General features: G+C 40.4%; 1 protein-coding gene across 1 annotated transcript; it reads right to left on the reverse strand.

Annotated features, from left to right (window-relative positions):
* Positions 1-39,724: 39,724 nt before the first annotated feature.
* Positions 39,725-97,548, reverse strand: LOC122808568 (ATPase family AAA domain-containing protein 2-like). The gene is made up of 4 exons (XM_044079524.1): positions 97,438-97,548; positions 94,023-94,217; positions 39,981-40,208; positions 39,725-39,871 (listed from the first exon to the last, which is right to left on the reverse strand). The coding sequence occupies exons 1-4, from the start codon at positions 97,546-97,548 to the stop codon at positions 39,725-39,727; spliced, it is 681 nt and encodes a 226-aa protein (XP_043935459.1).
* Positions 97,549-127,263: the final 29,715 nt, after the last annotated feature.

Here is a 127,263-nt window from a genome sequence, read left to right on the forward strand (position 1 = left end):
TAAAATCAAGCTGGTTGTTCTTTATATACATAGTCAAAACTTGACCAATAATTCAATTAGTAAAAGAGAAGGTCTAATTAACCATTCAAATTACTTGCTGGTACAAAACCTGCTTGCAGGCAAACCATTACTAAGCACAACTCGCTGCAATATCCAACAAAGTATATGCATAAACTTAATAATCAATTGTTGGTGTACACACAGATTGCCATAAAAATATACAGTGTTAAAAATATGCAATATTAAAACTATGCAATGTTAAAACCATATTCAAAAGCCAATACTATACACATACTAATATGTTAAAAATGTTTAAATGTGCTGTTTATTCAGAAAAATTTTTATTTCTGTATGTAAACCCTGAAGACACTGGAAAACCAAAAATTCATAATTTAGCCTTCCTTAACCTCAGGACGCTGCTGATGCTGCAAGCGTCATTGAGCCCTGGTCGCCTTCCTGCATCTAGTCTTAGCTGCCATAGTAACTCTTTGTATTCTAAAAGAGACCCCCAGTCCCCCCCCCCTTTCATCCAACCTTAGCTGTTCTAAAATAATGAATTTGATTTCCATGTTGGGACAAAAAAGGGAATGTCTATAAAAAGCATTAGTTTCCTTTTTCTTAATTATATCATACTGATGCTCATAAATACGTCTTCTGAGGGTTCTTTCAGTCTTTCCTATGTAGAAACCTTTACATCTAGTACATAAACCTAAATAAACAATAAATTTGGCATTGCAATTATAATGGCCCCTTGGTTGATATAAGAATTTTCTTGATGGTAAATATAACCTATATCCATTGAATATAGCCGGGCATTGCTTGCACATTCCACATTTGTATGTGCCTTCTTTTTTATTATCACTACTTGCCATTGGTTTGTTCTGATTCATCTCTAGCATTTCTTTTAAATTGGTACCCCTACATCTAATGAATCTAGGAAACTCTGGAATCATATTACCCAACCTATCGTCCAGTCTTAGGATTGGCCAGTATCTCTTTACACTGTTTTCCACAACCTCATAATCAATACTAAAAGTATGGATGTATCCTTTTTGTTTCTTATTCTGCAGGCTACTGCCCACTTGGCATATTGATGTACCCGTAGTGTCTAGGAGAGGTGGATATTTTGTTTCCCTGCACCTAATAATCTCGGTCGCTAGCTCTTCAACAAGAAGGCTAGGATACCCTCTTTCAAAGAATCTTTCTTTAAGGAACCTAATTTCCTCCATAAACACCTGCATTGTGTTGCACATTCTGAGTTACTACAGTACTGCTTTTCATAGTACGCTCAGCTCCTTACTCGCACTCCACCCCTCCAGCATTTCTCCTAGTCCTGCTAAGACCTTAACAAGCTGACATATAGTTTTTCTCTCTGTCTCTCTTTCAGTCTGGAAGCCCTGTGCTAAGACACGGGCTGTCTCATCCATCTCCTATCTACCTACCTCAAAGAGTACCCTACGGAACAGAAAGAACTCCTGAATGAATACCAAACTTTGCATTGCTTAAAAGTGCCTCTCACCAGCCTCGCAGTCAAGGCAATAGCATATAATTCTGTACTGAACTCTTCAAGAGTGAGTGCCATTTTTTTTAAACCTAATTGTAAGGGCCAGCACACCCACGGACCTACCCCGAGGCCATTCCTGCCCTTACTATATTGTCCTAAGTATGTGAGCTGGTGCTGTTCCCCACTTTTACCACTAGATGGCAGCAGAACACAGGTTATGAGAACATTGTTTCTGACTTTCTAAAGCTCCCCCAGGACCGCTGCATAATACTAAGTCCAAGAACCCTAATTCTAGCATAAATATCAAGCAATCTCCCCAAGGAAATAAATAAGAAGGTATTACCTTTCAGACGCTGACCCTCTACAATTAAACCTCTCACCTTAGCTTTGAATACAAATGATGCCTTCTGCCTTACTCTCCTTTTCCTCTGGAAACTAGACGAAGGACATCCCTTGCATATTACCTAGACAAAATTTTACTTAGACAGTGTTACCTACCTACCTACTTATGGCCTTGGTAGTGCACAGTCTCTCTGTATTACTGATTACTTCTCAGTAGACAACCCACTCTGTGGCTCTATCAGCTCCGTTCCCCTACCCTACCCCCAATTCCCACCCACCCCAGTGGTCCAAGATTTATACTACCTAGATCACTCCCGCACTCCCATCCCACCAATCCCACACACTAACCACTATACATACACAGCCATACCCCTCCTTTACCTACACACTTACTCAAAGCCTTCTTATAGTATTTCTCACCTATCCAATACCTTATACCAATTGGGATTATTTCCCATTTGAGTAACCTTAACCTACTCAATATACCTTATTATAGTCTTTATCCATCCTCAGCCCCACTCACCTGCATCATTAAGCTCTTCAGTATGCCTAAGGTAACCAAAGCCATCACAACCAAACTAGCATTTCTAACAACATGTATATCTGTCCTCACCTCAGCATATATCCTCACCTCCTTTGAAAAATCAACCTATTACCAATTTAATTACTTTCCAAAACAAACAGCTATATTATCCCTGACCCACACCCATACTCAAATAAATATCACTTCCAATTCAAGCTACCTGCTAGCCAAATACCATAGACTCTCACATATTAAATACAACAAACTCATAGTCAAGAAAGTAAAATATCTAAAAAGCCATACATGCAACCCTACTCTAAGACTAAAAAATCCCTCCTTGAAAGATGGTGACATCCACCCTAATCCAGGCCCAACCAATGTCTGCAGAGTCAAAACTACCAGCCCCTATCCCACACCCCTTGTTATCCACCCCAAACCCCCAATTCTTTCCTAATAGGACATCTTAATATCCTCAGTATTAATAACAAAATAGCCCATCTCCATGCCCTTCTAGACATTTACTCCTTTGACATCTTCTGCCTCCCAGAAACTTGGTTAAAACCTGAAACTAAAGACAACAAAATCGTCCCCCTAGGATATAATATATTGAGACAAGACCATATTAAACGTAAGGGTGGGGGAGTAGCAATCTTATATAAAGATGGACTTCAGATCTCCTCTTTACCTTATAACCCACCTCAGGAAAACAATGCAGAAATCCTTATCTCCAAATTTCAAATCAACCCCAGCAAATCATTATATTTCATCTGTATCTATCTTCCTCCTGGTAACAATAGCAATACTATCGGGGATATCCTTAGCTGGGTGTCCTCTACTTACCCACAAGAAACAATAATACTAGGTGACTTTAACACTGACTGGAAAACTGTCAATGCTGAAAATCCCACATCCCATATTAATCTTCATGTGGCTTTAGTCAAACAATTACCTCTACAACCAGAATCAACAAACCAAATAAAAAAGAAACCACCTTAGACTGGATTCTTACTAATAATCATAAACAAGCTTATAAGGCAGGAACTCTGCCTGATGATGTAAGTGATCACACTTTGACTTACATTATAAGGCAAAATAATGATATTTCTAACCCCCCCACTTATAGGATTTCACGGTCCAGCAAACACTTTAACCCAGTACTATTTCAAAATGAAATAAGTGCCTGTGACTGGAATCCTTTAAAATCCCTCCCACTTGATGAGGCTGCTAAACATTTCAACTCCAAATTCTTAGATATCCTCGATAGGCATGCTCCTAAACGTTCCATCAGAATGAAGACCAAACCAGCCCCCTGGATTTCTAAGGAAACCAGACAAAAAATGTTGCTTAGACACAAATCATGGGCTAAATGGAGAGCTACCAAAATTCTCTCTGACCAACAAAACTTTAGGCAGCTTAGAAATACTACAAAAAAGGCCATACATACTGACAAAAAGAACTACTATTGTAAATTACAGCAAATCCACCAAAACAACCCACAGAAGTTCTGGTCAGGTATCAATAGACTCTTACTCTCAGGTCACTCTCCTACACCAACCCCACTAGGGTGTGATCATAATACCTCCCTCCAAATTGCTAATGCTTTCAATACTTTCTTCACAGAGACCATACAGTCACTTGACAGTCAACTATCCTCAGATAACGATAAACTTCATACCACCAGTTCTGGCTCTCTTCCAACATTTAAATTGCAACCCATCTCTACAGCTCTCATCTTCAAATTCATCCAAAAACTGAAGCCTTGCACTCCTTCTGCTGACCAGCTACCATCTGAATACCTGCAAAAAGCAGCCAAAGTTATTGCATACTTAATATCCATCCTTATAAATAGAACCATTAAAGAGGGGGCCATCCCAGAAATCTGGAAATTTCCCATATTATACCCCTACACAAAGGTGGTAACTCCAAAGATTATTCTAACTATCAGTCTATAGCCCTTTTATCACCCCTAGGAAAAATTATGGAGAAATGTATTCACCATCAGCTATTAGACCACTTAACTCAACATAACATTCTAGCTAACTGCCAACATGGCTTTAGGCCATTTCATAGTACCAATACCGCCCTCTTATCCTTCACAGATTGCATCAATAAAAATCACAACAATAATATTCTCTCATCTGCACTCTGTATCGATCTCTCAAAAGCTTTCGACATGGTTAACCACACTCTTCTTATTAACATTCTAGAATCCCTTTCCCTTGATACTCTGGCTATCCAATGGTTCAAGACCTACCTCAGCAATAGGCAACAGGCAGTTCTCTAGGATCAGAATCTATCATCCCTCCTGACAGTCACCCTTGGAGTCCCTCCGGGCTCTATTCTAGGACCTCTCCTTTTCTCACTATTCATTAATGACCTGCATGTAGCAATTCCTCAAGCCACCTGTATACAATATGCAGATGATTCGACAATCATATGTTCAGCTATCTCCCCCTCAGAACTACATTCTTCAACTCAGAAGGTATTCAACATAATTGAGACTTGGTTCTTGAAGCGTTGCCTCCTTCTAAATGCCAAAAAAACTAAGCTCCTACTCTTTGTACCTACAAGTAAGTCCTCCCCAGCAGACTTCTCAATCAGCTCCAACAACAGTACCCTCATATCCCTACACACCTCCACTAAACTGTTAGGAATTACAATTGATAATAACCTTAACTTTGACAGCCATATAAACAACACTATAAAATCTATAAACAAAAAAAAAATGGCTCCTTATACAGAATTAAACCCTTCTTAACACCATCAGCCAGAACCAAAATTGCTCACTCTCACTTAATTTCAACTCTTCTATATGCCTCACCCATTTACACTAACCTAAAAAAAAAATAACCTTATCAAACTAACTAATTCCTACAATAGTATTGCCCGATTTGCTACTGGCAATCCCTTTAGAACCCACCACTGTCTGAATCTACTGCAACTAGGCTGGCTAGAACTACAAAATCATCTGTTATTTACTCAACTCACCATTGCCCACAAGCTATTTTACCAACCTAACATCACTCCTATACTCTCTAACCTCATCATCCCCTACAAAATCCTAAATTCACTACGCTCTTCTAGCAAACTTCTAGCCAACTTATCAAAGTCCAACAACACAGCAGGGGATTCCTTGTTCTATAGCACTGTAGGTAAAAACTGGAACCTTTTGCCTATAGAATTAACCTTACTTCCCACTCTGCCTCTCTAAACAAAACCTGAAAAACCACCTGAAGTTCCATTGGTTATGCCCCTGCAGTAACCCTGATTAATCCTTTGATTCATTACTTCTTGCTCTCTTCCTCACTTTTCTTCCTAAACTCTGCTGCATATCACTGTAAGGACTGTGCTGTAAATAGTATTCCTAAAACAACCTGTTGCACTGTTATTTACCTATGTATTATACTGTATATCAACTTGTCTTATACTATCTGACACTGTTTAGTGTAATACTTCTCTTTATTATTACATTCATATGTTTTATCTTTTTACACTGTGTATATATTGTTTGTATATTCTGTGTGCTAATATCGGAGCTTTTCTCCCCGGGCCTCTACTGAAAATAGAAATACATCCAGCTAGACTAGCCCGGTTAACAAATGTAAAATAAAATAAAAAAAAATGGTTCCAAATTTTGAGGCCAGTGATGTAAATGCCTTCCTGCCAACAGTGAGGGCTGATAAAAAAAATCCCTTTACTGAAGAAAAGCTTACTTCCAGGGGGGTACTGCATGCATCTTTCAGTATGCAGACAGAGCAGTTATTTTTTTTCAGAGTTCCTGGGTATAATCATTAGAGAAAGACTAATCAAACTAAATATGTTGCAGAATTCAAGGGATCTTGAGTAAAAGGCCATCTGCTCCCAAAAATGTGTTGGAATTTTTTGAGCAGCAGGTTCACATTTTCAAAAAGATCCAGAAGAACAGTCACACCAGCACATACCATTGTTTAGTAAGAATGGAGATTTGAGTCTGATGCTCTTGCTAATGATATGGTCAAAGAAGGCAGAAGTTAAAGTGGTCAGAAAATCTGGAACCTACTAGAAAATGAATGATTATACTTTCTGTGTTGAACATTATAGGAAAAGAAAATAGAAACATATTGAGGTTCAAAGTAAAAAAAAAAATTGACTCTTCCTAAAGACGTCAGATTTGGCTGATATGATTTTATTTGCATTCATTAATGAGAATTATGAAGGCTTTTCATTCCTCAGGATTGTTAGCTTACTTGTAACTGGATACTATGCTGTACCAGTCTCATGGGGATTTCAGATGAAAGATAAGAAAGGGAAGAGTTCTTGCGCAGCCAGCTCATGCACATGGCCTGCACTGTATCCTGAATGAGCTGCAGAACGTTAACATTCGCCTGTACTTGAGTATGGAATGGGCAAAGGTCCAGGTAGTGAGTGACAGTTTCTTGTGTAAGGGGATTCGTAAATATTAACACCAGCTTGGAATTGATGGTAGCAGCGTTCTTAGGTTATCTCATATTGAATGTTCATACCACAATAGAGTGGTTATTGAGAAAGGGAGAACAGTACTGGAGTGGACATAATTGTGGGTGTTTATTTAAGACCCAGTTTAAAACTGTACGAAGGGGCACAGTTCAAAAAATGAGGGATTGCACAGTATGATTAATACATGACAAAGTATTAAAGGAGTGCAAATGCATGGAACAACCTTATGAAGAAAACGATGAGTCAAAACCATAGTGGTATTTAAGAATGTAGGGGAAAGACACAACATCTATTTTGCTGGGGTATAGAAAGGGGCAGGAGAGTGGCCAACAAATAGTTGCAGCTCATTCACTGGCTAGGATAATGAGTAGAAGGATGGGTTAGATGGTCCTTATTTGCAAAAAAAAAAAAAACTGCTTCTAGTGGTCCCTGAAGATGAGGTCTGTCTAGAGTTGCAGATCTGATGAGGACACTGATACCTAATTTTCCATTACTATCACTGGACTATGTGGTTATGTTAATATAACTTTTGAAACCTTTCTGATATGCTTTCCCTACACTGATCCACATGAGAGATGTCTTCAGGGGCTGTCAGAAGCAGTTTTTTGGTAGGTAAGGACCACCTGGCCCACCTGTCTGCCCATTACCCTAGCTAACGATTACGTGGGTGTTGATGACATGGCAACACTGAGCTGCAAACAGGCTTTATCATGAAGCCCTGGATTTGATTCATCCTCACTGTTCATGTGCATAATATGGAACTCTGAGCAAGTCCCTTAACCAGAGTTCCTGGTTACTCTGAATAAAGACACTTATGCCTACTGGGATTTACCTGTGAACAAACAATCACAAATTGCATACTGACCTGGATCATGGATATTTTCTGTTTGCATATCATCTTTAGCAGTGTCATAGGACATCTTTTGCCTCTTGACATTGGTGTCAGCATCCTTCACCTTATCATCATCATCACGTGATCTCTTTTTTAATGTGGCTGTAATTACAATAGTTACACATCACTAGGCAATAATATTAGGGAATAAAGTTATTACAAAATCAGAGAGCAACATATGATGGCTTCTATTTAACTGTACACGGTAAACTAACATCAAGTGCTGCTTGACAACATCACCATGGAAAGACTTCCATTCAGCTGGAGAATTCCTTCTCTTACATCTGCAACAGATGCAATTTAAACAATATCCCTCATGGGAATTTGTGCAGGGGATGCATATCAGAAAGGTTTCAGAAGTCACATTAACATAACCACAGAGACCAGTGATAGTAATGGAAAAATGGTTTCAGTTTCACTTGCAAGTCATTAGATTCAAAACTGCACTGAACATCACTGCATTTTTCTGTTGTGTTATCTAAACAGCTTCCTAGCTGTTCTAGATCTGTCTTTGTAGGCCAGACAGTCTCCTAAAAACAGTTAACTTTGAACTACTTAAAGAACAGTTCTTGTCACCATTGGCTAATAAATTAAGAATGTTTGATCCTTTCTAACTCATCTATCGCCAAATGCAGTTCCCTCATCTGGTGTCCCTCATCTCTTAAGTTGAGGGCCGGAAAAAAATAGGTCCTCAAGGTCTTCTGTCCAAGTTGAGGACCAAGCAGCTTGCTGCAGTTAGAACACCACCCACAGAGCAATTCAGCCTTGACTTCACCTACTACTACATTATGAATGCACATGTTTTAGTGATGCCTGTTAATTTATTTCTCGTTCAAGTGAGGCCTTAATTATTAGTGTCCTGAAGACATGACCTTAAACTTTATAAGTTACTTTTCCCATGCTTTGTAAATATGGTGCATATGTTTTGCATCTTATCTTATTGTACTGTACTTTTCTAGTGTGTATTCCATATACTTATGCTTTTATGGTTTTCCTATTCTGTATACATATTTTTCATACTTTTTGTATGCATGTTATATCACTGTTTTGTCCCATTTGAAAGTAATACCATTTCTAATGACTGCAATGTTTTAATCTGCTTTGTCTCTTTAAGTGTTTGCACTATAACCACTGAAGGTGACAGACTGAGTCTTTTTTATCTGGCTGTCCAGTTTTTATGTCATTGTGCCCAAGATTGTTACTGTATTCTATTTCTATTTGTCTTTTAATGTCGATTGTAGTGTTGCTGTCACATGTTCTGAGTAGTGTCAGAAAAGGGTGTTGTGCCAGTTCACCAACCCATTTATCAAACAAATAAGTAAATAAATAAATACATTTCTGAAACACCTTGATGATGTCTACATAATATATAATAATTATGCACAAGACCATTCTATAATCATAAAAGTGACTTGCTTGCGGTTAAAAAACATAATAGCTTACTTCATTCTGCTGTGCTGACATGACAGTGGTATGTTTTGATACATACAGAAGTCCAATGTCCTGGTGTAACTGCATCCTGCAAAGTCTAGTCATGTGGCTTCAACAACAGCAACAAATCTGAATGACAGACTGATGGTTGGATATGAAAGACTGACTATTCTGACGTACCCAGGACACCTTACCTAGGGAACTGTTATCAATTTATGTATACATTAAAGTGCCTTACTGAATGTCCACATAAATCAAACACCCCAGTTATCAATCACACAAGAAACATTGTTTCAACTTACATACACATAAATTGATACCGCCCACTGTAAGCAAAAAAGGAAGCATTTTTGCAGGGAACAAGCCCTCCTGCTTGTAGGCCTGAGATGGCAAAAACATGAAGAAAAGGAAAAAGTACTATGTAAGATCAAGTGTTCCCTGTATTCCTTGCTTTCATGATTATAGCACATCATTTATTTGCACAGTTGCTATAATGTACTGCTTGCAGATTGTTATGTTTGATCATCACTGCTCATTAGCTCTTTTAATGACTAGGACTGGTAGAAATTCTTAGCTATACGAAACTGCAGCTTATTTTATTATTTATCAGCATTTTGGTGTGGGAGAATTAACAATGCAACAGCTGCATTCAGGTTCTGTGTCCTTCTCTCCATTAGTGCTGTCGAAAGCTTTATTTCATGGTTTTCCAATCTCATTCCAAATGTGATTAGAACGATACGGCAATAAGATTTCCATTTTGACTGTATATGGCTAAGGAATAATACTGTAGACTGGAAAATGGACTTGGAGAATCAGTGATCCCCACTGGTCACTCAGTATTCCAAAGGGGGAATTCATGTACAGAAAGACAGGTAAAGAGAAGAATGTCTACTCCAGCATGAAATATGTGCACTGCGACTGAGCTCCTTTACGGGAGCAGCCATGTCGCTTTCTCTTGCTGATCATAACTCTTAAAGCTGTGGTTAGCAAGTAGCAAAAAAGTAAAACAATAAGTAAGTAAAAATAACACAACTAATGTATGTAACTGCAGCAGCAGTTGTTGCAAGGATGTGATGCGTCCTTCCCCTTATAGCCACTGCTGTAAAAGCCATGGTTACCTAAAGCAAGTAACCGTAGCAGCAGTTAAAAGTACATATGTGTGTTTGTCCATGTCCTGTATTGGTCTAGACAAAGTCTAATAGCAATGAGTTAAAATAAACCATAATAGCTATTATTTTTAAATACTTTATTGAATTATCACTTAAGACATAGGCAAACAAACATAGAAAAGAAGACAAACCATGTTAACATGTTCACAGTTACAAACATTATGCATCATGTATATTTTTTATACAATTATCAGCAATCCAGCAATACATAAACTGATTAATTTCTGCCATCCCTTAAACTTCATTCCCCTTCCAAATCATTATTCTGTAGGTGTTATTCCCACAAGTTCCATTTTTCTGATGTAATTTGCTCTTACCCTTTTCTAAAGATACTACTTACACTTCTTTTATCCCTGTTACAATATTTTCAACTAATTGCTTTTTTGGCAGCCACTACAGTAGCTATTATTTATGTATTAAATCATTCACTTGATTACAGTCAGTCATCCGAGATATGTATACGTATGTGTGACAGAGTGAGGGACAAAGCGTGTCTCTGTGTGCATGCGTGCTTCCATGCATGGGGTGGGATTGTAATGCTTTGCACTATGTGTCTAACAGCAATAACCTAAAATATATTATTGCTGTTATTATTTATTTATTCATTCTTTTAGACAGAATAAAAACTCTGACAGTCAACAAAGTAGCTGTAATTTCTGGGTAATTTGTATTTTTCTCTGTATGACTGCTCCTCTGCATCTAACAGAAGTGCAACTCTTGCAGTAAGGATTTTGTAGAGTAAGATCCAGTCAAGGACCACACATTACTCTAGCCTTAATGCTGATGGTTTGTAAAAGTATGCACACACTCACTGGTCAGTATAGTGGAAGTTGGACCAATGCTGGCTGACATAGGCAAGAAAAGAGCAAGTCTGTCAACGTGTCCAGTTAACACAGTGCAGGTCTACAGTGTTCTACACAATACATAAACATAGTACAGCAAATATGGTTAGGAAAAAGTGCATCAGTGTCCCCAGAAACAAGAGTTCTCAAGAACTGCTGTACGGACTAGAAGCCTTGAATGAAACCTGCTACATGATTCTGTGTCATTCACTTAAATTGACAGTTCTCCTAAAAAAAAAAAAGTCACCTGTGCTTCATAGGTTTCCTTATTTAATAAGTAAAATCAATAAACATTTCCAGAATAAATTCGTACTAACTCGGATCATGGTTATTGTGTATATTTATGTGATTTTTATCATTGCTATAGGACATATTTTGCCTCTTCACATGAATATTCATGCCTTCATCATCAAAATTTTGAAATATCTTCCTTACTGTGACACAGTAATTATACACTTCCAGCCAGACTGGTGGCATGCAGGAATAAAGCCCCAACTATGGCCCAGGTGACCTGAGTTTGCTTAGCAACTTGACCATCTGACAGAGCTAACAGACAAGACTATCCAGGATAAGGAGGGACTATGTTGGATATCTGTCTCCTAGAGCTCTGCCAATGACCAAAGCTCAGAGAGATGATGCTGGGCTGTAGGTGGTGGGAGGACAAAGGATGTGTGGCTGCCCTATGGGTCTTGGGGGTGGGGAATGCTACTCCCCAGTGCCTGTCCAGTTTGAAAGTGTTGTTAGCAGGTAGTGGGTGGGACATAGGGCAAAGTAAAACAAGCTGAATTATGGTGGTCTATGCCTGTCTCATCTTGCTTCACTTGCCTGGCAGTCTTCTAACCTTTTCAGCCTGTTTGGAGAAATAGGACTCCATGCTCAGGTGCTCTTCAGGTAATGAGGAATTCCTGGTGTAGGTCACACCTGGGAGTTGCCAGGATGGGAGTTTTGAAGACTGGAACTATTGAGGCAGGCAGGGCCTGAAGTCAGTGGCAGTGTCCAAAAGTAACCTCCACAAATAATCACTGCTGTCACACACCACTTGCCAGTAATAGCACAGAATAAAACAGCATCACAGAATCAGTAAGGAAAATGTGATAATGTGTATATATTACTTTACCTGATAATCTATCATCTACCCTTACTGAAGATGCCATCATGGAAATTATCCTATTTCACTGGAGAATTCCTTCTCCAGCTGAAGGTGGAGCAGCTGAAATCTGGAAAGTATTTCTGGTATACTGCTGTCCAGGAAATGAATAGGAGAAAGATTATAGCAATCACATCATAACGTGACTGGTCATAATAGTGGAAAAAGAATATTATTTTAGCCTCACTAGAAAGCCATCAGATTCGAAGGGTGTAAGTTACCTCTGTAATTTCCACATAATAATAACAGGTTTACCTTCATAAGGTCATGAGTCCATTGTACGCACATTAAAGTGCGAAAGTACAACAGCAAGATTTGTAAATGTTGAATCACATAGTTCTGAATTCAAATGAGCGAATGCCAGTGTGCATTCGCTCATGTGAATTTGGCATTCCGAGTGCAGATCGCACTACAGTGGGGATCGGGACATGTACCCTTTCCTTCACTGTAGTGCAATCTCAGATTAAGCGTGTTAAATTAGCTGGGAGTGTGGGGGCTGCAGAGGTGCTTCCCCCCCCTGCATAACCGTGTTTGGAGACATCCAGAAATGTTGAGTATTTCGAACACATTCAACATTTCTGGATAGCTGAATTCATTGTGTTGCAGTTTTGCTATTTTCAGCAGTTGAAAATGCATTTCTGACGTTGTGAGTTGGTTATTTGACCGGTCTATTATTTTATTTGCAATCTAATGGAGGTAAACCTAATAACAATGTAACACATGGAGTGCTCTGCCTATTCATTGAAAGCAAGAGGAAAATAACCTAGTTATAGTGAGGTTCATACATAAGAACCTAAACAATCATCTCACTGTTAATACTAAGACAATTCTATGCTGCTACATACAAGGCACTCATAGTAAAACTGCTCTGGAGATCAGCTGACTGCTTTAAAAGCTGTAACAAAACTCACCTTGCCACAAAAATATGATTCTTAAGCGAAGTGCACCCCAAGTTGAAAAACAGCTTCAAAAGCTGTTAAAACAATTCAAGCTGCTAAAACTCTTTTTGTATTGCAGAGATTTATGACTGGGTTTCCAGTCAGAGACATCTGTTGTGTGCTCTCAAAATAGGCTAAAAATATTCACCTTCTGAGCTTCCTGGTCAGATATAACTTCTTGAATCCATTTCTGAAACATATAATCTGCTTTTGAGCAGAGACTTACATATGTATGTATATTTATGTAGTTTATGAGTCGTGTATATTGTTACAGATCGGTATACTGTTGCAGTTCTTAACATGAGACAGTGAGTTCACCTTAGCTGTCGAGTGATGATTTCCTTTATTACTGTTTGATATTTGTCACCTTTTGGTTATATATAATATTTCCTTATTACTTCTACTGACCTTATTTCAAGTAGTAGCTTCAGAAACTCCTTTAGTATCTTGACTGCCCTACTTTCAGTCACCAACAGGATTTACTGCCACATAAATGAAGGACTTATTTCTACAGGTATTTCTGCTAATCTAGCTAGAGGTTTGAGACTGTAATTCACACTCTCCGTTTACACTAACTATGAAGATTAAATTTCAGTAACAGTACAACAACATGGTTCTCTAATCACCCTAAATTAGAACATTTCAATCTTTTTCAAGTAATACCTTTTCAGATGCTGCAGCCCTAAGTACTGGTGCTCTTGTGGCTCAGCTGTAGGCCCCTACTATTCTCGCTTGACATTTCTCTACAGCTAAGAGAGCATAATATTACTTTGTTTGCTGATGATAAACTTCTGCTAGATGACAGAAAAGCACCAGTCCCTCCAGTCAAAACTGCAAACCAATGAAATACTGTTTACAAATGCAAGGAAACTTCAATCACTACCAGACTTACTAATGAAAGACTTGGCAGGCAACACTATTTTTAATGTGAAAGAACAGAAATAGCTTGGGCAATCGCTTGATTTATCCTTAATTTCTTTACTCATAATGCTAAAATCACTATTAAAGTTCTTTTTTGGTTAAAACTATGTTATTGGATGTCTTACCTCCTATATATTACATCAAGTAAAGCGACAGCTAAAAATGTATCAATCTCTGAACCCGAATATGCCTTACTTAGCATGCATTCAATCTACAATTGTCAAAAGCTACAGTCCAGTGAAATAAAATATACATATTCACTCTACTTGTTAAATAAAGAGGCACATCATTGTCAGGTGATCCAGGCAGTCCACTGTCTCCCAGTAGCAAACTGGGCTACTCTGTTACTAGGGACCCTAGTTTTCAAAATTATTATAAGGGTACTGGCCAACTTGGAAAAGAAAACACACTCAGAGAGACCCAGACTATTCACTTAGTAGCAGCTGGGACAGCATTCTTACACTCTAGGCCTAGATTTAAGCTGGCCATAGGTGAAAAACCTTTCTCCAGAACAGGGCTGCCTGGAATTACCAATTATACATACATATACACATACATATATTTCAAGCACAGGCAATAATGCCCTTCTAGCCTGCCAATACGCCAAAACAGTTGTTTCTATAATACATGTCCAGGCTGTTCTTAAAAATATAAAAACTAGTGCTTGTTTTAACATAATTTGTTAATCTATTCCATGCATTAGCTGCTTAATCAGAGAACCAGTTAGTCCACTTCTCACCCCTATAGAATCTTCTGCATAGATTGTCTTATGATTTTCTACTACTTTTTGATAACCCCATACATTCTCAGAAATAGTTGTCTCTTAATACCCTATATAACAGAATAAGATCTCCTGTTAAATATCTATATGAGACACAGTGCAAGTTCAGGTATTTTAGTCTTTCACAATAACCAAAACTTTCACATCCATGGATGCCCCTGGTTTATATCTGTCTTACTCTTTCTTATTTACTCATGCTTGTTTTCTTATAAGGTTTCCATATTGTTATTCTAAATTCAAGTTTGGGTCTAACGTAACTAACAATGACTTCATAATTTCTGATTTCCTAGACTTTATAAATGTTTTATATCACCTATAGTTCTGTAACTATCATTACTCAATTGGTTGATATGATTAGAAAAAACTCAAAGCTGGATATAGCCAGCTCTTTAAATGAATCTGTGGTTTCAATCACTGTGTACTGTATTAAGTATTCACCTTTCAATTTATGTCTCCCAAATCTCATATGCTTAGTTTTTGATGTATTTATCAGCATATTATTATCCTGTGCCCAAATGGTCAATTTAGTCGTTTTTTGTTTTTGTAGACATGCCCTATCCATAAAACATGGAATCAGTTTACCCGTTTTCAAGTCATCTGCATACTCAAACCTCAGATGAAAAAAATAGATCTGAAAGATACAATTTAAACAAGTACTGGCCTAGGACAGAGCCCTGTGGGACACCATGACTGTAATCTTGAATTTCACCAGCTGCTGTATGATACTTGCCATGTCCTATTTGTAATTCATGCAGCTATCCATCTTATCAAGAGTACATTACTACCTTGTTCTAATTTATTGATCAGTGTTTTGTGTATGACCGTATCAAATTCTGAATTAAATCTATATAAAGTTATATATAAATTACATTGCAGCACAATTTTTCATTCATAATTATTATTATATTGTTATAGAACATCGTATTACAGGTGGTAGTAGATATATTTCCAACATATGCATGCTGATATATGGTTTCCAGGCCCAACCTTTTCAATTCTGACAATAATTTATCCAATATAATTTTCTCCATTATTTTTCCACAACATGAAAGCAAACTTATTTGTATGACTTCCCTTTTCCTTAAAGGCAAGTTTAACAAGTATATACTTCCAATCTTGAGGAATCAGCATTATTTGTATAATCTAGTAAATAATAGATATAATGGTACTGCAAATTCTTGCAGAAATGTTCACAGGTCATTATTATTAATTCCATCTCCTGCCTGTGCTTTGTTTGGATCCAGTTTGCATAGTTCTTTTTCAATATAATCTAATTTGATTTTGGTATATGAGATTATCTGGATGTTACTAGGACATTTTATGACATCAAACTGCTTTGCATAGATTTTGTAAATATATCTATATAATCAGTTGCGTCTGAGAATACATTTTCAAATCTACAGACAGGTTATCAAGTTGTATATCTTTATTCCTACCACAGCTTATGTATTTGTAAAATGGTTTCCTATTATGCTCAATATCTTTATATACATTTTCTTCAAATGTTTCTTGATCTTGTCTCACACTGTTTAATTTGTCAGACAGCTTGTTTTATTTCAGTTTTCAAAGTCATAGTTTGACCCTTTTTCCATTTCTTATATTTTTTGTCTCTCACTTTAGTAGGATATCTTGTTTTTATTGAACTATATCCTCCTAACATTGTGTGCCTAGATCCTGATGTTAAACATTTTTTTTTTGCATTCAAATGATTTCGCTTTGAAAACTTTCCACATTACTTCTAATCCTAAGTCCAGTATTTTATCAATTCCAGATGCCCTCCTCACTTCAAGTCTAAAATCTGTTGTAAGAATCTGGAATGAAGGGAATAAGAGTTGGCCTTTCATCGTTTTTTTAATTCCCTTTTCAGGAGAAATATGATAAACATGAGCCCCATTTTCCAAAGAAGGAGCTGCATGACGGCAGATACTTATTAGAACAATGCTGGAACTTCCTCTTGTGAAGCCTTCTGTGTTGCAGTGTCATAATACTTGCAGATATATGAAGAAAAAACTGGGCCATCCAGACTGCCATATTTGCCACCAGCCGTACACGTGACAGCATCTTGTGAATTTTGTCTGCAAAAAGAAAATCCCCATTGGCAGCATGACCACTATACCAAGAGAAAAAATGCTGAGAAGACAAACAATCGGACTTATTCTGATTGTTGTCCTTGAAGGCTTTAGCTGAGGTGCTAGAGATTATGTACTGATAATAGATGAATAAGCTTTTATATTTTATTTTTGGATAAAGTGTTGTGGAGTACAAAATCTGACTTTGTTTTACTGATGGTGAGACTTAAGGAATTTAGAAGGGGACATATTGACATTTAAGACTGCTAGAAACTTTTCATTTTATTGAACCTGTATCGAAATGTCATTCAGGTAATATACGCGGATACCCTTTAACAAGAAAGCTGCTGGGGGTGGGGTGAAATACTTGGAGCTCTGGAAGCTGTGGTAATTTAAAAAGAACTGCAAACTGAAAATGATCCTCACCCACTAGGAATTTAAGGAAAGGTGCAAGGACAAAGGATTAGAGAATGCCAAAAGGCTTGCTTGTGATACAAAACTACCATTCACTGCCCCTAAAGAAGTGGTATTATAGTAAAGGACAACCTTTGGAATCTTTTCAACTCAATACTGCTTCTTGAATTTTTTTTATAAAGCATCTTTATTAAATCGTCACATTTTAAGAAAAGTAACATGACTACATGCATTAATGGAAAAGAAAACAAACTGTAGTAACAGTTTCCATTGTTATTCACATGTATATACACAAATGTTTTCTTTTTATCAGTTTTCATTCACTCCTGCATTACATTAAATACTCAGTTCCTACCTTCCCTTAAACTTCACTCCTCCTTCTGAACATTATTCTGCATGTATTGCTCCCACAAATCCCACTTATTTCTGTGAAACTCGCTCCTTCCCTTTTAAAGATCCCATCTCAAATTATTTTATCTCCTTTATAGTCATTCATTTTTTTAATATAGCTGGTTTGGATTTTCATGTCTATTTTATATTAATAGCTTTTTTGGTAGCTAATGGCATTCATCTTGGCCGTACTGTGTCTGGGCAATTCAGATCCTGTATTCCATTCAAAAAATTATTTCTTTAAATGCAAATATTTATTCTCCCAACATTTCCATCAAGGTACTCTGAAGGGAATTTTTCAAATCTACCATCTCATTGTATTTATAGAAAACGTTACCAGTAATCTCTGTTTCCCTATCACACCTCCAGCATTTGCCATCTGCCTGAGGGAAAATCGTCTGAGGTTTACTAAAGCTATAAAACTTCCTATACAAAAATCTTAAACCTTCTGCATTTTGTTGCATACTTGGGAGCCTTCATTTCTTCCTATTTTTCCTTTGTAAATTGCATAAAGGTATTGTTCATTGCTAGGAGGATAACAAAAAACTTTTCTCCCCATAAGCATTCCTTGCCCTGGAAAACATTGTGACAGACACATCAATCAAGACCACTGAAAGCACTCCATCAGTGCAGGGTTTCAATGCCTATCACACATTCAGGCCCACCACATCAGAGGAAGGCATTAAAGGTGGCAGTGTTTCCATATTCTTAAAAGAAAATTCACATCCAGACTCATTAGACAAGATAATGACCTGGAACTCCTTCATTTCCAACTTACTATAAACAAAACTCCTTTATTATATCATAGCTAACAAAAAATGACCCGTCTATGTACCCCTCAGCCCATACCTCCTAAGTAACCAGTATGAAGTCCCTGTGTATTAAGCCAAACACCATTCTCCTAGGAGACTTCACCTACTCATCCATTAACTGGGAAACTTGTACATTCTCAAACATGTATGTCGAGAAGTTTCTGGATTTATCACTATAAACTCTCTGGACCTATTATTCTGTCCCCAACCAGGGGGCGATAAAATCTTAGACTTGCTCCCTACCAGTATGGGGCACATTTGCCTCCCACCAGTTGTAACTTCCTGCCTGGTCAAATTGGACATTAGATCTGTGACATTTACATTAACACTGAAGCTGGAAGCATCTGCCAATACCTCGGTACTCAGAGATTCTGCCAAGGCTAATCTACTAAAAATTGAGTAATGACTTGGCTAAATCCAAATGTCTCTTCCTTTTTGACAACCTCTCTGCTTATGCAGAATCCTTTACTGCCAAATTCTATGTAGATGTAAATAGCTTCATTTGTGCTCCTCAGAACTAAATACAATGCCAAACTTAAAAATAATCCCCTATGGTGGAACCCTAATACAAACAAACTCTATAATTCAGTACTAATAAAAAAAAAAAAAAAAAGAAAAATTTCATTGCATGCAAACATAAATTTTACTCTCAAGATATCATTAACACTCTTGCTGAACTTAACAAGGAAATTCCAACCTTAATCAAATCAGCCAAAACCAGCCATGAGGTAAAATTAGCTGTCCAGGTGAAGGATAACCACAATGCCTTCTTTAACTGTATAAGAAATCTCAGACATAATGGCCAGCAATGTTTAGCACTAATAGTATAGCAAAAACCCATGACTGGGTGTGGGTAATGCTGGATTTACCCACGGTTGGTGTGATTTGGTCACAAGGGCAGAGAGAGGAGAGAAGGCAGAGAAGATATAAGGATAATTAGGTATGTTTCTCTAGTTTTGCATAACATATCTGATTGTCCTTGTATTTTTCTCTGTCCCATTGGTCTCGTTCTTTTGAAGTCTCCAGTTTTTGTTAGTGTATTTTTTTTTAAATTAAAGAAAAGTAGAATTTCCATAGCATATATTTATAGAAGAAACACTGGGAAACTGGAATTTTTTTTCCATTGGTATATGCTTGATTTACGATGGCACGCTGGGTGGGCTGACCAATTGGTGTGCTCATTTTTGAATGTTAATGGCCAGTCATTGTATAACAAAGGATATCACATACTCTCACCCAGGGGACATAGCCAATATACAAGCAGACAAATTTAGTTCAAACCTTCCCACTCCTCCTCTTCTACATTTGCAGAACATATAGCTGCTTTTCCCAAAATCTCCCAAGAACATGTCTTGAAGACATTAGGCCAAGGACACTACTTCTGTGTGTCTGGATAACATACTGGGCTGCCTAGAAGCATGATTTCTTATGCCCCCTAAAGAGGTTATACAATATCAGCCCCCAAACAGCCTTCATGCCAGCTATATTTATTTAATGTATTTATTCTTTGATGGGTTAGTCCCACTAATCTAGTAGCCCCTTTTCAGGGGAGATCCAAAGTGGCATTTATACTACTAGTGGAAATTTGGCCAGGGTATTAGGGAACTTTCCTTACTCATTTCATTGGGTATCGTGGGATGTTTACATCCACCTGAGCTACCACCAAATCAAGCAGATGGGGGTGTTGGTTTAATGTCTCATCTGAAGGATGTCAAATTCAGGAGCACAGCACCCCTCTTATGCTGCACTGCATTATAGTAAAGGACAACCTTTGGAATCTTTTCAACTCAATACTGCTTCTTGAATTTTTTTTATAAAGCATCTTTATTAAATCGTCACATTTTAAGAAAAGTAACATGACTACATGCATTAATGGAAAAGAAAACAAACTGTAGTAACAGTTTCCATTGTTATTCACATGTATATACACAAATGTTTTCTTTTTATCAGTTTTCATTCACTCCTGCATTACATTAAATACTCAGTTCCTACCTTCCCTTAAACTTCACTCCTCCTTCTGAACATTATTCTGCATGTATTGCTCCCACAAATCCCACTTATTTCTGTGAAACTCGCTCCTTCCCCTTTTTAAAGATCCCATCTCAAATTATTTTATCTCCTTTATAGTCATTCATTTTTTTTAATATAGCTGGTTTGGATTTTCATGTCTATTTTATATTAATAGCTTTTTTGGTAGCTAATGGCATTCATCTTGGCCGTACTGTGTCTGGGCAATTCAGATCCTGTATTCCATTCAAAAAATTATTTCTTTAAATGCAAATATTTATTCTCCCAACATTTCCATCAAGGTACTCTGAAGGGAATTTTTCAAATCTACCATCTCATTGTATTTATAGAAAACGTTACCAGTAATCTCTGTTTCCCTATCACACCTCCAGCATTTGCCATCTGCCTGAGGGAAAATCGTCTGAGGTTTACTAAAGCTATAAAACTTCCTATACAAAAATCTTAAACCTTCTGCATTTTGTTGCATACTTGGGAGCCTTCATTTCTTCCTATTTTTCCTTTGTAAATTGCATAAAGGTATTGTTCATTGCTAGGAGGATAACAAAAAACTTTTCTCCCCATAAGCATTCCTTGCCCTGGAAAACATTGTGACAGACACATCAATCAAGACCACTGAAAGCACTCCATCAGTGCAGGGTTTCAATGCCTATCACACATTCAGGCCCACCACATCAGAGGAAGGCATTAAAGGTGGCAGTGTTTCCATATTCTTAAAAGAAAATTCACATCCAGACTCATTAGACAAGATAATGACCTGGAACTCCTTCATTTCCAACTTACTATAAACAAAACTCCTTTATTATATCATAGCTAACAAAAAATGACCCCGTCTATGTACCCCTCAGCCCATACCTCCTAAGTAACCAGTATGAAGTCCCTGTGTATTAAGCCAAACACCATTCTCCTAGGAGACTTCACCTACTCATCCATTAACTGGGAAACTTGTACATTCTCAAACATGTATGTCGAGAAGTTTCTGGATTTATCACTATAAACTCTCTGGACCTATTATTCTGTCCCCAACCAGGGGGCGATAAAATCTTAGACTTGCTCCCTACCAGTATGGGGCACATTTGCCTCCCACCAGTTGTAACTTCCTGCCTGGTCAAATTGGACATTAGATCTGTGACATTTACATTAACACTGAAGCTGGAAGCATCTGCCAATACCTCGGTACTCAGAGATTCTGCCAAGGCTAATCTACTAAAAATTGAGTAATGACTTGGCTAAATCCAAATGTCTCTTCCTTTTGACAACCTCTCTGCTTATGCAGAATCCTTTACTGCCAAATTCTATGTAGATGTAAATAGCTTCATTTGTGCTCCTCAGAACTAAATACAATGCCAAACTTAAAAATAATCCCCTATGGTGGAACCCTAATACAAACAAACTCTATAATTCAGTACTAATAAAAAAAAAAAAAAAAAGAAAAATTTCATTGCATGCAAACATAAATTTTACTCTCAAGATATCATTAACACTCTTGCTGAACTTAACAAGGAAATTCCAACCTTAATCAAATCAGCCAAAACCAGCCATGAGGTAAAATTAGCTGTCCAGGTGAAGGATAACCACAATGCCTTCTTTAACTGTATAAGAAATCTCAGACATAATGGCCAGCAATGTTTAGCACTAATAGTATAGCAAAAACCCATGACTGGGTGTGGGTAATGCTGGATTTACCCACGGTTGGTGTGATTTGGTCACAAGGGCAGAGAGAGGAGAGAAGGCAGAGAAGATATAAGGATAATTAGGTATGTTTCTCTAGTTTTGCATAACATATCTGATTGTCCTTGTATTTTTCTCTGTCCCATTGGTCTCGTTCTTTTGAAGTCTCCAGTTTTTGTTAGTGTATTTTTTTTTAAATTAAAGAAAAGTAGAATTTCCATAGCATATATTTATAGAAGAAACACTGGGAAACTGGAATTTTTTTTCCATTGGTATATGCTTGATTTACGATGGCACGCTGGGTGGGCTGACCAATTGGTGTGCTCATTTTTGAATGTTAATGGCCAGTCATTGTATAACAAAGGATATCACATACTCTCACCCAGGGGACATAGCCAATATACAAGCAGACAAATTTAGTTCAAACCTTCCCACTCCTCCTCTTCTACATTTGCAGAACATATAGCTGCTTTTCCCAAAATCTCCCAAGAACATGTCTTGAAGACATTAGGCCAAGGACACTACTTCTGTGTGTCTGGATAACATACTGGGCTGCCTAGAAGCATGATTTCTTATGCCCCCTAAAGAGGTTATACAATATCAGCCCCCAAACAGCCTTCATGCCAGCTATATTTATTTAATGTATTTATTCTTTGATGGGTTAGTCCCACTAATCTAGTAGCCCCTTTTCAGGGGAGATCCAAAGTGGCATTTATACTACTAGTGGAAATTTGGCCAGGGTATTAGGGAACTTTCCTTACTCATTTCATTGGGTATCGTGGGATGTTTACATCCACCTGAGCTACCACCAAATCAAGCAGATGGGGGTGTTGGTTTAATGTCTCATCTGAAGGATGTCAAATTCAGGAGCACAGCACCCCTCTTATGCTGCACTGCAGTGTCATTAGTCAGTCTATCTGGTTGGGGGTGAGAACCCATAGTCTTCTGCACTAAAGGCAAGTGTGCTACATGTTGCACCACTGACATTAGCAAAATGGTTTTGTGTCAAGAGACCCAGGTAATTATAGAACCAAAAGCCTGTCTAACCTCATCTGGAAGACTATGGAAGGGATCATTATGAAATTAATCAGTAAGCACACAGGTAACTTACAAACTCTCAACTAATCCAGTAAAACAAAGAACTCAGCGTACACCACAGCTAGAAGTATTCACTTTAATGAACAAAAATAAAAACAGAATATAAAGAAATGGTAAGCACTTTTACTGCTCTTTAAGGCAGGAATAATCAACAATTAATGAAAATATAAATATAAATATGTAACAATATACATAAAACTTCTAACACAAAAAAATGCAAACAGGCATTTCAAGGAACACATTTTAGAACATATGAATGATGTGAAGAACAAGAAGTGAAGAAGTGCTGTCGCACAACATGCTATCGATAAAGGAGAGAGACATAGTTTTAGGTTTTTTTGTGTTTAAGCCCTGACACCTAATATTAGAGGGGGGTGAATTTAAGAATTTTATTGAAAAATGTGAACAAGAATCCGATTAGATGCAGACAGGACTCCTGGGATTAATGAATGTGTTTCCCTTAAACTCCGGTTGAAATCTCGCCCTCTGACACATTGAGGGTTTTATGTATATTGTGGCATATTTATATTTATATTTTTCATTAATTGTTGATTATTCATGACCTACATGTTCTATGTGCTATAACTTTTAGGTACTGCTACTAAGTCTTTGTGGTGTTTTAACAAGTTATTGTGTAATTAGATTTGATTGGTGTGGATTGCAACTCTTAGATGGAATGCTTTATCTGACTGGTTTATCTGGATTTTAAATAGGCTTCAGTTAATGGTTTTAGTTAGGTCTGAAGAAGCTGCCTGAAATAGCAGTGAAAGTGCTTACCTTTTCTTTATATTCTGTTTTTATTTTTGTTCATTAAAGTGAATACTCCTAGCTGTGGTGTACACCGAGTTCTTTGTTTTATTGGATTTATACATGTGCTACAGTGCGTACCCTGCCAATCTGTGAATTTTTTGTGGAAACTCTCAACTAAACCAGTTTGGATTCATCATTGGCATAGCTTGCCTAATTAACCTGGCTGACTTCTTTGAGAAGGTTACTGAAGGAATGGATTAAAAGCAAATTAATACACACCACATGCATAGACCTTGCAAAAGGATTCAACATCTTCCCACACTCGAGTATCATTGATAAGCTTTCCCAGCTAAATTTAAATCCTTATGTGACCCATTAGATAGCAAATTGTCTCACAGATAGCACCATGGAAAGTAAATTGCATAGATTGCTTAGGTCTACCTCCTCCAGAATACCTGTCAGTAGCAGCGTACCCCAGGATTCAGTCCTTGGGTCACTCATCTTTGGCATTTACTTCTCTGACATCAAAGTAAATGTTAAAGGTTTGTGGCTGACCAAATTTACAGAGAGCTGTACATGTGATGCCATCGTAACCCCCCCCCAAGGGTCTTTACCAAACCAATGTCTGGTGGCAAAACCATGGACAAAAATTTAATGCCAAGAAATGTATAATCTTATCCTTCAGCAAGCAAACATGACTTCCCTTGTAACTATCACATTGACAACACACCCCTGACAGTTGATTCCGCAGTCAAGGATCTGGAAACATATGTTGGCAATGAACTGTCCTTTGATCACCATGTATCCACAGTTGTAAGGAGTTCTTTTTCATTGCACAGTTTATATGTGTATGTTGTCTAGGTCCAAGGATGTAATCATTCCACTATGCTTGGCTCTCATTAGTCTGATCATTGAATATAATGCCCCATTTGGTATGTACCTGTCCAGACACTCAACACAACTGAGCGACCACCATCCTTTCACACTAAAAAATTAAGGTCTTAAATCACAACAACTGTCTAGACCATCTCAAAGCATTTCCCCTCTACTCAGTATCATGCAGACTACTAAGAGGGGACATCTGCTTCTCATATAAAGTCTCAACAGACTCTATCCTGTCATATCTTTTTCACATTGCAGATACTGTGGTAGTGTGAACACCTGCTGATTTGATCTCAGTCTGCTTTGCAGTACAAATAGAATATGTTGGAGGGATAGCTATATGAACTGCCTAACACTCCACACAAAGCAAAGTACTTCTTCTGTTTTATTCAGATGTAATTTGGATGAATGGCTAGGAAACTGTAACATTTCCTTGTTCTTTCTGCCTCTAGGTTATTTGCACACAAGACAAAACTACTATGGGAATATAATACTAGGCTTCCTAAGATCCTCACAGAACAATTTCCTAGTGAGTACTTATAAACCCATGACCTTAAGAGCATATGTATTTTGTATTTGTTTTCTATAAGCATTCAAGAATGTCTGTGTAGTCAAGCCATGGTGGTACAGCAGTAGCGTTGTTGCCTCACAGCAAGAGGTTCTCCTGTTCGATTCTTGGCTGGAGTGCCTTCTGTGTGGAGTCTGCATGTCCTCCCCGTGGTTGAGTGGCCTCTGAAAGACATGCATGAATGGGCATGCCTTCGCTGAAGGTTGGTCATCAGGCTGGCAACTCGGTACCATAAAAATGGACTGTCAATAATTAGCGGACCGGAGTTCCGCTGTGGTGACCCATAACCGGGAAAAGCAGAAAAGACAAACAACATTCAAGAATGTCTGTGTACATTTGATTTTTGTTACCTATTTTGTGTAACTGGCTGTCTGCTAAAATGGATTGTTTTAGCTCACTCGGATTATTCCTGGTCAGTTAATGGGAATAAATGAATGAATGAATGAATGAATGAATGAATGAATGAATGAATGAACAAATTAATACATAAATAAAGACAAGTTCCTTAATGGATCCTTAGTTGATTACATCCTTTTCATCATTTATTGTTCCATAAATTGCTGGATATTCCACATTCAGAAATGTAGATGTGTCCATTCTAACATGTGTTGCTATGTAAACTTTGGCTGTATCAGCATATTCTTATCCACAGTTCACCAGTTCTTGTTCCAGCCACTAGCTGACACCATTTTGCAAATCAATAAATAGCATTAACATCTGAAACTTATACGAGCAATGCAAACATATACCTGACTAACTTACAGGGAACTCCAAAAAATCCAAGGCTAGATATAAAAGACCACCCACCCACAGAAGTATGGATGTAACATTCTCCTTATTCACCAGAAGGGGGCTGGGTATAATAAAATGAATCTTGTACCGCTAATATTTATCACATGTCTTAAATGAGGAGAGGGACCTGCAGGAATCTTAAATGTAACGAAGCAATGTCGTCAGTAAGAAAAGATGGTAGAACATTTAGACTGAAAGAGAAATGCTATTGCCTACAGAAAATAAGGAAATGTTACCTTGTTAGAAATGCAGTTTCAAAAACCATATAAAACAGCTGATACCACTATAGAAACCTAACTTTTGTGATGCAGACACAACTATGTGACGGGCAGTGCATATGGTATGAAGACTATATCAGGAGCCATAAGAACACATACTAAGAAATTTTAATCTTGCTCTTGTAGAAGGAAGTCAGAGGGAATGTGACAGAAACTTTTAGACACTTCAGGAGACTCTATGGAGTCCAAGTGGGTATAATATTTTAAATAAGAGGTCAAAGATTGATGTTCCAAAATGGAGGGCTCAGGTGAGGTATGAAGAAGTATCAATTCACAAAAAGAGTTACAATGATTTGAAGCACTTCCTGAATTATTCTACAAGTGTCTGATAAACATCTGGTTGGGTTTTAACTGTCCAGTCACAACTGGTAAAATTTACCTCTGACTGTAAAGCATATTGTTGATTTGAATGGACAGTGAGATTGCTGTTTCTGCAAGACTGCTAAATGCTTTTTTGGGAGTTTCAGTTTTTCCATATTGTTCTGAGATAGTGAATTTGTTATTTATAAGTGATGTGTGCCCCCATGCCGCAAAAACATGTTTTAATTTGTGTAGGCAGATTTGAGGGCTACTGTTTCCTCTGTTATGGTTGAGGCTTTTTTTAAGCATTTATGTCTCTGGTCATTCATAGGGGAAGCCTGAAAGTATATTAAGGTGAATACTAGTACAAGAGTTGCAGAAAGCATGGAACACACACATAAAAAGGCAATTCTTGTGAGCAACTAGTGGACAGAGACAAGCAGTCCTAATCTGCAGCAACATTCTGTGTTTCACTGTGACCGTTTAGGCAATATTGTTCTAAACTCCCAAGATCCCCAGGTATAGCTGAAAGTATTCTAACCTCTTCTCTCCAAAGAGGAGGAGAAGGATATCGGACAGATGCATGTCTTCACCAAGTACCATGACTTGCACAACAGTCTTCATTGAATATGCACATTACTTATTCTTGTGACAGCAAACTGTAACCAGGAGCATAAGCAACTTCTTTCTTGGATACAAAGTATAATATTCAAAGTCTGCAATGCAGCTCAGGGGATGGATCCGCAATATTCAGAGCACACTCCATCAGAACATGAATGCATCCTGGAAGTATCAGACATGATCTCCAGTCAGAAGAATGCTACTGTGGCCAACATGGTCTCAACACATGTCTTTATATTACCTTGGTTGGTGGAGGTTTTTAATTCTTCCAGATCTATTTTGGAAAGGTCTGCCTTTTTAGGTGCATTTTAACCATTCTAGCTTGTGTCACCTGGAATCTCCCATAAGGAGGTAGTTCTTTAAAGTACCCAATAAACAGGCCTGCAGGACAAGCCACAAGGTGACGCATAATGTAGTATAGGGTTGTCCAGCACAATAAAGCTGTCATCTTCCTGCCTTATGTCTGCCACCGCAGTATGGATCTCTGCAGGAAAATATGCTGGTATATACCGCTTCATTCTATACAGTCTTTTATCACAATTTTTAAGTAACACATCCATAGGAGCAATGTTAGTATTCCTGCATCTTCTGCTATATTATTTGCTTTGTGATTATATAGGCAATAATTAACTTGGTAGTCTAGAAAAAATGGAAAATCTTCACTCAACACACAGCTTTTGATATCAGAACATTTTTCCCTAATACAATAAAAGGGACAATTATATATGGAAGAACATAGGAACTTGCTACCGAAAAGCAAACTGAAGGGTTTACCCAGATGAAATCTGAAACTTTTGACATCACATGTACATGCATTAGATTAGTACGCCTTTATATTACCTTTATTACTCAGCACATGTATCTGCATTAGATTAATACAGCTTTATATCACCATTAATGTTAAGTTGTCATTCTCGCCTTCATTCTTGCTGGATGGGTTCGGAGCTGATCCTCGGCTCCGACTCGGCCTATACTATAGCTCTATATATTTTTATCTTTATTTTCATTCATTGCATAATATTTTTACACCTTAAATATTATATTTGGTTAGGTTGTAATAAGTTTAGCATATATTTATATTTATATATATATATATAATTTTATATATATTTGTATGTAACATTTTTGAGTATTACTGAGTGGTATGTGTGTGTTTAAGAGATGATTGAACAATTATTTAGTTAATTATTTAATCATTGTAATCAGTGAGTATATAAGTCTTGCCTTTGCATTAGAATATTTGACTCTGAAGATGCCAAAGTGTGTTTGGTGAAAGCGCTTAGTCTGTTCGTATTAAAGAAGTGTTTCTACAACTGCCTGCCTTCTGTGGATTCGTTTTAGCAGTAGTCTGTATTGTTCGGTGTGGTTACTTCTTGTTAGCCCTGGATTGGGACATCATTTGGATTTAGTTCGTTTTTACAGCCCTGCTTGCGTTTTCATTTTTTGTCAGTGTGGTGTGGAACATTTCTGCAGCGTTTACTTTACACTGACATTGCAATGGACAGTATTTTGCGTGAGCTTTCCAATGTGGTCAGTAAGCTCATTGATGTGCATCGGAAAGCAAATGGTGCTATGGGGGCCAATGGATTTGATGACTTGACCGATTCGCAATGTGAGCTATTCACTTTGCATTCACCTGTATGTTCTACTATACTGCCAGGTCAGGGGACAGCAAACGGGGTTCCTCCCAGCGTTGGTGTGTCCGACGGGTCTAGCAGAAGTCGGCAGGAAGGAGGAAGTGAGTGTGGGGAGGATCGATTCAATTCCCTTCCGGTTTTGCGTGAGGAGCACAACCAAGAGCGTTGGTTTGAGCCGCCTTCTATTGATTTTGCAAGTACGGATCCTGATCTCGAGAAGCGGAGATTTCCAACTTTAAAAGAACAAATTTTCCGTTATGAAAAGATGTGTATGAAATATAGAGCCTTACAGCTGGATAATCTTTTTTTGCGAAACTCGAAGGAGCTCAAACAGGTTCCCAAGGGGCTTCGAGTTTGGAAGCTTCCCATGGGGATTGAACCAGGTACAGAAACTTTCATTAAACTTGTTAACCTATTTGACCGTACAGGTTTTGAGTTGCTTGATATCATCATTTGCAACAATGAGGGTAAATTAACTGAATTAAAGGGTGAAATTGTTGGGTTATATACAAGCATTACTTCAGACCTGTTGTTTTTCAATATGATGCTTGGTTCAAAAGGGTGCTTGCCAACATTGAGGCATTTGTGAATAGAAGTAAGAGCACTAAACAGAAAAAGTTAATGAGGGATAAAATGGACTATGCAAGCAAAAACACGTATCCTCCAGGGCGCAAATTGAACTATTCCAATGTTTCACATAGTTATGGATTCAGCATTGTACAAGCAGAAGAATTTTGTGGTTTGGACTGTGAGAGTGAGACAGTGGATGATTTTTTAGAACAACAGAACGAGCCTCGGCGATCGGAAAGGATTCAGAACAGGAACCGGAACTCTGTGCAGTCATTTTCAAGGGGACATTTGGGGGGGAGGGGGAGAGGGGTATTTCAGAGGAATTGAACAATATGTTGCAATTTGATGACCTTGAACGTGTACATTTTGATGTTAATTTGTGTGTTTCTAGTGCAGTTCACTGTGATTTGTTATCTGGTTCTGCCTACATGTCTAACGAATGCGTACATTTTGATGGTAATGTGTGTGCTTCTGGTGCAGTTCACTGTGAGTTGTTATCTGGCTCTGCCTACATGTCCAAAGAACCTGGTTGTGGGGGACCTGCTAAAGAAGGGCAGGATGCAACCAAGGGGGTGGGTTCTCATGGTGAAGGAGATGTGGGGGATATTTGTGATATCCATGCGAATGCTGTGGTTAATAAAGTGGATTATGTGGTTCCAAGTCTTGATGAAACTATTAATGCTGAAAATTATGAAGGGCTGTGTTGCTTTATTGGAAGAAGGTTTGATTTCAGTATCTACAATTATACCGATACAAATTTGTCTGATGGTCATTTCAGATTATTTAGTAGGGGGGTCAACTTTGTTCCCAATTTCAAGTTGGATGTTGCTCGTGTTTTGACAGATTTAAAGTTGTTCCTGAGAAGAATTGATCTCAAGTTGTATTTTAGAGGTGAACATCCATTTGATGTGGGAGGCCCTGTTCAGGGGGCTTTATCTTTAAAAAGGAAGAGTTTGTTCATCCCTCCACACAATGTGGAAATTTTGAGCTTGGAGAGGATGCTCGAAAGTGAGTTTAGGAGAATTTGTCTCCAGAAGTATTTGTGGGAAGATAATATTGATGAAGAGGAGAGATTGATTTTGTCTGATTTGAGGGTTGCCAACAATACTAGATGTATGAAGCCTGATAAAGGCGGGGGGATGGTGCTTATGTACAGGATTGACTATCTGGCAGCCATGATGGAATTATTGGATGACAATACTGTTTACTGTAGAGTGTCTTTGAATGAAGTCAATATAGCCTATAAAAGGATTGACCTGTTTTTGATGGATGCTCTGTTTCAGGGAGAGATCAGTGAAGATAAGTTTGATTATTTGCAGGTTAGGTACCCGATTTTGCCATGCATTTTTGGGATTCCCAAAGTGCACAAAGGGGTGAATCCTTTGTCATTTAGTCCGATAGTATCTGCCAAGGGTTCCAAGACTGAGCCTTTGGCTTCCTTTGTGGATGTACATGCAAAACCAGCAGTTCAGGATGTGGAGCACATCCTTAGAGATTCCTGACACTGCTTGGAAAGGTTGGGGAAGGTAGAAGTGGTGAGTAGTGCATATAGTTTTCTTACCATTGATATAGTTAGTTTATTTTCAGTGATTCCTCATAGTGAGGGACTTGACATGTTTTTTGAAAGTTTAAATTTGAGTGGTAAAATTGACAAAAGCAGGATAAATTTGTTGTATAGTTTGATGGATACGGTTTTGTCTAACGATTTCATGAAGTTTGAGGGGGAGTACTTCAAGCAGTGCTCGGGAGTGGCAATGGGTGCCAAGTGTGCACCGACCTTTGCCAATCTAGTTTTGTTGGCTTGGGAGAGGGAATTTGTGTTTGCATCAGTATTTCATTCCAAAATAGTGCTTTATAATAGATTTCTTGATGATTTGCTCATTTTGTGGGGGGGTGATGAGGAAGAGGCTGTTCAATTTGTTAACTACCTTAATGGGACCACTAAATTCTTGAAGTTTACTCATACTTGGAGTAGGGACAGTATTAATTTTTTGGACATCACCATCATCAAGGATGGTGATGGTTTGTTAAGTACTATTTACAGGAAGGAGAACTATTCCAATTCACTATTACATTTCAACAGTTGCCATCCCTTTCATCAGAAGAAAGAGGTGGCGAAAGGATAGATGGTCTGCGTATCACGATTGGTTAGTGATGAGGTGATGTTCAAGAAGGAGATATACATTCTTATAGGGATGTTATTGGATCGTGGTTATCCATTGAGTTTGTTACGGAAAACCAAGAAGGAGGTATACAAAGGGAGAAGAACAAATTATTCCCCTATTTTGAGGAATCATAGGGGTTTAGATGGGTTGGTGGAACCCAATGATGTGGAGATGATAAGTGAAGGAGAAAAGGAAAAAGATAAGTTTGGGTATGACCCCGTCTTTGTTTTACAGTTTAGTGAAAAAGCCTCTGAGATGTGTAGTGTGATGAGAAGTTTGTGGGACAACATTTTAAGTCCAGAATTAAAGAATATTATTGGATCTAAACCTTCCATTGTTTTCAGTAAGGGACCCAATTTGAAGAACATATTAGAAAGGAATTCTAGATTTGTTAAGTCCATGATGAGTAAGTGTGGAGCATGTAGGGCTTGTAGGTTTATAGCAGAAGGGCCGTATGTGTGTGTGGCCAACTCTGGACGTACTCTGGGTTGTCCGGGGGTTTGTAACTGCAACAGTAAAAATGTTGTTTACATTGCTTCCTGCGCATCATGTGATGCATTTTACATTGGAATGACGACGCGTAGGTTAAGGGATAGGGTGTTACAGCATGTGAGAAGTTTGAGGATTAAAGATGTGCACAATGCCCTATACTTGCACTCCGTCAAATGTTCTGGTTTTAAGAAGTTTGTGTTTTTCATTATTGACTGGGTGGTCTTTGATCAGGGTGGTGATATTGGGAACCGGGTAGCTCTTCTTGAAGCGGAATGGCAGCTTAGGCTGAATGCTTTGAAGCAGCCTGGCTTAAATGATTGTGTTTCCTTGAAGCCAGCTTTGAGGCAGAAATCTTATTTGATATGGTATGCACAGTGAATTGTTATATTTACAAAGTCAAAGATCAAGGTCTATATTGTATTCTTTATACATTATATGAAATTAGATGATTTTATATGTATGGATGTATATATGGTTTTTGTGTACAATGATTATGAATTATATGGTATTATATAGAGTTAATTTGGGTTTTTTATGTATTAGTATATATTCTTTATTTCATATTTTAATTTTATTTTTTCATTTTATTTTCATGTATTTTTATTTTTATTTTCATTCATTGCATAATATTTTTACACCTTAAATATTATATTTGGTTAGGTTGTAATAAGTTTAGCATATATTTATATTTATATATATATATAATTTTATATATATTTGTATGTAACATTTTTGAGTATTACTGAGTGGTATGTGTGTGTTTAAGAGATGATTGAACAATTATTTAGTTAATTATTTAATCATTGTAATCAGTGAGTATATAAGTCTTGCCTTTGCATTAGAATATTTGACTCTGAAGATGCCAAAGTGTGTTTGGTGAAAGTGCTTAGTCTGTTCGTATTAAAGAAGTGTTTCTACAACTGCCTGCCTTCTGTGGATTCGTTTTAGCAGTGGTCTGTATTGTTCGGTGTGGTTACTTCTTGTTAGCCCTGGATTGGGACATCATTTGGATTTAGCTATTTTTACCTGCTCAAGGCAGCCCTATAACCCACAATACCATGCGCTAACTCCCCAGATCTCGTTTGCCGCTTTGCTGCGAGGTTGTCTTTTTTTACCGGCTCAGGTCAGTAAGAGATTTATTCTATTTAACTAAAATTTCAGGTAGTTTCTCCAGTTAGTTACCCTTGTTTAGGTCCCTACTAACTGTACACCCTTTTGTAGCCCTTTCTCCCTTCTCTAGTTAATTTTTATCTTTGGGCCTATGGGCTTTACCTCAGTTTCCCCACCCCTTATAGTGTCTGTGTGTGTGGGTTTTAGTCAGTTCCCTTAACTTTCCTAATTTTAAGTTGAGTGTGTGTGTGGACTGACTGTGTTTACTGTGGTTAGGACTATGTCCAAAGACACTAAGGTCTCGGGATTCAAGAAGTGTGACTCGTGCTGTCAGAAAATGTCTCTGACAGACGGTCACACTTCTTGTGTCTATTGCTTGGGGCCTTTACACCTGCAGGACTCTTGTTCCGTCTGTCATGGGTTTAGTTCAAGAGTCCTGCAGGAGAGGTGTAATAAGCTCATCCTAAGGGGCTTGTTAAAGCCTGATGACTCCCCGTCCAAGTCTGGCTCGGGGAAGTCTTCAAAAACCGCCAAACCCTCGGCTCCAGCTTCTGAGTTGAGGGCTGGTGTTATCAAGATGGCTCCGACATCGGTTCCATCTGGATCCGAGGTCGGTAAAGTGGTATCCGCTCCGAAACCAGCATCAGAGCCGACCCCAGCACGCAAGCACTCTAGATCCCCCTCGATAGACTTCATCCGATCAGCTCCGAGATCCCCTCTCCTATCGGAGCGGAGTCATAGGACTCACTCATCTAGGTCATCCAGCTCTCCGATCACGACATCGAGAGGGTGGTCAGTAGGCTCATAAAATCTCAGGCACTAGCCCAAATGCTCCAGAGCCCATCTCACCAGACCATGGCTCCTTCGGTACTGCCATCGATTCCTCCTCCGACTCACCTCTCGAGTTCGGAGCCGGAGTATGTCGGAACCGTAACCTTACCCACGTCGGAGCCGATACTCCCACCTTCGGCTCCAGTGTCGTTGGCTCCGACCTCCTCATTGGTTCCGTCCGTGGAGAGGTCCGGGTGCCGGGACTCCATTGTTGGCTCCGAGGGGGCGAGTGGCATCAGACCCTTGTCCGACCCCGCTCTCCCTCTCAGAGTTTTGGCTCTGGTTAGTTCGGCCCCGACATCATTCTCGGAGCCTTCTCTGTCAGTGCCGGGGACGGTTCTGGTCTCTTCAAAGCCGGGACTACCTTTGGTATCTGATAGGGGAGCCTTCGAGGTGATGAGGAGCGTGCTGGACCCAGTGTCCACTCCAAGGTTAAGTTCTGCAGCTCCTCCCTCTACAGTGCCTGTTACGGTCTCTGGCCACCCTCCTATATCTGACAGCAGAGATCCGAAGCGTAGGGTACCCACCTTGGGTGTCTCCTCCTCTTCCGAGGGCTCCCCTGAAGTTTCAGGGGAACCCCCTAGGAAAAGAAAGTGCAAGAGGAAGCACATAGACTCCCCCGAGTCTGTCACATCAGACACCGACTTGGATGAGTCGCAGGGTTCCCCCAGACCCCCCTCTGAGGATGTCTCTTTTTCAGACATCCTAGAGATCCTAAAACAGAGGGGAAATTGGTCCACTCTCAAACCTTCCGAGGACGAGTCGGTTTACCTTGATGCTTTTGGATCTCACCCTTCCACCTCCTGGGTGTCTCCCCCTTTCGACCCACTAATGGAGGTAGTGGCTAGAAAGGCATGGGCAGCTCCTGATTCAATGGAATCTACCCATAGGAGGCCTTCCAAATTTATTTCTGCACCAGAGGACAAGTCCTTTCTCACTAAAGGCGTTTCAGTTGATGCTATGGTGGTAGCAGCAGCCACTAAGAAGGAATTGGCTGATCCTTCTGTACCCATTCATCCTCCTAACAAAGAGTCCAGGACCATGGACAGGTATGGCAAGTGGACATTTGCTTCAGCGACCTTTACTATGCGATCGCTGAACTATTTATGTCATTTCACCCGCCTTCAGAGAGACCTGCTCAAGGAGCTGGGTGAAACGGTACAGGATCCTTCTGTTGCAGGGTATCAGGACAAGATAAACTCCCAGCTGGCCACCCTGAACTCCATTGTTAACTCCTCCATGCAGCTTATCTCTTACGCAGCCGATGGAGCGAGTAGGGCCGCTGGCAGAGGTGTTGCGTTGAGATGTCACACTTGGATGCGACTCTGTAACTTTGCTGATCCCTTCAAGGCATCCTTCACCAACACCCCTTTTGATGATTCAGAATTGTTTGGACCTCTGGTGAAGAATACCCTCACCAGATGCGAGCAAGATGGTAAGACTCTCTCTGCCGTGGGAGTCCATTTTTCCACACCTTCTAGACCTTATCCTAAGGGACAGAGAGGTGGAAAGATGTGGTTCCGCAAACCACAGGGAGTCGCGCCTGCCGCACGTGGTGAATTTCCCCCTAGAGGCAGAGGGTTGTATAATAACAGACGCCGCCCTAGGGGCAGAGGGGGTCCACAGAACCAGGGGTCCAGGGAATCTTTCCCTGACCAGCCCTTTCAGCATCCCTGAGAAGCTGCCCAACTGTCCGCCTTCAGAGGCAGTCGGGGAAGATTATCTCTGTACCCGGAAGCCTGGCAATCCCTCTCCCAAGACACATGGGTACAGAAGATCATATCCGAGGGTTATAAAATTCCCTTCACTTCCCCTCCGGTACAACTGCCAAGACCCCTACCAGACGTACCACCCACACAAAGGGGTCAGGCTCAGCTAGAAATAAAAAAGCTTTTAACAAAAAGAGTCATCCAGGCATTCCCAGCAGATCAGCTAGGATCCGGAATCTACTCCAGATTCTTTTTGGTACCAAAAAAGACTGGAGACCCATTTTGGACCTCAGCAGATTGAACAACTCTGTACAAAAGACAACATTTCGGATGGTAACACTGCAGTCCATTCTACCCTTTTTGGGCAGAGACAACTGGATGTGCTCCTTAGACCTCCAGGACACGTACTATCATATAAAGATACACACGCGCTCCAGGAGGTTTCTCCACTTCCGGCTGGGAGCCAGTCATTATCAATTCAGAACCCTCCCCTTTGGTCTCACCACAGCCCCCCGGGTGTTCACCAAATGCTAGGCAGTGGTCATGGCTCACCTGAGACAAAAAGGATTCCAGGTGTTTCCATATCTAGACGACTGGCTCATTTCCGCTACCACCAAGCAGCATCTTATAATGGCCAGGGATTACACTATTCAACTTTGCAACAGTCTAGGTATTTCTATAAATTTTGCAAAGTCCTCCTTGTCACCTTGTCAATGTATAAACATTATAGGTGCCATATTAAACACCACAGAAATGTCTGCAACATTACCACCTCAGAGAGTGACAGACATAAGGTGGAATGTTCAGTCCCTGTTTCAGCCCAACAGAGTTCAAGTCAAGCTAGTATTGAAAGCGTTAGGCCTCATGGCAGTGGTGATTCATCTTCTCCCATTAGCCCGCTTCCACATGAGGCTCCTTCAGTGGATGCTGTTTTCTCTGTGGTCCTTTCAACAGCTACCAATGACTCACAATATTTTGATAACCCCTTCTTGCAAGAATCATCTCTCCTGGTGGATGGTTTCCCCTCAGCTTTTTCAGGGCAGACCCTTTGCCCCCCCCCCAGTTGCCATGGTGACAACGGATGCCTCCCTGATTGGGTGGGGGGGGCATTATCAGGGCAGGATGGTCCAGGGCACATGGCAACAATCAGAACACCACTTGCACATAAATGTCCTGGAGATGAGGGCAGTGCTTTTGACGTTGCAAGCCCTTCAGAGCTCTCTTCCCACAGGGACTATAGCAATTCAAATGGGCAATATGTCTGTAGTGTGGTACATAAACAAGCAGGGTGGAACAAAGTCCTACCCCCTATGTTGAGAAGCACTCAGACTTTGGCAATGGGCGATTTCCTCTTAACGGTTTCTGATAGCAACGCACATCCCCGGGAAGTCCAACGTCATAGCGGACAGATTGAGTAGAACTATCCTCATGCCTCACGAGTGGTCTCTAAATCAAGCGGTAGCAGACAGAATATTTCAGAAGTGGGGCCAGCCTTGCTGCGATCTTTTCGTAACTCCTCAAAACAGCAAGTGCCTTGACTTCTTCACACTCTTTCCTCTACCAGGCCATCCCCCCAGAGATGCTCTTGTTCACGATTGGCCCCGGGGTCTTCTATATGCCTTTCCTCCCTTGCCATTGATCCCCAATTAATTCAGAAAGCAACCGCATTGAGATTCAAAATGATCCTCATTGCCCCGTTTTGGCCGCGACAAGTATGGTTTCCATTTCTGCACAGTTACCTACTGGAACAGCCTTGGCATCTGGAACCCCTTCCGGATCTGTTGACCCATCTCACGGGCAAGCTGCATCAGTCTCTTCATTCCCTCAACCTCACAGCTTGGTTGCTCCACTTCCAGCCTTAGCCAGGCTTCCCCTTATTTCTCCTCCTGTTCATGATATCATTCTAGCTTCCCATAAGTCCAATACTAGGAAGACGTATGCGAGTAAATGGAAGCATTTTTCACACTGGGCACAAACTAAGTCCCTAGATCCTTTCCATGCACCCATTCATAAGGTTCTAGATTTTCTGGCGGAGCTTTTTCATTCAGGGTCATCGTCGGCCACTATCAGGGTACAATTAGCGGCCATTGCTAATTTTCATGTTGGGCTCTCAGAAGCAAATATTATGTCCCACAAACTTTGTAAAGCCTTCCTCAAGGGCATCTTTTTGCTTAGACCTCCAGTTAAAGATCCACCTCCACAATGGGATTTGAATTTAGTTCTAACCTCATTGATTCTGCCTCCCTTTGAACCTGCAGCTTCTTGCTCCCTCAAGCTTCTTTCTTGGAAAACTCTGTTTTTAGTAGCCATAACATCTGCCAGAAGGGTATCGGAACTTCAAGCTTTGTTGGTCCGTCCCCCTTATTTGGTCTTTCACAAAGACAGAGTAACTCTCAGAACAAACCCTTCCTTCCTACCGAAAGTGTCCTCTGAAACAAATCTAAACCACTCCATTGACTTGCCTGTCTTCTTCCCAGACTATGCCAACAGGGCTGAACAGAAATTACATTCATTAGATGTTCATCGCCAATTACGGTATTATCTAGACAGGACAAAACAACTCAGAAAGTCAGACCAGCTCTTTCTATCTTATGCTGCAGGAAAGAAAGGGCTTCCGGTATCGAAGGTTACTCTTTCCAGATGGTTGACATCTATTATTACCTTTGTCTATGAGTTGAGACACAGGCAACTTCCGTCTAGGCCTAAGGCTCATTCAACCAGGGCACTATCAGCATCAACGGTATTTCAAGCAAGGTTACCACTAGATGCCATATGTGCAGCAGCTACATGGGCTTCCAAACATACCTTTATTGCCCATTACAGACTTGATATAGCTTCCAGAAATAGAGCTGACTTTGGTTCCACCGTACTCAGGAGTCTGTTCCATTGAGCCACCCAGGACTAAGATGCTAGGGATGCTGTCCCATCCAGCAAGAATGAAGGCGAGAATGACAACTTAACATTAAGAAGTTATGTTCTTACCATAACGTTCCATGTTAGTTGTCTTCTTCGCCTTCTTTCTACATCCTCCCTCCTGCCCCCTAGCCTGGATAGACTTCAGGTCTCTGAGTCCTTCCATTTCTGGAGATATAACATGTTACGGTTTCCCAGTATCCTTAATGTTACTAGCAGGGAGCCCGTACTTGCAAATGAGGATTATGATATTATGATATTATATTTATACTATGTCTTAGCTTCCAAACAAGATCTGGGGAGTTAGCGCATGGTATTGTGGGTTATAGGGCTGCCTCGAGCTGGTAAAAATAGCTCTCGAGCTATAGTATAGGCCGAGTCGGAGCCGAGGATCGGCTCCAAACCCATCCAGCAAGAAAGAAGGCAAGAAGAAGACAACTAACATGGAACATTATGGTAAGAACATAACTTCTTATTACTCAACAGTCAGGACTGGACAGGGTTGTATGCAGTAATCTTCCCTGGGGGGGATGGAACTAAGTATTCATTCTTCCACTCTTTACTCAGGAGTATCTTAAATGCATTCATTGTATGGTTGGATTATTTCACTCTTTTTCAGTTTTCTTCTGCAGGAAGAGTTTATCATTTACTCGCCATACATCTACAAAGTGTTGTTGCTAAACTATATTACAGACAAACCTGTTTTGCTAACTGAAGGTAGTTCAGGTAGTCCGAGTAATAGCCGGAAAAACATTTCTCTGTCTTCTTTGCTGGGGATCTCAACCTTAAAAATGCAGGGGTGTTCTGTGCCGGGGAAGGAGGCTGTTAGCTGTTGACAAAAAAGTACGTTTTAAAATGCAAATTAAGTACATACCATGCCTGATTAGATTCAGTAGAACAGAAAACATTTAGTAGTGCAGAAATAAAGTGCACCTTACCTCCTGTGGTAACTCATCACCATCTGCATCACGTATTGTCAGCAATGGAAGTGGCACATATGGATCTGAGTCACATGTTGCTAGTAACAAAAGTGGCAGTGAGGGATCGATCTCTTGTACTAGTCTTCTGAACACAAGTTTTAACGTATGTGATGCAGAGTACCAGAAATGGTCAATACCTGGGATGTACAAAATACTTGGTACTTCCCTCTTAGCTGCACGGAAAACCTGAAAAAATGATAAAAACACTGCACTAACAGTTGATCTGCTGTTTTTACTTATTTCATTAAATTAATTAGGTGGTCTCACTCTGTGCACAAGAATTCTTCAGGCAAATCTGTACAGGATTATAAATGGAACAGAGCAGACATGCTTCAAAGTAATAGATACTCTCAGATGTTCTTGCAATGCATGATACTTCAAGTGCAATCCTGACTGTCTCAGCACAGTTCCAGATAGGGTAGCAGTGCCCTGCATGAGATACATATAGCATGCATCTTTGTGAAAGGCAAATAATACTGTGGGTTGTCTCCACATAAAACTTGCTAAATTAAGAGAGCCTTACACTGGAAGACAGCTCTTTGAGAAGGAGGAATGCCAGAAAATAGAAAACAGTGGAAGACAAAAGTAAGAGTTCCAGCTATCCATAATAGTGCATACAGTTTCAGAGAAATTAGCAATAACCAAAAAGGTTGTTGAAAAAGTACAGTTATGTAAGTTGAACTTATCATGACAGTAGATGTTTGAATGATCAGTGCTGCATTAGTCTTCACTGCATGGGTTATATCCTGTCAAGGATATAACAGTCAGTCATCTTCCAAGGCTTCAGAACACCTTCTATGCACCCAAACTGTTAAGCAAATCAAGTTGAGCTGACTAAAAGACAAATTTGGGCACAGTGCCATTCAGAGCTTTCCTGCCAGCAAGGAGTGGGAGGCTGAGCCCTGTAAGACAATGATAGGAATAAGAAAAAATAAATGTCTACACCCCGACATAAAAAACACACCAAAAAACAGGGGGAATGGAGGGAGGGTGTATATATTGCAGCAGTGATCATTCAAACATCTACTGTTATGGTAAGTTCAGCTTAAATAAGTGTTTTATATTTTCCAAATTGATGACTGCTGCAGTAGTCTAGGCTATATGGGTAGATTACCACAGATAATTGTCTCTGGGAGGAGGAAGGATAAGGGTCAAGGAGCACCTGGAGAATGATCCTAGCAAAGCTTGATCTAGACCTAGAGAAGAAATCCAACTTAAGTGTTTTCTAAAAGTATCTACAGAGGACCACGTAGCAGCTTCTAAACTACTTTCCAGCCCTTTCCATAAAGATGAGATATAGTTGAAGCCACTTCCCTGACGGAGTGGGCCTTGTCCCTGCCTGGAATAGATTTGTAATAGTAAGTATAACAAAAGGTAATAGCCTTAGACAGCCATTTGGAAATAACCTGTTTTGACACAGTCTGTCCCTTTTTCTCACCTTCACAAGAAACGAACAATTGATCTGAAGATCTGAAAGATTTTCTTTTGTCAGGATAGTACCTGTATTATCTGTGGACATCCAAGGTATGGAGTATCCTTTCTCCCTCATTTTTAGATTCAGGAAAAAACAGAGAGATGGATAGCTTGGTGTAAAGTAAACTCAGATAATACTTTAGGCATAAAAGGAGTATTTCTCAAAGAATCCATGCCCATATGGAAAAAGAGATAGGGTTGACTCACAGTAAGAGCTTGCATCTCAGATACCCTTCTTGCAGAGGTCAAAGCAATTAGCAAAACTGTTTTCCATGTTAAGAACCTCAAGTCAATCAAATTAGCTGATTCAAATGGAGTAAGTGTTAGCTTCTCTAACACAAAATTATGATCCCAAGAAGGGGCCACCAGTTTACTTGAAGACCTCCTATGCAAAACCCATTTCAAGAACATTTCTGACATGAAATTTCCTTGAAAAAGAGGATCCATGGGCAGACATGATGAAATGGCCAATAAATAAACCTTGATAGAGGAATGATAAAGGCCATAGAATAGTAACTCACACAAATATTGCATAATCAGATAACAACTAACCCTGAATGGGTGCTGGTTATGTTGTTCGCACCAAGTCGAAAACCTTTTCCATTTGCTAATATGTTTCTTGCCTCCATTAGTACCTACTGCACATCCTCAGAAAACAGGTGCCTAAAAGAAATTAAGACTCCATTATCCAGGCAGTCAGTTGAAGATGATTGATGGTGGTGTGTATCAAACACCCCTGTTCTTGTATGAGTAGGTCCATTAAGTGAGGAAGCTTATAATATTTGTCTCTGGCCATTTCCAAAAGAAGGGAGAACCACAGTTGCCTGAGCCAGAAGGGAGTCATCACAATGATCTTGGGAGATTCCTTCTTAGTCTTCAGAAGTACCCTGGATATTAGTGGAATGGCATACAGAAGCATTCCTGTCCAAAGAAAAGAAAAGGCATGTGTCTTTCAGGTCTTCTTAAATGGAGTCCTGGAACAGAATTTTCAAAGCTGATTGTTCAGTGAGGAGGCAAAGGTCTACTTAAGGAACTTCCCACAGATCAAGCAAATCCTGGAAGACGCCAATCTAGTTTCCATTTGTGAAGATCTGCTCTGGTCCTGCTCAGAGCTTTTCTGCCACATGGTTTGCTCTGACAGAATATAGGATGTTTGTAGAGTGAGTGAAACTATATCCCAAGCTAACATGGCTAGTCTGCAAAGGGTGTATGACCTGTTCCCCCCTTGTTTGTTGGTGTACCACATGATTGCGGTATTGTCTGTAACTACTTGAAGAGGTTCTGGGAGCCAAAGGTGGTTCAGATAATTGAGTGCCTTGATCAGGGCAACTATCTCCTTGATATTCATGTGCTTGCACCTGTTCTTGGTATCCCACACCCCATGCAAAGTTATAAGCATCTGTGTTGACTGACTGCTTTGGAGCAGGGAGGGAAAAGGGGAGACCTGGATTTAAGGATAACTGTTCTCTCCACCAAAAAGAAAAGTATCTTCTGATAATCCCAGTACTGAGACCTGAAAAAATAAAGGGTGTTAATGCTGGGACAAAAGAAATTTCAGATACCACTGTATCTTTCTCATTTGAAGTCTTCCAAAGGGGTATCATGAGAATCATACATGCCATGAGACCCAAAATCCTGAGGTACTCCCATACAGTGACCCAACTCAGTGTGGAAAACCTTAGAAATAGATATAAATAAAGCTCTATTGTTTCCCATGGTTGAAAATCTTTTTGAACTGAGGTGTCTAGTTGACACCCCAAGAACACGATCCTGTGTGTGGGAGTCAAGAAAGACTTTTGAATGTTCTCCTGGATTCTCAGCTTGTGCAGGAAGTCTCAAACCCAAGAGAGGGATTCCTGACATTTTGAAAAAGACTCTGTAAAGATTAGAAAGTCATCTAAAAATGGAAAAAAGGTAGATACCCTGTAGCCTGCAATGAGCTATAATTGGTGCTATACACTTTGTGAACTCTCTTAATGCAGTGGATAGTCCAAAGGGTAAGGCAGAGATCTGAGAATGGGATCCAGGCACACAAACCCTTAAGAAACACCTGAAGTCTGGATGAATAGGGGTGGGATGGTAAGAATCTTTTAGATCTTGTGTTACCAGGAAATTTGAAAGAGGAAGAAGAGGTAAGAGGTACTGAAGTGACATTACTTTGAATGTGGGCACTATCGCAAACTCCAGAAATGGCTTCCAGGCATTTTCTTTCTTTGGCACTAGAAGCATACTTGAATAAAACCCCTTCCCCACCTCGGAAGGAGGAACTCATTTTATCACTCTTTGTAATAACAGGTAATGAAAAACAGGTGGAAACAAAAGAGTCTAATTTGCAGGATGAGCAATGACCCCCAGGGAAAGGAGGAATTTCCTCCCAATGTCATTTGTAACCCTAATGAATGATTTTCAGAATGCATTTATCTGAAAGAATCTATTGCGAAACAGAAAAATTGAGAGTCAGACTTTCTGGAAAATAAAAGAGGCTAGGATTAGGATGGAGTCTTGAGGTGTCTTGAACAGTCATTCAGACTTGTTGGACTTTCCTTGGTTTGGGAGGTTTGAGACTTACTTTTGGAACCCCCTTGCCATGTCTTCTTAAATGTCTATTTACCTGAATTCTGTTGAGACTGTTTATTCTATTTTTTTTTTTGTCATAGTTAGATGAGGAGAAAGAAAATCCATTGGACACTTTGGGAAAGGAAGCTGAAAAGTCTTGATATTCCTTGGTCAACTTGCCCCTTTCATCACACGTTTTAATCACCTCTGCAGCAGAGGGTCCAAACACTAAATCTCTCTCTGGGGGAGAATTTAAAATCTCAGTTAACATCATCTGGGAGTTTCTGAGAATGCAGCCAAGTGGAAAAAGTATCAACAGAATCATACACACACTGCAAACAATAAGTTGGGACATGCAATGGAAGAAACTAATTTACTTAAAACAGATTTTTCTTCACAGGAAGAAACTGTAGATAAATCATTCCTCATACTTTCATAATATGTCAGAACAAATTTTAACATATGAGCCTTATGATTTAAAATTCTGAAAATCAAAGTTGCAGAAGTATATAATAGTTTCCCATCCTTATTAGAAAGGGTAGGATTGGAATTAACTAAGTGGTTAGCAACACTGAAGTCAGCTAAGGGTATAGCTGCTGGGTCAGATTTGGGAATAGTGTATAAACATCTAAAAGACTGAGGAACTTTATACATTCTATCTGCCTTTTTAGGGACAGCTGTCTGAATATCAGGAAAACTGCAGGCAGTAAGACAGAAAACTGTAGAAGTAAGAGCAGATGGGCCAGGAGGAATGGATGTAGGTTCTGGAAAATCCTTCTGTAAAAACTCATAGTATGTTCTGAGGGACTGAGAAACCTCAGTTTTCTCCCACTGAAAACACTGGGACATTCTAGCAATATTCTCAGAGAAAGAGAACCCCCACAGGGAGAACCATAAACAGAGCTCTTCTCTTGAGTCTTTACTAGTAGAACACCTCTCTTTAAAGTCATGCTGTAATACGACATATATTTACACAGGCGCACTTCACTCTTTTTAATAAGTAGTTCATTGATAAAACCAAGTGCTTTGGAAATTTCACTGAAAACACTTGTCGTCAAGTGCTGAAGCTGTTGTAAGGGCTAAGATTGAGTGCTTGTGTTTACAGTAAGTATGGAATTGGGTTTTAAAGCCAAAACTTTCTGATATATCTAAAGTTTCAGCATTAGGGGTAAAGGTGAATGTGTGTTTGTGTACGCAGGCTTGGCTCAGAGTAAGCACTAAGAAAGGAGATACATTTAATATTGGGTATGTTTGCTAGTGTATGTGAAATGTGTCTGAGTGTTAGTGTTATGGAAAGAATTTTTTTGTAAGGTAAGGTGCAGGGCTGGGGTTAGAGGCAAGGTTAGGGTTAGAGTTAGCACACATTGTTAAGGCTGTTCTGGGGGGGGGTGATGCACTGCTGCAGTAACCCAATTCTTCAACATCCACCCCAAATCTTAAAGCCACCAGCCGCTGTAATACCTGTCTCCCCTTCTCATTTCCCATTTTCACTTCAGTATACTCCATCTTGTGCAATTCCCTTTCTTTTAATACAGTTACCTATGGCCTCCTCCTATCACTGTGTCTTTATGTCATGCTCTCCAACAATCTCCCCAAATATTTCTATACCCATGTGCTAAGTTCACTATACTCCAACATCTCTCCATCATTCTTTCACCTAAACCACAACAAAGTAAAAGCTCCCAATGGTCAACAAAGGCTGGAAGAAAGTGCTGACACCGTCTTTAGCTTACACAAATTTTATTCCATGCTTTTGTCTAAACTGACTTCTTCAGAATACACATAAAACGTTATCCACTCCTTCATATATACAACCTCAATAATTAACCAATTAACATTTAAAAACACAGGTCTTACTCACTATAAAACACAGTGGTGATCCACTATAAAACAATATATTATTACAATAAACATGTACTCTCATGTTTTTCTCACTTTTAATTTCCTATATTTTAAAAAACACAATGTTGATGGTTTCATTCAAACCAGGTTTTTAACTGCTTCCAATTTCAACTGCCACACTGTTTCTTTCCATTCTAAATAATTTTTAAAATCACCACCCCTTAAGTCAGAATTTTCTACTTCCAATATTGAAACTAAAATTTTCTTGTGTTTGTCACACTCTAAGGAATGTTTAAATAATGCATTTTTTGAATCCTTGGTTTTAATACTATAAACATGTTCCCTCATACATTCCATAAGGGTGCGTGTGGTCATCCCTACATAAAATGCTTCACACTCACTACACAGACCGATATAAACCACCCCTTTTGTTTTACAGGTTAGATGTCCTGGAACTTTAAGAGTATGTTTAATGTGATTTAACATAATATATGGACTTTCCAAAACATGCCTGCAAACATTGCACTGACCACATTTGTACATCCCTACCCTTTTGTTAGAGTATTTAAATACTTGTGGACACTTAATATGATCTTTCTCTAACAATTGTTTAATATTGTAATTATTCCTATAGACAAAGTTAGTTTAACACCTATTACTTAACTAAATCAGCATTTCTTTCCTAAATCTTCCAATTTTGTGTACTATATTTCTAATAAAGGGACACTATATGGTCATATCCAAGGTAGAAACTGCACCATTTCTTCCATTATCTTCATTGTGATTGGCCCTATTGTTTATAAAAGGCACTCTTAAAATAGGGGAGTATAAAGTGTTTCTCTTCTTTAAAATATCTTGACTTAAAAAATTGAGATATTCATTATCATACCCTCTATTCAAAAACATATTTGTTATTAAACCAAACTCATCTAGCAAGTCCGAGTCCTTGGTAGTCATCTGACTTGCACGTATATATTGCCCCTTTGATATATTTTTCTTAACAAAGGGTGGATGATTACTTTTGTGGCGCAAGTATCCATTTGTAAAGGTTTCTTTTCGATGTATCCTACTATCAAACAATTTTGTCTCTTCCCCCCATTTCAAAGAGACATCTAGAAAATTTACACTGTGACCACAATCACCTTTAACAAATTTCAAAAATTGTGACTTGTCATTAATATCTACTATGAAATGTTCCAGATCACATTCAGTTCCCTCAATGATGAAAAATAAATCTACAAACCTGGTGTAATAATATATTTTGTATCTTTGTTTCAATTCTGTAAGGGTGGTAGTCTCCCACCGTGCCGTCATAGTATTAGCGTATGCTGGTGCTGCTGGAGATCCTGTCGCCACCCCTTTTTGTTGTTTGTAATAAACCCCATTAAACAGGAAAAAAAATATTTTCCAACACTATTTCTATCAAATTGCACAAAAATTAACTTTGTATTGTCCTGAAGATGTATTTTCACATAAAAATTGTCTCACAGCCTCCACACCATCTGAATGGGGAATACTAGTAAACAATGAAACTATGTCAACCGTAAGTATCATATGTTTACTACTGTCAAACTCAAACTCAAAAAGGAACTTTCTCCGTTTATCCAAAAAGTCCCATGAATCTTTCAACTAGGATGATAAACTTTGTACCAAGGGGTTTAAAATGGAATCTATCACCAAAGCAATACCCTCTGTTATGGAATGTGGGGAAGAAACTAACAGTCTAAACAGAGGGTTCACAAGATCTTTATGAACATTTGGGATGCCAAATAATACACCAACCTTAGGTTTCTCTATTAGACAAAAATTGTACATGTTTATATCCATTTCTTCATTCATTAAAGCATTGTACAAAAAAGTATGAATACGTTGACAACAACCTGAAATCTCTCTTACATTCACCAGTCAATATTCATCACTGTTATTTAATAATTTTAACACGCTGTTCTTATACTGTTCAGTGTTCATGATTACTATATTACCACCTTTATCACTTTTCATGAACCTTAGGTTGTGTTTGCTTCTCAATTCTTTTAATGCCTTTCATTTCACACCGGCTAAATTATCATACCATTTTCTCTTGTTATCGTTTAAGTGACCCTTAGGTCCTGTAAACACATCTCCTCAAACACACTGATTGTTTGATGTAACATAGGTGTAAAACAGGAAGGCTTAACAAACCTACCATTATCCCTTTTTACATATTTTAACAGATATTCTAAATTTAGTTTACATGTATACTGTTCAAAATCCACTACCGTCTTAATAAATTCCGCTCTCCTGGTTGGTAAAAAATTAAAACCATAATTTAATACATGAACTTATTCATCAGTTAAACTAACGTCTGACAAGTTAATGATGTTGAAAATGTTAGTATTGTACCTTACAGTTCATCAGTTGACGAATCCGAAGTTGTCTGCCCTCTTCTTCTCACAGGTCTCACTCTTGTTACCTTGTTGTCTTTTTTCGGTAAAAAAAACGTTGGTCTTGCCCCGTTTACATTTCCTCCAGGACTTGTAGTGTTGCCTGCTACCTCGTTTGTGGTTCATAGTTCTTCCTCTGTAACACTTTCAACTACTACATCTGAAGGAGGTTTGTTGTTACCTTCTGTTCTAAAAAACTTCATCGTAGTAGAGGGTTTTGATTGGCTGTTCTTCCTGTAATTATGTGTGTTGGCCCAAGTTCTTCTTAAGGTGGTCTGCACATTATTCCGTACATTATTAGTCTGAACACCCAACAAATTCTTATTTTTACTGTGATGTGTTGGATCAAAGGATTTAAAAGCTGTGTTGTTTTCATAGGCGGTGACATCCCTAAACAATTTGTTGTGTTTACGTACAATTACTTCATTCTCATGTTGTTCCACTTCTTTTAATATTTGTTCATAAGTTTCTTCCTGGATGAAGTTCACGGATAGGGCACTCACTTCCTCATCTACCTTTAAAATTTCCTCTTTAAAGTTTGTCATTTTTTTGTCATTGTTACTCATTAACAGCTTTAACAACTGCAAAATTGTATTGTTAAACAAGTTGGTTAACTCACCAAAAAAATGATTGATTGTAGTTATTCCTTTAGGGCATTTGAAGTACTTTCGCAAGTTCTATGTATCTCTCAAAGTACCAGTTTTCTAAATTGAGAGACCAATATTTTTTCAACAATTTACAAAGTTTATCACATTTATTATGATATTTCTCAGTCTTGACCCTTGTAATTTTATAATGCGCTCTCATGAATGGATCATATTTATTCTCAAGAACTGAACGAATGTTACTATACTGTAAATGTCCTAAATCATTACCACTTGGAGTTCTGATATCAGTTCCTTGCTCTCAAATGTTTAAATCAACCACTGTTGTTTTCTCGTCATTGGAACTATGAGATACTTCACCATCAACATTCTGTTTGGACACCAAGACTTTCAAAGTCTTCTGAATATCAGTCATTGATGCCAATAAAATTTGTAATAAGCCAGTTTAATTCACTGAAGGTGTAGAATACACTGTCAGGTCCATTAATGGCTCTATCACTGCCTCGCCCTCAGCCAATGGGATTCATGTAATAAAAGCACCAAACCAGAAAAAAATTGAAACCAATACTACCACAGCTAAACCACGACAAAGTAAAAGCTCCCAGTGGTCAATAAAGGCTGGAAGAAAGTGCTGACACCATCTTCACCTAACTTTTATACACCTACTGAAACCACTTCCCATCACCTTACTCTTCCAAAATATATACTGAAACTTATATACCTCCAGAAGCATATTACCACATTTAGAGGTGTTTAAAATAAATGAAACAATGATGGAATACATCATGTCAAATAACAAAATGCTGGAAAAACAGAAGAAGCTTTAAACAGCTATTCAGATGAATGAATGAATAAAACTGCAAAAATCAGAGGTTTAAATGAAGACAAGTACGATTGAACATGTGTCTTCTCATGAAGAGCAGTTTCAAAAAGTAGAGTATAGTCAGAGCACAGTGACGGGCTAAGAGTTTCTGCTGTTTCAGAGAAACTGTAAGGAACAGATGATATCAATTTTATAAAAGTACAAATAAGCAGTGGGACTGGTGTTCCCCAGCAAGACTTGTTAATTGTAAAGGCACATTGTGAGTATGCTCCATACCTGGCCATAAGAAAGCAGCCAAGACATACGTTAGCAAAGATGCTGACACAATTGTGGTAGAAAGGAAAGGTATTAAAAATTGTAGATTTTATTTTTATTTATTTATTTTATTTAACATTTGCTTACCAGGAATGCCTGACTAGGCAGAGCTCATTTTCAGTGGAGGCCCAGGGAGAAATGCTCCAGATGCACATCTTTTGAAATTAGGAAACTGGAGCACCCGAAGGAAACCCACGTGGGGTCTATATTAAATCATTGAACTCATCGATCCCATGTAAGCAAAAGCAGTTCTATATTAGAATCTTGAAAGGACAAAACCGCGAATGCTCATATGAGCGAAAACAGTGGACATCGAAGGGGGTCTTTTGGGATCGCGGTACAGTGGAGAGTGGTATATTTGCCCTTTCCTCACTGTGGTGTGTTCTTGGAGTTGGAATATATAGTTAGTGAGGGGTATGGGGGGCACAGCCCCCCACAATAAGGAGTTCAATGTTTTCCATTTTTACTGATATGAGCATACGTGGTTTTGTCCTTTCGAGATTCTAATATAGACCCAGCGAACGCTTACAAACTTGAACGCTTAGAACAGCGATTTTTTTTCCAAGTGAAAAAAATCGCTGTTCCAAAAAAAAAAAAAAAAAATCACTTAAAACATAACATAAAGTGGGGGGCTTTGCCCCCCTCACACCCCCCCACTTAAATATACCAACTCCGAGATCACACTACAGTGACAAAAACAGCAAAGTAATGGACGCGGCCAAGCAATTTCTTTCCCAGGGAAAGAATTTGCTTATATGGCGCTTCATCATTTTGCCTTTTCATCTTTTCAAGTTCGACCAAGACATATTCGAAAGAATGCGTCTTTGGTCATCTAATAGGAACCCACCCACATGAATACAGGGAGGACATGCAGACTCCACAAATGAGTCACCCCAGCTGCGAATTGAACTGGAGAACCTCTCTTGCTGTGAGATGACAACGCTTTGAAGACAAGCAGTGTTGTAGCTGGCGTAGCAGTAGTCTCATGCTATACACAGTGTGAGGCTATATACACTGTGAGATGACAATGCTAACCGGTGCACCACTGCACCACAATGTAGATAACAGAATGTTTGTGGAAAATGGTTATTCACTGAGCACCAGGCAGAAAAGAATCTTATCCCAGCAACCAGGGGGTGCCGAATTCAAGCTGCTGTATCCAGCTCTCTTCAGAATGTTTTTCCTGGAGGACCAAAGATATTCTTTTGATGCAGGACAGGTAAAGGAGGAAATAAAAATGCTTGTCCAACAAAGGGTGAGCCAGCATTCAGAAGAAGAATGTACTTCAGATTCTTCTGATAAAAAAACCCACAGAGAAATTTTTGTCAGTGAAGTATTTTCTTTTGTCTCACAGAAAAGTACTTGAGAGACAGAAAAAAGCACATGAGCTAAAAAAAACAGGAATACCTTACACCTAAACCAGAGATTGGTGTTTGGAAATGGAGAGGATCAGGAATAAGACCAACAACACTGAAATTAGTGATTAATGGGAGGCTATAAAGCATTAATCCCAGTTGGTATAGAAATATGCATGTGAAATAATGGCTTTGTGAGAAAAAGTAGCACAGAAAGACGAATTTTGTTGACATTGTTAAATTTAGGGATGAACTGTAAATTATACAATGACTGCTAATTATTATTCAAACAAGAGCATGCAAATTGGATAGCCCAACCAACATGCCCATTGTAATTTGAGCATATACTAACAGAAAAAAGTCTGGCCGCTGAAGTACCACTGAGCAGGCAGACTTTATATTGATATATACTGGGGGGAAAGTACATTACAAGAAAAATAAGTATGTTCTGCAAAACTAAACTAAAGAAACAGAAACTTACCTGATTTTCCATGTATTTCTGTGCTGCCACTGTATATAGCATGATACTACAGCTACACCAACTATAACACTGCTTGCCTTCAAAGCGAGCATATTACAGTACTACACCCTGCCTTACTAAGGCTTCCCACAGTTATTACAAGTCTCAAGGAATCACAGTAGGGCTCATTACTACACACACACTTTTGGATGCGCTCCTGTTTTCCATGATATTATTTATAATACATTCCCTCTACATTTTAAAAGCCAGCTTTTACTTTAACTCTGTGTGTTTTATGGTATATTGCTGGGTGTGAGAAGCTACATTTTATTTATAAGCTTCTTTTGTGCATTTAGGCAAACATTAAAATAAAAAAAAAACAAAGAGATTCTCTTTTCTCCATTGTTTCACCTGTACTGCGCTGATGTACTGTGGAAGCATAGGAATGCAATTCTCATATGCATGCACAGTGCATAGGCTCACAGGTTCATAGGTATGTACTAGGCTATCTGCCCAAAGGCATTTATAAGCCTAGCCAGAATGTGTTGGCTTTTGCTGCCCCTTAGATTAGTTCCCTGTGCTTCTGTCCAGCAGAGCCACTTAAGTGATCCCCGTGGTAAACTTCCTGTTTCCCATCCATTCGTCAAGGTTTTTCTTGAAGAGTGTTAGTGAGGAGCTTTGCCTAATGTAGATTGGAATCTTGTTTCAGAGCATGGGAAGTCTCTGGGACAGGAATCTATCCCTCCAGCACATCCTATTTATTGTTGTGGTGAGGTTTAGATCCCTAGAGCGCGTGGCTTGAGGGGATATGGTTTTGTTTAGGTGGAGCATGTCCATCAATTCTGGGTTGGACATGGCCTTGTATGTCAGGCAGAGATCACGTCTGAGTAGGTGGTATGCAACCGAGTGCACCTGGAGCTTCTTCAGTCGAGCTGCATAGGGCATCTGTTTGAGGCCAGTGATCCTCTTGGTGAGGTACTTCTGTGGTCTTTCCAGCTGTTGCAGATGTCTTGTAAGGCACATCCCAAATGTGGTGTTAAACTCTATGATGGGTCTGATGAGTGATGCGTAGAGGGGCACAATGACCTCTTTTGATCTGGATGCAAACCTTTTTGTGCTTAGGTGGGCCACATAGAAGGATTTTCTAACCATTTTGGCAATGTGATTATCAAATGAGAGATTACTATTTACTTGTGTCCCCAGATCCCTTATTTTATTTTCCGTATTTAGGGGGCTACCACCTATATGGTAATTTCTGGGTACTTTCTTTTTTCCAAAGGGGATGACTATGCACTTTTTGGAATTTAGCTTGAGGCCATGGTTTTGACACCAGGTATGTGTCTCAGTGAGACTCTTTTGGAGGATGTCTGTGTCAGCCAGAGAGTCAATTATAGCCCCTAGTTTGCAGTCGTCTGCGAACTTGGTCAGCCATAGTCCTCCTGTGCTTGCCTGTACCTCTGAAAAGTATATGCCGAACAGGAGGGGGTCCTAGGACTGAGCCCTTGGGAGCACCCTTTGTAACCGGTTTAGAGTCAGACCTAGCTCCAACAACTCTTACCATGTGGGTTCTGTCCAAGAGACAGTTGGCAACTCATCTCATGATGTAGGGGTTTATGTTCAGGCTGGTGAGCTTGTCTATAATACCAGAATGGTGAATGGTGTCAAAGGCATTTGTGAGGTGTAGGTAGGCTGTGTGGACCACTTTTCCCTCGTCTATAGCCTTGGTAACTGTCTCAAAGAAGTCCACCAGGTTTAGGAGGCATTATATGCCCTTAACAAAGCTGAACTGGGTAGGGTCCAGTGTTTGGTGGTTCCCAATGTCTCTGTTAATGAGATCCATGATGATGCACTCTATAGCCTTGCAGACCAAGCTAGTCAGGCTTATAGGGCGATAATTCCCGGGGTCTGTTATGGCTCCACCTTTGTGGAGCGGAATAACTGTTGCTGTGCACCACTCTATGGGCATGTAGCCTGTGGAGAGGCTGAGTTTGAACAGTGTGTTTAGGTAAGGGGTTAGTTAATCTTTGAGCTCATGTAGGACACAGCCTGGGACACCATCTGGTCCCATTGATGCTGTGTTTTTGGCTTTGGAGAGGGCTGTTTTAACCTGAGTGTCTGTGATTTCAAGGGCACTGCATTCTTCTGGTATGGTTATGGGCCCTTTTGTGGGTGGGGGGGTGACATTTGCACTGAACCTGTCTGCCAGGATGTTGGTGATATTGGTCGGTTCAGTGTATTTTGTGCCATTCTGCACTAACTCTGAGCAGATCTGGGAATTGCCACTTAGATTCTTGACATAGCTAAAGAATGCCTTGTGGTTATTTTTGGAGTCCTTGGCAATTTTTCTTTTGAAGCTAGCCTTGGATGATTTTATGAGGGATCGTATTTTATTGCTGATACTGATCAGGGATGTCTTCCTCTCTTGGGATTTTACTCTTTTCTGTACTAGTTTCCTCCTTCTATTGTATAGCTTGTTTATGGCAGGGATCCACCTGACTGGTTTTGCTTGGGATAGCATGATCCATGCATTCTTGTAGGTGCCCATAGAGTGCATTAGTAAAGGATTTCTGCAGCTTGGGCAGCGTTATCCTTTAGCATGGGGGATTTGAAACTTTCCACCTTGGTCTTAAGTAACGTGAAGTTTGCTTTTGAAAACAAGGAAGAACATGGAGGAATACTACAGCACCATTATGCAAGCACATTATTTAAGAAAGGTAGGCAATTTCTTTCTTAAATAAACTCATTCTTTAATAGCAATAACCCATTCCTGAATATGGGTATACCCACAACCAGTCATGGGTTACTGCTAAAATATGTAGCCCCCTTTAAATCATTAATGTTTAAAAGGACACTGAAGTAACTGAAGAAATAACTGTAACTAAAATAGATTTTTTTCTTATTAATAATTATTTAAACCAAATAAAATAAGCAACAGAGAAAAAACAGTGTAAGAACAAGCTTCAAACAATGAAAATAGAATAAATCCACAAGTAGGCAGACTACAACTCCAAAAAGGAAGCCATGCAACAAGATAAAACCACCTTGTTAAGCCTACAAAGTCGCGATCAGCTTTTCATCTAGAATACAAGGTAGACTTTATCAGAATAAGTTAGCACAACTTTAAGAGCATATTTATAGTAAAAGAACTAAATAAAGTGTCCATTATCTAATTAATCAGCTATAAAATGTAAAATATTAAAGCATTATTATTGTAGAAAAGATTACCTCTAACCTAAGGGGAGGCTCTTGGAAGGACTACTTGGGGTTAGAGAATTAATATGGCAAATAAGGTTAGATGCGACCCACTTCCCAGTTATCAATGATAGTATTTCATTAATTCCAGTGCTAAAACAAGGGTCTAATAAATTATAACATGAGTACATCCCCTATTAATATGAGCAAAATGGATTTTGTAGTGTTCATGGAGTTTTATTCTACTTTTTATAAAACATTTTTATAAAATTGATGAACTTTTATGTCATATTATATTTCTAATTCTTAAAACATGCTTGTTAAACTTTGCTTTATTGCTTTATATTTTTATATAAAGACTTTTTTATATAAAGATTTACGTTTCAAAAGCTACACATTCATGAATTTGGAAAAGGGCTGTTTTAATATTTTACATTTTATAACTGATCAGCTAATGGGCAGTTCAATTAGTTATTTTACTATAAATATGCTCTCAAAGCTGTGCTATCTTATTCTGATGAAGTGTACCTTGTATTCTAGATGAAAAGTTGATCGTGAATTTGTATGCTTAAAGTATTCGTGGTGGTTTTAACTTGTTACATGGCTTCCTTTCTGGTGTTGGAGTTTGTCTACAACTAGTGAATTTATTTATTTTCATTGTTAATAATTGTTTAAAACATTTCATAATAGATACTGTATGAACCAATGTTGTCTTTTCCATCTGCCTCAATGAATGGGTCTGTCAGATCCAAATGGATCCAAGCTTGGCACCTAAAAACAAGACTACTTGGCTTCAAGGCTCAGATTCCTCCTCTTCCAAAAATGCACCATCACCCTACTAATCCACAGATTTCATTTGCCACTTTTAAAGCAAGATGTGTTCTTCTTGTTCTGCTCTTGTTGAAAATGTGAGATAAGTGCTTTTTTTTATCCTGTTTTGATAGTCAGGTTGTTCTTCTTCTTGTGTGCAGTCAGGAGTATTTTAAATGTGAAGTGAGGGAGTCTTATCAGTGACTACTTGATAGAAAAATATGTATTAATGTGTGTATGCTTAATGCCAATTAATAACCAAGTATTTTAATACGCTTTTTATTCTATTTTTCATACACTGTATTTTATACAAATTGAGTTTCATATGAGACTGAAAAAGATGCTTTTTGAAAATTGCAGTATGCTTTCTGAAACTTGCAAGTTGCCCTCTGACCTAATAATTGCTAGCACAGCAATTTTCATGTTTATGACTTTTGGAAATGTATTTGAGAAGCAGGTGTTTATCTGCTAGGTCAGGAACGAATGAATGAACAATGCTTTATTCTGTAAATGTAATGATTTTAGACAAACAGCTCTGTTCGAAGAATGGAAACCTGTGCAGCTGTAGTAACTTAGAGATAAAGTAGACAAAGGATTATTAGAGAAATGAACTGCTAGCATTGTGCTTGAATTAGCCATAGTATCTTGAATGGTAACATAACATGTATCTAACTGGGAGTAATCAAAGCCATGTTGTTTTCCTCAGGAAGTTTCACATAAAAATTAATAAATCAGCAGAAATTCATGGGAAAGATGGTCAGCAGATGATGATGAAAAAGGTGGTAATCTGTTACGTCAGCATGGTAGGACATAACCAGTTTAAGAATGTATAAAAATAAAAGTATTTCCTGTTTCTGGTTAGACAAACTCTGTATTAGCACGTTTTTGTCTCCTTGCTGCAAGATTAAAGTGTCTTAACCTAAACCTACTGTGTTTTGATCATTTTTAAAGTTTATTTTTCCTTTGACACTACTGTATAGGTTAAAGGTTTTAAAGCAAGCAAGTACTTTTTCTTAATTGTAAGATAAATAGACTTTACAGTGTAACAAGGTGAGAATGACTGAACAGAAGCAGGTTAAAGTTATTATAATGCTGTGATATTGGACTGCTGGGGTGGAGAGTAAAAGTGTATTGATCATATTATAGCAGAAGTTTATAAATCAAAGTGGAAAAATAATTATGATAAAACATGAGGAATTTCAAGACATAAGGATATAATATGAGTTTGCATGCAGATTTTTAAGGAAAACAACAACCATATAAAATATTATATTCATAAACTAACAAAGTATTCTAAGAACTAGGCCAACACAGGAATGGATAGAGGGCAAGTAGTGCTATAGAAAATTAACACGACAGGAATGGAATTTATTTGAGAAAATTGGCAAAGGAACCAAGGTATTGTTAGCAGATTACTAGAGAGGGAAATGTAATAGACTGGGATGAGGCCAAGCAGAAATTTGGACTGCAGGCTAGAGAGTGCCTTCCATATCTAGGATTGATTTTAGAATTGGAGCGGACTTTAATGGGCATGTTGGTGAAGTGAACGGAGGGGATGAGGAAGTGATGGGTAGGTATGGTGTTATGGAGAGGAATGCAGAAGGTCAGATGATTGTGGATTTTGCGAAAAGGATGGACATGGCTGTGGTGAATACATATTTTAAGAAGAGGGAGGAGCATAGGGTGACGTACAAGAGTTGAGGAAGATGCACACAGGTGGATTATATCCTATGTAGGAGGGCCAGTCTGAAGGAGATTGGAGACTGTAAAGTGGTGGCAGGGGAAAGTGTAGTTAAGCAGCATAGAATGGTGGTCTGTAGGATGACGTTGGTGATCAAGAAGAGGAGGAGGAGTGTAAAAGCAGTGCCAAGGATTAAATGGTGGAAGTTAAAAAAGGGTGATTGTGAAGTGGAGTTTAGGGAAGAGTTAAGACAGGCACTGGGAGGCAGTGGAGAGTTACTGAATAGCTGGGTAACTACAGCAGATCTAGTAAGAGAGACTGCTAGAAAGGTGCTTGGTGTGACATCTGGACAGAGGAAGGACAAGGAGACCTGATGGTGGAATGAGGAAGTACAGGAGAGTATACAGAAGAAGAGGCTGGTGAAGAAGAAGTGGGATTGTCAAAGAGATGAAGAAAGTAGGCATGAGTATAAGGATATGAGGCACATGGCAAAGAGAGAGGTGGTGAAAGCTAAGGATAAGGCGTATGGAGAGTTGTATGAGAGATTGGACACTAAAGAGGGAGAAAAGGACCTGTACCGATTGGCTAGACAGAGGGACAGAGCTGGGAAAGATGTGCAGTAAGTAAGAGTGATAAAGGATAGTGAGGGAAAGGTACTCACAAGAGAGGAGAGTGTGCTGAGTAGATGGAAAGAGTATTTTGAGAGGCTGATGAATGAAGAGAATGAGAGAGAGAGAAAAGGTTGGATGATGTGGGGATAGTGAATCAAGAAGTGAAACAGATTAGCAAGGAGGAAGTAAGGACAGCTATGAATTGGATGAAGAATGGAAAGGCTGTTGGCCCAGATGACATACCAATGGAAGCATGGAGGTGCTTAGGAGAAATGGCAGTGGATTTTTTAACTAGATTGTTTAATGAAATTTTGGAAAGTCAGAGGATGCCTGAGGAGTGGAAAAAAAGTTTTTTGGCACCTATCTTTAAGAATAAGGGTGATGTTCAGAGCTGCAGTAACTACAGAAGGATAAAATTGATCAGTCACAGCTTGAAGTTATGGGAAAGAGTAGTAGAAGCTAGGTTAAGAAGGGAGGTGATGATTAGTGATCAGCAGTACGGTTTCATGCCAGGAAAGAGCACTACAGATGCAATGTTTGCTCTGAGAGTGTTATTGCAGAAATACAGAGAAGGCCAGAAGGAGTTGCATTGTGTCTTTGTAGACTTGGAGAAAGCATATGACAGGGTGCCTAGAGAAGAGCTGTGGTATTGTATGAAGAAGTCGGGAGTGGCAGAGAAGTATGTAAGAGTGGTACAGGATATGCACAAGGGTAGTGTGACAGTGGTGAGGACTGCAGTGGGAGTGACAGATCCATTTAAGGTGGAGGTGGGATTACATCAAGGATCAGCTCTGAGTCCTTTCTTATTTGCAGTGGTGATGGATAGGTTGACAGATGAGATCAGACAGGAGGCCCCATGGACTATGATGTTTGCAGATGACATTGTGATCTGTAGTGAGAGTAGGAATCAGGTTGAGGAGAATCTGGAGAGTTGGAGATATGCGCTAGAGAGCAGAGGAATGAAGGTCAGCAGGACTAAGACAGAATATATGTGTGTAAATGAGAGGGAGGGTAGAGGAATGGTGAGGATGCAGGGAGTAAAGTTGGTAAAGGTGGACGAGTTTAAGTACTTGGGATCAACAGTTCAGAGTAATGGTGAATGTGGAAGAGAGGTGAAGAAGAGAGTACAGGCAGGGTGGAATGGGTGGAGGAGAGTGTCAGGAGTGATTTGTGACAGACGGGTACCAGTAAGAGTGAAAGGGAAGGTGTACAAGAGGGTACTGAGGCCAGCTATGTTATTTGGATTGGAGACAGTGGCATTGACAAAAAGGCAGGAGTCAGAGCTGGATGTGCCAGAGTTAAAGATGTTAGGATTTGCACTCGGTGTGACTAGGATGGATAGGATTAGGAATCAGTATATTAGAGGGTCAGCTCATGTTGGACAGTTTGGAGACAAAGCAAGAGAGACGAGATTGCGTTGGTTTGGACATGTGCTGAGGAGGGATGATGGGTATATTGGGAAAAGGATGCTAAGGATGGAGCTGCCAGGTAAGAGGAAAAGAGGAAGGCCTAAGATAAGGTTTATGGACGTGGTGAGAGAGGACATGCAGGCGGTTGGTGTGACAGAGCAAGATGCAGAGGATAGGAAGAAATGGAAAGAGATGATCTGCTGTGGCGACCCCTAATGGGAAAAACTGAAAGATGATGATGATGATGATGACTAAGAGAAAGTGATAGGGAGACAAAAGAGGGGGTCCATGAGCAGACAAGCTGAGATGGCTGCAAGATGCACCTTGATGCATATGATAAGCCATTGTTGAGAAGCTTGCACAAATATTTCAAAACCAGATGGGTAGACACTATATTAGGCCCTCTGATATCAGTTAGGCACCACCTAGAAAACCTCTTCCATTTGTAAACATAAGATGTTGTAGTTGCAGGTTTAATTTCTTGCCTCCTTTAGTACTTGCTACGCATCCTTATGGAACAAGTGCCTAAAAGGTATCAAGATAGAATCATCCAAGTTGTCAGTATCAGTTGCTCTAAGTTGGGCTGTACCAGTTGAAAAGAGAGAAATTTAAGGAATTGGTAGTAGAGATTATTCAGGAGCTGTATGAGAGGATAGAAATTTCTTCCGAAAATATAGTTAGGGAGTGGGATAAAATTAAGGTGGAGTTTAAAAATAGGGTGGAAATAAAAGAAAAGGAGCTATGGTTAAGAAGTAACAAGAATTATTTAGAGGGACTAACAAATGTTAAAGAATTGCAGAATAGGAGGAATCTCACAGAGCAAGAAGAGGATCAACTGCAGAATGCTAGGCAGAAAATAAGGGATTACCTCAATAATATGCACAAGTTTAGAAAGATTGCTGTTAAGCAACTGTTTTTTGCTTATAACAATAGAACACAAAAAAACTTTTAGCACAATGACTCAGGTAACAAAAAGTAGAAAGGGCTGTCACCAAACTTAGGAAGCCTATAACAAGGAAGGTAACAAGAGATCCTGTAGAGGTATTAGAAATATTTTGGAAATGCTATGACAGTCTCTATAAAGCTGAGAAATGTGAAAAGTGGGAAACGATACAAATGGAAATGTTTTTGGAAGAGTTAAATATGCCAAGGTTAGAGGTAGATGAGGCTCAATTACTAACGGTTAGGATAGGAGGAGATGAGGTAAAAATTGTGTAGTATAACCAATCTACAGGAAAGTCCCCAGGAATAGATGCTATTCCTGTGGAAGTTTAGAAGCTAAGAGTAAAAAAATGATAAAGATCTGGAAGGTTTTTTAACACTATATTAAGAGGAGGAGAAGTAACACTATCCTGGAAGAAAGCAGTGGTAGCTGTAATACCTAAAGAGGGCAAAGATCCATCAGATCTAGCTTTATACAGGCTCATTTCAATACTAAACCATGATTATAAAGTGTTCATGTCTATAATGGCGACCGTCCTTTCTCGCCGAAAAGTGAGTTATATCTGCTGTTTTACCTGTTTAAGCTTGTTTTACTGTTTTTTCAAATTGCACTTTAAAGTTTGTCTTTTGTTGCATTTTATCTGTTGAGGCTGCTCACTCAAGTGCGCTAGCATGTGTTAAGCTATTACTGTGAATTTTCTGCTATTTGCTTCTTAAAAAACAAAAAAAACAAAAAAAATCCTCGTTTCCCACCTTTCCCTACCTAGAATAGTCCCTAATACAGGCATTGCTGTATTCCAGACTTTAGTATAGTTCCTGTGTTGCCCATTTCCTTACTTGGATAGAAGGAAGCTTCTTTGTTCACCAGTAGGAGTGGGGAGCTTTGAGCAGCCTATCTGTCCCTGGAGGAGTGATCTCAGCACATAATCTGGTAGTTTATTGCCCATTTTGGGCTAATTTCTAACTCTTTCTAGTCCCCTGTATAAAAACCTGCTTTGGCGCGTTTTTTTGCTTGTTCCTACCCAGCAAAAGCTCCTCGTGGTCCTGCAGAGTGGTGCTAGCAGCAGAGAGGCGAAAAAGAGTGACTGCTAAACTGATTTAAGTATAATTTATTGCTACTACCTTTGCGACCGTCCTTTCTCCCACAAAAAGCAAGTTATAGCTGCTGTTTTACCTGTTTAAGCTTGTTTTACTGTTTTTTCAAATTGCACTTTAAAGTTTGTCTTTTATTGCATTTTATCTGTTGAGGCTGCTCACTCAAGTGCGCCAGCCTGTGTTAAGCTATTACTGTGAATTTTCTACTCTTTGCTTCACAAAAACAAAAAAAAAAACAAAAAAAAATCCTTGTTTCCCACCTTTCCCTACCTAGAATAGTCCCTAATACAGGCATTGCTCTATTCCGGACTTTAGTATAGTTCCTGTGTTGCCCATTGCCTTACTTGGATAGAAGGAAGCTTCTTTGTTCACCAGTGGGCGTGGGGAGCTTTGAGCAGCCTATCTGTCCCTGGAGGAGTGATCTCAGCACAGAATCTGGTAGTTTATTGGCTGTTTGGGGCTAATTTCTAGCTCTTTCTAGTCCCCTGTATAAAAACCTGCTTTGGAGCAGTTTTTTGCTTGTTCCTACTCAGCAAAAGCTCCTCATGGTCCTGCAGAGTGGTGCTAGCAGCAGAGAGGCAAACAAGAGCAACTGCTAAACTGATTTAAGTATAATTTATTGCTACAACCTTTGCGACCGTCCCTTCTCGCCGAAAAGTGAGTTATATCTGCTGTTTTACCTGTTTAAGCTTGTTTTACTGTTTTTTCAAATTGCACTTTAAAGTTTGTCTTTTATTACATTTTATCTGTTGGGGCTGCTCACTCAAGTGCGCCAGCCTGTGTTAAGCTATTACTGTGAATTTTCTACTCTTTGCTTCACAAAAACAAAAAAAAAATTAAAAAAAATCCTTGTTTCCCACCTTTCCCTACCTAGAATAGTCCCTAATACAGGCATTGCTCTATTCCGGACTTTAGTATAGTTCCTGTGTTGCCCATTGCCTTACTTGGATAGAAGGAAGCTTCTTTGTTCACCAGTGGGCGTGGGGAGCTTTGAGCAGCCTATCTGTCCCTGGAGGAGTGATCTCAGCACAGAATCTGGTAGTTTATTGGCTGTTTGGGGCTAATTTCTAGCTCTTTCTAGTCCCCTGTATAAAAACCTGCTTTGGAGCAGTTTTTTGCTTGTTCCTACTCAGCAAAAGCTCCTCATGGTCCTGCAGAGTGGTGCTAGCAGCAGAGAGGCAAACAAGAGCAACTGCTAAACTGATTTAAGTATAATTTATTGCTACAACCTTTGCGACCATCCCTTCTCGCCGAAAAGTGAGTTATATCTGCTGTTTTACCTGTTTAAGCTTGTTTTACTGTTTTTTCAAATTGCACTTTAAAGTTTGTCTTTTGTTGCATTTTATCTGTTGAGGCTGCTCACTCAAGTGCGCTAGCCTGTGTTAAGCTATTACTGTGAATTTTCTACTGTTTGCTTCTTAAAAAAAAAAAAAAAAAAAAAACCTTGTTTCCTGCCTTTCCCTACCTAGAATAGTCCCTAATACAGGCATTGCTGTTTTCCGGACTTTAGTATAGTTCCTGTGTTGCCCATTTCCTTACTTGTATAGAAGGAAGCTTTTTGTTCACCAGTGGGAGTGGGGAGCTTTGAGCAGCCTATCTGTCCCTGGAGGAGTGATCTCAGCACAGAATCTGGTAGTTTATTGGCCGTTTTGGGCTAATTTCTAGCTCTTTCTAGTCCCCTGTATAAAAACCCACTTTGGTGCGTTTTTTTGCTTGTTCCTACTCAGCTAAAGCTCCTCGTGGTCCTGCAGAGTGGTGCTAGCAGCAGAGAGGCGAAAAAGAGTGACTGCTAAACTGATTTAAGTATAATTTATTGCTACAACCTTTGCGACCGTCCTTTCTCCCACAAAAAGCAAGTTATAGCTGCTGTATTACCTGTTTAAGCTTGTTTTACTGTTTTTTCAAATTGCACTTTAAAGTTTGTCTTTTATTGCATTTTATCTGTTGAGGCTGCTCACTCAAGTGCGCCAGCCTGTGTTAAGCTATTACTGTGAATTTTCTACTGTTTGCTTCATAAAAACAAAAAAAAAACAAAAAAAAAATCCTTGTTTCCCACCTTTCCCTACCTAGAATAGTTCCTAATACAGGCATTGCTCTATTCCGGACTTTAGTATAGTTCCTGTGTTGCCCATTTCCTTACTTGGATAGAAGGAAGCTTCTTTGTTCAACAGTGGGAGTGGGGAGCTTTGAGCAGCCTATCTGTCCCTGGAGGAGTGATCTCAGCACAGAATCTGGTAGTTTATTGGCTGTTTTGGGCTAATTTCTAGCTCTTTCTAGTCCCCTGTATAAAACCCACTTTGGCGCGGTGCTTGTTCCTACTCAGCAAAAGCTCCTCGTGGTCCTGCAGAGTGGTGCTAGCAGCAGAGAGGCAAAAAAGAGCGACTGCTAAACTGATTTAAGTATGATTTATTGCTACTACCTTTGCGACTGTCCTTTCTCGCTTGGCGAGTTATATCTGCTGTTTTACCTGTTTAAGCTTGTTTTACTGTTTTTTCAAATTGCACTTTAAAGTTTGTCTTTTGTTGCATTTTATATGTTAAGGCTGCTCACTCAAGTGTGCTAGCCTGTGTTAAGCTATTACTGTGAATTTTCTGCTGTTTGCTTCTTAAAAACAAAAAAAACCCCAAAAAATCCTTGTTTCCCACCTTTCCCTACCTAGAATAGTCCCTAATACAGGAATTGCTCTATTCCGGACTTTAGTATAGTTCCTGTGTTGCCCATTTCCTTACTTGGATAGAAGGAAGCTTCTTTGTTCACCAGTGGGAGTGGGGAGCTTTGAGCAGCCTATCTGTCCCTGGAGGAGTGATCTCAGCACAGAATCTGGTAGTTTATTGGCTGTTTTGGGCTAATTTCTAGCTCTTTCTAGTCCCCTGTATAAAAACCCGCTTTGGAGCGTTTTTTTGCTTGTTCCTACTCAGCTAAAGCTCCTCGTGGTCCTGCAGAGTGGTGCTAGCAGCAGAGAGGCAAAAAAGAGCAACTGCTAAACTGATTTAAGTATAATTTATTTCTACAACCTTTGCGACCATCCCTTCTCGCCGAAAAGCGAGTTATATCTGCTGTTTTACCTGTTTAAGCCTGTTTTACTATTTTTTTTCAAATTGCACTTTAAAGTTTGTCTTTTGTTGCATTTTATCCGTTGAGGCTGCTCACTCAAGTGTGCTAGCCTATTACTGTGAATTTTCTGCTGTTTGCTTCTTATAAAATCAAAAAAAAAACAAAACAATCTTTGTTTCCCGCCTTTCCCTACCTAGAATACTCCTTAATACAGGCATTACTCTATTCCGGACTTTAGTATAGTTCCTGTGTTGCCCATTTTCTTACTTGGATAGAAGGAAGCTTCTTTGTTCAACAGTGGGAGTGGGGAGCTTTGAAAAGCATATCTGTCCCTAGAGGAGTCATCTCAGCACAGAATCTGGTAGTTTGTTGGCCGTTTTGGGCTCATTTCTAGCTCTTTCTAGTCCCCTGTATAAAAACTCACTTTGGCGCCTTTTTTTGCTTGTTCCTACTCAGCTAAAGCTCCTCGTGGTCCTGCAGAGTGGTGCTAGCAGCAGAGAGGCAAAAAAGAGCGACTGCTAAACTGATTTAAGTATGATTTATTGCTACTACCTTTGCGACTGTCCTTTCTCGCCGAAAAGCGATTTATATCTGCTGTTTTACCTGTTTAAGCTTGTTTTACTGTTTTTTTCAAATTGCACTTTAAAGTTTGTCTTTTTTTGCATTTTATATGTTAAGGCTGCTCACTCAAGTGTGCTAGCATGTGTTAAGCTATTACTGTGAATTTTCTGCTGTTTGCTTCTTAAAAACAAAAAAAAACCCAAAAAATCCTTGTTTCCCGCCTTTTCCTACCTAGAATAGTCCCTAATAAAGGCATTGCTGTATTCCGGACTTTAGTATAGTTCCTGTGTTGCCCATTTCCTTACTTGGATAGAAGGAAGCTTCTTTGTTCAACAGTGGGAGTGGGGAGCTTTGAGCAGCCTATCTGTCCCTGGAGGAGTGATCTCAGCACAGAATCTGGTAGTTTATTGGCTGTTTTGGGCTAATTTCTAGCTCTTTCTAGTCCCCTGTATAAAAACCCACTTTGGCGCGTTTCTTTGCTTGTTCCTACTCAGCAAAAGCTCCTCGTGGTCCTGCAGAGTGGTGCTAGCAGCAGAGAGGCAAAAAGAGCGACTGCTAAACTGATTTAAGTATAATTTATTGCTACTACCTTTGCGACTGTCCTTTCTCGCCGAAAAGCGAGTTATATCTGCTGTTTTACCTGTTTAAGCTTGTTTTACTGTTTTTTCAAATTGCACTTTAAAGTTTGTCTTTTGTTGCATTTTATATGTTAAGGCTGCTCACTCAAGTGTGCTAGCCTGTGTTAAGCTATTACTGTGAATTTTCTGCTGTTTGCTTCTTAAAAACAAAAAAAACCCCAAAAAATCCTTGTTTCCCACCTTTCCCTACCTAGAATAGTCCCTAATACAGGAATTGCTCTATTCCGGACTTTAGTATAGTTCCTGTGTTGCCCATTTCCTTACTTGGATAGAAGGAAGCTTCTTTGTTCACCAGTGGGAGTGGGGAGCTTTGAGCAGCCTATCTGTCCCTGGAGGAGTGATCTCAGCACAGAATCTGGTAGTTTATTGGCTGTTTTGGGCTAATTTCTAGCTCTTTCTAGTCCCCTGTATAAAAACCCGCTTTGGAGCGTTTTTTTTGCTTGTTCCTACTCAGCAAAAGCTCCTCGTGGTCCTGCAGAGTGGTGCAAGCAGCAGAGAGGCAAAAAAGAGCAACTGCTAAACTGATTTAAGTATAATTTATTTCTACAACCTTTGCGACCATCCCTTCTCGCCGAAAAGCGAGTTATATCTGCTGTTTTACCTGTTTAAGCTTGTTTTACTGTTTTTTCAAATTGCACTTTAAAGTTTGTCTTTTGTTGCATTTTATCTGTTGAGGCTGCTCACTCAAGTGTGCTAGCCTGTGTTAAGCTATTACTGTGAATTTTCTACTGTTTGCTTCTTAAAAAACAAAAAAAAAAACCCAAAAAAAACTTGTTTCCTGCCTTTCCCTACCTAGAATAGTCCCTAATACAGGCATTGCTCTATTCCGGACTTTAGTATAGTTCCTGTGTTGCCCATTTCCTTACTTGGATAGAAGGAAGCTTCTTTGTTCAACAGTGGGAGTGGGGAGCTTTGAGCAGCCTATCTGTCCCTGGAGGAGTGATCTCAGCACAGAATCTGGTAGTTTATTGGCTGTTTTGGGCTAATTTCTAGCTCTTTCTAGTCCCCTGTATAAAAACCCACTTTGGCGCGTTTCTTTGCTTGTTCCTACTCAGCAAAAGCTCCTCGTGGTCCTGCAGAGTGGTGCTAGCAGCAGAGAGGCAAAAAAGAGCGACTGCTAAACTGATTTAAGTATGATTTATTGCTACTACCTTTGCGACTGTCCTTTCTCGCCGAAAAGCGATTTATATCTGCTGTTTTACCTGTTTAAGCTTGTTTTACTGTTTTTTTCAAATTGCACTTTAAAGTTTGTCTTTTTTTGCATTTTATATGTTAAGGCTGCTCACTCAAGTGTGCTAGCATGTGTTAAGCTATTACTGTGAATTTTCTGCTGTTTGCTTCTTAAAAACAAAAAAAAACCCAAAAAATCCTTGTTTCCCGCCTTTTCCTACCTAGAATAGTCCCTAATAAAGGCATTGCTGTATTCCGGACTTTAGTATAGTTCCTGTGTTGCCCATTTCCTTACTTGGATAGAAGGAAGATTCTTTGTTCACCAGTGGGAGTGGGGAGCTTTGAGCAACCTATCTGTCCCTAGAGGAGTGATCTCAGCACAGAATCTGGTAGTTTATTGGCCATTTTGGGCTAATTTCTAGCTCTTTCTAGTCCCCTGTATAAAATCCCGCTTTGGAGGGGTTTTTTTGCTTGTTCCTACTCAGCAAATGCTCCTTGTGGTCCTGCAGAGTGGTGCTAGCAGCAGAGAGGTGAAAATGAGTGACTGCTAAACTAATTTAAATATAATTTATTGCTACTACCTTTGTGACCATCCTTTCTCACCAAAAAGCGAGTTATATCTGCTGTTTTATCTGTTTAAGCTTGTTTTACTGTTTTTTTAAATTGCACGTTAAAGTTTGTCTTTTGTTGCATTTTATCTGTTGAGGCTGCTCACTCAATTGCGCTAGCCTGTGTTAAGCTATTACTGTGAATTTTCTGCTGTTTGCATCTTAAAAAACAAAAAAAACAAAAAAAATCCTTGTTTCCCACCTTTCCCTACCTAGAATGGTCCCTAATACAGGCATTGCTGTATTCCGGACTTTAGTATAGTTCCTGTGTCACCCATTTCCTTACTTGGATAGAAGGAAGCTTCTTTGTTCACCAGTGGGAGTGGGGAGCTTTGAGCAGCCTATCTGTCCCTGGAGGAGTGATCTCGGCATAAAATCTGGTAGTTTATTGGCCGTTTTGGGCTAATTTCTAGCTCTTTCTAATCCCCTGTATAAAAACCCACTTTAGCGTGGCTTTGAGCAATTGTGTGCATAGCGCAGCATCGGGCAGCGCCGCTTAATGGGGTTCAAACCATTCCTGGCTCCATAAAGTCTACTCTTCACTTTTTCCCATAGAACTGCTCTATCTCTCAAACTAAACACCCTATTCTCAATCTAAGACCCTGCACTTGCTAGTATAGGCAATTTTACACGTTAGCACTAGTAAACTAAAAGCACTACATCCCCATATACTCCCTTCTAGTACCTTGTCCCCTATTGGTCCTTTTGATTCAGTGATAAAGGAGTTCCCTCTACTATTCTAGCATGTCCAAAGGTTAGTTAATGGCTTCCTCTCCAGTCCAACGGGTGAATCTGGGAATCTTGAGGCAATGTTATAACTGCCTCATGTACACAGACAACCCTCTCCTCCTTCCAACAAGTTCAAATATATGTGAGAGATGCAACCATATAGCCAAACTGGAGGCTAAGCTCTCTCAACTCAGAACTGGTGCAACCAGACAGGAGTTAAAGGTAACCTCACAGACCACAAATCCAGTCTCGCATAGTCCTACCACAGCAGCAAACCAAACACATAAACACACAAAAACATACTCGGAGGCTCTAAACAAAAATCTGCCTAAGCAGCAGAGACCTCCAAAGCAGACATCCAAGCAAACGCTACCCCAAAACAAAACACATGCAACACATAGCTCACAAAGTCAGTGTGCCAAACAGTCACAGCCCTTAAGGCTAAATAACACACCTGATACACTTGTAATAGGTGACTGTATAGTCAGACACACTGACATCCCGCTCACCAGGCTGAACAAAGAGAAGATCACAGTGGGCTGCTTGTCGGGCGCTAGGATCTGCCACATAACACAAGCACTCAGGTCACTCCAAAGCAAGTACAAATATGACTCAGTCATTGTCCATGCTGGTGTGGATGACCTGAGACATATTTCCCTGGACTACATGAAAAGAGACATAGAGGAGCTCTCTGATCTTGTAGCCCAGGTCGGTATGACCTTGACCTTGAGCAGCATTTTACCCTCATCCAGAATGATGCCACAGTATAAAGACAAAATGATCAATTTTAACAATTGGCTAAAATTTTGGTGTCATTCAAAGGGGATCCAGTGTCTGTCAGCCTGGGATGACATGCTCGACAAGCCACGTTGCTTCACTAGGGATGGCTTGCACCTATCACCCCTGGGCTTTCAGATATTGGCAAAGGCTCTTGCCACTCCCATAGTTTCATTTTTAGGCAAGGCTCAAAAGACAAACCCACCTCCATAGACAACACAATGAATAAAAAACTAAGGGTAATGCTGCTCAACGCCAGAAGTCTAAACCTCAAGATGCACTCACTCGAAGCCCTCCTCAGTATGGAGAGCATCGATATCTGTGCAGTGACAGAAACCTGGTTCAAGGCTCCAGAGAGCACCCCAGCACTACCAGGTTATACCTCATATCATGCTTTTCGGCCTCAAAACACGGACCGAACCATAAAAGGAGGGGGAGTATCCATATTCATCAAAGATACCCACACCTCCAGGTTAGTGGCGTTGCACGAGGCATTGGAGACCATCCATGTGCAACTAACAGTGGGCAAAACTGCTTTTCAGTTTGTAGCATGTTACAGACCACCCTCTCAAAAACAGGAATCCCACTCGGCTTTCCTGAGATCACTGGAGAATATGAAGATCTCTCCAAACACCATTATATTGGGTGACTTCAACTACCCAAACATAGACTGGGAGCACTACTCAAGCCCCAACACCCTAGCCCAAAGGTTCCTAGAATTTATAAACTCAAATGCTATGGAACAACTAGTCACCACTCCCACAAGAGGGGAAAACATACTGGACCTGGTCATCACCAACATGGGGACTCTATGCTCCATACCAGAGGTATACCCCTCATTGGTAAGATCTGACCATAAAATTAATCTCACTGGATATCCACATCCCGACCCCACCCCCAACCCATAAAACCACAGTGAAAAGCTTCACAAAAGCGAACTTCACACTTCTCAAAACCGAGGTGGAATCCTTCAAGGCCCCCGGGCCAATGGAAACTACGGCCCAAACTGCAGAATCCTTTGTAAATGCATTCTATGGACACCTCCAGGAATGCATGGATCATGCTATCCCAAAACAAAACCAAGACCCAATCGTCCAAAGGCAGGCATCCAGTCTGGTGGACCCCAGCCATAAATAAGCTGTACAACAGAAGGAGGAAGCTACTACATAATAGAGCAAAATCCCTAAAAGGGAAGGCATCTCTGATCAGTACTAGCAAAAAACTACGACCCCTCATAAAATCCACCAAGGCCAGCTTCGAGAGAAAAATTGCACAGGACTCTAAAGAAAATCACAGGGCTTTCTTTAGTTATGTTAGGAACCTGGGTGGCAACACTCAGATATGCTCAGAGTTGATCCAAAATGACAAAAAATACACTGAACCCACAGACATTGCCAACATTCTGGCAGCAGATTCAGTGCAAACTCCCCCCCCCCCTCAAAAGAGCAAATAATTATCCCAGCAGAGTGCAGCCTCTCTAACATCTCAGATGCTCAGGTGAAAGCCACCCTCTCCAAAGCAAAAAACACAGCATCAATGGGACCTGACGGTGTCCCGGGTTGCGTCCTACATGAACTCCAAGAAGAGCTAAACCCTCATGTAAAGCTGCTGTTCAATCTCAGCCTTACCACAGGATACGTACCCAAAGAATGGCGTACAGTGACAGTGGTCCCACTCCACAAAGGTGGTGCCTCTACGGACCCTGGAAACTATCGCACCATAAGCCTAACTAGCCTGGTCTGCAAAGCTATGGAGAGGATCATCATGGAACTCATAAACAAAGACATTGGGGACCTACAGACACTGGATCCTACCCAATTTGGCTTTGTTAAGGGCAGATCCTGCCTCTTGAACCTGGTCGACTTCTTTGAAACAGTCACCAAGGCCATCAATGAAAGGAAGGTAGTCCACACAGCCTACCTGGACCTCGCAAAAGCCTTCGACACAATACCCCACTCGGACATCATAGATAAGCTCTTCAGCTTAAATATAAGCCCCTATGTCATAAGATGGGTTGCAAACTGGCTCAAAGACAGAACCCACATGGTCAGAATTGCTGGAGCCATGTCAGACTCAAAACCAGTTACAATTGGCGTCCCACAAGGCTCAGTCCTGGGACCTCTCTTGTTTGGTATATATTTTTCTGAGGTACAGGCTAACACGGGAGGACTGTAGCTGACCAAGTTCGCAGACAACTGCAAATTGGGTGCCATAATTGACTCTCCAGCTGACACAAGCATCCTCCAAAAGGGTCTCACAGAGGTGGATAACTGGTGCCAGAGCCATGGCCTAAAGCTAAACACCAAAAAGTGTATAGTCATACCCTTTGGCAAAAACAAAGTGCCCACAAATTACCACATAGGTGGTAATCCATTAAGTACGGAAGAAGTAATTAGGGACCTGGGGACCCAAGTTGATAGTAATCTCTCCTTTGACAACCACATTGCCAAAGTGGTTAGAAAAACTTTCTATATAGCCCACCTTATCATGAAAGGATTCACATCTAGATCAAGGGAGGTCATAGTGCCCCTTTATTCATCCCTCATAAGGCCCATAATAGAATACAATGCCCCATTTGGGATGTATATTACCTGACACCTGCAGCAACTAGAAAGACCCCAAAAGTACCTCACAAAGAGGGTCAAGGGACTCAAACAGATGCCATATGCTGCTCGGTTAAAGAAACTCCAGCTCTACTCAGTAGCATACCGCCTACTTAGAGGCGATCTATGCCTGACGTATAAAGCTATGTCAAACCAGGACTTAATGGACATGCTCCACCTCAGAAAATCCAAATCCCTTAGAGCTATGCGCTCAAGGGACTTGAACCTCAGCACAGAAATAAATAGGACATGCTGGAGGGACAGATTCATAACCCAGAGGCTCCCTTCACTCTAGAATAGAATCCCAGTCCATGTTAGGCAGAACCCCTCACTGTCTCTCTTCAAGAGGAATCTTGAAGAGTGGATGGGAGATCATAGGTTTACCCCGGGGATTACTTCCGTGTCACTACTAGACAGAGGCACAGTAAACTAACCCAAAAAAAGGGCACAATAAACTCAATTCAAAGAGTGGCAACAGCCAAACACACTCTAGCTAGGCTTGTAAATGCCGTAGGGCAGATAGCCTAGTATGAACCTATGAACTTATGAACCTATGAACAGAGAAAAAACTGTCTAAGAACAATCTTCAAACAATGAAAATGGAATAAATCCACTAGTAGGCAGACCACAACTCCAAAAAGGAAGCCATGCAACAAGATACAACTACCTTGAACACTTTATTTAAAAGTAATGCCAAGGTGACATATATGAATCAATGTGGTTATGTGGAGGGGAGGCAAACATCTGACAACATTAACAGAACAATGATGATCCAGAGGGAAGCAGAATGTAAGAAAATGCCACTGCTGTTGGTGGGTTTTGATGCAGAGAAAGCATTTGACAGAGTAAGCTGGGGCTTTATGAGCACGGCAATGGAAGCATTTGCATTACCTGAAAAAAAATTATAAGGTTGATTTGGAGGATATATGAGGGATCAGAGGCAAAAATTAAAGTGGGTGGGGTCCTCTCTGATAATTTCTACTTGAGCAGCAGAACCAGGCAGGGGTGTCTTCTTTCCCCTTTATTATTTGCATTATATTTAGAACCACCTGCAAAGAAAACAAGGGAATCAGAAACTCAAGGATATAATTGGTAGGCAAGAAAAGTTGGCTTTATTTGCAGATGATATTATTTTATACCTGACAAAAACAGAAAAAGATATATTACAGTATTGTGGAACATTTTGAGACCATTTCAGATCTTTTTGGGATTCGAAACTAATGAAGTTAAAACAAAGGCAATAGCCGTAAATTATGTACCCACACATAAACTGGTCCAGGAATACCTTTATTTATGGGGACTTGATAAAATGAAGCATTTAGGAGCATGGATTAAAATGATTCTAGTGTGGCAGCTAAGGATATGTGAGAAGACATTAAACAAAAGATGATACAAAAACTGAGAAAATGGAAGTTTTGTTATATGGATATGGATAGTAAGATACAAGCAGTTAAAATGTCCCTTTAGTCTTATACACAGCTCAGGCATATTTTTATCAATACAGAGGAAAAGTTGAGGGCAGCAATTAAAAAAAAGCTGAAATATTTTATCTGGGATGGGAAGACGGCAAGGGTCAAATGGGATAAGCTGGTTCTTCCAGTAGAACAGGGTAGATTGGTATTACCTAACTTGAATGGGGTATTTCAGAGCTACACAGTTAAGACTCCTATACACAGCACAAGCAGAAAACTATAATTCAAAGTGGAAAGGGATGATGATGAAACAGGGCGGAAGCTCAAGAAACAAAGAGAGACTAGAATTCTGGATGCAGGCCTTTAAGGAGAATAACAATAATCATACAGAATATTACATCCATAAAGTAGCAGAAAGTATTCTAAAAACTAAACCAAAACGGGAATGGAGAAAGGAAATTTTGCTGATAGGGATGACTGTAATTAGGGATACAGACAATAAGCAAGAGGGGGCTGGAATTTATTGCAGAAAACTGGCAAAGGAGTCAAGGTATTGGGAGCAAATAACTAGAGAAGGTAAGATGACAGAATGGAAAGAGGCAAAGAATTTATCTGGACTGCAGGTTAGAGATTGCCTTCCCTATCGAGGACTGATATCAGAGTATAGCCAAAAATGAAAAAAAAAATGAAAGAGCAGCGATAGTAGACTTTTTAATACAATCTAGAACAGAAGTTGCCACTAAAAAAGAATAATTAGTAGACCATATAAAATATTGCATGATAACTATAAGAATCAATCAGAGGAGGTTAGAAAGGATTTGGGAAGAGATATTGGATAAGCAATTCACAAAGAACCAATGGGAGGATATATGTATGTCTCCTAAATATGCAACAAAATCTAGAAGATTTAGGATTTTTGCCTGGAAATGTTTACATATATATTTTTATACCCCAAATAAACTCCAGAGAATTTTTCCAAAGGCAGACAGCAAATGCTGGGAGTCTCAAGGAGAAGAAATAGACAATTGGGAACATATTTTTTGGAAGTGTGGTGAGTTGGCAGACTGGATGCACTTTCGGTGATGCTGGGTGGGCAGGTTGGTTTGACGAGGAGATGATTTTTCTGAGCTATGATACAGAATCAGAATTGCATAGACATGGGAAGACCTTGCTGTGTCTAATAATGGTGGGTGCCAAAAAAGCAGTTACTAGGAAATGGAAATCAAAATCTAAGCCAATTATACTAGAAGTAGTGAATATATTAACAGAGATAAAACAACTGGAATTGAGATATTTAGAAAAGGGTGGGAGCAAACTACACAGGAAAAATGGGAGTTGTGGGAACAATATATACAAGGGAGGAATGAGGTTTAAAAGGCGGCAGGACTTAAATGAGCTATGTTAGCTAGATTCTAAGTGATGTCTAATGTTTGCAACTAGGAGTGTGTCAGTATGGCTTGTGGTGTAAAATGCTTGCAACTAGGGTTGTGTCGGTGTGGTTTGTTTTCATTTATATAAATGTAGGATTGCCTAAGTAGTAAGTGATGGTTTAATAAAGATGCGTCTTGTTTAAAAAAAAACAGCAGGAATTGAATAATTTATGTAATACTGCTTATGTTATATGTTATATAGCAATATACGTGAAGTGCAATGTTTGTTATGTTAATATAGTTTGATTACTTTTATATGAATGTAAATTTGCCTATGTCACAAGTGATAATTCAATAAAGGTATTTTGGGGGGAAAAAAAGGAAATGAGGGCCCGCTACAGGCTTTCCATCCTCTGTCTCATCAAAGACTTCTGAAAGTGTTTATGGACAACACCACAGTCCTCTGGTATGTAAATAAGCAGGGGTGGACAAAGTCTTATCATCTTTGCAGATTAGCTCTGGTGGCATGAAACTTCACAGTTCAATACAATGTGACTCTTCAAGCAGTGTACATTTCATCCACTCAAACTTTTGTGGCAGACACTCTCAGCAGGTCCATGACACAATCCCATGAATGGATGCTTTACTGGAATGTGTTTCCGGACATGGTCCATCAGTGGGGTACTCTTTTTGCCTCCTCTCTGAATGGAAAACTTCCTCTTTTTTGTGCCAGAGTCCCAGGTCTTCTGGTTTGGAAGCTAGGCACCCTAACTTTCTCATGGAAGGGTATGTTTCTTTATGCACCCCCCCTTTTTCCTCTCATTTAAAAAGTTTTGTTCAAGATTCACCAGGACAAACCAAAACTTTTGCTGGTGACTCCGTTTTGGCCAAGACAGCATTGGTTCCCTTTTTTTTCTGCATTTAGCCAAGTACAATCATCACAAGTTACCTCACAGGAGGGAACTTCTCACACAATACAAGGGATCTCTTCTTCATCCACATCTGTCAACCTTACACCTGACTCTGTGGGTGATAACATTTTGATTTCTTTCAGACACCTTTTTCCTGAAGACATGCTTAGGGTACTGCAGAGACCAGAAAACCCAATACTATTAGATCTTACTTATCTAAAGGAAAGAGATTGCCTATTTGGTGTCTTTCACATAATCTGGATCCACTGTTGGTGGATATCCCAGTTGTTCTTTCCTACTTGTGTGAGTTACTTAAGAGTGGTTTGGCTTATTCCTCAGTGAAAGTTCACTTGTCATCCATTTCTGCTTGTCTGCCATTGGTACCCCCTTTAGCTTCTAGATTAAGTGAAACATTTTCTCAAAGAAGTCTCACATTAATCCTCCCAGGAAATCAATTTCCCCTCCTTGGGATTTGAATCATGTTTTAGAGAAGCTAACTGTGGCCCCTTTTGAACCTGCAGCTTCAGCTTCCTTAACATGTTTTACCTGGAAAACTGTTCTTTTACTAGCTTTAACCTCTGCTGGGAGGGTTTCTGAGATTCAAGCTTTAATGGCTTCTCCACCTTCTCTTGTTTTTCATAAGAATAGGGTCTCATTGCGTACTAATCCTTCCTTTATGCCCAAGGTGGTGAATGAGTTGTCTCTTGATCTATTCAACTGCCCACTCTTTCCCTTCTTCACAATTCCTCTAGTGAGTAGATCTTACACACCTTGCATGTGCATAAACAACTCAGATTTTATTTGGATAAGACTAAGGGTATCAGGAAATCTGATCAGCTCTTTTTTTCATCCCAGGGCTTTGGGTTTGTCTGTTTCCAAGCAGACTACTATTTCCTCTTGGATTTCTAAGGCTATTTTCTTTTGTTATGTGTTTCATGGTAAGAGTCTCCCTGTTCCTGCCAAGGCTCACTCTACTAACTCTATGGCTTCCTCTCATGCCTTCTTTAAGGGTTTGGATACTAACAACATTTTTGAGGCTGCCACTTAGTCTTCTGTTCAAACTTTCACCAAGCATTACAAGCTGGATAGTATTTCTAAATCCAGGGCTGGTTTTGCTGGAGCCATTCTTCATGGCTTTGTAGGAAGTTCCTCTACTCCTTCCTCCTCCCAGGTTTCCTCCTAAGCTTTGGTGCTCTCTCATATGTTAGGAATACTGCAACATTAGAAAAGAAGGACATAGAATAGTTGTGTAAAATCTTACCATAACTTTAGGTGTCCTTCTCTTCTCTTGCTGCAGTATTCTATCCCTCCCTCCTTCCTCCTCTACCTTGTTCTTTTTCTTGGATGACAGATTACTTTCCCTTTTCCTTACACTGGTGGTCCTCCTGGGCCATTTCAGTTCTGAAGATTGTACTTGCAGACATCCTTTTTATGGCTGACATTTGACAAGCCATACATGTGATGCCCCATGTACTTGCAGTAGCTAAAAGCTGTTGTATGCTGGCCAGACATCGGGTCGCTTGGGGCGGAGGATCTCTGATATACTAAGAATACTGCAAAATAGAATAGAAGGACATCTAAGGTTATGGTAAGATTTTATACAACTATTCTTTATGATAAGCACATAACTTTCATATCCAATGTTGTCTGTTTTCATCTAGTTCAACATTTGGGACAGACTCCCAAGCTATCTTTCTGGGTGGTATCAAGGAAGGACATTCCTGAGAATGGTGGAAACAAAGAAAGAGCGAGATCTGGATGTACATCCAGTTTATAATGAGGCCGTGGACCAACTTGCTGCTGCACACGTCACTGATGGAAAGTCTCTTAGAAAAAGCTGTTGAAGTGGCTATTGCTCCTGTAGAATGAGCCTTTGGTTTAGATTGTAATGGCAAACTTTCTTCTTATAGACAAAGGAAATACAGTCTGACAACCATCACGACAGTGTAACTTTGGCAACAGCTGTACTAAGTTTTGGTTTTAACCATAAAGAATTTGATCAGACTTCCTGAATTGTTTTGTCCGATGAAGACCGAGTTTGAGTTGGCAATGAACATCTAGCATGTGCAAGATGTATTCCTCTCTGTTTGAGAATCTGTGGAAAAATACTGGTAAATGTATAGACTGATTCAAGTTTGTCTCAGTTACCACATTTGGAAGAAAAGCTGGATTAGCTCTGAGAGAAACCCTGTCCTTATGGAAAGTTACATAGGGAAGTTTATACGAGAGTCCCTGTCATTCTGAAAGGCTGATGTGACTGCCACTTAGAAAATTATTTTCCAAGTTAGGTGCTTGGTGGCCACTGTGGCTGCAGGCTCAAAGTGGGGGGGGGGGTGTATTAGAGCTTGGAGCATGATGGCAATATCCTGTGTGTGGGGGAACCGGATCTCTAATGGAAGGATGTAAAAGAAATGGCTCTCTCAAAAAAGCTCTTGAGATCTTCAAGGAAGTTTTGGAAGTGTTATTGTTGCCAGTATGAAAATTCAAAATTGCTGCCATTGTGGCTACTAGGCCTAATGGCATCCATAAGTCTAATGATTTCACTAGCCCACTACTATATGAGAGTGCTTCAGTGGACCTCAGCAGTGGTCCCAGAACTTTTGCCCATTACATGAGAACATTTGACTCTCAAAGATTTGCTGGCAGCACGTTGCGTGGTGGATAACCTCCTCTTCAGTAACCAAAGGACAACCTTTTCACACAGATCTGGCAGTAGCAGTAGTAATCATGAACATCTCCCTTCTAGGGTGGGGGTATTTTGAAGGGAGAATGGTCAAAGGCACATAGTCAGCCTTACAGACCAATTTTCACATTAGTGTTGTGGAGATGAGGGCTGTCCACCTGCATTGCACGCATTCCAGAATGTCCTCCCCAAGAGTGTGATTTCCATACAGAGAGACAACATGGCAGTGGTATGGTACATCAACAAGCATGGAGGAACCCATTTTTACCCCTGTGTTGAGAGGCCATGAGAGTTTGGCAGTAGGTGATGTCTGCACACCTTTTTCTGATAGTAGTGCACATTCTGGAGTCTTCCAATGTACTGGGAGACAAACTGAGCAGAAAATAAACAGCAGTCTGGCTGTGCACTAAGAGAATCTTTTTCACCACTCTCTCCACATCTTTTTCTGTAAGACTTCTGGAAGAGCAAGTGGAGTATATGGATGAAGACCTAGGTCTTTCTATGAATGGAGACTGCTGTTTCTTCAGCTCCTATCCCTCTGGGTCAGGAGATCTGCAAATCTACTATCCCTCAATTACAAATTCCTCCTCTGACTCATGTAGCTTCAGATATTTTGGATCCAAGTTATCCAGATCAGTTTAGTTCAGATCTGAGGTTAGAGTTCTGACATCTTCTCTGAGGGCTCCAGTCCCATCAGATCCAGCGAGCTCCTGGAGCCGTAATCTACCTGTCGGATCCAAGGTGTTGCATTCCACTCCTAAGCTCTCAGAGCCAACTTTGCACCCTGGAACCTCTGCACTGGATAGCTCGGCTCCAGCTTCCACCTCAGGGGTTTTGCCCTCAGAGTAGGGGAGGCTTACAATTCTGAAGCTTGTCATCACAGATCTGATTGGCCTCTCTCTCTCTGAGACATTCTGCCTTCAAGGCTGCAAACAGAGTATTTTCTGTTTTGACAGTGCTGATGGATCCTTCACCACTGGATCCTAAGTCCTTTGCCATGATGTCTAGGTGCACAGAGCTTCACCGTCTCCTTCCATGGGGACAGTCAGTACCAAAACCCCAGGCTCCCACTCAGGGAATTGTAATCTCCTCTTCTGATATGTCACCAGAGCAACCAACTGAGAAGGACCTAAGAAGAGGATTTGTAAGAGGAAACACTTAGACTCCCTGGAGGAGTCCATCACTGAAGACACAGATTTTGATGAAGGCAAAGAATCCCCATGATCACCTCCTGAAGATGTTTCCTTTGGAGACATCCTAAAAATCCGTCAACAGAGTGATGGTCAGACATCCAGCAACCCTATGTCTGAGGAATCTGTTCTCCCGGAGGCTTTTATTACCGGACCCTCTACCACCTGGTTGACTCTGCCTGCCGATGAACTCATGGACTTGATCTCACAGCATGTGTGGAAGGACTCTGACACCATAGAGCCCATTCCTTGCAGACCAGATAGGATAATGGTACCACTGGCGGATACGGTTTTGGGGGAAGGGAGTTCTTGTTAATGCCACGGTCTTTGTGATGGCCACCAAAAAGGAACTAGCTGAGTAAAATTCTACTGTCCATCCTTCCCCACAGGGAGTCATGGGCATTGGACAGATTTGGGAAGTGTGTCTATGCTTCAGCGACCTTCACTTTAAGGTCTCTGAACTATTTGGCACACTTTACTAGGCTACAAAGGGATTTAATCAAGGAATTATCAAATATCCTCTCTGGTGCTGTTTCTGATGAATTTCAGGTATCTGTTACTTCTCAGCTGATGACCCTGCAGTCCATATCCAATACATCCATGAGGTTTATCTCACATGTTACAGAAGAAACCTCAAGGGCAGCGGGATCAGGCATTTCCATAAGGAGACAAACCTGGATGCATGTCTGTGAACTTGCAGAGCTTTTCAAGTCTTCTTTCATCAATGCTCCTTTTGATGGAATGTCTTTATTCAGCCACAAAGTAAAAGACACTCTGTCAAGGTGTGAGAAAGACAAAAAGACCCTGTCTGCCATGAGCATGCATTTTTTGACTCCTCAGCAAACCTTTTCCAGAAATCAATGAGGTGGTCAAAAATGTGGTTCAAAAAGTTTCTGGGATGACCTTTTCAAGACACACATAGAGGTGGTGCTCCCAAAGGCAGAGAGGGGGACTCTAATGGGTGAAGATGCCCCCGTAGCACAGGTGACTCGGAAAACCAGGTTTCCATAGACTTGTTCTTTGAAAAACCCTAACAGCACTCTAAAAGGAGGCCCAACTGTCTAACTCTTTGGACAGTCAAGGGATAATTATCCCTCCATCAAAGAGCCTGGCTAGATATAACAAAAGATCCATGGGTGCAGAGGATTATTTCCAATGGCTATATTATACCCTTTTCCCTTTCTCCCCAATCCCAAGGAAAATCCTTGATGTTCCACCCAGTCACAAGGAATAAGCAGCAATTCAAATACAAAAGCTGCTAGAAAAAAATGAGTCATCCAAGAAGTCCTGCCAGACCAGATAGAATCCAGAACTTACTCAAGGTTCTTTTAGGTGCCAAAGAAAACAGGGCACTGGAAACCAATCCTGGATCTCTACAAACTAAACAAGAGAGTTAGAAAAAACAAGTTTTGGATGGTCACAGTTCAGTCCTTTTTTCTCTTTCTGGGCAAGGATGACTGGATGTGCTCTACAGACCTTCAGGATTCATTACTCTTACATAAAGATGATCTAATGTTCCAGGAGGTACTTACACTTCCATCTGGGAGCCAGTCATTATCAGTTCAGAGTACTCACCTTTGAACTTACCACAACACCGTGGGTGTTTACCAAGTACATGGCAGTAGTAGCAGCTCGCCTGAGACTGCAAGAATTCTGAATGTTTCCATATCTAAATGACTGGCTCATTACCACTCTGACCAGGTATCAACTGCAGAGAACAAGTTCTCCAGACTTGTTCTCTTATGGGGATAATCATAAACTATGACAAATCTCATCTGCAACCAACTCAGAGTTTAGAGTTTATAGGAGCAATTCTCAGCACAAAACAACTATTGCTTCCCTTTCATTGCAAAGAGTTCAGACTATATAATTCCAAGTCAAAAAGACAATCTGCAGCAACTCAGGTTCAACTCAACTGGTCCTTCAGGCTCTGAGATCAATGACAGCAGCAGTAATGTTAATACCACTTGCCAGGTTTTATATGAAACATTTTCAATGGATGTTAGCTGCTCAATGGTCACTTCTTTATCAACCTATGTCTTACAAGATAAGAATCATTCACATCTGCAAGAGATCTCAAAGGGTGGATTCATTCAGATCAGGTTCTACAATATCTTCTGTTCATTCCCCCTCAGCCAAAGGCCGTAGTGACCACGGATGCTTCCCAACTGAGATGGGGGTCATTATCGGGGAAGACAGTCCAAGGCACCTGGTCCCCCAAACAGGAATTTTGCATATAAATGTCCTAGAGATGAGAGCAGTGCTGTTAGCGTTGCAGGCACTTCAGAATGTTTTCCCTTTGGGGACGATTGTAGTACAGTTGGACAACATGTCAGTCACCTGATAAATCAGCAAACAGGGAGGAACCAAATCCTACCAATTGTGTCAGGAAGCTCTCAGAGTGTGGAAGTGGGCAATCTCTTCCAATTGCTTTCTTTTAGCAATGTACATTCTGGGTAAGTCCAGTGTGATAACAGACAAACTGAGCAGGTGCATTCTTCTACCTCATGAATGGTCCCTCAACAAAAAAATTGTGAACAGAATCTTCCAACACTGGGGCCAGCCTTGCTGTGATCTATTCGCATCCCCACTGAACAAGTGCAGCAGCAACTTTGCCCTAATCCCCCCATGGGGGAATTCCCAAGGGATGCTCTACTTCATGATTGACTTCCCAGTCTCCTTTATACATATCCAACCATTCCATTAATTCCCAAATTTCTTCAGAAAGCTGCAAGGTTGAAAAGCAAGGTCATCCTCATTGCCCGTTATTGGCCTTGACAGCTTTGGTTTCCCCTCCTTTGGCCTCACCTCATTCAACCACCTCACTTTCTGGATCCAGCTCCAGACCTCCTGTCTCACCCAACAGGCATGACACATCCAGACATAGTGAATCTCAGGCTGACTGCCTGGTTCCTCCAGTTCCATTAAAGGCCAGACAACCTATGATCTCTTCTCCTGTCTGTTATATTCTTTGGTCCTCCCATAAACCTTCCACCAAAAAGCTGTATCCAGCAAATGGAAGAGATGTGTTTTTGTGCTCAAAAACATAATATGTATTCTTTCTCACTCCCCCCCCCCCCCCGATTCATAGTATCTTGGAATTTCTAGTGCATTTTTTGAAGAAGGAGCTAGTTCTTCTACTGTTAAAGTACAATTAGCAGTGAATTCCAGTTTTCATGTTGGAATAAACGGTTCTTCTTTAGCATCCCATAAGTTGAGCAAAGCTTTTTTGAAAGACACTCAGCAGCAGTTGGGCAGCCCTTCAGGGAAGATGATAGGGCTTCTTGGCAAAGGGACCATGGAAGCCCTGGTTATGCAGTCCACCACTGTCTCTTGGGTGACTGCCATTGGAATTTCCTCCACTCCTGCCATGTGGCAGTCTAACACTAGGAGAGTCATGATAAGAGCTCTGTGACTCAGAAACCCACATCTTTTTTCCCAGCCCTCTGTTTCTTAGAGAACAGTTTTTGGGTGGGTGGAAAAATGGATGCCTACTGCAGAGAGAGTCTTACCATCCTGCTGGCTCCTAGTAAGTGCGTCTTTAACTTTAGGTCTGAAAAGTTTGGAGCCATCATATGAGGCATTCATGAAGGATGTCTTTAAGCTTTCTGCTAAATCACAAAGCCACATCGAGCCATGCTGTCTTTCTGTGAGACCTGTGCCTGTCACTCTGGCTGAGCCATCAGCTGCATTAGAAAGCAGTCTCATGCCCACGTTAGAGGTTGACTGTAGAGTAGAGAGCCAGGAGTCCACTTTCTTCTGAACATCCACAGGTAATACTCTGGAGAGACTTGGATAGCTCCTTAGTCATGTCTCCCTGGAATTTGATGACATGAGTCAAGTAATGCAGTGACCTAAGGGCAAAGGTTGCTGATGAGTAACTGTGTTTCCTGAACTTGTCCAACACCCTAGTCTCCCTGTTAGGGGGATGGACAGAGGAACTTTCCTTGGATAATTCCTTTTTGGTGGCCACTGAGTCCAAAGGCTTCCATAAATACAGATTTTTCCAGTGAGGGATCATCAGTGGGCCATCCCCATCTCTATTTCATAAGCTCAAGGATTTCAGCAAAGGTGACATCTTCCAAAGGGGACCTCCCCTTCATGCAAGTCTGTATCCTCCATGAATGACTCCTGAGAGGAGTCTGTGTGCTTTCACTTGTACATCTGCTTCTTATGAACTGGTTCTGTTGGGAGGTCAGAGGGCTCAGAATCAGAGTGGGAAATAACATAGCATGTGGTTTCATAAGCCTGGGGTCTATATCAGATTATCAAAAGCTAACAAGTTCGAAGCACAAAACTTTGAACTTGCAACTTCGAAATCTGACAACATTGAACATGAAAAAAAAAACACTAAATACACAAAACAACAAAAAAAGGGTCTATGCAGGGGGGGGGGCAAGCCCGCTGCACCTCCCACACACCCATTACTTAAATATATCAGCTCCAAGATCGCACTACAGTGCTTCCCTTCCTGCACTCTATGGCAATCTCCGCATTACTCTTTGGTGTTTTCAGTTTTCGATGTTGCAAGTTAGAAGTTTTGTGCTTCAAACTTGTCAGCTTTCAATATTGTGATATACACCCTAAGTCTGAGGTCCCAACTGTCCCTTTCTGGTAGGACGATGAAAAGAAGAAGATCTAGTTGTGGAATGGGTGTAACCAAACTAGATGAAAGCTCCTTCTCCTTGGATATGCTCAAAACCCTTTCAAAAGCCTTGAAGGCCAAAGCTGCTGTCAGAAACAATGGTCTCTCTATATCTGAAGATGACAAAGAAAGCTCGACAATGACAAGCCTCAGCCCTGGGCTGTCTAGTGCTGAAGCCTTGAGGGAAAGAGATGGCTCCAAAAATCTAAGCGCCGAGCCATATCCTTGGAAATCAGCACTGATGCTATGACTCCAAGTCCCTTCCTGATCTGAAGGTATCGGAGTCAAAAGATTGAAGGAAGCTGTTGGTGGCAAAGTAGCTTGTACTCTTAGCACCTACATATGTGCTTTGGAGTCAGCTGGCTCCAACACTGCTGAAACTGAAGCATGGACTGGGACAGGTGAAATGAGTGGATGGGTAGGATGCCCATTAGTTGGTATGCTCCCTTGGGGTGGTACTAAAAGAACCCCAAGCTGAATTTGTGTTCTCAGAAATTTTCTCATCATCCTGTCAATATCCTATACCATTAAGCTTTGAGATGATTGAGCAGATGAAACTACAGATGAAGGCCTGGAATATCTTCTTTCTTGAAGAATTGGTGAATGCAATCTTTTCTCACTGATTCCATCGAGAACTGGGGCTAAGGAGAGGCTGAATGGATCTAAGAAGCTGTGCGATCTGACGTCTGCCCAACATTTGGATTGAGTCCAACCAACACTATCAAATCTGGAGAATACATTTGACTGAAAAAAGAGACTTGACTTTTTATTTTTTTGTTCTGTTTGCCCTTCTCTTTTTCTTTCTCTATTTCGTATTTCTCTTTTTTATTTTCTTGTGACTCCTCTCTAAACTTTGGCCTATTCTGTTTCTTGGCAGGTGGATGAAACAGAGAGGAAAGCCCTGGCAACAATGACCCTGTCTGAGGAGGAAAAAGACCTTTAACAATTAACTTCTCATGTCTAGCTTGAAGCATCCTGTAGCTGAAAGAAGCACAAGATTGACAGTCTGAATCTAAATGGACAGCTCCCAAATAGTAAAACACACAAAGTGTGAGGGTCTTGGGGGAAGCTTATGTCCGCACTCAGTACATTTCTTAAAGGCTTGAGAGTCAGCAATTATCTTAATATACAGCTTGTCACACACACACTGTATCTAGTTACATAAATATATACTTAACCCTACAAACTACTAAAGAGAAGAAAAAAGCTTCTACTCTATATTAAGACTATACAACTACCAACTCTTACAAAACAATTTGAAACTATTTATATAAATTATCTACCTAAATTGCTACCTAATAACACACAGAAAACCTTCTGTGCAAATCATACAAACTAGAGAGAAAAATTCTCTCGGTAGGAGGAGGAGGAAACCGATATAAATAATTTCTACAAGATATGGTAAGAGAGCCCTAGCAACACATTTGAAGTCTTCAGGCAGCAAATGAGATCTGAGATACTAAGGTGGAATTCAGGGAATTATGGGTAGAAGAGGAATCAGAGCCCTGGAACTGCGGAAGCTTCGAAATTGTTGCCAATGTCAGATCCAGTCAGATCCAGCAACCTATATGTTGAATTAGATGAAAATAAACATTATATCCCCTATTATTTGGTTTGTTAGCATTATCCTTCTGCCATTTCCTCTTGGTACCCTAAATCTCATCAGACTGGGATTTTTGTTTGTTCTGCCCTTGTTAGGGAAGAACCTTGGAATATAAAACATTCTAGATACCCCATGTATCAATTTTCCTCATTCATCCCATTGTTTGAGAATCTGTGTAGCAGCAAGACCAAACATGAATTCAGGAGCATTCAAAATCTCATTTTTTTTAAATCCTCAGAAAACTTTTGGTTATGTAACCAAGCATACCTTCTCAATACAACAGAAATGGCTGCATTTTTTGAAACACTGTCTGCAACTTCTAAGAGACTCTTCAAAGTATGTTTCAAAACCTGAGCCACATTAGAAATAATCTCATTCAAATAACACTTCTGTTCATCAGGCAAAGATACAACAAAGTCATCTAAAGTAAAAGCGCATTGCAAATTAAATTTCCACACGGAGCCCTGATAAACTAAAATTCTAAAGACTAAATTGCTAGTCTGAGACAAATTTTCCCCCGAGATTCTAACCACTTACCAATTTTATCCACTGGTATGGGGTTAGAAGAAGAAAAGTTTGCCTTGTTGGAGTTAGCAGCTGGAGAAACCACAGCTGAGTCAGCTGACAAAGGAGCAAAGAGAGCAGCAAGATTAGAGTTGTTGTGTCTTTTGGATTTTCCTGATTAGGGGTCGCTACAGCGGAACTCCGGTCCGCTAATGATTGGCAGTAGATTTTTACATGCCGAGTTGCCGGCCCTGATGCACAACCTTCAACGAAGGTACGCCCATTCACACATGTCTCCACACAAAAGACACTCTAGCTGAGAATCGAACAGGACAACATCTTACTGTGAGGCGACAACGATACCGCAGCACCACCACCACAGTGTGATTAGAGTACACTTTGTATTTCCTCACAGCCTTTTTAGGAACTTGTTCTGTATCCAAAAGGTGTTGCACGCAGTCTAAGGATGGTAACAGAGGAGAAACAGACAAAACATTTGGAATCTCATCCTCACTAAGATCATAAACTCTGCTGATCTCTGATGTAGCCCAAGATTGCTTCTAGTCAAATAAATCTCTAAACCTAGCTAGCATCTTTGTAAAGGTGAACACTATCTTGGGTTTATGAACCTGTTCACCTTACAAAGAATTAGACTGAATGGACTCAGAGTGTTCACTGCTGTCTGCATTAGAGTTCCCATCAAAATCTGTTGAGCACTAGACTGATCTTTAGAGAAGGTAGCCCTACAGTCTTTTCGAATAGAAGCATAGTCTTCAGCATTAGTTGACTGTAAAACATTCTGAGCTACGGATACCACATCAGCCCAGTATAATAATAACCCGACGGTCGGTCATTTCTATTTCTTCTTATTATGAATTATACTAAAGCACAAAGTATCTGGGGACAGAGTATTATGTCTGGCAAAGGTCTCTTACCCTGGACCTCTCCTGCACCTAAAGAGTTTGGTTCTCCTGCACCTCAACCAGGGACTGCAACAGCCCCAGAGGATATGTCTGAACCCCGTACCATATAGGGCTGTGGGCTCAAGCCAAAGGGTGACCGGGAGAAAGGTATTTAGTCTACAGGCCACCTTAAGTCAACAACAGATTCACAAACCACAAGCTGAAGCATGTTTTTGTTATTTTTTTTCTTTTTAGGTGCAACTGGATTTGATGGGGTGGGGGTAGTTGCAGCCATATCAGGATCCATCAAGTTGGGGCAGGGGACACCAGCCAGAATAATGCTCTAACATTATTAAGGGCTGATTAAGGGCAGTGAGAACAGAAATTATAAACTATGTTACCACACAGTAAGTAGGATTAAACTGCATAAAATATAGCAAAAATGGTTTCAATTTGTGATAAGCCTTGTTGTACAATCTACACAGTCACAATACCAAGTAAAATTAACTTGTCCAAATAGTGACAAAAGACAAATATATACCCTTAAATCAAATAGAAACCTTTTAATACAGCATAAATAAGCATCTGCTTGCTAGAAAAGAAAAAAATCTCCACAGAAAATGCAAATAAAGTAATTCACTGCAAAACTGTGATTTAACAATAAAAATGGATATACTAGTTTTAAATAGGTTCATAGGTTCACAGGTTAGTATCAAGCTAGCTGCCATTTCAGGTCAATTTGGGGCTCACCAACTTCCCTTTTGTGTTCAAAATAACCTATCCCATTTGTTTAGAGATTGGCCTTGCCCATGCTATGGTCGATAATTATTACCTCTAATGAGAATAACTATAATCATAGATAATTTTAGAGGACCTATGCATAGGATAAAACATTAAAGAGCGGTCTCTGTCCATTAGTAGTACAGGGGGCAGTCCTGGAGTAAGTTTTCTGTTTCCCATCCATAGGTCTAAGTTGCACTTGAATACAGACAGGGCTGAACTTTATTTTATGTGACTAGTGAGCCTGTTCCACAGCAATGGTATCTTCTACGAGATATACCTCTCCCTCCTAACTGTTCTGTTGATGTTGCAGACCAAAACTGCACACATCTGTGGTAGTCAAGTTAGATGAAAAAGCCAGACAATAAAATAAACTCTAAAACCAAAGTTTATTAAGGTTAAGTGCTTTCTTTCCAAAAATTGGAACTGCACCAGAACAAAGAACAATTAAAATGCCCCGCTTTATATACCCAACCCATTGCAGCTCCATTAAAAACAGCCAATCACAAAACAGAACCGCTTAACACTTGAAAGATAGTTAACAACAATTAGAAAGAGTATAATGCCTTTGTTGTAAAATAAAATAACTAGAAGATACATTAATGCATTTTTTGGCATTTAGTTTCAGTCCATGATTTTGGCACCAGTTATTTATTTGAGACAAACCTTCCTGCAGGATGGCAAGGTCATTTAGGGATTCAGGGACTGCTCCTAGCATGCATTCATCCAAACGTAGTCAGCCAGAACCATTTTGTATTGGCTTTTACTTCAGAAAAGTAGGCGCCAAACAGGAGAGGTCCCAGCTCAGAACCCTGGGAGACTCCACTGTTGACTGGTCTCTTTGTGGAGGTAATTGCCACTATTTTGATTATCTGCATCCTATCTGTGAGCCAGTTGGCAATCCAGAGAGTGTCATAGGGGTTTATTCTCAGTTTATTTAGTTTTTCTACTATGCCTGATTGGCTAATGGTGTCAAAAGCTTTGACCAGGTTGGGGTATGCAGTGTGTACTGTTTTGCCTTCATCTATTATTTTGGTGGCCTTTTCAAAAAATCCACCAGACTGTGTAAGCATAACCTGTCCCTGATGAATCCAAACTGAGACAAGTCCAGTTTTTGATGGCCCCTATGTCCTTATTAATTCCATGATAATTCTTTCCATGGCTTTGCATATGAGGCTGGTCAGATTTATAGGTCTGCAATTGCTTGGGTCTGTGGAAGGCCCCCCCCCCCTTATGCAGGGGAATGCCTGCAGCCAGTCTCCATTTGCTTGGTACAAAACCTGTATGGAGGATGAGACTGAACAATGTTGTTAGGGGTGTGGCTAAATTTTGCTTCTTGCTATTTTCAGGACATATTGATGCAGTATTTTTAGCTTTTGATAACACTTTTAGGACTTTGTCTTATATGATAGTTGGCTGACAGCCCATTTCAGGTATATCTTGAGGGGAAGACAGAGGGGAGAGAGGGGTAAAGTTAGAGCTAAATTTATCAGCCAATTTGCTCATTGTATCTTCCGTTTTGTAGGTAACGGCATTCACAACCAGCTCAGCCAATTGTTGCATTGTGCTTTTGAGATTTTGAACATAACTAAAAATGCCCTGTGATTGTGTTTGGCTTGGGTAGCTATTTCAGCCTCAGACTTGGCTTTGCTGGATTTTATTAAGCTTCTGAATTGTTTGTTTATTTCAGTGACAAGGGCTCTAACATTCTGGGAATTATTACTTTTCTTTAAAATGTATTTCCTTTTATTATAAAGCTTGCTGATATTATCGTTTCACCATGTGGGTTTGTTTTTGGGGATTGCCCTTCACTTGTTCATGTGGAGTACAGCTGCATCTATGCAGTTGTTTACATGTTGGTATAGTATGATGGTGTAAATGTCTACATATTCAGTGGAGTTAGCTGGGTTTGGTGGGAGATGTGAAGTGTTGAAACCAGAAGTAAGTATAAAAATGAAGAACAAAAGTGAAAAAATGCAATATTTTCTTGTCAGAACTTCAAAATTCAGCAGATAAACAATAGAAACAACAGGTCTCTTGGCACTCTGGTCTACGTGCACTGGGCATTTCCTAGTGTTCAACTGACAACACATAACTTCTGTTTTCTAGTACAAGTCATAAAGTACTTCAGTAAGCCCCATAACTGCATAAAGGCAATATTAAGCATACGGTCAACACTAGATTAGAATTCCTGAGGAATTAACAATAGTGCTAAATAGCGAGAATATTAAAATCAATTTTAACATACACACATATATAGTAAATAAAACAGAAGGAAATCAAAGTATATAATAATAATAAAGAGGAAGAGAAGTTCCCAAAGAAGCCTTAGGTGAGTCTGGAAGGCCATCAGTGCAGGCTGCTGAGGAGATTTAACTGTGTGAGTCCTACAGCTGCCACTAAAAGACTGAATAACTGACTTTTTGTGACAGGGGTTTGGCTTCCCCTGATGGGGGGGACTAAGTCAGTCTTCTATTACAGAGAGCCAGATGAGAGGATTCTGATTTTTGGAAAGCCACCAGTGTGTGTTTGTGCAGACACAAAACTCATATGTCACTGAGGCAGTGTGAATGAGGAATGTGTAGAAGTAACTACTGCCCTTGTTGAAATGGACTTTGAGCTCAGTATTAGCCAGAGAATAATTTTGTCTCTTGCTGGCAAAATATAATGCAGTTGATAATTCACTTGGGAAGAGTCTGATAGGTACCTTCCTCCCAAGAGTGAAGAAGATGGGGTAGGAAAGAGTGGTAACACAGAACATTTTTTTTTTTTTTTTTTTTGTGGAGTGTATAGAGATGACAGATTTTAAAACTTCCCTACAGAATAATCTATCAGAAATATTGGGGGAGCAAATATTGGTAACTAAGGAAATGATGACTCCTTTAAGCTGGCATACAGGATCAGAATTGCCTAGATATAGTAAGGTCTTATTAAGCTTAATTATGTTGGCTGACAAAAAACAATTACTAGAAAGTGGAAATCAAAATCTAAAGCAATGTAATTGAAATATTGAATATTGTAAAAGTGATAAAAGAAATGGAAGAGAGATCTTTAGAAAATGGAAGAAGCAAATTACATAAAAATAAATGGAATTTCTGGTAACAATGCACGAATAACAATGTTCAGTAGGAAGAGTGAGGTTTAAGGAAAGGCAGGAATTGAGCAATTTGTGTAATCTTAGAGTGAACGACTGTTGTCATAAATAAAAACAACATATATGTTGTGTATGATGCATGAAAAAAAAACTTTAGTATGGTTTGTTTTCTTTTTTATTAATATATGTGTGCCTTCATCTTAAGTGATAACTTAATAAAGGTATTTATAAAAAGCACGAAGAAGATGAATGACTGATTTGACTTCCTACATTCATGCTCCACTTTGTTAATCCCTGAATTAATCCACAAAAATGGTACTCCAAGGTAAAATACACACAAATAATCCAAAGAAAATGCCCAGGCCAGGAGATTCCGGACAGTTCAAAATACGTTTAATAGCAGGCAACACAGTAAAGTAAGACCATAAAACACTGACAAACACTCACAAGTGTTTTTTGTCACTCAGATGAAGCCCTGGGAGCTACAGGGTGAAAGCGCTTAGTCTTTTTCTGCAATAAAGTTTGTCAAGTGTTGAAGCCCTGGGAGCTACAGAGTGAAAGCGCTTAGTCTTTTTCTGCAATAAAGTTTGTCAAGTATTACCATTCTGTACAGTTCCGCATCTGATGAAGTCATATACTGAGTGATGAAAATCGCTTGTGAGTGTATGTCAGCATTTTATAGTCTTACTTTACTGTGTTGCCTGCCAGTAAACGTATTATGAACTGTCCAGAATCCCTGAATTAATGGTGACAGCCAGAATGTGATGGTCTGTCCCTTTCTCCGAAGTAGTGTCTTCTCCTACAAAAACTTTGAGATGAATAGACTAGCTGAGAGATACCTAGGACATCACTTTTGTAAAGCAATGTGGTTTAGTCCTTTTCTGAGACACAAGGTCATCAGTAGCCTTGGCCTTATTTTTCACTGGATTACTAAAGCCCATTATTTTCCTCTGGGCCAAAACTCCTATTAAAATTAACTGACCTCAGAAGAAGACCTAGTAAAACCAAGGACCTAGGATACAGATCTGTGGAAGACACAGTCATGGAAAAGCTGACACCTGTGACCATCATGTCTCTAATAAGGATATGCCAAAAGAGGGAGTCAGCAGCACATCACAGACCCTTCAAGAAGACTGAAAGTGGTTCAGTGTCAAATATTTGCACTATGCATAATGAATGCCTGTGTACCAAGAACACTTGCCCCTGGGGCCTTTTGCATTTCTTTGGATAGAGAATGAGATCTTAGAAGACCTTAATGCATCAAATGACAGTACTTTGGGAGATGATGAATAACAGAAGCATTAACTTTTAAGGGAAGGAGTGATAATCTTTCTACCAGGAGAAATAATTACCTCTGTGTGATGATTCCCTGGAGAAATGGCAACATTATCGATGTCTGGCAGTTAGCACAGATTATTAAGGAGCTGATAATGAGCTGCTTCCTATGGTCCAGTGGTCAAGGATTTGATTCCCTGGGCAAGTCACTTTACCAGGCAGCGTTCCTGGATTCCGACCAAAAAAGGTCCATGCAGATTACTGCTCTATGCTGGTAAAGAAATACAAATCTAATAAAACAAATAAATGGTGCTCAGAGGAAAAAACAATAACAAATGGTGTTTCTTCACTGATTTATTGCGCTTCTTCACTTTATAGTTTTGTGAAGGATCTTATGTCATCTAGCTTGAGTGACTTCACTCCTGATAAGGATGGTAGTCACTAGCTTCATTGCTAGGTTTGAAACACAAGACATATTTGTGCGTGCCTTAATGGGCCACCTTGTGGCCACAAGCACCAAGAGCCTAAAGACTTTTTGGAAACTGTCATTGACCAAAGAATGCAAAAAGCTGAACTGGTAAAATACATAAGGAGTAGCTGCACAAACTGCATTGTGAGTCTTCATAGCAGTGGGGGATAAATGATAAGGAGCTGAGAAAAAACTTCCTCTTGGTCAACTGAAGCAAATTGTATTAGGTTCCTGACTTGAAGAAATAAATGCAATGAATGATGCTGCACTGAGAACTAATTATACAGGGTTCAGAACAGCTCCCTATTGAAATGTTGGAGGTTGAAATGCAGAGTGCCGGCATGCTGGAAAAAAAGACCAAAAATCTCGGAGGAGTGAATCTTGAAGATTGCTCTTCTCCTTTAAACTTCTTTTTTACAGGGGGAAAGCCCCCCCCTGAACTTATATATGCATCAACTCCAAGATTGCTATACCTCAGAAAAAAAGGAATATCCTCATATATGGCCATTTCAGACTCGGCAAGTCTATTTTTTCAGCCATTCATTCTCATGTTTCCATATTCATACTAGTGGATACTGACATTTCAAATGGATACTGTTCAGAAAAGATGACCATGAAAGTCCATTTTAGTGCTAGCTCATGGTGCAAATGCAAGGACACCCAATCATGCCACCCTTGTTCTAGGTTTATAAACAAGCATGGCATAACTGTATAGCAGACTAAGTGAAGGAAGAACATAAAAGCAACCTGTGACCTGCTTTTTTTCTGTTGAGGTGGGTATGGGATTGCCTTCTCACACCACTGACTCATCTGAGTTTGATGTATTCAGTAACATAGCCCTCCAGAAAAGCTTATAGCATGTGCAGGTGCATTACAACAGAGAGAGTGCAAGGATGTTCTTGTCCCACTGGGACACCATTTGCATATGTAGCAGGGGAGGGTTTGAAAAAGTAAAATGTTCTTTTTGTTAGATTGATAGTAGCCAAGAGGATCTCCATAATACAGGAAGGCCTATACTTACACTTGGAAGGTTTTGGAGGGAGAAGGACTCTCAACAGGCACCTGAGAATATATGACAAGGAAGAAAATTAGATGTGAAAACGCCCATGGGTGTGAGGATCTCCCAGTAAATATTTCTAAAACTCCATCACAGATCATCATGCAAACTCCTGACAGACACTCATCTATAAGTGAGGATCATATTCCACACCATGGAGCTTAGCACTGCAACATTAATCAGTGCACCACAATATCACTTCATATAATCGCCTCTCCATAAAATCAATTACCTTCAACTTCCAGTTTTACCATTGACACAACTGCAAACATAAGGAGGTTAGAAAGAACACTACCTTTGCCCAATATCAGTAGAAGTGATTATTTTCAGACATAAAAAAACAAGGAACTCAATCATGTATGCATGAAGGTACCTGAATGCATTCATCTTCTGGTCTGGTGGCAGCCTCAGGGGAGAAAATGTCAAGTTTATACACTGGAAAATTTCCTAGTGCATTGATCAATGCTGGAATGAGATGAGTTGTCTTGCCAGAGCAAGGTTTTCCTGCCAGAATGTATACTGGCCTGTATGGTGCTGTCCCTTGAAGAATCCTGAAAGCAAAACAAAACTGTTAAACGAACAGAAGGGAAAATAACATTTGTAGAAACAAATTGTATGCATACATGTACCCCTATAGTATAGTACCTTACATAACTCCATTACTAATTTGCTCACATTAGTACTAGAAAGGAAAGCAGCAACTTCAAAATGAAGCTGGCTATGCAGTACAGAAGTTTTGCCATGGACTCTGTCCCAACCCGAGTTTTTTAGTGGCCCAGGTGCTGAAGAAGTCAGTAGGAGATAAAAAGACAGAGAGAGAAAGATAGGTGTTAGCAGCTGAGGCTGCCTTTCCCATCCTGGGGAGGTGGGGTAGAGATGTCACCAAAGTCCAGCTGCCAGGATGCCACTTGGGAGTAAGACCCAAGGCTGCACCATTTGCAAACAGGTAATATGAGATGCAGATGGCCACCAAGTGATGAGCATGCATTGCATCTGGAATCACAATTGTATGTGAAAGAGTGCAGTCCTGCTGGGCCTGGGTCTAGTATCCCAGGCACTGCACCATACTGACTGGCCACCGGGGATTGTAAGGATCATGTAAAAAATCTCCTAGACCTTGTTGGATAAATGGTCTTGGTCACCTAGCAGCTTCTTTTAAACCTATTTGTCAAATGTGCAGAATACCAATACTAATCATAACAAAGCTGAAATATTCATCAGACTATCTCACTTAGAAATGGCTCAAAGCATACTATATACAGTTAATAATCTGGACAGTTATTACAAAATTCATCAACAAAATTATATTTTGAAGTGAATAGCTCAAACTGTAGAGGCTAACATTAAAATGCATCCAGATTAATGATAGTTTACTGATAATACAGTAAAGGAAGAATCACTATATCCTCTGATTACTTTTTCACACAGCAGCAGTTGTGCAGTACTGTAACAAGCAGAAAAATAAAGTATAGCTGTATAAGTTGAACTTACAATAACAGTAGTAGCTTGAATGATCACTACTGCAGTAGCCTTAGCTACATGGGGTTATATTCTGCCAAGGATATAACAGAAAGACAGATTCCAAAGGTTCAAGACACCTTCCACATGCCAGGACTATAAAATAGTTTGAGTATGACTAAAAGACAGGTTTGGATGCAATCTCCTTCAGAGCTTTCCTGCCATCAGAGAGAAGAAGGTTGAGCCCTGAAAGGACAATACTAGGAAAAGCAAAACACAAATGTTGACACCTTGGCATAAAGAAACACACCAAAAACAAGGGGGATAGTAGGAGGGAGCAGCAACTTCAGCAGTGTTCATTCAAACATCTGGTGTTATGGTAAGTTCATCATACTGATTACTGCTGCAGTAGCCTTATTTATATAGGTATATTATCATAGCTAACTACATGTGGGAGGTGGAAAGAGAAGACTCCAGAAGCCCCTGGGGAATGGTCCCAGAAAACCTTGATCTGGACCTAGAGAATGAATCAAGCTTATAGTGCTTTGTAAAAGTATGTACAAATGACAAAGCAGCAGTTTCTAGAATACTGCTAGAATCCAACCCTTTCCAAAAAGCCATAGATAAAGCCAAGGCCCTGGTAGAGTGGGCCTTGACCCTGCCTGAAATAGATTTGTTATGGTGAGTATAACAAAAGGTAATAACCTTAGACAAACATTTGTAAACAGTTTGTTTTGACACAGATGGCCCCTTCTTCTTACCATCACAAGAAATAAACAAATAACCAGAAAATCTGAAAGATTTAGTTCTGTTAAGATAGTACCTCAGTTGTTTCTAGAGATCCAATGTATGAAATATCCTTTCTCTCTCATTTTTAGGTTTAGGAAATAATACAGTTTGGATAGTTTGGCTTAAAGTAAAACTGGATACCACTTTAGACATAAAAGAATGATTAGTTCTCAAAGAAACCCTGTCCCTATGGAAAATGTGATAGGGTTGACTCACCATAAGAACTTACAACTCTGATACCCTTCTTGCAGAGGTCAGAGCAGTTAATAAAACTGTTTTCCATGTTAAGAGCCTCAAGTTGGCCAAATTAGTTGGTTCAGATGGTGCAAGTGTTAGCATCTCTAAAACAAAATTAAGATCCCAAGGAGGGGTAACTGGTTTTCTTGGAGGCTTCTTATACAAAACCCTTTTCAAGAACATTTTGATAAGACATTGCCTTGAAAGACAGGATCCATGGGCAGAAATGGCCAATACATTAAACCTGACAGAAATAAGAAAGGCCATAGGATAGTAACACACAAATATTGTAAAACCAGGGAACAGCTAGCACTGAATAGGTGCTAATTATGTTGTTGCACCAACTAGAAAACCTTTTCCATTTGCTTATATATGATTTTCTGGTAGCAGTCTTTCTCGTCTCCATTATTACCTGCTGCACATCCTCAGTAAATGCGTACCTAAAAGGAATTAAGACCCAATAGTCCAGGCAGTCAGTTGAAGAAGATTTATATCTGGGTTTATCAAACACCCCTGTTCTTGGGTGAGTAGATGCAGTCTGCAGGGAAGCTTGTAATTGCCCCTGGTCATTTTCAAAAGAAGGGAGAACCACAGTTGCCTGGGCAAGAAGGGAGTCACTACAATGATCTTATTAGATTCCATATGAATCTTCAGAAGTACTTTGGATATTAATGGAAAGGGTAGAAAGGCATATAGGAACATTCCTGTCCAAAGAAAGAAAAAAGGCATCTGTCTTCCAGGCCTTCTTGCATGGAGTCCTGGAACAGAATCTTGCCAGTTGAATGTTCAAAGAGGAAGCAGAGGTCTACTTGAGTAACTTCCCACAGATGGATCAAACCTTAGAGAACCTCCTGATCTAGTTTCCATTCATGAGGGTTTTCCCAGGTCCTGCTCAGTTTGTCTGCCATACAGTTTTGCTATAGTGGAATGAAGAATGCCTGTAGAGTGAAATTGTGCTGTGAAACTTTATCCCGAGCTAGCATGGCTAGTCTACAAAGGGGGTACAACCAGTTTCTCCCCTTGCTTGTTGATGTATCACATGATTGTGCTATTGTCTATAACTACTTAAAGAGGTCCTGAGAACCAAACCTGGTTCAAAGAATTGAGCACAATGATCAGGGCAAGCATCTCCTTGATATTTATCTGCTTGCATCTGCCTTGGTGTTCCACACCCCCTGCACTTTTATCCCTCCTGAAACTGTTCCTCATGCAAAGTCCAAAGCATTTGTGGTGACTGACTGCTTTGGGCTAGGGAGGAAGAAGAAGAGATCTGGATTCAAGGATATAAAAATTTATGTACTCACCATAATGTTCCATCTGTGTTTCCCAGTTTCATTCTTCACAACTGATTTGTTTGGATCCAACTTGGCCACTTCTACCAAATCTTGGGATCCAAAACTCTCAAGCTCCTCCATTTACCCATAATGCCCTGCCAACCTAATATACCTCCAATTGAGTTTGCTGGCCCCAGATATAAAGGGAATACATGTTAAAGAAGTTAACAAAGACAGAAAGGAAAAAGGAAGGTGCTGCTCAAACAAGGAAGAAAGCTTCCTGTAAAAACTCTTAGGCCTTTCCAGAAGCAAAGAGATGGAGGCACGTGGGCAGAAAGTTGAGAAAGAATGAAAATGGACACCACAGATGGAATGTTATGGTGAGTACAAAACTTTTTTATCTGATTTTGTCCTTTTCAGTCATTCCTCAACTGATAGAACAGAGTTCCCAGTTACTTGAATGTTGGGAGGCCCTCATGGAAGGATATGTCAGAGTACTGCAGAGTCAAAGGCAGCTCTGTTCCTGGAAACCAAGTCCAATTTATAATGTGCAATAAAAGTATGAACATTAGTCCAAGCTGCAGATGTGCAAATGTTATCTAAGGAAGCCTTTCACCAAAAAGCTGAAGAGACCACCATAGAACTTGTGGAGTGAGGTCTAGGAGGCAGAGGCAAGATAAGGCCTGTGACACAGATATTCTTCTAGCAGAAGTAATAGCAACCAAGAATTAGGTTTTCCAGGATAAACACTTCAAATCACAATTTGCTGATGGTTCAAATGCGGGATTAATTAGAGACTGTAGCACCAGATTCAAGTCCCAAGGAGTAGACGGATCCTTGTATGGTGGTCTCAGCAATAAGGTTCCTTTTAGAAAGGCTTTACAAAGTTCATGTGACATTAGAGTTGTATCATTTAGACCATTATGAAAATTTGAAATTGCAGCTAGATGAACCCCCATAATTGAGGAGGATGCTCCCGCATCAAAAAGCTATGCTAAGAATTCTAAGATCTTATGAAATGGTGCAGAATATGGGTCAAGACTGCTGTCTGTAGCCCATTTTGAAAATATTTGCCACTTGCTGTTGCATAACCATCCAGTCAAAGGTTTGTGGGAGCCTAGAACAATTCATTGAACTGGGATAGTAAGACTGGTATGCCTGGCAATCACTGGAACTGGAGAAACCATGCAGTGAGCTTGAGATTTTAAATATTCAGGTGATTGAGTCTCTCTGGATGGGAGAATAGGTCTAGAGCCGGGTCCAGCGTCCAAGGTTTCTGAATTGAGGCCATAGAAAGGGAAACCATATCTGCCGAGGCCAGAATGGAGCAATGAGAATTATCTTGTTCTTTGACCCATTGGCTTTCTTCAGAAACTGGGAAATGAGAGGAATTGGGGGAAAGGCATACAGTAGACCGGGGGCCAGTTGTGAAGGAGACCATCTCTGAGTCACTCCCCCAGAGGGGATCAGGGAAAAGTAGCTGCTGCACTTATTCAGAGGGGATCCAAAGAGATCACAGGAGGGTTGGCCCATTGATGGAATATCCTTTCTGCCACTAAAGATTTGAGAGACCACTCATGAGGCATCAGGATGCTCCTACTCAATTTGTCCGCAATCACGTTGGAGCTCCCTGGAATATGCATTGCTACTAGAAAGCAGTCGGCTAAAATTGCCCATTGCCAAACTCTGAGAGCTTCTCAACAAAGAGGGTAAGATCTGGTTCCCCTTGTTTGTTAATGTAGCAAACCACTGACATGTTGTCTGTTTGGATGACAATCATTCCAGAGAAGAGGGTCTCTTGAAATGCTTGCAATGCTAGAAGCAACACCCTCATCTCTAGAACATTGATGTACAAATTGGCCTCTAAATGGGACCAAGTGCCTTGGACTGTCTTTCCCAGATAATGCCCTCCCCCCACCCTGTCTAGGATGCTTCCATGGTCACTATGGCTTGGGGTTAAGGATGGTCAAAGGGATGGCCCGATAGAATATTATTGGAGTGCAGTCACCAGCTCATGTCTTTTTTGCATAAATTGGTGATCCAAACTTGATGCACATTGGTTGTGTCAGTAATGACCATTGTGACACCAAGAACCATTGTAGTATTTGCATGTGAAACATCACAAAGGGAACTAAAGTGATGATGGCGGCCATAGATCCTAGAATTTGTAATACCAGTCTTGCAGTCACTGTTCTGCTGTGAATAATTTGGCTGACAAATGCCTTTATTCTTTGAAGTCTTTCTTTGGATACAGACTTGATACAGGTGCTTGTGTCCAACACCACTCCTATGAACTCTAAATGCTGTGTTGGCTCTAGATGGGATTTTTCATAGTTTACAGTGATCCCCAGTGAAGACCAAGTTTGAAGGACATAGTTCCTTGCTTGCAGCAGTAGATGACTGGTGGTTGTGGTAATGAGCCAGTCATCTAGGTATGGAAATACCCAGAATCCTTGCAGTCTGACGTGAGCTGCTACCATTGCCATGCATTTGGTGAACACCCTGGGGGCTGTGGTGAGACCAAAGAGCATGACTCTGAACTGATAATGACTAGCTCCCAGTCAGAAGTGCAGAAATCGTCTGGAGTGTTTGTCTATTTTTATGTGATAATACACATCCTGAAGATGTGTTGAGCTCATCCAACCATCTTATCCTAAGAACGGGAGAATAGACTGAACCATGACCATCTGGAATTTGGTTTGTTGAACTGACTTGTTCAAGACACTGAAATCCAAAACTGGTCTCCAGTCCCCTGTTTTCTTTGGCACTAAAAAGAATCTTGAGTAAACCCCAGATCCTATGTGGTCTGGTAGGACTGTTTGGATGGCTCTTTTGTTGAGTAGTTTTTGCACTTCTAGAACTGCCGCATCCCTGTGACTGGGTGGAATGTCTGGGATTCTCTTTGGTAGTTTGGGCTGTTTCTAAAAGGGAATATTGTAACCTCTGGTTATGATCCTCTGTCTCCAGTTGTCCATTGTTATGGTTAGCCAGGCAGGTAGGTGCAGGGAAAGTCATCCCCGGGCTGCCTACAGAAGACAACAATTGGGCCTCCATTCAGGAGCTCTTTTGCAGGCCACCTCTGCCTCAAGCATGGCGTCTTCCATTATAACTACCCCCCCCTGCCCAGGGGGAGTCATTACCACTTGAGTCCTGAAAAGGCCACTGGGACATTTTAAACCACAGCCTTCCACTTCTCTGGTTCATAGAGTAGTGGAGTGGAAAAACATATGCACAAGGCAGAAAGTGTCTTTCCATCTTTCTTACATCTGGCAAGGGTCGCTTTAACTTTGGGGCCAAAAAGGGATGTTCCGTTAAAGCAAGCATTGATGAAAGAAGACTTAAATGGCTCCACAAACTTGCATAAGCACAGCCAGGCATGTCTCCTCATAGCTACGCCAGAACCCGCTGCCCTAGTCATACCTTCAGCTGCATGCACAGTGAGCCTCATAGAAAAATTACATATTGAATCAAAGGTTGCCAGCTGGGAAGCTAGTTTAGCCTGAACCCCTTCAGCTACAGTTCTTGTTAGAGTGTCTGATAACTCCTTTATCAGGTCTCTTTGAAGCCTGGTGAAATGTGCCATAACGTTCAAGGACTTAAGAGCGAAGGTCGATGAAGCATGTATGAGCTTCCTGAATTTATCCATCATCCTGGACTCCTTATTAGGAGGATGGATAGTAGGACTTTCATCAGCAAGTTCCTTTTTGGTGGCTGCTGCAATCACCATGACATCCATTGGCACCCTTTCAGCCCAATGCTTTTGATTCACAGGAGCTGACAGTATATGGTCTGGTCTCTTGGGGATTGGTTTGATGGAATCAGGAATCTTCCAAGCCAGCTGGGCAATCAGTTTAATCAGATTGCCAGCAGGTGGAGAGATCCAAGCAGTAGATGGTTGAGCAATGAAAGCCTCTAGGTATACTGACTCCTCTGAGGAAAGTTGTTGGGAAGTCCATCCATCCATCTGTTTAAGGATCTTTAGAATGTCACTGAATGAGACATCTTCTGGGGTGACCTTGGGGAACCTTCCCCTTCATCAAAGTCAGTATCTTCTGTGTAAGACTTTTCAGGGGAGTCCAAGTGCTTCCTCTTGCACTTTCTCTTTCAGGGCACCTCCTCAGTGAGACTGGATGGGGAGGTGTCTGAAGAGGACATAACCAGCATGGTTGAATCCTGAGGTTTCTGTGCCCACTGTCTGAGGTCAGAGGCCAGTGGTAGCTTTGGGTGAGGGGAAGGACCAGGATGTTGTTCCAACAAGACAGGAATCAACTGTGAGACTGTAGTGGACAAGGCCCTCTCTATGGCATTGAAAGCAGGCCCCCCTGTAGAGGAATGGGAGCCCAGAATTGAAATAGACTCCTTTGAAACTGTAGTCCCATCCTGCACAGAGGTAGCTGCCCCTGAGCCTGAAAACAGAGTCAAAATTATGTGTAATGAAGCTCCAAGAAGCATGGATGACTAAGATAAGATTGGTGTTGAACCACTCTCCCCAGCACCAACAACAAAACTCCAACCCCGAGAGTCACCGGTACTGACAGAACCAAAGAGTTCAGGGTACAGGACTGTTGGAACTGGGAATGCCGAATACTCAATTGGAGTCAGAGGAGGAACAAGAATTAGGTGAGAGACATGTAATGTTCTAGAGCCAGAAGTGCTAGGAACCAAGGATGTGGCTAATCCCCTCGCCTCCAGGAACTGGTCCACTAGCCTCAGAACATGAAACTCCATGAGGCCCTTGGTAGAATGGACCAGATAGACTGATGGGAACTGATGTCTAGCCAAAAATAGGCTTGGTGGTCAGTCTACAAAGGGGTACATTTTGGGGGAATACTTTGTTTGTGGCAAATCCTTGAAAGAAAACTCATTCGGTTCTGAGATTGGTGGACTGGAGAAAAATGAAAAGGTCTGAGTTGAGAAAGTATTGGGTTCCGAAATTGTCAGTGCAGAGATTGGCACTGATGATGACAAATGCTTTCCCTCCAGTCCCACCGAAACTATGGAAACTAGGAAAGGCGCAGATTTTTTAACAGACAGTTTCAACGAGAGTGTTGGAACTGAGTGGCTCCTCTTCTTAGAACCCTCATGCCTGAAGGAAGAGGAGGAAGAAGGGCAGCTAACATCAGTCTTGGAAGTCACAGATATGGCCTCATCAAAGCTAGATTTTATCAGGCCTTTCAGAAGTATCTTGTATTTCCTCTCTATGGTGGCCTGGTGGCTAAAGCCATGACAGATGGCACAGTCTTCTCGAAGGTATCCTGAGCCCAAGCAGTAAACACATAAGTCACATCTATTAGAATTTGGCACTTTACAGTCATAGTTCTGGCATCTCTTGAAGCCAAAAGTCCCTTTAGTCTTTTTAGCCATGTCAACAAAGGCACACTCATACATACACACACAGAGAAGAGAACATTTTATTTATTTTTTTTATGGGAAAAAACGTACCAACAATGGTACAAAAAAGTTACAGTAGTGGTAAAAGGATAGAGGAAAAGAAGAACCAAAGATGATATGGAAGATTAATGTAATGGTAAGAAAGGAGAAGGAGGGCTGCCAATGATGATAAACCAAAAGAAAAAACACACCACAAAGTTAAGAGTAGAGGAGCTGGGTAAAGAATAAGGTCTTAGAGAAACAACTTTTTAGAAAAAAAATTGAAAAATGAGATAACACTTACAGTCATAATAAATTGCTAGCTCGAGAGCTGACAGGAGAGGAATGCATCTGGCACTTAAAGTGGCAAATGAGATCTGAGGTAATCTTGACAGAAGCATTATGGGTGCAGTTAAGCTCAAGAGTTTTTGGAGGGCACAAACTGGAATAATGGCCGAGTCAGTTTTGAGATATGGAATTGAACCCACAGTCAAGGATTAAGTGAAGACTGACAACATCAGATTCCTTTTTTACTATAGACAAAGGAGATACAATCAGTTAACTATCTGGCCAGTATAACTTTGAAAACTTTTTTTTCCAGTGCATTAGGAGAAAAGGAAACAAACAATTGGTCAGCTTTCTTGAAGCCCTTGGTTCTGTGGAGATAAAAATAAAGTTGTCTGTGCACAACCAATAAAGGGAGTATATATTTTCCCTTATTTGAAAAGTTTGGAAAGAAAACTGTGAAATTAATGACCTGATATATGTTGAACTCATAAGCTACCTTAGGCAAAAAAGACAGGGTGGTCCACCAGGACACCCTGCCTTTGTGGAAAACCAGGTAAAGAGGTTTAAAAGATGGGGCATAGAGGTCAGATACTCATCTAGCTGATGTGATAGCAACCAGAAAAATGGTTTTCCAGGACAAAAATTTTAGATCTGCCCTGGCTAATGGCTCAAATGGAGTTTGGGATAAGGGCTGAAGCACAAGTTAAATCCCAAGCAGGAGTAGGATCCTTTAACAGAAGTTAAAATGCTCCTTTGAGAAAGGCTTTACATAATACAGAGGAAGCTAAGGTAGAGTTATTTTAGCTCAGGTGGAAGTTAGAAATGGCAGCCAACTGGACCTTAGTAGTTTAAAGACTAGCACCCTCAATGAAAATTAAAGCTAAAAAAATTCAGGAATAGATGGTACAGGCACTGAAAGGGCATTCAGATCCCTGCTAAGAGCCCAGAATACAAATCTCTTCCATTTAATTTTGTAAGTCATTCTAGTATATGCTTTTTGAGAAAATAACAAGATACGGCAGACCAGGGAGGAGAACCTGGGCTGTCTAGCAATCAATGGAATTGGATAAACCATGCGGTCAGTTTGAGGCCTATTAAAGCTGGATGCATCATCTCTGTCAGGTGAGAGAGGAGGTCTGCAGTTGGATCCAGTATCTCGGGTGGATATAGACATTAAGGCCAGAGGAAGGGGAACCAAATCTAATAAGGCCAGAAGGGGGCAATGATGATTACTGTGATCCTCAACTGGAATGCCTTCTGTAGAAATTAGGGAATGAGAGGCAGTGGTGGGTAAAGGAGACTGGAGGACCATTTGTGGACTAGAGCATCTCTCGGTGACTCCCCCATTGAAGAAGGCTCAGGGCAAAAAACCTGCTGCATTTTTTGTTTAAAGGAGATGGAACAGATCGTAGCATGGCTGGCCCCATCAATGGAAATTTTTCTCCACCACTTAGATGTTCAGAGACCACACATGTGACATCAGAATGGACCTGTTTGGTTTGTCCACAATTACACTGGATTTCCCTGGAATGTGCATTGCTACTAGAAAGCAACTGGAAGAGATCGCCTATTGCTACACTCTCACTGCTTCTTGACAAAGTAGATAAGACTTGGTTCCTCCCTGTTTGCAGATGTACCAGACTACAGTCATACTGTCCTTTTAAATAGCAGTTGTCCTGGATGAGAGTGTGTCTTGAAAGGCCTGCATTGCTTTGAGAACTACTCTCATTTCAGGACATTGATATACATCTTATCCTCTTTGGGAGACCAAATACCTTGGATTGTTCTTCTCAAGTAGTGCCCCCTCCTCAGTTGGGAGGTGTCTGTGGCCAGCATGGCTTTGAGCAGGGGAAGAACAAATGGACAACCTTCCAAGAGTTTGGTTGAATGATTCCACCAAAGAAGATACCTGTTGCATACCTGACTGATCTTGACTGGAGTAGTTAAAGGATGCTGAAGAATGGACCATTGAGTTGACAGGGTCCACTGAAATATTCACATGTGAAACCTGGCTAGAGGGGTGACAGGAGCTATGATGGATCCCAAGAATTTTTCTGACCTGGGACCTCAATATCTGGATTTGAGCAGGAGAATCGAGACCTCTAGCGTGACTCTCTATCTTTAGAGGCCGAGACTGAATTCCCTTTATCTGGTTCCTTAGAAGAGGTTTGAGCCCCAGCTATGGAAGCAGAAGAAGTAGAGGGGAGAAAGCCCTTCAACACTAGCTTGTTTCTAGGGTCTATATCATATATTCAAAAGCTGACAATGTCGAACGCTCTAAAGAGCGAAAATGCCAGAACTTGAAGTTCTTTTATTGAGATTGCAGTACAGTGAAGATCAGAATATTTGCCATTTCCTCACTGTACTGCGATCTCAGAATTGGAATATATATTTAGTGGGGGGGGGGGCACATCCCCTCCACAATAAGGAGTTTAAGTATTTTTGCTCTTTACAGCATTCGACATTGTCAACTTTCGATTATATGATATAGACCCTGTTTCTATGATCAGTAAGAGCTATGGAATTGAACCCAGAGCAAATACAGCAATCTAAATCCAAATGAGCAGGTTCTAAGCAATATACACATTCACTGTGGACATCTGAGTTAAGGATTTTATGCCCACAGGTAATGCACTTTTTAAACTTTGTAGGCTTGTCAGCCATAACTACCAAAAGAAAAAAAATATTTAAATCCTGTAAATAATGATCTTTTTGTTGGAAAAAAAAAGAATAAAGGAAAAGAACAGAAGGAACTGCCAACAATGGTAGTGTAAGGGGTACTCTAAAGAGTAAGTAGAAGTTTTGAATTAAAAGAGTGCCAGAAGTAGTACTTTAGAGAAAAAAAACAGCAATTTGCTAAAAGATATTAGGCAACTGATAAGGGAGATAGGAGAAAGAAGATTACATATAAGAATAAAGTTTTCCTAAAATGTAACTCATGAAGGTTTGAAATGAACTCCCAAAGCTCAAAAGCGAAAAGATCCACATCTGAAGCTGAATGGCAGCAAATGAAGTCTCAGGTATGTCAGGCTGGTGTGGAATTATGGGTAAAGGGAGAAGCTTGAGAATTTTGGATCCAAAGATCTGCTAGAAGTGGTTGAGTCTTGGATCTGAACCGATCAGTTGAGGAATGAATGAAAAGGACAACATTAGATTTGTTGTTTCTGCCAAAATACCTCTTTTCTGACAAATCCCAGCACTCTGATTTGAAAAGATAAAGGTGTTGATACTGGGACCAAAGGGATTTCAGATACTACTGTATATTTCTCATGTGGTGTCTTACCGGGGGTATCATGAGAATCATAGCTGCCATGAGACCCAAAATCCTGAGGTATTCCCTCACAGTGACCAAAGTCTGAGAAGAAAACCTTAGAAATAGAGCTAAATAAAAATCATTTTTTTTTTCCTGTGGAAGAAAAGCTCTTTGAGTGCAGTGTCTAGTTGACATCCCAGGAACACAATCCTGTTTGAGGGTGTCAAGAAAGACCTTTGAATGTTTTCTTGGAATCCCAGCTTGTCCAAGAGGTCTCTCACCTAAGGGAGAGGTTCCTGACAATTTGAAAAAGATTCTGCAAATTGAACCAGGTTGCCTAAATATGGAACAATGTGGATACCCTGTAGCCTGCAATGAGCTATAGCTGGAGCTAGGCACTTTGGGAGCACTCTTGGTGCAGTGGATAATCCAAACGGTAAGGCAGAAACAAATAATGTGATCTAGACACACAAAATCTTAAGAAATGTCTGAAGTCTGGCTGAATAAGGATGTGATGAAATGCATCTTTAATGTGTAATATTATCAGGAAACTTGAAAGAAGAAGAAGCGGTAACAAGTTGTGAAGTGACATCATTTTAAATTTGGGCACTATCACAAATATGATTAGAAAAGAAAGATCCAGAATTGGTCTCCGAGCATTTTATTTCTTTGGCTTCTTTGACATAAGAAACATCCTTGAATAAAAATCCTTCAACCACCTGAGAAGGAGGAACTGGTTCTATAACCCCTTGGGACTGCATGTGAGGAAGAACAGGTAGAAACAAAAGATTCTGTTCTGGAGGATGAAGAATGCCCCCCCCCCCCCCCCCCACCGGAAAGGAAGAATTTCCTCCCACTGCCATCCATAACCTTGATGAATTATGTTTAGAATCAAATTGTCTAAAAATATTGCCAGAGAGAAAAATGGATATTCAGACTTTCTGGGGAAAAAGTGGTGAAGGATTATCATTTAAACTTGTTGAACTGTCCTTGGGTTTGGGAGGTTCAAGACTTATTTTGGAACCCCCTTACCATTTCTTCTTAAACATTCATTTACCTGAATTTTGTTAAAACTGTTTATTCTGTTTTTTGAAAAAAAATGGACAGTTTGGGAAAGGATTGTGAAAAATCTCAGAGATTTCCCTGGATCAGGTTGTCCCTTTCATCACACTTTCTGATCACCTCTGTAGTAGAGGGGACAAACACTAAATCTCTATCCATGGTCAAATTTAAAATCCATTTTTGACATCATCTTGGAGATTCTCAGAATGCAGCCATAGAAACCTCCTTAAAACAGTACCAGCGGCCAAAGCCCTGGAAGAAATATCAACAAAGTCATACATTCACTGTAAACAATGAGTAGTGATGTGTGCAGTAAAAGCTAATGTTTCATAACAAGAAGAAATTGTAGATAAAGCATTCCTCATACTTTCATAATTTGTAAGAACAACCTTTAACATATGAACCTGACAATTCAAAATTTTGAAAATCAAAGTTGCAGAAGTATACACTTTTTTCCATACATATAAATGATTTTCCCGTCCTTCTCATGAAGAGTAGGATAAGAATTAACTAATTAAGCAATAACCCATGGATGGGTGTGGGTAATGCTGGATTTACCCACAGTTGGTGCGGTTTGGTCATGAGGGCAATTATTATACAATGACATTATTTAAGAAAAAAAATACTTTTCTTAAATAATGTCATTGTATAATGCCTCTATGTTACCCTTCCACAGGTATCCTGGGGTATTTCTGATGTACTGCGCATGCATAAGGGTCGTGTTCCCAAGCTTACACAGTACATCAGTGCTGTGCAGATGTAGCAATGGAGAAAGGAAGATCTCCGTTGCTTTTTTAAAGTTATCTCACTATGTAAACAAGTTTAACATAGTGAGATATCTTTAAAAAAAGCAACAGAGAAAAGAAGATCTCCGTTGCTTTTTTAAAGCTATCTCGCTATGTTAAACGAGTTTAACATAGTGAGATATCTTTAAAAAAAGCAATGGAGAAAGGAAGATCTCCGTTGCTTTTTTTTAAGATATCTTGCTAAGTTAAATGTTTAACATAGTGAGATTAAAAGCAATGGAGAGCTGCCATTCTCCGTTGCTACCTGTGTGTGCGCACACACACACACACACACACACACACACACACACACACACACACACACACACACACAAAAATCACCAGATATACTAACAGAAAAAGTCTGGGCGACCGGACCTTTTTCTGTAAGTATATGTCAGATTTACAATGGGCATGCTGGTTGGGCTGGTTTGTTTTTGAATGTTTATGACCAGTCATTGTATAATTGCTTAGAAGCAGTGGGATTAATTAAAACTATAGCTGCTGGGTCAGATTTGGGAATAGTGTATAAAATGTAAAAGACCGGGGAACTTTATACATCCTATCTGTCTTTTTAGGGGCAACTGGTTGACTATCAGGAAAACTGCAGGCAGTAACACACACACACACACACACACACACACACACACACACACACACACACACACACACACACGCACACACACATCCTCTAAAGCAAAAAAAACATGAGGAATAGGTGTGGCTTCTGGAAAATCCTTATGTAACATCTCAGTATTTTCTGATGGACTGAAAAACCTCAGTATTCTCCCACAGAAGACACTGACATACTCTAACAATAGTGTCAGAGAAAGATAAACCTCCACAGGGAGAATCAGACTCTAAGCTCTCCTGTGATTCTGAATCAGAAATTTGAGGAAAAAGAAACGGTATCCATCCTTGCAAATTCCGGTTAAGATTCAGTATCTTGAATCTCTTTAGGAAAAGAGGAATCCCTCCTTCTTTTACCAGAAACTACTTTACAAGAAGGATCAATAGCCTGAATTAATCCCTGAGCCAGACCCAGTAAACTACTCCTATCCAAAAAAAAAAAAAAAACATTTGAGGAGTACGTACATGCTTGGTTTTCTATTTCTTTTTGACAGAAAAATTGGGCCAGCTGTGTTACTAATGGCAGCAGCTGCTTTCCCAGGGATGGGCACATCATTCTTTTTTTAAACATCTCTATTGAATTATCACTTGTGACATAGGCACATTTACGCACTGGTGCAGTGTTAGTTTTGTCGCCTCAGAGCAAGAGGTTGTCCGGTTCGATTCTTGGCTAGACCACATTCTGTGCAGAGTCTGCATGTCTTCCCTACTTTCATGTGGGTTTTCCCCAGGTACTCAAGTTTCCTCCCATGTTACAAAGGCATGTATCTGGAGTGTTTCTCCCCGGGGCTACACTGAAAATTGGCTTTGTTCCAAATCAGACTTTCCCAGTAAACAAATATTAAATGCAAATAAATAAATAATAAAAGTAATCAAACTGTATTATCAAGTTAAAATTAACAATCATTATGCTTCACTTATATTGCTTTATATCATATACCCTAAGCAACATTACATAAATTATTCAATTCCTGACCCTTTTTTTAAACTATAAACATCTTTATTAAACCATCACGACATAAGCAACAATACATTTATATAACTGAAAACAAACCACTCTGACACAACCCTAGTTGCAAGCATTTTAAATCATAAACCATGCTGATACACTCCCAGTTGCACCCTGTTTGTTGATGTACTACACTACTGACATATTGTTCGTCTGAATTGCTATATAGCCCAAAGGAAGAGAGTCTTGAAGTGCTTGCAATGCAAATAACACTGCTCTCATCTCCAGGACATTTATGTGCAAATGGTACTCGTGAGGTTGCCAAGTTCCTTGGATTGTCTGTCCCAGATAATGCCCCCCACTCTATCTGGGAAGCATCCATGGTCACCGTGGCTACTGGATGAGGGGCTACAAAGGGTCTGCCTAGAGAGACTAGAGGAGAGTGGAGACACCACTGTAGATCTTTCTTGCAAGCATCCATGATTAAGATCATGTGTGACATTAACTCACCAATAAAAAGCACCAGTGGAGGAAATAAAGCCCAAGTCTTTTCTTTTTTCTTCAATTTAATAATATTCGAAATAACGACAATTCACTCCAGCACCACAAAACACCAATGACACGAACCTCAAGGCACATAAACACTATGTCTACACACTTGCGTTTTCGTTTACTGCACTTCCTCGGATGTGAATGAATAATTAATACAAAAACACTCTACTTTATATATACTCACTAATTAACTTATTAAATTAACTATACTTCAATTCGTTAATTAATTAATTATCATATCATTGCATCAGTTCCTACCAAATACAACTTTCCAAACACATACCTATCCTAACATATTTCGCTTAAAAAACATTCATATTTAAAAACATTGCTATATTAGAATAAAATACACTACAAAATCTATTTATTGAATATCTACTACCTTCATTATGTTATATATTAAATAAATAAATAAATGAATAAAAGACACTAACTTTTAAACTTCATTGAGATATGCATTAAAATGTTATGTAACAGCACCATCTAGAGGTGAAAAGTAACATTTTATCTTAAAAATTCATCAAAAAACATTCAGATATTTGGAACTATTATCTTATAGTCTTTACAAACCATCCATACTCTCATACTAAAAATTACATGAACTGACAGGGTGAACCTATTAAGTTACAAACATTTCAAATACTAAAACCATCCCTCATTTCACTTAAGACTATAAGAGGGCAACTATAAGAGGGCAACAAGGCAGATTTTTTTTTAATTTATTGTAATTGCTAGACATGCACAAGTGTGAATCATGTGGTTCCTGGCCCTTAAAATATGATGCTCAGTGGTGGCAGTGAGGAGCCAGTCGTCTAGATAGGGAAACACCTGGAATCTCAAATGTCTCAGGTGAGCCATCACTACTGCCATACATTTGGTGAACACCCTGAGGTCTGTGGTGATACCAAAGGGCATAGCTCTGAACTGGTAATGACTGGCTCCCAGCTGGAAGCATAAATGTCTCCTGGACTGCCTGTCCATTTTTATATGGTAGTACACATCCTGGAGATCAGTAGAGGACATCCAATCATCCTGACCCAAAAAGGGTAGAATGGGCTGCAGTGTCACCATCCAGAACTTGGTCTTCTTTACTGACCTGTTTAACTTGTTGAGATCCAGGATGGGTCTCCAGTCCCATCTTTTTCAGAACTACAAAGAATCTTGAGTAAGTTCCTGATTCGATCTGGTCTGCGGGCACTTTCTGAATGGATCTTTTTTGCAGCAAACATTTTACTTCTAAGGCTGCTTGATCCTGAAGATTGGGTGGAACATCTGGGATTGATGCTTTTTGACTGCTTGGGGGTGTTTGGGAGAAGGGAATTTTATAATCACTGGATATTATACACTGTACCCATGCGTCTTCTGTTATATCTTGCAAGGCTCTTGGGTACAGTGATATTCTGCCCCCAACTGCCTCCAGAGTTGGGCAGCCAGGCAATCCTTCAGGGATTCTGAAAGGGCCTGGTAGATAATGTATCCCTGTCACCCTGTTGTGGACCCCCCTGCCGTGAGGTCGGCGTCTCCTGTTATTATTCCCCCCTCTGTCCCTTGGGGAATTATCTCCATGAGTGTCTGGTGAAGCTCCCTGGGATTTATGGAACCACATTTTGCCACTCTTATGACCTTTTGGATAAGGCTAGGATGGAGTGGAAAAATGGACTCCTACAGCAGAAAGAGTTTTGCCATCTCGTTCACTCCTGGTAAGAGTCTTTCAAACTTGCGGCCCGAACAAGGCTAAGCCGTCAAAGGGGGCGTTCGTAAAGGAGGAATTGAAGGGCTCCACAAATTGACAAAGGCACATCCAGGAGTGTCTGCAAAACGCCACTCCTGTGCCTGCAGCCCTACTCGCTCCATCTGCTGCATAAGAAATCAGGCGCATGGAGGAGTTAACAATGGAGGTTAGGGTTGCTAGCTGGTTAGCTGACTTGAAAGCTTCTCCCTCAGCTGAAGGATCCTGGGGGGTATGTCCCAACTCTTTAAGGAGATCCCTCTGAAGTCTTGTGAAATGTGTCAAATAGTTCAGTGACAAAAGAGTAAAGGCTGCTGAAGAGAAAACATGCTTCCCATATCTATCCATGGCTCTAGACTCCTTGTTTGGTGGATGAATAGAAGAGGAAGTCTCCGTGAGTTCCTTCTTGGTGGCTGCTGCCACTACCATAGCATCAAAAGGCATGCCTTTAGAGAGAAAGGTCATGTCCCCTGGTGCAGTCATGAACTTGTTAGGCCTTCTCAGAATGGGCTACATGGTCTCTGGAGCACTCCATGCCTTTTGACTCACTACAGACAAAAGTGGGTCGAAAGGCGGAGACACCCAGGAGGTGGAGGGTCGGGAACCAAGCGAGTCCAGGTACACAGACTCGTCCTCAGAAGGGGCAAGGGACTTCCAGTTTCCCCTCTGCCTAAGGATCTCCAGGATGTCTGAGAATGAGACATTTTCAGAGGGGGACCCTTCCGAGTCATCCAAGTCCATGGCAGAAGTGACGGACTCAGGGGAGTCCACATGCTTCCTCTTACATTTCTTCTGCCTGGGAACCTCCTCTGAGGCATGCTCAGGAGAGGTCTCGGAAGAAGAGGGGTCACCCTGTGGGGCATCCTGGGGCATCAGTTCCCTACGCTTGGGACAGAGAGAAGGATCCAAGGCAGACATTGGTATTGATGGGGATGGAGCCAATGGAGCCAAGGGTGGAGCTGTCTCGGTAGACAGCACACTCCTCATCACCTCAAAGGTGCTGCAGTCCAGAACGGAGGGAGGCTCTGGCTCCAAGGAGCCTGAAGACCTCCTCCACACCAAAGGCAACAGCTCCAAGGCAGATGTGGGAGCCAAACTCATCTATGCCAAGGCTCCAAGGGGGAGAGCGGGGTCAGAATAGGGTCCAATGCCACTTCCCCCTCAGAGCCAATGAGAGAGTCTCAGCGCCCAGACGCCTTGACAGAGTGGACTATCGAGAAGGTCGGAGCAGATGTCAGAACTGACAAGGCAAGGGTTGTTGGAACCGACGGTTCCACCACTACTACTTCCATGCACTCCAGCTCCAAACTGGAAGCAGTCGGAGGAGGAATAGAGACAGGGACTGGTTCAGACAATGGCACCACTTCCTTCTGGGCTGGGCCTGACAACAATACCCGTGTCTTAAGGAGCCTCTTCACCACTCTCTCCACATCATCATCTGATAAACTCCTGGATGATCGAGAGGACTGGGTCGAGGACTAGTGACTACCTGCCACTGACTGCAAAAGTGGAGACTGCGGTACAGATCTCACTGAGTCCAACTAAGGAGATCTCGATCTGTTTTGAGTCCAGGATGGCTTCAAAGCCACAGATGGAGCCGCTGGAGACAAGGACTCTTCAGAGCCAACAATCTGCTTTGAAGGTTCAGAAGATTTTGATTTAGACTTTGTCAGAACTGAAGATGGAGCAGATGAAGATGCCAGTTTGTCATCAGATTTTTTTGAGGGCTGAGTATCCGATGCTACTTCAACCTGAGGTTTTAATAACCCCCTCACAATAAGTTTGTTGCACCTCTCCTGCAAAACCCATGCACTAAAGGCATGACAAACAGAGCACGAATCCTGCAGGTAGACTGCACCTAAACAATACACACAACTCATGTGCCCGTCTGTAAGGGACATTTTTTGGCAACACAAGTTGCATTTCTTGAATCCTGACTGCTTAGGAATGTCTTTGGACATTATAAACACCACAAAACAAAAGGACTAACAACTGGAAAAAGTTTTTTTTTTTTTGGAAGAAGAAACAAGAGGGGCAGAAGAGGAGGGGGTAGCCTCTAAGTTAAATGGTTACTGCTCCTAAAGGGAGAAGGCCCCTAACTAAAACGGCTTCTCCCTAGGTAGCAAGGAGGGATAAGAACAAAAGAACAACCCTCAAGAAAAAATGGGCTGCTGACAACAACAGACAGGAAAAGGCCTGAGAGAAAACGATGGCCTAACAACAGCAAAAAAAAACAACAGCAATGAGGATAGGGGTGATAAAGAAGAGAAAACACTAAATTCTAAAGAAAATTAGCCTTAAACAATAACAATTTTGATAGAAAAAATCAGTACTTGGCCTGAGCCAGCAGAAGACAATCTCAACGCTGCAAGCAGCAAACGAGATCTGGGTAGCTACTGTTGAGCATGCTGGGATAAGGGGGTAGCCTCAAGCCAGTAAGGCCTCTTCAAGCTTTAGAAGTGGCCAAATTGGAGCCAAGATCGGTTCCAAACCAACCAGAAAGAAGGAAGGCAAGATGGACAACATAACATCCTGAATTATGTCCCTAGTAACTTTTTATTAACTAAATTAAAGTAATATTTAAAAATTGAGACTGATTTTGGGCTTTTGTCCTATTATTTTTGGAGTTGACCTTGATCGTTATGCAAAGAAATTGAGAGATTTGATATCCAATTAGTTTTAAAGGCCTTTTCTGTTACCACATTTGCACATTGTTTTTTTTTTAATTTTTTTCTTAAAAGTACATTTGGTCAGTAACAGAGTATACCTTATGCATCTCAACTACAGCCAAGAGGTTTTTAAAGTGTTTTGAGAAAAGCACTGAGCACAATGCAGTACTAAATTTCTGAGTCTTCATGTTGCAGAAGAGCATTACATGGAGTGCAGGACTTACTTGTCCCCATGCACTGGTTCTGCATGTTGTTCTGTGTCTTCTGCATTCTTGCTTTGTCCATTTTTGTCACAGAGGTTGATATTCTCTAATAAGAGAGAAGACAATTATTCACAATGACAGCATTTCTTCAAGACAGTTCATATCTAAATCAGACAGCATTATACTGCTAAACATCTGTCCTACTGAATTTAATAAAGTCACGTCTTTAAACGTTTGGGAGTACAGTCACGCTCTACATATCAAATTAGCAAGCACATTTTCCTGATAAGCAGTAGTACAAGAGTAGTGTTGTGTAAGTATATGTGTCACAACCTTTGGTATTCTAATAAATGTTTCATTACTGTGGGAATTCATCACATAAATGGGTATGATGGGAAGGTAGACATCAGTCCTTATACGTATGGACATGTGGATGCAGTGGTGGTATGAGGCTGCTTGGCTAGAAAAGAAAAGCCCGCCACACTCCCTATTCTCTTCTTTTCGGGTGCCCAGAAACTGCCAAACAGAACATGTATATTAACAAATGCTCTTGTACAAAGCTAAAGGAGCCTTAAAAACCTGAACGAATTTATGTAAAGCACACAAAGGGATCTGTTTTTCCAAATTGCTGTTATGAGGTTCCAGCCATCTTGTACATATGGTAATAAATGCACCACATTCTGTGGGTTCATGTTTTTGCAGTATGTAATTAAACACAAGGGGCAAAAGAAAAATGGAGGGAGGGAGGCTGTCTGGAAATAGTGATTATAATATTTGAACACATCTGCACAGTTCATCAAAAGCATAAATGCTGCACTGCTGCAGAAACTCAATGTATTTGTGAGGGATTGCAAAGCAGTGTAATCTCAGCACGCAGCGATACAAAGCCCTTTAGGATAGCCAGAGCAAACCCTGCCCAGAGTCTCGACCAGACATGCAGTTTGCAATATGTGGAACATTTGTGAATGGATGTCAGGTGACAGCCCTACAACCACAGAAGACATTTACATCCTTAAAGAAGTTTGTACTGGTAGCTGCTGAACATGAGTTCTCCCCAGCCGAAGATTTATTATATTAATTATATATTCACTTAGACTATGTTTTCTATTTGGTCAACAGTGGTTTCCTTTCTTAGGTTTATGGGCGTGTAGGTAAGTACTAAGCTAGCTGCCCTTGTGGGCCATTTTAAGCCTAGCCAGTTTCCCTTTTGGTGCTAGAATTAACCTGTCTTGTTTGGTATTATGTATAGACCTGTCACTGCAATCATCCACCTTGAACCCTCCCTTCTCTCCTCAGTTATCTTCTCCTTTCCTCACCTTCCTTCCTACTCCTTCCTTTCCTCCCATTATGTTGCCTAAACTAACCTCCTGTGCTTTACATTGAGAAACAACTACTGCTCTCCATGCTCCTTCACTTCCTAGTTTCTAGTACTCTTCAACTTCCATCCTTCTATTACCTTTTCAACTAGATCGGCAAACACACTGTAACTTGTATTATAAACTGCTATAAATTACATAACTGACCACTGAAGACAATTCTTTTGTATTTTTGGGCACTTTGTTGTGAATACCTGTCTCAATACTTGCTACTCAGTAGAAATGTCTCTTGCTGAAATCTCTTCCGGTACACATGGTCATTTGCTTAACCTTTATTATATAAATTTTATTGTGTTTTATTATATTTGACTTCAGTCCTATGAATGTTTATTTGCTTAATTGTACTGAGGAGCTTTTCTCCCCGGGCATCCTGTGAAAAAGGGTGCAAGCTCAGTCGGACTATCCCGGTCAACAAATGTCAAATACATAAATAAATATTAGACTGGCTTTACTCATCCCATGGATGATAATTATATATTTTCCCAAATGAGAATAACGGGGTTCATACCATAGATAATTTGTGCAGTCACAACTGTCTCTGTCCATTAGTAGTACAGGAAGCAGTCCTGGGGTAAATTATCTATTGCCCATCTATAGAGCCAGGTTGTGTTTGAATATAGACAGGGATGAGCTTTGTTTTACGTGGATGGGTAGTCTGTTCTAGAGCACTGGAGTCCTTTGTGAGATATATCTGTCCTTCCAACCCTTTCTGTTGATTTTGCAGAAGAGGTTTAGATCCCTGGGTCAAGTATTTTTTATTCCATTTGACTTGCTGATGTGCAGTAAATCCATCAGTAATGGATTCAGTATTTTGTAACAGTATTCAAACTGCAGTGGTGGTGCTGCGGTAGCGTTGTCGCCTCACAGTTAGATGCTGCCCGTTCGATTCTCAGATAGAGCGTCTTCTGTGTAGCAACATGCGTGAATGGGCACTCTTTCGTTGAAGGTTGTGCGTTAGGCCCGGCAAGTCAGTACGTAAAAATCTACTGCCAATCATTAGTGGACCGGAATTCCGTTGTGGCGACCCCTAACCGGGAAAAGCCGAAAGACACAAATAATTCATAAGTGACACAAACATTTGAGAGCCTATCTCTGAAGTTTATCCTCCCACTTTAGTATCATAGTTGTGTGTGCTCATCAACAACATTTACTATTTTGCCTTTATTCCTGTATTTTTCTGTATAAAAAAAGAAGCCAAGCAACTGGTTAAATTGGTTCAAAGAAATTTGTAAGCTAGGATTTTTTTCTTAAATATATGTATGGAAAGCTGTACGTTGCATCACATATTAAAGCTTGTAGTTATATCCTTCTGGGGTGATTATAACCAGGAAATTCAGCTCAAAATTAAGCTTTAAATGTTTTACAAATATAAAAGAAGGTTGATAATATTGACAAAGTGTAACAAGGATGAAATATAGCAAACAATAAGTACAACAACAATTGCAGTCTAAATAAAAATGAACTCTGAAAGTGTCCAAAAATCCATTAGATGATACACAAAGAAGTATCAGTTTATAGTAGTGATGCAATCCAAAATAGAACAGATAAAACTGACTATCCAGTTCGGTGTCTGTGAAATCCACCATCAACCACTACAGTAACTCACAGGCTTGTCTCCCTAACTGAAAATTCACAATTCCAAAATACAGCTTCATCATCAAATCCAGGATACGCAGGGACCAGGAGCAGGCAGTCATCATAAGGAAGAAACAAAATAAAAAAATCCAATTAAAACAGGCAGATAGGCTGAAGCCAAGAGAAATGCCACCACTAGGTTGGAATGAAAAGCAGATGTAACATTGTATTTGCTCAAATGCAGCAAAACAAAAACAGGAGCAGTCAGTCCAATAAGTCTGAAAAACATATCCATCATCTAACATTCCATGATCCAGAATCCTAAGTCCATGACTATGTGAAGCCATTTCTATATGAAGATTACTGCCAAGGTAATATGTGTCACCAGAAAGTAAGAATACAGCATCAACAGTTTATAAGGGTGGATTAAATCGACATTGGAGAAGGTTTGCTGAGAACGAATTGTTAGCATATCCAATAGGAGTCAATTAAGTAGTGAATTCAAGCACAATAAAACACTGCAACTCAAATGAAATACATAAACAGGATGTTCTATTCATCTGTTGCAGTATTCATAATATGCGGGAGTTCCCAACCATAGGCGGCCCAACCACACCTCTCAACCTCTTTGCAAAAGGAATCTGGACAAAACCTAAAATAATAGGGGACAAAGGCCCAAAAATAGGGACAAATTTTAAATATTGCTCTTATTAACTTAGAAAGTTGTAAGAATAACAGGATTTGTGTTCGCATGCATTTTATGAAGGATATGAAGTCTGAAAATCGTGTGTGTGTCATTATTTAGTGTCCATGTCTGGACAATCTTCTCCTTCTAGATCCTCCCACGGAGGAGTTGGAGTGAAACTTTGCCTACGTCATCAGTCTCCTATAAAATCTGGAATTCACCATAAACTTAAAAAAATCATTTCTCACCCCTTCACAAGATCATATTTTCCTGGGATACAGGATACAAACAGATCTTATGAGGGTCTCCTTTCACCCACCAAAGATACAGAACCTCACCTCTTACTTCAAAAACATTCTGGTGGTGTACAACCTAACAGCCAGAGAGTTCCTCAGTGTCTTGGGCCTTATGGCATCCTCTATCCCCATGCTTCCCTTAGCCAAACTCCATAGGATCATAGGATCATAGGAAATTACTAGGCTGTTGGCCCTGAGGCCCTTATAAGCCTAGCCAAGAGTTTAGCCCATGCATAGACAAATCAGCACCCGATGCCCCTGTCCAGCGGGGACATGGGTGGAATCCTAGAGATGTATTTTTTATTTCCCATCCAGTTATCCAGATTGTGGTTAAAAAGGGGTAAAGAGGTACTCTGCTTGACATGGAGAGGGAGTCGATTCCATAGATGGGGGAGTCTCTGGGACATAAATCTGTCTCACCTGCAAGTCCTTCAATGTCACAGACCAGGTTAAGGCCGCGTGTGTGGGTTACTCAAGTGGATCTTGACTTACGGATATGCAGCAGTCCCATCAAGATGGGGTCCAAGATCACCTTGTATGCCCTACAGAGGTCACCTCTGAGGATTCTGTATGAAACAGAGTAGAGGGATAGGGCTTTTAGCCTATCTTTGTATGGTAGATTTTTGGGGCCTTGGATTCTCCTGGTGAGGGACCTCTGTGGTCTCTCCAGCTGCTGCATGTGCTTTGCGGGATACATGCCGAATTGGGCGTTGTACTCAATAATGGGCCTTATAAGGGAAGAATACAGGGATGTTATATGTCCACATGAGAAAATGGCAATGATATATAAAATCAGTTTGGATGCAATACCAGTACCCCTTAGAATTCTCTATTCCCCTCATCCCCATCTGAAGAGGGAACTTCAATGGTGGATACATCAAGTGTCACATAGCCCAGGACTACCCTTACACCCTCCTGCTCCTCATCAAGAGATTTGCACAGACATAGCTTGGGGAGCAACCTTCAGCCACCTGAAGGTTGCTCCCAAAGCAACCTTCAGCCACCTGAAAGTACAAGGGACCTGGTCTCCCTCTCAATTGAAGGAACACACCAATGTAAGGGAAATAAGGACACTGCTGTTGGCCATGCAAACTTTCCACCCCATATTCCAATCAGGGCCTCTAAAGCTATTCACAGACAATATGACAGTACTCTGGTATGTGAATAAATGGGGGGGGGGGGGGCAAATCCTATCTACTATGCAGACTGGCCCTTCAAGCTTTGGAGTTGGCAGAAAAATTCCAGGTAACTCTTCAGGCAGTGTACATCCCATTCTCTCTAAACGGTATAGTAGATTACCTGAGCAGGTCACAAACACCATCCCATGAATGGATACTCCAAAGGGATGTGTTTCTAGACATTGCCCACCAGTGGGGTGTTTCTGAAACAGACCTTTTTGCCTTCCCCATGAACAGACAACTTCCACAGTTTTGTGCCAGAGAGCAATATCCCCTGGTTTGGAAAGTGGAACATCCCTTGAAAGGGAGTGTTTCTATATGCATTCCCTCCCCCTCCCCTCATACCAAAGGTCTTGTAAACCAAAAATCTTGCTGATGACTCCCTTTTGGCCAAGACAGCACTGGTTCCCTCCTCTCCTGCATTTAGCCAAGGGCAGTCACCACAAGTCAACTTACAGAGTGGACCTCCTCACCCAAGACAAAGGGACACTCATCCATCCCCACTTGGAGACTCTTCAGCGGACTCTATGGATGATAGAGCATTAATCCCTTTTAGACACCTATTCTCTGAGGACGTGCTCACAATCCTGCAGGAGGCCAGGAAACCAAAACCAGAAAATCATACTTAGCAAAATGGAAGAGATTTTCAATCTGGTGTCTGAAAACAAATCAGGATCCATTAACATTGGAAACTCCCTAAGTTTTGACTTACTTGTGTGAATTGCTCGACCCTGGCTTGGCTTATTCTTCAGTCAAAGCTCATATGTCAACCATATCTGCCTGTCTGCCTCTATCTCCCCCATCAGCTAGCAGATTCGAGGCAAAACAATTTCTTAAAGGTGTCAGACACATTAGGCCTCCCAGGAAACCTGTTCCGCCTGTCTGGGACCTTAACCTTGTCTTAGAAAAGATGATACACCCACCCTTTGCACCAGCATCCTCAGCTAATCTTCAGCACTTTTCCTGGAAAACTATGTTACTCCTAACCTTAACTTCAGCCAGACGAGTGTCTGAATTACAGGCCCTTATGGTATCTACACCCTTTCTGGTCTTCCATAAAGACGGGGTTTTCCTGCACACAAACCCTTCACTTATGCCCAAGGTAGTCAATGGAGTATCTCTAAATCAATCCATACACTTACTGACCTTTTTCTCTTCTCCCCAGAACTCTAGTGATAGGGTCATCTGTACCTTAGATGTCCACAGGCAACTTAGATTCTATTTGGATAAAACCAAGGCTGTTAGAAAGTCATATCAGCTTTTTGTCTCTTACTATGCCAGGGCTCTGCAGTGGGCTGTGTCCAAGCAGAATTTTTCCTTTTAGGGCCTTTTTCAAGGGACTGGACACTAACTCAATTCTTGAACCAGCTACATGGACCTCAGTCTATACCTTCATCAAACACTACAAATTTCTAAATTTTCTTTGTAATTTCTAAATCTAGAGCAGGATTTTCCAGACCCATACTACAGGGTTTCCTGAAAAGCTCCTCAGCCCCGACCTCCTCCCTTTCTTTTTTCATGAGCTTTGGTATTCTCTCTCATGTTATGAATACTCAACAGAGAAGAGAAGGACATCTGTTGTTATGGTAAGATTTCACACAACTATTCTTTCATTATTACTCAGAATGCAGGAAGCCAGGGATAATAATAATAATAATAATAATAATAATAATAATAATAATAATAATAATAACAAAGATGAAAGCTAAAACTTGCCCAGTGATATCCATTGGTCACCTTCTGAACTTGGAGAAGTAAAGCGCTTTCAAGAAAGATATCTGAGGTCTTTTGAACTGCTAGATCATAAAGGGGATGCTGAACTCCTGAGTGTGTCATCCTTCAGATGAAAAATTATAGTAGTTCCCATGTGTTTGAATTGGTGGTAACTCAGGTGTACATAAAAGATCCCACAGCACCTATTGAAAAGAGTAGTGGAAGTTCCCAGATGCCTTTGCCAAACTGCCAGCAGTAGTATAAAATACCACTTCAGGTCTCCCTTGAAAGGAGACCACTCACCTTGTGGAACTATCTCTGTCAACAAAGGATAAATACATAAAAATAAATAAATAAAAGGTAGAGTTAGATTTTTAACTTATATTCGAGTATTAATGTGAGGCTAGAAAATGTCTTGTAGATCTGAAATTAAGGATTCCTTTTAGAATTTCTTTCATAGCAATCTGCTGGGTTATTGGTGGGACATACAGGTAGTCATAATTATATGGTAGACTCAAGGTTCAGCTGAACCCATTGCTGTTCATTCTTGTGATGAACTACATTGTGGTTTGATGGGACAGATCAACAAAGCTTCTCTATGCGGACAATGTGGCATTACAAGCAGACTCTGAACAGGAATTTCAACAAATGATAGGAGGACGGAATGCAAAAATGAAGGCACATGAGATGAAACTGAGTACAGAGAATACAGTTCAATGGCAGGAAACCAGAAGAAGCTGACTATTGAGAAAAAATGGAAAATAGTGGAACAGCTTTTAGTATCTGGGAGGGTTTGTTGAGGAGAAGGAAATCTGGAATAAGGACATGGGCGACTGTTGCTCTACACCAATAGTCAACTCCTCCCTGGTTAGATCCAACCACAAACTAATCACCTTGGAAATCCACATCCCACCCCTCCCACAAAGGTAACCACCTTGAAAATCTACTCCAAAGCTAACTTTGGTCTCCTAAGAATAGACGTGGCTTACTTCACGACACCCATGTAAATGGAGAATAGTTGCATGACCACTGAATCATACACCAATGCACTGTACAAACACGTACACAAATGCATGGATCTCGCCATACCCAATAGAACCAAGACACTCTCCTCCAAAAAAAGGAAGCCAATCTGGTGGTCCCCTGCCATAAACAAACTCTACAACAGAGGGAGGAAACTGATGCAGAATAAGGTAAAGTTCCAAGACTGGAAAAACTCCCTTATCAGCCTCAATAAAAAGTTGAGATCCTTCATCAAATCCTCTAAAGCTAAAGAATTGCAGCAGATAGTAAAGACAACCACAAGGCCTTCTATAGTTACGTAAAGAACCTCCATTGCAATACTCAGATCTGCTCTGAGCTACTGCACAATAGTACTTCCTATACCGAGCCAACAGATATTGCCAAATTACTAGCCGACAGATTCACTGCCAACTTTACCCCTCTCCCCCCCAAAGGACCAATCACAATGCCAGTAAATTGCCAGACACCCAGTATTACTGCTGCTCAGGTTACAACAGCACTGTCCAAGGGCAAGAATACAGCTTCTATGGGACCTGACAATATCCCTGGCTGTGTTCTACATGAACTACAGAGTGAACTGGCACCTCACCTGTGTGCCCTGTTCAATCACAGCTTCACCTCAGGCTTTGTCCCTACCGAATAGTGCACTGCTATAGTCATCCCTCTCCACAAAGGAGGAGCAACTACAGACCCTAGGAACTATCACCCCATTAGCCTGACAAGTCTGATATGCAAAGCTATGGAACGCATCATCATGGGCCTAAAAAACAAGGATATAGGGAATCTCCAAACTCTGGATCCCACAGAGATTGGTTTTATTTAGGGTAGATCATGTCTGCTCAACTTGGTTGATTTCTTTGAGTCAGTCAACAGAGCTGTGGATGAAGGCAAGGTGGTTGATACAGCCTACCTTGATATGGTCAAGTCCTTTGATACCATTCCCCACTCAGGAATCATAGAAAAACTCACTAAGCTAGGCATCAACCCCTATATCACTAGGTGGGTTGCAAAATGGATCACAGATAGAAACCACAGTGTGAAAGTAGCTGACTCCAAGTCAGACTGCCGACCAGTCATGAGTGGAGTCCCACAAGGATCGGTCCTGGGTCCTTTCCTGTTTGGTATCTACTTCTCAGAAGTCCAGGCCAACACGAAGGGACTCTGGCTGACAAAGTTCACAGATGATTGCAAGTTGGGAGCCATTATTAACTTGCCAAATGATGTTGACATCCTACAGAAAGGCCTCACTGAGACCAACGACTGGTGTCAGAACCACGGCCTTAAGCTCAATGCCAAAAAATGCATCATCATCCCCTTTGGGAAAAACCCAGTTCCCATGAACTACCACACTGATGGCAGTCCACTGAACACAGAAGAAGTTTTAAGAGATCTGGGAACACAGGTTGATAGCAACCTCTCTTTTGACCACCACACTGCCACTGTGGTCAGAAAGTCCTTCTGTGTGGCACATCTCATTACTAAGGGTTTTGCATCCAGGAAGAAAGAGGTTATTGTCTCCCTCTACTCTTCCCTCATTAGGCCAATCATCGAGTACAATGCCCCATTTGGCATGTACCTCTCTAGACATCTGCAACAACTGGAGAGGCTGCAGAAGTACCCCACAAAGAGGATCCTAGGCCTTAACCACTTGTCCTATATGGACAGACTCAAAAAACTCCAACTATTTGCTGTCTCATATCATCTACTTAGAGGCGATCTCTGTTTGGCTTACAAAGCCAAGTCTGCCCAGCTCTGTAAGAAATGCTACATCTAAAGAAATCTCAATCCCTCTGCACCACATGTTCCAGAGACCTCAACCTCATTACCACAATCAATAGAATGTGCTGGAGGGACAGGTTCATAACCCAGAGACTGCCCATGCTATGGAACAGACTTCCCATACATGTCAAGCAGAGCACCTCACTGGCCCTCTTCAAGAGAAATCTTGATGAGTGGATGGGAAATAGAAAATTCACCCTGGGGATCACTCCAGTGGCTCTATTTGACAGAGGCACTGGAAACTAAGGTCGGGTGGCACAATGCCAGGGTAGTCCTATGGGCTAGGCTTGTAAAGGCTCTAGGGCCATTAGCCTAGCACACACCTATGAACCTATAAACCTATGAATCAAAACTAAAATCAGAGGAGTTGCAGCTATTGGGCATGGAGTGTCATGTGTAGTGTGTGACAGAAGAATGCCAAATAAGCTGAAAAGTAAGGTGGGCAAATGAGTGGTGCAAGCAGTACTTCTGTGTGGTACAGAAACCCGAGCAGGGAAAGAAGAGCAGTTGAGGAAGTTAGCATTGATGTAGACTGTGACAGCCTCTCTTTACCCCAGGCCAGTAATCAAGAAGCCTCAGTTCTCACCAATGAGACTTGTGAGAGACAGTCACTAGAAAACAGAATGAATTTGCACAGTAGTTTCAGATGCAGCTCTCTGCATCAAGCACAGTTTCCCCAAGAGCACATCAGGAACATGCTGCAGACCTGGGACTGGACTCCCTGTCTCTCCAGATCCCAAACAAGATTCACTTTGGAGCACTGTGTCCCAATTCCAAGTAGCTGACACACTCACACCTGGGTATTTGATTTTCACATACACACACTCCTGGGAAAGGCTGGCATAGATTTAGTAACCATACCCCCTCTGTCCAGGCTATAAGGTAACTATGCTGCCACCAGTCAACCACTCTCAAGCTCTTACAAGGGTATTCAATTATACTGAGTAAAATCAATATTAACATAAATGGGAGAGTGTAACCAAAGCAGCCAGGCTTTTCAGAGTCGTCAAGGCATCACTATAACAAGCACAAGTACACTCAAGACTTTAAAAGTATTCTCTAAAAGACCAGCCACGATGAAAGACATAAAAATATTTAATAATAAATAAAAAATAGAAAACATGAGAATACTAAATATCTAAGTACAATAAACACCAGAGTTTCAATCACATGAGAAATAAAAATAACACAGTTGGACAGATTCAAACAGATGTTTAAAAACACTACTTAACTAATCTCACTATATTTCCTGATTGTCTAAATAATAACTCTTCCCTAGCTAACTTGATTAATACAGCAAGGCAAGAAAGGCAAGATTAGATACTGAGATGCTTACTTCCACAAGGGAAGGTGATGAGCTTCAAACTTCTAACTGAACAGAACTCAACTCAACTGTCTGTGATAACTGTCACAGATTTTTATATCAGGTTCCAAAGAAAACAAAACAAGCTGCTGTGTGAGTTCCATCTTCTCAGTGCTGGTTATAGACTGACATCATATTGATCACCTGACTCTGGCACAATACACATTCAGAGCTTTGCTCAGATCTGTTGCCATATTTGAAAATTATAGAACAATTTCAAAAATTCTACTCTTCCCTTTCAGAATTCTTTTCTTTAAACATAAACATTTGATCAATTATAATAACACTGTTGATACATTTTTAACACAATAATCTGTACAAGTCATCATAATAGTCAAATGACACAAAACTATCTACAAAACTCCAGCTAACTATGCTGGCATATGTTACACATGCACTGCTCTATTCTCCCTGGCACAGATGGCAACACCCCCATCATCACAGAGAGGAAGTGCCTAAGATAGGCAGTAAGATGCACTGTAGAACAGGTGAAGAAATGAGGATATCACAGCAGAAGCCACTGTAGCTTCATTAGCAGAGAAGATCAAAGAGGACAGATTACAGGGATGCATACACATATATATAAAAGCAGAAGCTGATATGGTGATTAAGATTTAGGAGAGACAAAAGAAAGCAGGAGGATCTACAGACATCCAGCAAAGAGCTAGATGGATTCTATTAGAGAAGACCTGTAACATTCAGGCATGACCGCAGAAGAAATAGGAGTGCGGAATCAAATTGAGAGAGGTGGCTACAGTTGATGAAACAACTCAACACCGTGTAGATAGTATTGAAGAAGGGACTGATGATGATGAGGAGAAGGATTATGATGATGGCAGGCTTGGGGCATAGCCAGAAGCTGTGAAATTTTCAGCATGTTGCCCCTACTCCACCATAGACAAATATATGTTTCTGGATAACATACATTTTCAGTACCAAATGAAAAAACATCCCCTTACTATAAGCTTAAGCAAAGAACTCAGTCAGTTTGGTATTCTGAAAAGAGGCCATTTAACAAAATGTATAACTTTGCGAAAGAAGCATGGCAAAAGTACCACACACACCCATATATGTATGTGTGTATGTGTCCATATATATTTTTTTAAATTCTAACAGCTCTCTTTGCACAAAATAATTTATTCCAAAGTAATGTATGCAGTGGGGTATATGGTATGTGCTTGATGGCACCCCCATTGCAGATAAAGGCACGTAAATGGAAGAGTAGGCCAACCGGTACCATATAAGTTAGCAAGATACGGAAAAGTATGAGGTAACAAATTGAACTGAAAAATGGATCTAATATTGTACTTTAGCAGCAGTAAGAAAATTGCAGGCGTTTGAATAAGTTCTGGCTGTTTTAAAGGAAGTTAATGACTAT

Source organism: Protopterus annectens, chromosome 8.part0 (genome assembly GCF_019279795.1).
Source record: "Protopterus annectens isolate FY-2018-M chromosome 8.part0, PAN1.0, whole genome shotgun sequence".
NCBI lineage: Eukaryota > Metazoa > Chordata > Ceratodontiformes > Protopteridae > Protopterus > Protopterus annectens.

What these genes read in the sequence shown, in the direction of transcription:
- LOC122808568 (XM_044079524.1), bottom strand. Translation starts at nt 97,548, where the DNA reads ATGGAGGAGCTTGAGAGTTTTGGATCCCAAGATTTGGTAGAAGTGGCC. An exon ending in AACACAGATGGAACATTATG is followed by an intron (nt 94,218 to 97,437) that starts GTGAGTACATAA and finishes TTCGTTTAACAG; the next exon opens with TTTTGTTTTGCTTTCAGGAT. An exon ending in CAGAAGATGAATGCATTCAG is followed by an intron (nt 40,209 to 94,022) that starts GTACCTTCATGC and finishes TCATTTTTTCAG; the next exon opens with GTTTTCCGTGCAGCTAAGAG.